This window comes from Acipenser ruthenus, chromosome 56, assembly GCF_902713425.1.
Source record: "Acipenser ruthenus chromosome 56, fAciRut3.2 maternal haplotype, whole genome shotgun sequence".
Lineage (NCBI taxonomy): Eukaryota > Metazoa > Chordata > Actinopteri > Acipenseriformes > Acipenseridae > Acipenser > Acipenser ruthenus.
The window spans coordinates 2,249,019-2,393,197 of record NC_081244.1 but is presented as its reverse complement, the minus strand read 5'-3'; the positions used below and the strand labels follow the sequence as shown (position 1 = coordinate 2,393,197).

Sequence of the window (144,179 nt, the reverse complement as noted above, 5' to 3'; positions counted from 1 at the left end):
TGCTCTCATTTCCTTCATTGAACTCTAACAATTTGCCTAATCAGAGCTACTTCATTATTTTAGATTTGGAGATTTCAATACGCTTGGTATTTAGGAACTTGAACTGTCCAACTTTTTTATAAGCTCAACAATTAAAGTCAAATTAAGCAAATTGTTAGTGTTCAATTAAGTAATTGAGAGCAGTTCGGTTGAATCAAAAACCAGCAGAGACACAGGGAGGTCCCAAGACCAGGACTGAGAACCACTGGCCTATTGCAAAAATAAACAAATCACCAACCTGCTTAATGGATCCCAATGAAATTGATGATTTAATGGTTACCTATAAAACCTGCTGGATAAGATTGAGCTCTCCAGGACCAGGGTTGGAGTCACACTGAGTTACAGTAGATACTAGTGACAATCTCCCTTTTTTAATTTGGAATTGGAAATTATTTTACCCCAGTTTTCTCCCTAATTTAGAATTGTTTTTAAGACCTTGCAACCCCGCAGTGACTCAGGAGAGGCAAAGACAAGAGCACTCAAGTGTCCTCCGAAACATGCTTCAAGCTGTCAGGCCGCCCGCTTTCTTTCACTTTGCAAGCTGACAGTGAAGCCAACCAGACCTGTCGTGTCGGAGGAAACACAGATCCGGATATAACACAGCCAGCTTGCAGGTGCCCGGCCATCACAGGAGTCACTGAGACAGGGATTACCCAGCCGACTGAAACACTCCCCACCCAGGCAGCGCTCGGCCAACTGTGCACTGCCCCCTGGGAACTCCTGGCCACAGTCGGCAATGGCAAAGCCCGGATTCGAACTAGCAATCTCCGAGCTATAGGGCGCATCCTGCACTTCCGGTGAAGTGCCTCAGCTGGATGCGACAATCTTACTTTTAAACTTTTTTGTCAACTCCGGCTCCTTGAGATCACTCCAAGCTGGTTCTAAACTATTTAATCAAACCTGTTTAAGAGGCAATGGACTCATTTAGGACCTGATTAGAATAAAGACCAGGTCTGGAACAGATCTTGAGGACCAGAGTTTAGCACCACTGCCTAAAAACAGTACCCTGGCTGGCACATGTAAAACAACTGCCCTAAACGTAAGAAGCTCATGAAGAGTTGGCTCACCGTGGCTTCATTGCAGACGCCACACTTGACCACATGTTGGTGCATCTTGCCCTCCACGTTAATGAGGGATTGGCAAACTCGGCAGCCGATCATGGGGGCACTGCCGCTCTCGGGGGAGACATCCTGAGGAACACGGAGGGGGGTCTTCACCAGGCAAAACTGAGGACTGAGTGCTGGGGAAGGCCAAGAATCCTGAAACAAACAACTCAGGCAGACAAGGTAGTTTGGATGTGGAATGTGCTTAATTTAGTTTGGGCATTTTAGCAGTGCAAAATGCAAGCTACACACACATGAACTGAATGTCATTTAAAAAACAACCTGTTTAGTCTGTTTAGCCTAGAAAAAAAGTTGCAGGGTCTCCTCTTATAAAGGCACGGTTGCGTGGTGTGCAGGGGGGGTCATGCAGTCAGAGGGAGCGCAGTGAGGTAGGGGCAGTCGTACAGGCAGGGAATCATGTTTCTAAAAATCCATACTTTGTAATACTGTTTTGAAACAAAAATAGCAAGTACTGTAGCCTTAACATTTGCAAACTAAATAACATATCTGACTACAGGAAAAAGGTACATTCTATACAATGGGAAGAAAAAATCCTGACAATTCCTGGAAAACAAAAAGGTTATTTCCATATTTCTTATTAAAATCACTTTTAAAATGCATTACATTTGATTTATTTGCTATTTTTCAAATGTGTGAGCCATTGTATAAGTGGAATAATGCACTCCAGGCTGTGTGTCGTGCTGGGATGACATCACTTCTTACACTCGTTCCCAACCACCCGAGGTGTGATTCCAGCACAACACTTCCCTATCCTGCATTATTCCTTTAGTAATGCTTTGCGCATGCTCTACAGCAGGGGCTCTCAACCCTGGTCCTGGAGGACACTCTTTTTTTTTTTTTTTTTACCCCGGTTTTCACCCCAATTTAGCATGCCCAATTATTATCTGTATCCTCGGCTCACCGCTCGCAACGCCCCCGCCGACTCAGGAAACGGAGGCTGAAACACGCGTCCTCCGAAACGTGCTCCTTCCAAGCCGTCATTTTTCGCACTGAAGATCCACAGCAATGCTACCAGACCTATAGTGCCGGAGGACAACACAGATCTGGCGGCTCCGCTGCAGAGCCACAGGCGCCCTATCGGCTACAGGGGTCGCTGATGCGCGGTGAGCCGTAGATTCCCCTGCCGACCTAAGCCCTCCCTACCCGGGCAGCGCTCAGCCAATTGTGCGCCGCCCCCTAGGAACTCTCGGTCACGGTCAGCTGTGACATAGCCTGGATTCGAACCAGCGATCTCCAGGCTATAGGGCACATCCTGCGAGGAGCGCCTTTACTGGATGCGCCACTCGGGAGCCCTCCTGGAGGACACTCTGTTTGCCCTGCTGGTTTTTTTTCCAACTTAGCTCTCAATTACTTAATTGAACAAATAATTTGACTAATCAGAGCTTTTTAATTATTTTAAACAGGAGAGATTTGAAGTTAAGTATAAAATTGTATAAGGAACTTCAATCCTCCAACTTTTTATAAGCTACAAAATTTAAAAAGTAAAATTAAGCAAATTATTTAGTTTAAATAAGGGTTCAGTTAAGTAATTGAGAGCTTGGTTGGAACAAAAACCAGCAGGGCAGGCAGGGGTCCCCAGGACCAGGGTTGAGAACCTCTGCTCTACAGTATGGCAGATCCTCATGCACTGTGACAATGACACAATGTGAAGTAGTGTTTGCAGTCTGGGTTTAGTTTTGAATGTTCTGTTCTGATTGACTTGGACTTAAAGCTTGAGACTCCACTGCAGCTCTGGCAAAAAAAGGTTTTTACAAACCTGCAAACAGCAGTGCTATTTCTTCCATCAATACATACATGCATAATCCATAGCCGCTTTATCCTATAGAGCAGGGGTAGGCAACCCTGGTCCGGGAGTGCCATAGACACTTGTGGTTTTTGTTTTACCAAAGCCTTAATTGATTCAATGATTTTTTTTTTGTATGTCTCAACTAATTTTCACCTTCTTCGTCACAGTGGCAAAAACATTAACCTGCTGTAATTCAGACCAGCCAGAATGATTTCTATGAATTACACGTGCGGCCAGATCAAGCAATGAAGACTTTTATATTTTATTTTTTACTTCTCCCAATGAAATCACTCTTACATAACCATAGCAACAGCTACCCACCCTAGCTGAAACACGTCTGCTAATAAAGTTTTGTACTTTTCAAAAACGATCTCCTAAGAGTTGCAGTTTTTTGTATATTTTTAGTTGTATGTTCATTTTGCTTCATGCACCATAGTGAGTTTGCGAAAGTTTTTTTTTTTTTTCTTACCAGAATGAAACCAGACATTGAGCAGGAATGTGTGGGGGTACCAACAGGCCAGAAGAAACCAGGGATGTAGCAGCCTGCAATTTTGCTGTATTTCCACAGGATAAAGATGTAACAAAATAAGTTTAGCAGAATCGACTGAATAGACATATCACAAGTTAGATTATGAGCTGAACTTGCAAAAACATTGCTGCTAGAAATACAGAACTGTTTTGATCTCTATTTTGTACTTTTCCATTGCTAGTTGCCTGGGGGTCTGGGCAGGCTGGGAGTATATAGTAAAATCTTAAAACTGCATATGTTTTGAACATCATCTGTCTTGTACCCAAGCTCAACATGTGTAAAAACTTATCAAAATGTTAAAAATGAAGGTTCAAATTATAGAAAAAACTCATACTTGCTCTGTATAGTCTTTTAAACATTTAACACACACACACAAAAACCACATTGCATAGTTACTTTATTAGCCTTGTGATTCATATAGGAAGTTATTAAAATCCCCCAAATGCCTCATCTTAACTCAGCTGCATTGCCAATGACACATTGAATAGTGTTCAGCCTCTATTCAGCTTCAAATGCTTCCAAAACTCCACCCTCCTCTTTTGTCATGATATGAACTAAGCAACCCACGCACTGACACAACAGACCAGACTGTGCCGATGCAAGGTAAGGAAACACTTCATTCTTTCCAGCTGTGTTTTAATTGGAAATCTGATAGGAAATAATGGGGAAGAATTTAGACTAATTTAGGATAATTTGCATTATAGGCAGGAACTGTTTCTACATTCAGATAGGAAGTATTACAATTAAACTTTAAAAAATATGTAAGAATTGACTTTTTAAAATGATTGATATGCCTACTAAAAAAAAGACTTGGAGTTTCGGGGTAGAAGAAATCTGACAAACAAAAAAAGACTATCAGTACCAGGTTTGTAATTTGAGATTAGCAAGTGGTTCATAGTTTTGATTCGGTGCAGACCTAAGTCAGACTAGTTTATCATTAGATCATTATTATTCTGCCTACCAGTTCATAGTTATCTGTTTTTAAGTTAAGTGTAAAATAGTGTGTAATGGAGGCAGAGGCATATCTTTCTAACCACCCTAGGAATTATGGTTGTTAGGAACATGTTCTGGTTGATTTTTTCACTGGCACAATGCTGCGGCACTATAGATGCACGGTTGTGTAAATATATGAAACTAAAAATGGGTGTTTACAATATAGACAGCAGCATATTGAAATGGGTATTCGCTATTGCAATGTTTTATAATTGATAAGGTGTTTTTCATTTTATTTTTCTGTGCTTTAAGGATAATATGTCTCTCAAAACTAAGTTTTGCAAACTTAACTGTGTGTCTGAGGCTGAGTTGCATGCTTGAGGTGCATATAATGACCACAGACATCCTGTGCTGGCTGGCCACAGTATTAACTAACTTCCGTTGTGATGTTAAGTAACCCCCTGGCAATGTCCTGCTTTGGAGGGTTAAACAGGTACAGAAGAAAAAACTTAAAAATGTCAGACAGCCTTTTTGATTGTCTTGGTTCTGATTCGGATGTCTTAGTTTGTGTGTTTGCTTTTGTCACGGCCGATAGGGATCTATTCTGACCTGGTTTACATTCTGTGCAAGTGCTCATTATTAACCATGACTAGCTAATCCACAGCATGTAAATACACTTTATAAACCAAGTCAGAATAGACCCCTAATAGCATAGTACTTTTTTTGTCTGACTTACAAGAATAAAAGTCCACTTGCTAATTAATTTGTATCTGATGTCTAGTGAAATGCCACACCAGTTAAAACAAGATAAAGTATCTCCCATCTTTAAAAGTGGAGATGTTATGGTCCCTGGTAGCTATAGCCCCATATCTGTCTTACCAGTTTTATCAAAGATCATTGAAAAAATTGTGCAAAACCAACCAACTAATTATATAATAACAAACAATCTATTCACTGATTATCAATCTGGTTTTATAAAAGCTAATTCGACTACAACTGCATTACTGAAATTAACAAATTATATTTATCGGGCTACAGAGGAAAAGCAACTAACTGGTGCTATTGTTATTGACTTCTCTAAAGCTTTTGACTTAATCATTGAATACGTCTTAACAAGTTAAGTAACCTTGGAGTTACAGGAACTACACTGTCGTGGTTTAAATCAGATTTATCAGAACGTTCCCAAGCTGTTGTCTTTGAAAAAAAGACATCTGACTTCATGCCTATATTCCAGCAAGGGTCAATTCTTGGACCTCTTATTTTCTATTTTTATTAATGAAATACCCAACGTCTGCAAGAAAAATTCTGTACACATCTATGCGGAAGATACTATAGCTTTGTATATCCAAACCTTTTTTTGTGATAACATTTTTATTGGAAAACAAGAAATACCACAACAATTCAATACAGAAGATCACTCCTATTTTCCCCTTATATTGCCCCTCCACACATCCCCCCCCCTCCCTCAACCCCAAGACTGACCCTGAAAATCAATTTCAGTGATAATTGAGGATGGGCTTATCAGAGATTGAATGGTGTCTGTCGCTGCTCCCCAGGCCTGTACAGTCCCCTCCCTGGACCTGAGCAATAGACAGCTCCATATAAATAATGTCAAGGAATGCAAGGGTCCACTGATGGCAGGGAATGTGAAGGCTGCCAGTTCAGGGCAATCATTTTTTTGGCAGCAGTAAGGCGAGCCAACCAAATCCACTTCTGCTGCAGAGACAGCTCAAGTGATGAATCATCATTCAACAAAAGGATCGTAAGGGAACAAGGAATATTTTTACCAAGAATATTAGATAAAGTTGAACAAACACGCTCCCAAAATAAAGCCACAACTGGGCAATCCCAGACCATGGGATTAAAAGTGCCCATGGCTCACCTGGGGACAAAGTACACAATAATATCCAAGACTTAACTAAGATACTACAGAGAGATTGTTTGATAAAAATGGTCTGATTTTAAATGATAAAAGACAAATATCACACTATGTGGTTCAGAGAAAATGATACAAAATACTAGCTCCAATTGTACTAGTGTTATTTGTAATACTACACCTTTGGAGAGAGTTGACACTTTTAAATATCTAGGTAGGTATCTATATCAATACAACTCTTAAATTTGAAAAAAAAACATTAAAGATGCATGTAGTAAAGTTGGTAGAAAGCTTGGAGTATTGTATGGTCAGCACCATTGTCTAAATTTTACAGCATGGTTTAAATTAGCTCAACAACTTTTGTTCCCTATTTCAGACTACAATGCTGTGATCTATAGCAGTGGTTTTCAACCTGTGGGTCATGAGGCATGCTCAGGTGGGTCGCCACAATTTGGCTGTTGAAAAGATTACATTGAACAATTATTATTACCATATAATTGTAACATTTCGTTGCGACCCTAGACCCTGCATTAGGAGTCACTTCTGCAATAATCCTTATTGTTCTGAGCCACACTGTAATTCATGTTCCGATCATCCTGCTGTACAGACTTCAGGTCGCGTTCAAAAGAAAACAGACTTCTAAAGTACCATTTCATCATTAGTCAAAGTTAAAGCAGGTCGCATTTTATTTTTACGTTTGCTGGTGGGTCTTTGGATTAAAAAGGTTGAAAACCACTGATCTATAACATTGCTAGCAAGCAAGGACTGAAGAAGATTGATACAAAGTATAATAGGATCTGTAGATTTGTTCTTCAGTGTACTCCACTAGAACATCATTGCACCTTGTATTTTAGATTAAACTTATTATCATCAGCTAATAGAAGGAATTATCATTGAAATCAGATTCTTTTTAAAAGGACACAATACATTACTTGTTTATTTAAATAGCCTGTTTCAGGAGTTTACAAACTGCTTAATATCTGTGGCACCACATTCTTTAAAACACCAACTGTAAAAAGTGTTGCTGGAAGAAAATATTTTGCATTTGCTGCTGTTTCAAACTGGAACCTAACCCTTCCTAACAGGACTTAGATCAGAGACTGCCTACCTGCTCATATAGCCTTTCCCAATAAATAAAATCTTATAATAATAAACGAGTTTGCTAAAATATGAATTGCATAGTAGCAGTTTGAGATGTTTTTGTTTAATTAGACATGCCTGAGATGAAAGGAAAGATCTCAAACTGCATTGTACTGAATCTTCTTTCAGCCTTGCTTCAATCATACAATACATAGAATACAAACTTTCATGCAATGTAATGTTAGAGACACTGGATGTATTACTGTAATTACTGTTTTGTTTTTGCAGACATGCTGTGCTGGAAAAATACCAACTTGACCAGTCCTGTCACCTAAATAGTTTAATGTGTTGCAGAAATGGGTAAGTATTATTTGTAATATTTGCACTACAATGCAATCCCTCTTGACAGCATTATGCTACTTTTGTCTCAGTTATTTGAACCACACTCTGTGATTTAAAAAAAAAAAAAGTTTCCTTTTAAAAAGTCATAGGTGGTTATTTGCTACAAGCTTACTTACTAAAAGTACTAATTCTGACTCTTGTGGTTAGTACAGAGGACAGTTGTTTCTTTAAACTGTAAAATATAGGGACCATAAGGCTTATTTACTTGCCCCCTCTTCCCTTCACTGCCACTGTTCCAGGCACAGGAAATAATCTCTGGTGGCTATTTCCTTCATTTAAATAAATACTAATACAGAACAGAGCTGAAAATCTACAGATAGTACTTCCGGAAATGTTATTTTTCAGTACAAACAGTTTGTATTTGTAGGGTTTCGCATATTTTATTTACAGTTTTTATTTTTGATCACCCTGTGATGTTATTTTAAACATATTTTGAGCTGACTCGCTTTCTTAAATAAACTCAAATTACCAATGGAAGTTGCTTCTATTTACCCTCATATATCTTGATTGAGTTAACAAACGACATGCATTGATATCACCTGATTCTATCTAAACCTGCATTTCGTTCTGGCTCCAGTCTAATCATTGCCGAATGCAGCTTATTAACTTCAACTGCGTTAGTTTCTACTAGTGCGTTTGTTTTCCCCCGCTAATTTGAACCCTGTTTCTCTTATCCAGTATAGAGTTTAATAACTTAACAACTATTAATTAAGGTTTAAAGGGAGGTAGAGAGATGGAAAATAAAAAACCGAAAACGTGGAACAGTATCGTGTTTGTCATATATTGAGAAATGGAAAACAGTCAAAGCATTAGAGCCACAGTGAAAATAAACAAGGTCAAGTTTCGTTTCTCAGTTAAGGGCGTGTCTTGCAGTTTGAGTCATGACTGCTTGTAATCATCTTTGTTTTGCCCAGCTATTTTATTTCAGTTTTACATAATATTGATTTCAGGTCTTGTGGTTAGTTTTTTTTATTTATTTATTTAACTATTTGTCCATTTATAAGAAAGAAGATATTTGATTTTTTTTTTAATCAAATCGGATATTGTGTTATTATAAAGTTTTTTTTGTTTTTTTTTTATTCCAACCAGATTGTTTATCAATAAATGGTAATGCTTATTTGAGACACATTTCATTACATTTTTTTGAAAACAATGACCATAATTTAGGAAAGTCTAAGTGATGTATCTGGAAGATAATTCATACTGTCACATGATACATATTGTGCAGTGTACAAACACATAATTAGGCTTGCTACTTTGATTGTAATTGGTAAAGCTCGTTAAACACAGAATTCCCCTAAAATATGAGTTTGACTGAAATAAATTTATATATGATAAACGTCAGTAAAACGACTCTCTATTTTTATTTTCTTACCAAAAATAATAATTTAAGAAATCATCTCGTCTGTGTAGTTTTTATACTTGCTGTCTGTCCCGTCTCCGTTCCGCTCTGAATGGCTAGGGGTCGCTGTCAATCAAATCAGTGGTTCCTTAATAGGCTAGTGTAGTTTTACCGTCAATCATTTCATCCTGTCCTGACAGATCTCTTTGGCTGAAGCAGTGCTAGAATGCTCTCATTCGTTTAAATGACTGTCAATCATCAGTCTGACTGTGCACTTTCATTTGCCAGCTACAGCGGCTGTCATTCAAAGTGCCTACTTTGAAATTAGCGGGTTAAGGTGTAGGTAAACGTTTGCTATTATAGGTATATACGGTGACAGTTACTAGTTTGATTTGAGAATGGGGCGCATGAGGGAAACACGTAATGAGTATTGTGCACAATACCCTGATCGACGGCTTAAGTCTCCGCGGCAGGACGAAGCGGCCAGTCTGCCTTGCCTCCAGTGAGTCCAGCTTTGCTTGAGGAGAGGGGCAGAGCTCGGAATAATAAGTGCAAGTTAGTTCTGTTCAACTCTCTATGTTTTGTTCTGTGCATATTATTTTTACTTGTAAATGTATGCATTTTTTTATTTGTGTAGGATCTATGTCTATATAAGGTATAGCTTCGCTGTGACCAAACGATATTTCAATTAGAATGTTGGTAACCATGGTTTTGTTGCATGTTGAATATGATAAAGGGGTTTCTCTAAATGAGACGTTTCCCAATGGCAGAAATTCGGGTTGAAATCAGGTAAAAAAAATCTAGTTAGTCACTGGTGCCAGCTCTTCCTGTATGCATTGCATTTGATTCATGGACAAACTGTGCATGTGTTTATTTATTCATATCCATGCGTATTTCAGGAGTTTTCGGGTTTAACCTGCAGAGCAGCTCAGCTTTTCGGAGAGAAATCGGGTTAAATCGGATAAAACACGAAAAGCAGAATCCTACGTATTGCATTAGATGTGCGGTCAATTGCAAACGAATATGTAAAAGTACTAACTGTGAATGCTTTTGTGGTTAGATAGTACTCTCTTTAAATTTAGTGTATAGGGAAGGAGTAAACTGGCAAGCTTATTGAAACAGAAGTTTTATTGTTTCTGGTTCCTTATTTTTTTTGCTATAGTGGATAAAATTGATGTAACATAGATGAGTCTGATACTGATAGTGTGTATACTGATAGATTGGTAAGGCAGGTATTTTATATCAGTGTTTTACTGAGAGTGTAGTAAAAAGTGTTATCTGTTAACAGGGAACTCGGGTAGTTTTAGTGTGTGTTACATGTTCCCATATGTTGCCACAACTGTGTATGTTATGTATTGTTTTTATTAAAAGACATTCTGACCACTTCTTTGAGATGGCAGCTTCAAATGTACCCTTCAGAAGAACTTCAGAACTACATTTCCCATCATCCTCCTACTCATGAATGTATGGTGGGGATGACGGGAAATGTAGTTCTGAAGTTCTTCTGAAGTGTACATTTGAAGCCACCCTCTTAAAGTGGTCAGAATGTCTTTGTCTTGTTTTTATTAAAAAAATTAATAAATAAGTTCTGACCACTTTTTTTACGATGGCGGCTTCAAGTGTACCCGTCAGAAGAACTTCAGAACTACTTTTCCCATCACCCCCACCATAAATACATGAGCAGGAGGATGATGGGAATTGTAGTTCTGAAGTTCTTCTGATGGGTACATTTGAAACTGCCATCTTGGAAACCGAGTACAGTGGACTGCAATTCAATAGTGTAAAAAAGGGGTCAGTGGCTTTAAAAAAAATACATACCTTACTTACACAGTTGTGGCAACATTTATATTATCTATCTCTTAGCAGATGCTCTTATCCAGGGTGACTTACAATGGAGCAATCTAGGTGCAATCTAGGTAAAGTACCTTGCTCAAGGGTACAGCAGCAGTGTACCCCAACTGGGATTGAACCCACGACCCTACAGTCAAGAGTCTAGAGCCCTAACCACTACTCCACACTGCTGCCCTACCTATGGGAATATGTAACATACACACACAAAATACCTGCATTCCCCTTTAAGTATGAATTTCTATAATTTTTCATTTTCTTTTTTCACCAGAGGACCACACAAGTCTCCCACTTGAGGACTGGTCTGAAAAGCATGTGAGCTCCTGGTTGAAATCAATAAAGATTAAAGATCATTACATACAGAAGCTTCACGATGATGAAGTTACCGGAGCAGCTCTCATGGAGATATCAGAAGACTTTCTAAACCGACAAACTAAGATGAAACCTGGGCAAATCCAGCTCCTTCTGCGGAAAAGAGACGAACTGTTAAAATCTACACAAGCGCACGAGGCAAAGACCAGCAAGCAGCCTGTCATCCAGAAGAAAAACAGAACAGATTCCCCTGCTGAAAATAAACATGAACCAACAGCAGAGAAGTGGAATTGGCAGGTGAACGTTGCTAAGGAACCAGATCCTGCAAAGGGAGAGAATACAGAACAAATAAACACTGTCAGAGAGTCCTCTAACAAGAGAGAATGTAGACCTCGACCATTTGATACAGAGGGCATGGACTTTAAATATGTGAAACACACAGTCCTGCAGCCAGAAAATGGAAACACAAACTTAATCACACCCTGTCATGAGTATAAATCTTTAGGCACAGCTGCACGGTTAGATAAAACGCGTCTGCAAACCAAGTTTGCATACGAAGTTTACAGATTTGCCTGTGGTTGCATGAATGTTCGGGCAAATGGCACAATCCACTTTGGTGTCATGGACAACACCCAAGACACAGGCTATGTACATGGTGAAATTGTGGGTATACCTGTGAAAGAGAAAGACGTCTATGTGGATGCATTAAATCGCATAGACAAGTGTGTTACTGATTCTTCTGAAAAAGAGCAATTTGAGTCTTGTGTACGTTCACCAAAATTTATAGAAGTAATTGACAAACAAGACTCAGGCTCACAACTTTACATTGTGGAGGTTGACATTGAGCCTGCAGTAAGCATAGTGAAAGGCAACGTATACAAAGTCAGTCTGCCTAAGTTTAATGAAAAAACAAACAAGATTGAGTTTGAGAAGAGAAAAGCCTATCGAAGAGTGCGCGCCAACACAGAACCAATTAGTGATGAGGAAATGATTGGTTTTTATCAACGCATGGAAGCAAGGGACAAGAGAAGAGAGGAGGCGGAATCAACAGTTCATCAAAACTCTTTAGAGACCTGTGAAGACCTGGGAAGAAAGCTGTGTGTTCTTCTAACTGATGGGAAGAAATACATTGATGATTCGAAGCAGTACATCATTGTCACAAACAAGTGTGCACCGGAGAATCTGAAACACATCAACTTCTTACTACACATGAAGATCTTCTGCGTTTTTGATTTTGATCCTGATTCTAAATCATTAGGGTTCTGCGGTCAATACCGTGAGCACCATGCAGTGAATATGCACTTCCTGAAGAGTTACGCCAATGAAAGTAGGCTGAGCAGCAGTGACTACGCAAAGCACTTGCACTTGTACGATCAGACCAGTTGGATATTCTGCAACGGGTGTAATGATTACCTTGGAGGCGAGAGTTCCTGTGATGAACATACATGGATCCGAACCAAGAAAAAACACCTGAAAAAGGCAGTATCGATGATTTGCAATGAAATTCTTGACAAGGGCTCTTTCGTTGTGCTTTTTGTTCTGTTTTCTCCTGTTGAGCAGCCTCTTATTGATACTTTCCATGAATTCTATGCTGAAATGAATGGGCATGAAGATATTGTCTGCATATCAGAATCCAAAGAAAACTACAACGAGTGGGCAAACCATGCTCAGAGGTCTTGCAGACGTGAAACACTGGACCAGATAAGCATCGTTGGGATGAAAATGAGCCACATAGATGTCACAGTGCAAACCATACAGCCATCTTCAGCACAATATACCAAGCAGTTGCCAGTATTCAACAACATGCTGTGTTCACTTAAACCTGCCGAGGATGAAAGACTGTCATCCTTGGAAGTACTGAGTGTAAATCTTTGTGACAATACCAATCTTGAAACTATTCAGCAAGAGCAAGCCAGTATTGAAAGGTATTTTTATAAAGGAGGAAAAGTCAAATGGATCAATTTTTGGCTTGCAGAAAAGCAATTAGGTGAAACAGTAATTGAGCGCGATGCATACTTAGAAGTAGACCAAATATTAGATGGCATTTTAAAATGCAAAAAACCTGTGAAATCTGTGGAGAAAATAACCATATACCATCAGGCTGGCAGTGGTGGAAGTACTATTGCAAGACAACTCCTTTGGAACTTCAGAAAGGAGCTGAGATGTGCAGTTGTAAAACCTTTATACCCAGTTACAAATGTCTGTCAGCATGCCATCCAGTTGAGGGAATATGAGGAGAAGGACAGAAATAATTGTCTACCAGTCCTCCTGTTGGTGGAAGACTGCGATGGGGAATACATTGATGATCTGAGCCATGAGTTAAGAAATGCCATTGCGTCTATGACAATCAGCACTCCATTATGCTTCATTCTTTTGAACTGCAAAAGATCTTCTGATCCTCAAAAGAAGTGCAAAGCCTTACCATTGCGAACAGTAGCTGTTACACACAAACTGTCAGAGCGAGAAAAGAAATTGTTCTCTAAAAAACGTGAAAAACTTTTACAACCAGAAGAACAGTTACATCCAGAGTTCATCTTGACCTTTGTTTTGATGAGTTATGGATTTGAGAGAAAGTACATCCAAGACTTTGTGAAACATTTGCTAGAAGGCATTGATCATGCATCTCGTGAAGCTAGCCTAATTAGATATGTTGCATTACTCAATTGCTACATTCAGAACTCCTACATCTCAGTCTCCCACTGTGAAGCTTTTTTGGGCTTCGACGTCAACCCAAAGCCTCACAAAAGCTTTGAAAGATCATTAACCGAAGAAGCAAGACTTCTATTCATACACCTGAGAGAGAGTACAGTACACATTTTATCAGTGCGTATAATTCATCCCTCGGTTGCAGAGGAAATTCTGCAACAACTCTCAGTGAGTCAGCCACAGAGTTCAATTGCAAATAGTCTTCTCCAGGAAAAGGTGCTTTTCAATCACAGATTTGGGAGGGATGACTACATAAAGTTTATCAGAGATCTGTTCATGAAACGGTGCAAGAGTGAAGGAGACAACAGCTCATTTTCTCCTCTTATTGAGCATGTACGTACCGTAGAGAAAAACCCAGATAAGGCCATTGATCTTTTAAAAACTGCCTACACATATTTTGAAAAGGATGCTTTCTTTGCACAACAGCTTGCCAGGCTGCATTACACCCACAAAATGTTTGACGAGGCCAAAGATTGGGCAGAAGTCGCAAAATTTCGAATGCCACATAACTCGTTCATTCTTGACACAGAAGGTCGAGTGTATTGGAAGTGGTTTGTTTTTAAAGATGAGGCACTGGACAAACAGAATCTGATGCCTGAATCTGCAACTGAACTCATTGGCACTGCACTGAAAGCTATCGAGTGCTTTCAAGCATCTGAGAAGGCAGCAAAGTCAAATCCAGATTGCATGAACAATTCTGGCTATTTTGGGGAAGTAGACGTTGGATGTCGGTTGTTGAAGCTCCTTTCGTCAGTGGATGTATTTTCAAATAATAAAAAAAAATTGTTAAAGTACCTCCTCACGGATCACATTCCAGAGGAAGTCAAAAAGCCCTGGCACAGATTTCACAACTGTTTGAAAGGCCTGCAGAAGAGCATTTATGAAGCTCTTGAATGGATTTCAGAAGATTTAACTTACTTTCAAACTGACAAAAATGAAGAAGAAGAAGAGAAAACCAGTAAAGAAATTGAACATATTAACAACCCCAGGAGATGGTTGTTGAAAAGATCATCTGTCTACGCAAGCTATTTTAGTGACGCTTCTTTCAACCAAAAAATATCCAACAAAGATTCTTTAGCTCCACTCATAAGGAGCATGAATATTTACCAACAAGGAGGGGGCAGTGTAAGTGCTATACTTTCAAATCTATCTGACCACAAAACTCAAAGGGCAGGCAGCAAACTGGAAGACATATTAAGCATGTATCCAGAAGACCCCCTGAGAGAAAAGCTAGATCATATAGACCTGGTGAACTATATATTCACTCAGATTGCACTAGGGTGTGTTTTACCTGATTCCCCCAAGCTTGTTACCTTACAGAAACTCCAAGAGTTAAGTCTGCGGTTCTACAAAGAGAGGAACAATAAGTATCCTCCCAGCGCCTTCATGATTTCTCTGCTTTTCTGGCCTGGAAACTCACAAGACACAGGATGCAATCAAGAACAAAATAACATCCTGACATCAGCAATTGCTGCCTTGAAGAGGCTCTACAATGATAAAATAAAAGATGTGTCCTCCAGAAAAAAGCGAATCTTCACTCACTTTTTCCTGGGCCATGGGAAAGATCTTGACAGGTTCATCCATAAAACAAAGCTTGAAAAATACCTCAAAGGGACTCTAAACGAAAAGAGATTGAAGTGGCTCAGTGGTGAAGTTTGGAAAACACCAGAAGTTACCCAGCTGCTGAAACGTGTTAAAGGTTGGACAGAAAATGGCAGTGTTTTTGTACAAGGCACCTGCAAGGATAGCAAGATCAAAGTTTTTACGTCGTGTTATGTCTCAATGCCCAATACCAATGAAAACGTAACATTTTACTTGGGTTTTTCTTTTGATGGTCCAATTGCTTTTAACGTTCAAGTTATTAACTAATGTGCTTTTTTCTTATAAAAGAAGACAGTAACAGACCAAATGACAAAGTAGAAGCAACTTGCAATTGTCTTCAAAGGTTTTACACTTGCTTATGTGTTTTCTGTTAAAGGAATGCCAATAATCTTAGCTTGTCGACTTTTATTAAATACAACATACAATATAACAAAAGACAACTGATTTTTTGAAGATATAGTCCTTATTTTTCCCATATGTTGCCACAACTGTTTAAGTAATGAATGTATTGTTTTTATAAAATACTATAAACTATAAAAAACACTTTTTTAAACTATTAAATTGCAGTCCACTGTACTCGGCTTCCAAGATGGTAGCTTCAAATGTAGAAGAATTTCAGAACTACATTTCCCATCATCCTCCTGCTCATGTATGCATGGTTGGGGGGGCAATACATACCTTACTTAAACATTTGTGGCAGCAGTGTGGAGTAGTGGTTAGGACTATGGACTCTTGACAGAAGGGTCATGGGTTCAATCCCAGGTGGGGGACATAGCTGTTGTACCCTTGAGGAAGGTACTTAACCTAGATTGCTTCAGTAAAAACCCATCTGTATAAATGGGTAATTGTATGTAAAAAATAATTTGTAAAATGTAATTGTATGTGAAAATAATGTGATAACTTGTAACAATTGTAAGTCGCCCTGGATAAGGTTGCCTGCTAGGAAATAAATAATAACATATGGGAACATAAAAACAAACCACCCAAGTTCCCCTTTAAGCATGATTCATCCAATGTATAGATACTTTTTCTCCATTAATCTAAATCTTGTTACTCTAGCTGCAGTATGTTACTGTATTGTATTTAAGCACTTAAAAGACATCATGCCAAACCCACAGCTACCAACGTGTGTGGTGCATGTATTTGTATTGAACTGTAACATTACTGCCTTTTGTATGGACACGTATCTAAACTATATAACCAGATTCTATGTAAAACTGTAGCTAATTATAAAAAATAACATTGGAAATGTGCATGTGTGTTGATTTTTTCTGTGTGTCTCATTTTCACAATTTCATTTTTGTAAAATGGGGGGAATTTTGGTAAAACAAAGAGTCAATTAATAAAAATCTAATACGAAAAATGTAAACTTTTTTTTTTTGCCTTAAATATTTATACAGTGCCTTGCGAAAGTATTCGGCCCCCTTGAACTTTGCGACCTTTTGCCACATTTCAGGCTTCAAACATAAAGATATGAAACTGTAATTTTTTGTGAAGAATCAACAACAAGTGGGACACAATCATGAAGTGGAACGAAATTTATTGGATATTTCAAACTTTTTCAACAAATAAAAAACTGAAAAATTGGGCGTGCAAAATTATTCAGCCCCTTTACTTTCAGTGCAGCAAACTCTCTCCAGAAGTTCAGTGAGGATCTCTGAATGATCCAATGTTGACCTAAATGACTAATGATGATAAATAGAATCCACCTGTGTGTAATCAAGTCTCTGTATAAATGCACCTGCACTGTGATAGTCTCAGAGGTCCGTTTAAAGCGCAGAGAGCATCATGAAGAACAAGGAACACACCAGGCAGGTCCGAGATACTGTTGTGGAGAAGTTTAAAGCCGGATTTGGATACAAAAAGATTTCCCAAGCTTTAAACATCCCAAGGAGCACTGTGCAAGCGATAATATTGAAATGGAAGGAGTATCAGACCACTGCAAATCTACCAAGACCTGGCCGTCCCTCTAAACTTTCAGCTCATACAAGGAGAAGACTGATCAGAGATGCAGCCAAGAGGCCCATGATCACTCTGGATGAACTGCAGAGATCTACAGCTGAGGTGGGAGACTCTGTCCATAGGACAACAATCAGTTGTATACTGCACAAATCTGGCCTTTATGGAAGAGTGGCAAGAAGAAAGCCATTTCTTAAAGATATCCATAAAAAGTGTCGTTTACAGTTTGCCACAAGCCACCTGGGAGACACACCAAACATGTGGAAGAAGGTGCTCTGGTCAGATGAAACCAAAATCGAACTTTTTGGCAACAATGCAAAACGTTATGTTTGGCGTAAAAGCAACACAGCTCATCACCCTGAACACACCATCCCCACTGTCAAACATGGTGGTGGCAGCATCATGGTTTGGGCCTGCTTTTCTTCAGCAGGGACAGGGAAGATGGTTAAAATTGATGGGAAGATGGATGGAGCCAAATACAGGACCATTCTGGAAGAAAACCTGATGGAGTCTGCAAAAGACCTGAGACTGGGACGGAGATTTGTCTTCCAACAAGACAATGATCCAAAACATAAAGCAAAATCTACAATGGAATGGTTCACAAATAAACATATCCAGGTGTTAGAATGGCCAAGTCAAAGTCCAGACCTGAATCCAATCGAGAATCTGTGGAAAGAACTGAAAACTGCTGTTCACAAATGCTCTCCATCCAACCTCACTGAGCTCGAGCTGTTTTGCAAGGAGGAATGGGCAAAAATTTCAGTCTCTCGATGTGCAAAACTGATAGAGACATACCCCAAGCGACTTACAGCTGTAATCGCAGCAAAAGGTGGCGCTACAAAGCATTAACTTAAGGGGGCTGAATAATTTTGCACGCCCAATTTTTCAGTTTTTTATTTGTTAAAAAAGTTTGAAATATCCAATAAATTTCGTTCCACTTCATGATTGTGTCCCACTTCTTGTTGATTCTTCACAAAAAATTACAGTTTCATATCTTTATGTTTGAAGCCTGAAATGTGGCAAAAGGTCGCAAAGTTCAAGGGGGCCGAATACTTTCGCAAGGCACTGTATATTAAGATTTGAGTGAGATGTATTTTATGTAGCATATTTTAATCTCTAAATGTTAGAAAAATATACTTTTAATATGTAAAGGAATTGAATTGTAAAAAATGGAAACTTGAGTAGCCGATGTTGAGATTTGTTTTGTTGTAAGTGCAACCAGTCCCATTCTACCTGCGTGGTTTCAAAGAAGTTACGATGTTTATAAAATGAAATCACCCGAGATTAAATACTGGAAGGCGACATTTATTTCTTTCTGACATAGGGTGCAGTGCAAGATAATTGCCTGGCCGCAAGGCAATTTGGATTTTACGGCCGCATTTTTTTTTTTTTTTTTTTTTTGCACTGCACCTGTCCTGGAATCGGCCCCTAAACAGGGTAAAATCCACGTCCATTCACATGGAAACCTGCATACGGGAGGTCACCTGCCGTCTGGGGTCTGTTCTGGTTTCTTGTCTAGTGGCCCATGATACCAAAATCCAATTTTGTTCCCATGCCACCTGATTTAAAATATCAACTCTATATGTATTGTAAAAATATTGCAAACATTTTAGAACCCTTCTTCAGATCAAGTCAGTTTGTAAATTGTGGTTTCTAATATTGTTTTGCTAAATTTTCAATACAAGTTTCATAGCTTACATCTTGACAAAAAAGAAAGTCTGCAATAGAGAATATAGAACCCCTGTCAAGGTTCTTCGAAGCACCTTAAAGGCTGTCCAGGTCTGGTCCTGGTGGGCCGGTGTCCCGCCTGGCTTTTGTTCCAACTCTGCCCTAAATTACTTAAGTGGACTAATTATTGGTCCAATTATGCAATTTAGGGCACAGTGGGAAGAAAAACCAGGAGGAACACCCGCCCTCCAGGACCAGGCTTGGACAGCCCTGTATCAACCCCAGGAACCCTAAATGTTCTAATTAGAACGTTACTTTTTAGAGTGTGGGTCAAAAACACATGCTGTTTAATAGCCTACACATTCAAAATAACAGCACTGGATGGTAGTCAGGGACTGGGCAGTCCTGATAGATCTGTGGGTTGGTTTGTTCCATCACTGAGGAACTAGTTTTAAGGAGAATTTTTTTTTCCGCACATTTTGCATTTTATGGTTTTTGATGCATCATCACCAGCTAGTGCCCCTTCAGTGTATTGCCAGGAAACGTTAACAGATACAAAGCAGCAATCGCCTATTATATAAAAGTCTCTCACAGTTAAAGCACAGCAAAGTCTAATACAGCACAGTGACAGCTAAAGCACAGAGAGAGACAGTGCAGGTGGAGCACAGGGAAGCATTGTAAAACTGTTCAAATCATTTATCTTGCCCAAGGAGTAACTATTTATTTAATTAACTAACCGGTTATGTTTTTCAAAGTAATGCTGTAAGTTACAATAACTGGTTACAATTTAGTCATTTGTAACCTGTAATGGATTGCTTTTTAGAAACATATCCAATTATTTAAAGCAAATGAAATGGTGGTAATACTGACCTGTAACATAGGGAGAGCGTTACCAAACAATACAAACTCTATTGTGTAGTTATAGGCCACCCCTTTAAATAAGCAAGACTTAATTCTCCTTGTAAAGAAATCACCAAGTTTCCACTCTTTGTTTTGTGCTCAAGAAAAGCTGTGCATATTTCTTTGAAAAATGAGTAACACTGATGGTATCTTTTAACACTGGTTTTCTGTGTTTGTGTTGGGTGTGACTGCTTATGTATTTTGAAATACAGGGTGATTAGAAAGTTAGTTTACCACATCATCAACAGACCATGGCCTATATTCAGCAAGGGTTTTACACTACAGTGCCTATAGAAAGTCTACACCCCCTTGAACTTTTTTCACATTTTGTTGTGTCAGTGCCTCAGAGTTTCATGCATTTAAATTTTGATATTTTCCACTTATCTACACACCATACTCCACACTGTTATGGGGAAAAAAGTTTTTATTGAGAAAAAAAATATATATTAAAAATACAAACCTGAAAGATCATAATTGGATAAGTCTCCAACCCCATGAGTTATTACTTGGTGGAAGCACCTTTGGCAGCAATTACAGCTGTGTGTCTGTTGGGATAGGTCTCTACCAACTTTGCACACCTAGATTTGGCAATATTTAACCATTCTTCTTTACAAAACTGTTCAAGCTTTGTCAAGTTCCTTGGGGAGCATTGATGGACAGCAATCTTCAAGTCATGCCACAAATTTTCGATTGGATTTAGGTCGGGGCCACTCAAGGACATTTACCTTTTTGTTCCTTAGCCACTCCAGTGTAGCTTTGGCTGTGTGCTTTGGGTCATTGTCATGCTGATAGGTGAACTTCCGACCCAGTTTCATCTTTCTTGCAGAGGGCAGCAGGTTTTCCTGAAGGACTTCTCTGTACTTTGCTCCATTCATCTTCCCTTCTATCCTGACAAGTGCCCCAGTCCCTGCCGATGAGAAACATCCCCAAAACATGATGCTGCCACCACCATGCTTCACAATAGGGATGGTGTTCTTTGGATGATGCGCTGTGTTGGGTTTGCGCCAAACATAACGCTTTGCATTTAGGCCAAAAATCTCAATTTTAGTTTTGTCAGACCACAACAGTTTTTGATTTTGAAAATTCTCCTGAGTGTTTTTTTTTGCATACTTCAAATGGGATTCAAGGTGGGCTTTCTTGAGTAATGGCTTCCTTCTTGCCACCCTACCATACAGGCCAGATTTGTGGAGTGCTTGGGATATTGTTGTCACATGCACACTTTGACCAGTCTTGGCCATAAAAGCCTGTAGCTCTTGTAAAGTTGCCATTGGCCTCTTGGTAGCCTCTCTGATCAGTCTCCTTCTTGCTTGGTCATCCAGTTTGGAGGGATGGCCTGATCTAGGCAGGGTCTTGGTGGTGCCATACACCTTCCACTTCTTAATAATCATCTTGACCGTGCTCTAAGGGATATTCAAGGCCTTTGATATTTTTTCATACCCATCCCCTGATCTGTGCCTTTCAACAATTTTGTCCTGGAGTTCTTTTGAAAGCACCTTGGTGCTCATGTTTGAGTCTTTGCTTTGAAATGCACTACCCAGCAGAGGGAACCTACAGGAACTGCTGAATTTATCCTGAAATCATGTGAATCACTACAATTTAACACAGGTGGAGGCCACTTAACTTGGTGTGTGATTTTGAAGGTGATTGGTTACACCTGAGCTAATTTAGGATTGCTGTTACAATGGGGGGTGGACACTTATCCAACCAAGCTATTTCAGTTTTTATTTTTAATTAATTTTCTACAGGCACTGTAATTCGCTATTTCAGACACTTTTTCAAATTTCAATAAAATGCAAATTAAAGTTAACACATGTATGTCACAGCGCATGCAGTTTGATTTTAACATGCTGTGTTTGAGTAAGTTGTTTTTCATTCATTTTACTGCTTATTTGACCGTTTATTCTTTTTAGAAAAAGTGGCGGAAATAGCAAGTTGGTGTAAAACCCTTGCTGAATATAGGCCCATATCTGTTATAATTTTCACCTTTGATAGATAAATCATTTTAAAATATCCTTGATCTCAAAATGTACACAAATTGAACAACACAATTTATAATCCATTACATACCGTCACACATTTCTGGTCCAGGAGTTATTTCAAATACTAATGAAATACTTTATATTTACAAGTTTATAGCTTATGCACAGCTACCCCAGCTCAACTGAACCCAGTTCAACCCCCAGAGCATCCCAGTCCACTTGGTGCAACTTATTTACTCTCTAAAACAGTTAAATTACTTTTAAATTACTCTAAATTACTTAAGTGGTCCAATTATTCCAGCACTGTAGATCCCTGCTCTAGGCAGTGCCAGGCCACGCACTGGAGATCCCTGCTCTAGACAGTGCCAGGCCATGCACTGGAGATCCCTGCTCTAGACAGTGCCAGGCCACACACTGGAGATCCCTGCTCTAGGCAGTGCCAGGCCCAGCACTGGAGATCCCTGCTCTAGACAGTGCCAGGCCACGCACTGGAGATCCCTGCTCTAGGCAGTGCTTCTCAACCCTGGTCCTGGTGATCCACTGTCCTGCTGGCTTTTGTTCCAACAGGGCTGCTCTCAATTACTTAGTTGAAACCTTAATTGAACTAATTATTTCCTTAATTTGACTTTTTAAATTGTTTTAGCTTACAAAAAGTTGGAGAATTCAACTTCCTGAAACAGTTGTTTACTTTACTTGAAATCTCCAACTCTTTAGAATGATTAAAAAGCTCTGGTTAGGCAAATTATTAGCTTAATTGAGGGTTCAGTTAAGTAATTGAGCGATTGATTGGAACATAAACCAGAAGAGCAGGCAGGGGGTCCCCAGGACCAGAGTTGAGAGCCTCTGCTCCAAGGTGCTGTGAATAACCTTTTTTCTAGGGATTCTTTATTGCAGAGAGATAGTTAGCTTCCAGTAATAGCCAGTCTCAATTAGCCTCCAGTTTCTAGGTGCAGGGGACAGGAGGTTTTACCGAAGCATTGTTTCCAAGTGGATGTGTCAAAGTTTTTACAACTAACAACACTTTTATTATGTGCTGTACAGGTGAAGTCAATGAATGGATATTTTCTTGTCTCTGCAGTTAGTGGTAATGACAGGTTGGGTAATCTTTTGGTTATTGCAATGCGAGCCAAACCCGACAAAGCAAATAAAGAAAAGTACAGTGGTACTGTATAATATATGTCTATATCTTATACCATCAATGTACAATGACCTATGGTACTATTATGCAGTACAACCATAATAATACAACAATATACACTGAGTGTACAAAACATTAGGAACACATGCTCTTTCCATGAAATAGACTGACAAGGTGAATCCAGGTGAAAGATGTGGTCCCTTATTGATGTAACCTGTTAAATCCACTTCAATCAGTGTAGATGAAAGGGAGACAGGTTAAAGAAGGATTTTTAAGCCTTGACACAATTGAGACATTGATTGTGTACTGTATGTGTGCCATTCAGAGGGTAAATGGGCAAGACAAAAGATTTAAGTGCCTTTGAACGGGGTATGGTAGTAGGTGCCAGGTGCGCCGGTTTGAGTGAGTCAAGAACTGCAACGCTGCTGGGTTTTTCACGCTCAACAGTTTCCCGTGTGTATCAAGGATGGTCCACCACCCAAAGTACATCCAGCCAACGGCAGGCCAGTGGTTAAAAATGGCTCAATGATGAAAGAGGCCAAAGGAGGTTGACACGAATTGTGCAGAGCAACAGACGGGCTACAGTTAGTCAACTGACAGTCCAGTACAACATTGGTGCTGAAAGACCCATTAAAGAATGCACAACTCATTGTACCTTGACACGAATGGGGTATGGCAGCCAACGACCTAACAGAGTTCCACTTCTTTCAGCAAAACACAAGAAACTGCGGTTGCAGTGGGCTAAGGAAAGAAAACACTGGACACTAGAGGATTGGAAAAACATTGCCTGGTCTGATGAATCCAGGTTCCTGCTGTTTCACACTGATGGGAGGACTAGGGTATGGAGAAAACCACATGAGTACATGCATCCATCATGCCGCGTGTCAACATTGCAGGCTGGTGGTGGTGGTGTGATGGTGTGGGGTGTGTTTTCATTGCACACATTGGGCCCCTTGATAAAAGTGAAGCAACGTTTGAATGCCACAGGATATCTGATCATCATTGCCAATCAGGTGCATCCCTTCATGGCAGCAGTGTATTCATCTGCTAATGGATTTTTTCAGCAGGATAATGCCCCATGCCCCAAGGCTAGGATTGTCCAGGAATGGTTCCATGAACATGACATTGAATTCAGCTTACTGCAGTGGCCTGTCCAGTCACCAAATCTCAATCCAATTGAGCATCTGTGGAATGAGATGGAACAAGCTATTCGGAGTAGAGATCCACTACCAGCCAACTTGACACAACTGTAGGAAGGATTGGAGTCAACATGGGCTAGCATCCCTGTGGAACGCTTTCGACACCTTGTAGAGTCCATGCCCCGACGAATTGAGGCTGTTCTGAGGGCAAAAGGGGGTGCAACTCAATATTAGGAAGGTGTTCCTAATGTTTTGTACACTCAGTGTATAGCTACCATGGTACTAGAAATAGTACCATGGTATAGTGTTGCAATTAGATACCATGCTACTTCTTAGAAATAAAAAAGTACAGTGCTGTATTATGGTGATACTGCATTAGTATAGTACCATAATACAGCATTGTACATTGATGGTATAGGATATATACATATATTATACAGTAGGCTTACCATTGTACTTTCACACTGATAACATTATATCGTACCTTGTTCCAAAATTTGCCTTATTTGAAAAATACGAATGGCGTTGCACAGCACGCTAAGTATCTGTCACATTGTACAAGGCACAATTACTGCATGTTTCTTTGGTATTTCCCTGGTGATGTTTGGGGCAGAGAATGTTCAAAACTGAAACTACTTTGCACGACCCAGAATATTTCTGAAATGACGCCACTGTTTAGCCTGTGGTTTAATAACGACCCCCTTTAAAGCAAAACAAAACAGAACCTAAACAGACTTGTCTGATGCTATCAGTATGTTGGGGGATGATAACATTTTGTCCAGGCGCTGGTCGTTTCACGTTCTGTCCTGTCATGTAAAACACACAAGGCACCATGGGACTTGTAGTCCGGATGCAGGCTACTACATTTACCAAAATGTTCATTTACACACAGCTCTGTTGGAACAGGGGAAACACGTTTTCATTAAAAAAAAAAATCCCAGGGGAAAAAAGCGTCGTAAAACAGGTAAAATAAATTGTCATCCCCGATAACTGCAGATAAACAATATTTGTTCATTGACTTGTATAGGTGTTCTATAGAACAGCCTATAGGTATTTCTATAGGTAACCTATATGTAATTTACATAAGGGTCCTGCAAGGGAGCCTCTGTATACAGCTGCAGGTATCGGCGCTGTACTGTAGAGCAAATGGGAGGGAGTCACCGGGTTTGATTCCCACCTCCGTCTGTGTGCTCGCTTCATGCTGTGGGGGACCTGAAGGGGATCAGTGTGGAGGTGATAGTGCAGGGTTTTGTAGCGGATGTCTCCTCCACTCTGTGTATGAGACTGTGAGTCTAGCCCACTGGAGGCTGGTCTTCATGTTACTTCATGTTACTACCGATTCCATTGCCCAGATCGGGGGATGGAGAGAGAGAGAGAGAGAGAGAGAGAGAGAGAGAGAGAGAGAGAGAGAGAGAGAGAGAGAGAGAAGAGGAGAGAGAGAGAGAGAGAGAGAGAGAGAGAGAGAGAGAGAGAGAGAGAGAGAGAGAGAGAGAGAGAGAGAGAGAGAGAGAGAGAGAGAGAGAGAGAGAGAGAGAGAGATCAATTCAGCTCAGTTCAGTTCAATTAAATTAAAATTAAACTCAAGTCCATTCCATTAAACTCAGTAGGGTGGTGCGGTAATTAGCATTGGTGCCTTATAGCTCAGGGCCCTGGGTTCAATTCCCAGTCTCAGGGGTCTGTCTGTGTGGAGTTTGCATGTTTGACTAGATTGATTGGCAAGGTCTCTAAATTGTCCCCTATAGGGTTGTTGTTAGTTGCCCTGCGATGGACTGGAGTCCCGTATGTAGTTCCACTTTGCGCCCTGTGTGTGTCTGCTGGGTTAGGCTCCGCCTGGTCACCATTTCCCTCTGTAGCAGTGGTTCTCAAACCCTTGTCCTAGAGTACCCCTGCCTGCCTTGTTGTTTTTTTTACTTAACTTGGTTCAATTTTATACTTAACTTGAAATCTCCAACTGTTTAATATAATTAAAAAGCTCTAATTAGGCAGATTATTAGTTCAATTCAAAGTTAAATTAAGTAATTGAGAGCTTGGTTAGAATAAAAACCAGCAGGGCAGGCAGGGGTCCCCCAGGACCAGGGTTGAGAAACATCTCTCTCTCTCTCTCTCCCTCTCTCTCTCTCTCTCTCTCTCTCTCTCTCTCTCTCTCTCTCTCTCTCTCTCTCTCTCTCTCTCTCTCTCTCTCTCAGGCTGGTGAGGAGTATGACGATGCCCTGAGCATGGGCAGCAAGCCTTCCTCTTGGAGGAGGGCGAGGAGAGTGGCGACGTGTTCTGGCTGAGCGTCGGCAGCAAGCCTTCCTCTTGGAGGAGAGCGAGGAGAGCGGGGACGTGTTCTGGCTGAGCGTGGGCAGCAAGCCTTCCTCTTGGAGGAGAGCGAGGAGAGCGGGGATGTGTTCTGGCTGAGCGTGGGCAGCCTGCCCCCGGGATAGGAGGCATCCGTCTGTCTGTCCTACGTGAGTGAGCTGGCTGTGGAGGCGGGCGGGGCTCTGAGATACTGCCTGCAGGCTATGCTGAACCCCCGCTACACCCCTGCTGGTGAGAGACACTCAAATTCAAATTCAGTTCAGTTCCATTCAGTTAAATCATGATAACCCTTTCCAGCCCCTCTCTCTGTCCCCTTGTTAAACCTGTTCTCTCGCTCTCTCCCTCCCTCCCTCCCTCTCTCCTGCAGGCTCGCAGTCCCTGACAGCTCCGGGGGGGGTGAAGCACAGTCTCTGGTGGGAGGCGGTGCCCTACTCCCTGTCCCTCAGCGATCAGCTCTCCTCCCCCGGGAGTCAGCGTCGTGAAATCTAACTGCAACCTAAGTGAGCTGGAGTACCTGCGAGAGGACCAGACCCGGGCACAGGTACTGAGATAGAGAGAGAGGGGAAGTTACATTCATGTTGTTTAAATGTTTTGGCAACACTGCATTGATCCGGCATGCCAATTTGAATTAGTCCCAGTTTGTGAGCTGGGATCCTGCTCACTCTGTGCTGGACATGACCCCAGATCACAAACATTATTGCTTCAGATAATCTCTCTGTCACAAAATATCACATTAAAAAAGCACAGTACAAGTTAAGAGCAAGTACAATATATAGTAACTTTAGCTCTAAATTAAGAACAAGTTTAACTAAGAGCAAATTCAAAATACATGATTTAATTTAGGAGCAACTTCAAGTAAGACCAGATACAGAGAGAGTAAATAGTTCAATTTCTGAGCAGGTTCAGACAGGAGTGCTAGAAGTGCAGTGGAGGAGTGAATAGAGACTTCAAAGTGCTGCAGATACAGTTTAGGTCACATTTTGCATTCAAGTGGTTCTCTGGTTCTTGCAGGACACTCTCCTGCTCCTGCTCAAGAGTCTGCCCACGAGTCACTCCCACTGTGTGTGCGTGTGTGTGTCTGTGTGTTTCTTGTCATTGTCTGCGTGTGTGTGTCTGTTGTAACACTGGATAGCTGGCAATTGTGTTCGCGAATTTATAAGAAGTCAGTTGACTTCTATCAGTTGAGGTACAAGCACAGCACATTTATTAGTTTGTAGGATTTAGACCATACATAGCCAGATACCACGGCTCCCCTCGCCAACATACATATCAGAGGATCAGGTGTTTTACCAACTAAACCACAGTATGGGATTCTCCTGAAAGCACGTCTGTGCTGCAAAACTCCTTGATGCGTCTCTCCACACTCAACTTACAAACAGGATAACAGTATCACAAGAGTGACAATGTCAACACACAATGTGACATGGCTTAAAAGGCACAGAGACCAACAAATAGGATCATTACACCCAGCCTGCGTGTGTGTCTCTGTGTTGTGTGTGTGTGTATCAATGTGTGTATGAGCCTATGTGTCTATCTGTGTGTGTTTGTTTGTGTGTGTGTGTGTGTGTGTGTATTTGATTGCGTAGGCATGTATTACTATCAATGTGGGGACAAAATAGTGTTTAAAGCTGAGTGTGACTGTGTGGAGTACATTCATGAGACCATGGACTCTGCTCTGGAGAAGGTGAAAGGGATGCAAGCTAATTTCGGAGGAACGGAGATTCTACAACCGTTAAAAACATTTACAGCAAAGCCTGCAAACCAGGACCCCCCAGACAGGTAGGACAGGGAGGGGGAGGTGGACCCCAGATTGTGGGCCTCCCCCCTGGTGAAGGCACAGCTACAGGTACAGGTTTGAACCCTGGCTGTGTGATGTGGCCGGTCTTCCCTGGGGGACTCCGGCAGAAGCATCGCATTGCTCCCGTGGGGCAGGGAGGGGAAACCGGAGGGGTCTCCTTCTCATCATCTTTATAATTGGATAAGAAAAACTGGGGATTAAAAACAATCAAAATGACTCCGCTGTGGACTTGCAGTGTGTAAAATGAGGTCGGCTTGACAACACACTGCATGTGGCAGGGAGCTCCCTGGAGAGCAGATATTGTGCTGCATAAGTCATGTGATCTTTCATGGAAATGCTAAAAAAAAACTACACTATTCCACACAAATGTTAATCAGCATGGTGGGTTGTTATTGCTGTGTCTCCTTCTGTAGGAGACAATATTAGAGCACTTTGTTTATTAAACTGATTTTGTGATCTCATGACTGCACAAAATCTCCTCTCCACTTTTTTTCAACCCTCCCCTCGATACTTTTCTGCCACTATTTTGCTAGTACAATAATATAAAAAGACAATCTCTTTTTATTATTATTATTATTATTATTATTATTATTATTATTATTATTATTATTATTATTATTATGATTCATTATTTATTTCTTGGCCAGGTAACTTACAGTTACAGACTAAGTGAATGAGTACTGAACATAAACCGAGTAAGGCTAAGATTTTTCTTTCTTTCTTTCTTAAACAGCAAAGTGTGGAGCCGATCAGTGCAAAAATGCAAGATGATGCAAAATACAGATCCAATACATTTCTTTTAATCCTCATCCTCTGTATGATCTGACTGTATTTAATCAGGAAGGGAAGAAAAACTACATTTCCCAGAGTCGCCTGTGGGATGCCATCTTGTGTTTAATTAATTTCATCTGGGCTTAGTTAGCTGACAGGTATTGAAGGTGTGGCTTATAATCTCCAGGGGGTGGAGTCTGTGTGATAGACAGATTAAGTTTTGCTTTCCAGTGATGTTTTGGAAAAGTCCTGAAAGACCTGCAAAAGTGAAGAGGCTGGGACAGATTGCAATGTTTGTCCCCGTGTCAGTCCTGTCTGTCTCTGTGTCTCTGTGTCAGTCCTGTCTGTCCCTGTGTCTCTGTGTCAGTCCTGTCTTTCTCTGTCTCTCTGTGTCAGTCCTGTCTGTCCCTGTGTCTCTGTATCAGTCCTGTCTGTCCCTGTGTCAGTCCTGTCTGTCCTGTGTCTCTGTGTCAGTCCTGTCTGTCTGTGTCAGTCATGTCTGTCCCTGTGTCTCTGTGTCAGTCATGTCTGTCCCTGTGTCAGTGCTGTCTGTCCCTGTGTCTCTGTGTCAGTCCTGTCTGTCCCTGTGTCCCTGTGTCAGTCCTGTCTGTCCCTGTGTCTCTGTATCTTCACTCTTTGTCTTTTCTCAGTAGAGAATGGGGACCCCATGCTGACTCTCATGTCCCTGCAGAAGGCTGACGGCTGGGAGCTCAACGACTCGTTGGCCTCTGTGTTTGAGAAGACTCTGCAGGAAGTGCTCGGCAGCATGACAGGAAAGGTGATTCAAAACAACCCAGTTACTCTGTTTATCTATGTAGGATATATTGTGATCATGTGACAGCACAAAATCTGCTCTCCACTTTTTTAAAAACCCCAGATACTTTTCTGCCACTATTTTGTTAGTACAAAACCCACTCAAACCCATCAACTCAAACCCAGCGACTCAAACCCAGCAACTCTTCAGGAGCAACCACAACAGAGCTGTGTCCTGCTGGAGCTCTCAATTTCAATTTCAATTTCAAGTGCTTTATTGGCATGACTGATTTTCACAAATATTGCCAAAGCAATGATGGGAAAATCCCATCTTTACAATTAACATTTAAAACACACGTACATTTTTACAAAAAGCAATAAAACAAAAAAAAACACAGTATACATAAACCAATCACAACGATAATAATAATGATACATATATACAGACGTGCTCAAATTTGTTGGTACCCTTACAGCTCATTGAAATAATGCTTCATTCCTCCTGAAAAGTGATGAAATTAAAAGCTATTTTATCATGTATACTTGCATGCCTTTGGTATGTCATAGAATAAAGCAAATAAGCTTTGAAAAGAGATTAATTATTGTTTATTCTACAAAGATATTCTAAAATGGCCTGGACACATTTGTTAATACCCCTTAGAAAAGATAATAAATAATTGGATTATAGTGATATTTCAAACTAATTAGTTTCTTTAATTAGTATCACACATGTCTCCAATCTTGTAATCAGTCATTCAGCCTATTTAAATGGAGAAAAGTAGCCACTGTGCTGTTTGGTATCATTGTGTGCACCACACTGAACATGGACCAGAGAAAGCAAAGGAGAGAGTTGGCTGAGGAGATCAGAAAGAAAATACTAGACAAGCATGGTAAAGGTAAAGGCTACAAGACCATCTCTAAGCAGCTTGATGTTCCTGTGACAACAGTTGCAAATATTATTAAGAAGTTTAAGGTCCATGGAACTGTAGCCAACCTCCCTGGGCGCGGCCGCAAGAGGAAAATCAACCCCAGAGTGAACAGAGGGATAGTGTGAATGGTAGAAAAAGAACCAAGGATAACTGCCAAAGAGATACAAGCTGAACTCCAAGGTGAAGGTACGTCAGTTTCTGATCGCACGATCCATCGCTTTTTGAGTGGGTTCCATGGAAGAAGACCCAGGAGGACTCCACTTTTGAAAGAAAAACATAAAAAAGCCAAACTGGAATTAGCTAAAATGCATATTGACAAGCCACAATCCTTCTGGGAGAATGTCCTTTGGACAGATGAGTCAAAACTGGAGCTTTTTGGCAAGTCACATCAGCTCTATGTTCATAGATGAAAAAATGAAGCTTTCAAAGAAAAGAACACCATACCTACAGTGAAACATGGAGGAGGCTCGGTTATGTTTTGGGGCTGCTTTGCTGCGCCTGGCACAGGGTGCCTTGAATCTATGCAGGGCACAATGAAATCTCAAGACTATCAAGGCATTCTGGAGCGAAACGTACTGCCCAGTGTCAGAAAGCTCTGTCTCAGTCACAGGTCATGGGTCCTCCAACAGGATGACCCAAAACACACAGCTAAAAGCACCCAAGAATGGATAAGAACAAAACATTGGACTATTCTGAAGTGGCCTTCTATGAGTCCTGATCTGAATCCTATCGAACATCTATGGAAAGAGCTGAAACTTGCAGTCTGGAGAAGGCACCCATCAAACCTGAGACAGCTGGAGCAGTTTGCTCAGGAAGAGTGGGCCAAACTACCTGTTAACAGGTGCAGAAGTCTCATTGAGAGCTACAGAAAACATTTGACTGCAGTGATTGCCTCTAAAGGTTGTGCAACAAAATATTAGGTTAGCGGTCCCATCATTTTTGTCCATGTCATTTTCATTTGTTTTCTTATTTACAATATTATGTTGAATAAAAAAATCAAAAGCAAAGTCTGATTTCTATTAAATATGGAATAAACAATGGTGGATGCCAATTACATTTGTCAGTTTCAAGTTATTTCAGAGAAAATTGTGCATTCTTCATTTTTTGTGGAGTGGTACCAACAAATTTGAGCACGTTTGTATATATATATATATATATATATATATATATATATATATATATATATATATATATATATATATATATATATATATATTCTATGATGGCAGGTCTGGGAATTCAGTGCAGAGATGTTTTATTTTTGGGAAGAAGGCTTCCCACAATTTATTGTATTTTGTGCACTACAGTAAAAAGTGTAACCCTTTCTCCACCTGGTTGAACACTTAGCCTGTCCTCTTTGGCAGCCATGTCTGCTCTCTCTATCTCTTCTCCTCTGTCTCTGTCTCTCCTCTCTATCTCTCTTCCTCTCTATATATCTCTCCTCCTCCTCCTCTTCTCTCTATCTCTCTACCTCTCTACCTATCTCTCTATCTCTCCTCTCTCTATCCTCCTCCTGTCTCTCTATCTCTCCTCCTCTCTATCTCTCCTCCTCTTTATATCTCTCCTCTTAATGAGGAATGGTTCACTTTTTATAGTATGTGATATCTATTCACAAATACACCATGCTTTATTCCCAACACCACAGACACACAGTGCATTCACACAAACAGGGACCCTGTCACAGACTGTTCAGGGTCTCTTACCTGCAGGAGTGTATGTGATGGGTCACTGTTTCCTAACCCTGGTCCTGGGGTTCCCATTTACTTTATTGAACCCTCAATCAAACAAACAAATTGATTAATTTGACTTGAAATATACAACTCTTTAAGAGCTAAAATAATTCAAAAGTTCTGTTTAGGCAAATTATTGATGGGTGATATTTGATTATTATTTCTTAGCAGATAACCTTATTCAGACTAACTTACAATTGTTATATACACATAATTTTTTACATTCAATTATCTGTTTATATAGTTGGGCTTTTTAGTGAAGCAATCTAGGTAAACTACCTTGCTAAGGTGTACAGCAGCAGTGTGTCCCCCCCACCTGGGATTAAACCCATGACCCTCTGCTCAGAAGTCCAGAGCCCTAACCACTACTCCACACTGCAGCCCTTATATTTGGTGTGATATTTGATATATAATGGGTGATATTGATGTATGATGGGTGATAAGTGATATGTTGGCTAAGCTTGCCAGAATTCTATTTTTTTTTCAGTTTTGATGGCTAAAATCGACATTTATTTTTCAGCCTATATTTCATTTTAATCAACTTTTATTTTCAGGATGACGAATAACAATGATTTGAAAATGGACAATAACAAAGCAAAGCATGACCTTGTGCCAAATTTAACCATTTTAATGAAAAACTTTAATGAACTGTGTATGTTCACTTGATGCAAAAAGAAAGAAACTACAGAGCACCCATCAATCATTTAACATTACAGGAGCACACAATCATTTTAATCATACGTCTACATCTGTAGATCACATCATCGTTAATTTGCTTTTCTCAAAGAGAAGTTCAAACTCAAGATCAGGGTGTTCACAGCAGTACTGCATAGCCTTTCTTTTTTGACCCATTGTTTTACCGCACGTCTCTTCTGGTAGCTACTGGGTATATCGCTAGCTAAATTGTGTGAAAAATTTTAAAAAATGTGTGTGAAATCAGTGCAATAGTTTTGTTGTTAAGGAATTCTCTAGTGTCTCCTTTTTTGGCAGTGGAATGTAGACCGACTGCTTCCAGTCCTTCATCCACATGCCCTTACTCCATACCTGTTGGCAAATTTCTGTCAATACCTTGACTGCTTCATCACCTACCTCCTTAAGAAGTTCTGCAGGCACGTCATCGGCACCCGGTGCTTTGCTGTTTATGAGACTATTCAAAGCCTTGCGCACCTCAATCTCCATTATGATTGGTTCATTCTCGTACTCTCTTTCCTCAAAAGTTGCAGTTATTCCTTCATCTCGTTTGTATAGTGTGTCATTATATTCTTTCCACCTCTTTTTTACTTCAGCTTCTGTTAGACTTTTTTCTGTTTTTCTTTTCGGACCGCCCAATCTTGGTGTGAATTTCCCAGTGATCTCTTTGATCTTTTTGAAGCGCTCTCTTGATCTTCCATCTCTGTTGTCATTTTCTATCTCAGTACACATCTGATGAATGTTTCTATGTCCTTCCTTGCCTGCCTCTGGAAATCAGCGTTCAGTCTCCGGATAACATCTTGTCCTATTCCATTAGCTTTCAGCTCTCTTCGTCTCTCGGCTATCCTGATTGCTTCTTCTGATAACCACACTGTCCTCTTCTTTCTTTTGGTTTCTGTATGTGCTTTTCGGCTGCCTCCTTCACAGCTGCTTTCATTTCCTGCCATAATTCATCTGGCTCACGGTCGATCAAGTTCAAATCACCAAATCCATTCTTAACCTCTATTGAATATTGCTTTGGTATAGCCTGCAGGTCATATCTGACTGGATATTTAGATTTCTTCACTTTCTTTAACTTAACTTTGAGTTTAGCTACAAGAAGTTTGTGGTCCGTTCCGCAATCTGCACCTGGAAGTGTGTTGGCTGATTTCCGTTCCGCAATCTGCACCTGGAAGTGTGTTGGCTGATTGAACTGCACTTCTCCATCATTTGCTGAAATTGCCCGTTGGGAGAGGTCCAGGTGTAAAGTCTTCGGTTGGGTTTTTTAACAGATAAGGAGTTTAAATATGTGATTAAGTACTGAGGTGGAACAAAAACCTTCCGACACTTCAGTGGCCCTCCAGGACCAGAACTGGGGACACCTGGTACAATATGTTCATTTGACTTTAATATGCTATTGCTGGAAAACCACTGTAACCCTTTCAAAGAATTTAGCAGAAATGACTTTTAATGATTTTGCAAACTTAATTATGGAGATTTTTGCTGTTAGATGTAAAATGGCATAATGTAATGAAAAATATGTGTTATCAAATCAAAAACTGAAGGGAGAAAGAAGTTTGTTCACAGAAAGGCTGGTGAATCACTGGAACAAGTTACCAGAGGAAGTCGTTGAAGCTGAAACTGTCCCAGATCTTTCATGAAGAGACTGGGTGAACAGTGTTATATTTAGGGTTTGAAGTTTTCTGTGTTTATTTTCCATCTCTCTACCTCCCTTTAAACCTTAATAAATGGTTGTTAAGCCTTAACTGCATACTAGATAACATTGTTTAAATTAGCAGGAGAAAACAAACACACTACTAGAAACTAACTAAAGCAGTGGAAGTTAATAAGCTGAATTCGGGCAATGATTAGACTGAAGCCACAATGAAATGCAGCTTCAAATAGAATCAGTTGTGAGCAATGCATGTCATTTGTTAACTCAATCAAGATACATGAGGGTACAAAAAAGCAACTTCCTTTGGTAATTAGAGTTTAATTAAGAAAGCGAGTCAGCTTAAAATATGTTTAAAGGGACATCACAGGGTGATCAAAAAAATCATCGGGATTAAGATTGCTCAAGCTGCTGTGGTCGTAGACGATTATACACATGCTTTTCGGACCTTTCGCTAACAACTGTATAAATGGGTAATTGTATGTAAAAATAATGTGATATATTGTAACAACTGGATAAGGGCGTCTGCTAAGAAAGCTTTCTTTTAAAGGGTGCTGGATCATCTGATAATTGGAATGTTACAGGCTACAGGTGAGGGCCAATTAAGGCTAATGAGAATTAACCATGGTACAAACTTGATCCCCTACCTAAACACACCTGCAGCCTGTTTACCCGTTAACTCCTTGACGTCATGGGAGGCAAGTACGCTGACCACAGGTCTATCATTCTGTTACCTGCAACACCTGTGGGCTTGTTCGTAGCCAGCAATGAACGCCTCCTGCTGGTGAACCTGTGAGCTGGCTCACAATATATATATATATATATATATATATATATATATATATAGTGAGCCATCTCACAGGCCACCCCGCAGGGGGTGCACATGGTGGGCCGGAGAGAGGCTGACCGGACCCAGCAAACAGCACAGGAGGGATCACTGGCAGCTCTGGAACCAGCCTGCCAGTGATCAGGAGGAAATAAGTGGGCTATGGGCTGCAGGTGCTCATATTTAGGGATGTTAATTAAGATGAATAGATTAGTGATTGCCTCAATTGGCCAGCACCTGTAGCCCATGCAGTTAACAAGCATCTCCTCCAGCCCAGTGATATAAAAAGGCTGAGCAGTCACTAGACAGGGGATCGTTACTGAGGAGAGAAGGACTGAGCCGTGTTGGAACCTTTTGTTTGTTTGTCTTGAGAATAGTTTTTTTTTAAAACTACTCCCGTGCAAGAGATATGTTTTTTTTTCCGTTTGATGTCCTTCAACCTGGAAAAGACCCAAAATAAAAGCACACGGATCAACCAAACCTGTGTTTGCCTCTGTGATTAATTCCACATTAAAAAGTAGTGCCTGCATTCAGCAAGCCTACAATATATATATATATATATATATATATATATATATATATATATATATATAGATAGATAGATAGATAGATATTAGTTAAGGAGCAGTGGCGCCTTTAAGAAATGGCGTCACTGGGGAAAAACTACACAACCCAGAAACCTCAGTATTGATTGGAAAGGTGGGGTTAGGCAGTTTAAACGGAAGCTGGGCAGAACAATCGGGGCTTGAGTGATTGTGAGGAACTCCACCCAGTTGTCCTGCCTGTGCAAGCCTTGGAGAAGTATTCCTGTGTTGGGGAAGAGATAGTAAGCGTGTTTCATTTCAATCATAGCTATTTTGTGAAAGTATAGTATAGAGCGTTTTTACCTCTTGGTGAGGCAGACTTTTGTTTTGAATTGTTTGGTTTTGTTTCGCAGTGCGGATTGAACTGTAATACTGTGTTCCGTTGTCTACGCCACATCTACTAGGAGACATGCAGGGTTAGCCGAGGTAGTTGTGTGGCACAGTCACGGTATTAACACTGTTTGTTTGCCAGCTGCAGGAGCAGCGATATTTTGACCAAGTGTGTTGTTTATATGAGTGGGACTGGTTAAACACTGTGTGATTTCCAGCTGCAGGTGCAGCGATTACACACCAAGGGTGATTTACAGGAACAGGACTGGCTTAACCCAGTTGGATTACAGGCTGCTGGAGCAGCGATTCTCTTATAAGCAGGAAGGGCGTATATTTCAAGGAAACTGCCAAACAAAAGACTGTGGTATTGGAATTATTTTTATTATTACTGTTTCAACCTGGCTTTTCATACAGTCACGGCAGGAAGACAAAGTGATACGTTGTTGCTGTTAAGTAGAGATTCAGCTTCATTCGCAGGTGTTCAGAAACCTGGCTGTAGTCGGAACAGTGTTGCATTGTGGAGTAGTGGTTAGGGCTCTGGACTCTTGACCGGAGAGTCGTGGGTTCAATCCCTGGTAGGGGACGCTGCTGCTGTACCCTTGAGCAAGGTACTTTACCTAGATTGCTCCAGTAAAAACCCAACTGTATAAATGGGTAATTGTATGAAAAAATAATGTGATATCTGTATAATGTGAAATAATGTATAATGTGAAATAATGTATAATGTGATATCTTGTAACAATTGTAAGTCGCCCTGGATAAGGGTGTCTGCTAAGAAATAAATAATAATAATAATATCGTGGACTTTCCCTTGCTGTCTTCCAGGCACCCTATTGCAGAGGATGCCGCTGTTCTTTTCTGTGTTCCAGGAGATAATCATTTGAGGGAGCCCAACCTGTACTTACCTGTGTTCCTGGCTCACTCCACCAGAGGGAGCCCAACCTGTACTTACCTGTGTTCCTGGCTCACTCCACCAGAGAGCCCAACCTCTACTCACCTGTATTCCTGGCTAACTCCACCAGAGGGAGCCCAACCTCTACTAACCTGTGTTCCTGGCTCACTCCACTAGAGGGAGCCCAACCACTACTCATCTGTGTTCCTGGCTCACTCCAACAGAGGGAGCCCAACCTCTACTAACCTGTGTTCCTGGCTCACTCCACCAGAGGGAGCCCAGCCACCACTCACCTGTGTTTCTGGCTCACTCTACCAGAGGGAGCCCCAGATTTTAGTTTCCTGTGTTCCTGTTGTGCACCTCCAGAGGGACCCCAAACCCACCTTACCTGCCCTGTGGACTTGGGACGTCACTTGGTCGCCTCGCAGTAGCATAGAGTTGGGGGAAGAAGTGAGATAGTTAGTGGCCCGTACATGGCGAATAAGCGCAATTGAATAAGTGTGTTTTGTTGTAAATATTGTAAATAAAAGTATTCACCTGAATCAGTAACGTGTTCACTCCAGTCTATGAAGAGAAAATACCGGTGTCCAGCAGCACCACACTACCACTCTTTTACTATATATATATATATATATATATATATATATATATATATATATATATATATGTTGCTATCGGTGACTGAAAATTTCTGTGCAAAATTCGGAGTCCTACTGCACTCGGTATTCCTAGGCGGTCTCCCATCCAGGTACTGACCTATTGCAGGCTTGCTTAGCTTCTGAGATCAGATATTTTACCCATATTGCTATGTTGTGGATCACTTAAAACAGGACACAACGACCCCCCTAGCGACTGGTCTTCCACATTGAAGCACGCAGCAATCAATGTTTACCACAGGAAAATATATGTTATTTAAAAGTTTGCGATAGAATCTGTTAAATGTAGCCGGGCGAAATAAAATTAATTTGAGGGCCGGATGATGCCTGCGGGCCACCCGTTGTCCATCCCTGTCTTAGAAGATTGAGGCTTTTGCTGTTCCTGAACATTAGTGATGGCTTGGTGAATGAAATGCACATGATCTTTGACCTTGTGTTCCTTGTGCGTGTTGGACTCCTTCAAGCTTATCAACTGGTCAACCTGGTCCTGGGGACCCTCTGCCTGCCGTGCTGGGTTTTGTTCCAACTGAGCTCTCAATTACTTACTTAAAAAAAAAACTAAAATAGCTTGGTTGGATAAGTGTCCACCCACCTTGTAATAGCAATCCTAAATTAGCTCAGGTGTAACCAATCGCCTTTAAAATCACGCACCAAGTGGCCTCCACCTGTGTTAAATTGTAGTGATTCACATGATTTCAGGATAAATTCAGCAGTTCCTGTAGGTTACCTCTGCTGGGTAGTGCATTTCAAAGCATAGACTCAACAATGAGCACCAAGGTGCTTTCAAAAGAACTCCAGGACAAAGAAAGTTGTTGAAAGTCACACATCAGGGGATGAGTATAAAAAAAATATCAAAGGCCTTGAATATCCCTTGGAGCACGGTCAAGATGATTATTAAGAAGTGGAAGGTGTATGGCACCACCAAGACCCTGCCTAGATCAGATCCAAACTAGGTGACAGAGCAAGAAGGAGACTGATCAGAGAGGCTACCAAGAGGCCAATGACAACTTTGCAAGAGCTACGGGCTTTAATGGCCAAGACTGGTCAAAGTATGGGTGTGACAACAATATCCCAAGCACTCCACAAATCTGGCCTGTATGGTAGGGTGGCAAGAAGGAAGCCATTACTCAAGAAAGCCCACCTTGAATCACGTTTGAAGTATGCAAAAAAACACTCAGGAGAATTTTGTAGCTATGTGGCAAAAACTGTTGTGGTCTGACAAAAGTAAAATTGAAATTTTTGGCCTAAATGCAAAGCGTTATGTTTGGTACAAACCCAACACAGCGCATCATCCAAAGAACACCATCCCTACTGTGAAGCATGGTGGTGGCAGCATCATGTTATGGGGATGTTTCTCATCGGCAGGGACTGGGGCACTTGTCAGGATAGAAGGTTAAATGAATGGAGCAAAGTACAGAGGAGTCCTTGAGGAAAACCTGCTGCCCTCTACAAGAAAGCTGAAACTGGGACGGAAGTTCACCTATCAGCGTGACAACGAACCAAAGCACACAGCCAAAACTACACTGGAGTGGCTAAGGAACAAAAAGGTAAATGTCCTTGAGTGGCCCCGACCTAAATCCAATCGAAAATTTGTGGCATGACTTGAAGATTGCTGTCCATCAATGCTCCCCAAGGAACTTGACAAAGCTTGAACAGTTTTGTAAAGAAGAATGGTCAAATATTGCCAAATCTAGGTGTGCAAAGTTGGTAAAGACCTATCCCAACAGACTCACAGCTGTAATTGTAACATTCTCCCTATGTTACAGATCAGTATTACACATTGGGTTTTGTGCTAGAAAATTCTTGATAAACCACCATTTAATTTGCTTTAAAAAAATCAGCTATTATTGTATTGGATACGTTTCTAAAAAGCAATCCATTACAGGTTACAAATGATTAAATTGTAACCAGTTATTGTAACTTACAGTATGACTTAGAAAAACATAACCAGTTAGTTAATTAAATAAAAAGTTACTCCTTGGGCAAGATAAATGGTTTGAACAGTTTTACAATGCTTCCCTGTGCTTTACCTGCACTGTCACTCTCGGTGCTTCTTCACAATGCTTCCTTGTGCTTCACCTGCACTGTCCTCTCTGTACTTTAGCTGTCATTGTGCTGTATTAGACTTTGCTGTGCTTTAACTGTGAGAGACTTTGATATAATAGGAGATTGCTGCTTTGTATCTGTTAACGTTTCCTGGCAATACACTGAAGGGGCACTAGCTGGTGATGATGCATCAAAAATCATAAAATGCAAAATGTGTGGAAAAAAAATCTCCTTAAAACTAGCTCCTCAGTGGTGGAACAAACCAACCTACAGATATATCAGGACTGCCCAGTCCCTGACTACCACCCAGCGCTGTTATTTTGAATGTGTAGGCTACTAAACAGCATGTGTTTTTGACCCACACTCTAAAAAGTAACAATTCTAATTAGAACCTTTAGGGTTCCTGGGGTTGATACAGGGCTGTCCAAGCCTGGTTCTGGAGGGCAGGTGTCCCTCTTGGTTTTTCTTCCCACTGTGCCCTAAATTGCATAATTGGACCATAATTAGTCCACTTAAGTAATTTAGAGAACAGTTGGAACAAAAGCCAGGCGGAACACCGGCCCTCCAGGTCCAGACTTGGACAGCTTTTAAGGTGCTTCGAAGAACCTTGACAGGGTTTCTATATTCTCCATTACAGACTTTCTTTTTTGTCAAGATATAAGCTATGAAACATGTATTGAAAGTTTAGCAAAACAATATTAGAAACCACAATTTACAAACTGACTTGATCTGAAGAAGGGTTCTAAAATGTTTGCAATATTTTTACAATACATATAGAGTTGATATTTTAAATCCGGAGGCATGGGAACAAAACCGGATTTTGGTATCATGGGCAACTAGACAAGAAACCAGAACAGACCCCAGACGGCAGGTGGCCTCCCGTATGCAGGTTTCCATGTGAATGGACGTGGATTTTACCCTGTTTAGGGGCTGATTCCAGGATAGGTGCAGTGCAAAAAAAAAAATGCGGCCGTAAAATCCAAATTGCCTTGCGGCCAGGCAATTATCTTGCACTGCACCCTATGTCAGAGAGAAATAAATGTTGCCTTCCAGTATTTAATCTCGGGTGATTTCATTTTATAAACATCGTAACTTCTTTGAAACCACGCAGGTAGAATGGGACTGGTTGCACTTAAGAACATAAGAACATAAGAAAGTTTACAAACGAGAGGAGGCCATTCAGCCCATCTTGCTCGTTTGATTGTTAGTAGCTTATTGATCCCAGAATCTCATCAAGCAGCTTCTTGAAGGATCCCAGGGTGTCAGCTTCAACAACATTACTGGGGAGCTGGTTCCAGACCCTGACAATTATCTGTGTAAAAAAGTGCCTCCTACTTTCTGTTCTGAATGCCCCTTTATCTAATCTCCATTTGTGACCCCTGGGTCGACATTGTCTATACCTTTTAGGATTTTGAATGTTTGAATCAGATCGCCGCGTAGTCTTCTTTGTTCAAGACTGAATAGATTCAAATATTTTAGCTTGTCTGCATACGACATGTCTTCTAAACCCGGGATAATTCTGGTTGCTCTTCTTTGCACTCTTTCTAGAGCAGCAATACCCTTTTTGTAACGAGGTGACCAGAACTGAACACAATATTCTAGGTCAGTTCTGGTCACCTCGTTACAAAAAGGATATTGCTGCTCTAGAAAGAGTGCAAAGAAGAGCAACCAAATAAATCTCAACAAAATAAATCTCAACATCGGCTACTCAAGTGTCCATTTTTTACAATTAAATTCCTTTACATATTAAAAGTATATTTTTCTAACATTTAGAGATTAAAATAGGCTACATAAAATACATCTCACTCAAATCTTAATATATAAATATTTAAGGCAAAAAAAAGTTTACATTTTTCGTATTAGATTTTTATTAAATGATTCTTTGGTTTACAAAATGCACCCAATTTTACAAAAATGAAATTGTGAAAATGAGACACACAGAAAAAATAAACACACATGCACATTTCCAGTGTTATTTTTTATAATTAGCTACAGTTTTACATAGAATCTGGTTATATAGTTTAGATACGTGTCCATACAAAAGGCAGTAATGTTACAGTTCAATACAAATACATGCACCACACACGTTGGTAGCTGTGGGTTTGGCATGATGTCATTTAAGTGCTTAAATACAATACAGTAACATACTGCAGCTAGAGTAACAAGATTTAGATTAATGGAGAAAAAGTATCTATACATTGGATCAATCATGCTTAAAGGGGAACTTGGATAGTTTGTTTTTATGTTCCCATATGTTATTATTTATTTCCTAGCAGACAATCTTATCTGGGGCGACTTACAATTGTCACAAGTTATCACATTATTTTTACATACAATTACATTTTACACATTATTTTTTACATACAATTACCCATTTATACAGTTGGGTTTTTACTGAAGCAATCTAGGTTAAGTACCTTCCTCAAGGGTACAACAACAGTGTCCCCCACCTGGGATTGAAACCATGACCCTCCGTTCAAGAGTCCAGAACCCTAAGCACTACTCCACACTGCTGCCACAAATGTTTAAGTAAGGTATGTATTGCCCCCCAAACCATGCATACATTAGCAGGAGGATGATGGGAAATGTAGTTCTGAAATTCTTCTACATTTGAAGCTGCCATCTTGGAAGCCGAGTACAGTGGACTGCAATTTAATAGTTTAAAAAAGTGTTTTTATAGTTTATAGTGTTTTATAAAAACAATACATTCATTACTTAAACAGTTGTGGCAACATATGGGAACATGTAGCACACACACACAAAAAAACACCCGAGTTCCCCTTTAATAGCAAAAATAAGGACTATATCTTGAAAATCAGTTGTCTTTTGTTATATTGTATGTTGTATTTAATAAAAGTTGACAAGCTAAAATTATTGGCATTCCTTTAACAGAAAACACATAAGCAAGTGTAAAACCTTTGAAGACAATTGCAAGTTGCTTCTACTTTGTCATTTGGTCTGTTACTGTCTTCTTTTATAAGAAAAAAGCACATTAGTTAATAACTTGAACGTTAAAAGCAATTGGACCATCAAAAGAAAAACCCAAGTAAAATGTTACGTTTTCATTGGTATTGGGCATTGAGACATAACACGATGTAAAAACTTTGATCTTGCTATCCTTGCAGGTGCCTTGTACAAAAACACTGCCATTTTCTGTCCATCCTTTAACACGTTTCAGCAGCTGGGTAACTTCTGGTGTTTTCCAAACATCACCACTGAGCCACTTCAATCTCTTTTCGTTTAGAGTCCCTTTGAGGTATTTTTCAAGCTTTGTTTTATGGATGAACCTGTCAAGATCTTTCCCATGTCCCAGGAAAAAGTGAGTGAAGATTCGCTTTTTTCTGGAGGACACATCTTTTATTTTATCATTGTAGAGCCTCTTCAAGGCAGCAATTGCTGATGTCAGGGTGTTATTTTGTTCTTGATTGCATCCTCTCTTTGTAGAACCGCAGACTTAACTCTTGGAGTTTCTGTAAGGTAACAAGCTTGGGGGAATCAGGTAAAACACACCCTAGTGCAATCTGAGTGAATATATAGTTCACCAGGTCTATATGATCTAGCTTTTCTCTCAGTGGGTCTTCTGGATACATGCTTAATATGTCTTCCAGTCTGCTGCCTGCCCTTTGAGTTTTGTGGTCAGATAGATTTGAAAGTATAGCACTTACACTGACCCCTCCTTGTTGGTAAATATTCATGCTCCTTATGAGTGGAGCTAAAGAATCTTTGTTGGATATTTTTTGGTTGAAAGAAGCGTCACTAAAATAGCTTGCGTAGACAGATGATCTTTTCAACAACCATCTCCTGGGGTTGTTAATATGTTCAATTTATTTACTGGTTTTCTCTTCTTCATCTTCATTTTTGTCAGTTTGAAAGTAAGTTAAATCTTCTGAAATCCATTCAAGAGCTTCATACATGCTCTTCTGCAGGCCTTTCAAACAGTTGTGAAATCTGTGCCAGGGCTTTTTGACTTCTTCCGGAATGTGATCCGTGAGGAGGTACTTTAACAATTTTTTTTTATTATTTGAAAATACATCCACTGACGAAAGGAGCTTCAACAACCGACATCCAACGTCTACTTCCCCAAAATAGCCAGAATTGTTCATGCAATCTGGATTTGACTTTGTAACGAAATTGGCCTAATAAAGTTCGGGCGCCAGGAAAGTATATATAAACTTCCCAATAAAACACAACTCGTTACTCGGACCTTGTAGCAAAACCAAGTTTGTACCAACGCGACCCTACAATATAAAAATTGCAACTGACTCTTGATAACTTAAGCATAGGGTTTTAAATAAACACCCATTAACATTTATTCCATAACCAGTACTGTCACTCATTTTCGTTTTACACCACACATTTAAGAGCATTCTTCCTTGACACCTTTAGTACTCAATTAGTTCCCAATCACTGAAACCATATCTATTAAGAAACATACAATAGTATATTTCTCAATTTACATGGTCTCCGCATTATCCTAAGCATAGCACAAGCAATTAAACTGAATAGCCAATAAGATTTTTTTATGGTTAAATGGTAATTCCATTACTCGTATTGAGCCCTCCTAACGGATTAACTATGGTTATTCCTCGGATGCAGTTCTTTACACACAGCAAACATTCACAAACCATCTATATCACATATTGAGGAAATGGCAATTCAGTTTAACTGATTCATATGCAAAGAACCAATTTTATACCATTAATACAACCAACATTCATAAATTATTCATATCACAGGCTGTGCAAATAGCAATTCAGTTTAACTGATTCATATGCAAAGAAACTATCAATATCACAGGTTGTACAAGTATCAATTCAGTTTAACTGATTTATACAAAGAATCAATTTTATACCCTTAATACAACAAACATTCATAAACTATTCATATCACAAATTGTACAAATAGCAATTCAGTTTAGCTGATTCATATGCAGAGAAACTCAGTTAATACAGTTTTAATATGGAGAGAGAGAAAGAAAGGGAAAAAAAACCATTAGTATGAAAACACTTTCTTTAAATCTGGTCATAAATATATCTGGTTTCAAACAGACAATATTTTCCAAGTCATTACACCAACATACAGATAATAAACAAGCAGTTTGCATCAAGGTAAGTAACAGAAATAATGACCGGGAGGCTATAATAAAGTCAAGCAAAGTAAGAAAGGAACGTGACAGATCTAAACAGTCATTTTCCCAAAAGAGAAATGACGGGAACTTCCATAATATTGATTAAGTCCCGCTACAGTTGTCCTCCTCAAATACACGTGCAGGACAACTCCATAACAATCCAGTAGGCAACAAAAACAAAAAAACAAAAAAAAACTCCAGGTTTCAGTCTCGCCAATAATAGAGCAATATGCAGAAAACTCCAGGTTTATCCGGCTAGTAATACAGCAGTATAAAAACTCCAGGTTTCAGTCTCGCTAATAATAGAGCAATATGCAGAAAACTCCAGGTTTATCCGGCTAGTAATACAGCAGTATAAAAACTCCAGGTTTCAGTCTCGCTAATAATAGAGCAATATGCAGAAAACTCCAGGTTTATCCGGCTAGTAATACAGCAGTATAAAAACTCCAGGTTTCAGTCTCGCTAATAATAAAGCAATATGCAGAAAACTCCAGGTTTATCCGGCTAGTAATACAGCAGTATAAAACTCCAGGTTTCAGTCTCGTTAATTTAAATCAATATGGATTGTTCTCCACGCATTAAATAACCATTGGTGAATTCAAAATTGCAAACCGTGTCGGCGTCTTCACTGGTCCTGCACATTTCAAATCACTCGCCACTTTATTCCTCAATCGTTGACTTGACATCATTCCTGTCCTAACGAGTTTCCCCATATACAAAACATCCGTGGTGTCAAAGCTATATTTCATATATTAACGGTAAGCTTAGACACCAAAAAAAAACACCAAAAAAAAAACTATTACAACTTATTGCCATACTGCATTCTCTCATTCTCTCTCTCTCTCTCTCTCTCTCTGCGTCAACTATTACGTCACTTCCTACAAACACACTCTTTCTTCCTCCACCTGACGTCTTTATACAATTTTAAAATGATTGACAGCCAAAGAGGCTAGTGCTGAATTCAATACGGCACATTTGCCCCCCCTTGTTAAAAGCTAACACTACACGGGGTAGCTAAATCAATCTCCTCCTGAGTAAACCCTAAAAAATCATCAGGACTATCTTCCTCAATAAAAATATCCATAACCCCCAACCTTTCTCGTTCCTCCAAGACTTCAGCAGAAGGATAACAAGGCTTAAGGTTCACAACATGGATAGTTTTCAAATCTTCTCCATTGTCTTCTCGAACAACTTGATAGTTAACAGGCCCAGGTTTACCAACAACTCGGTATGGACCTACCCATCGAGGAGCTAACTTTGCAGAGTAGGACATACTTGCTTTTGACAGGGGATGCGCTCGTACCCACACTCGATCCTTGAGGTCATAATTTACTTCTCTACGATGTTTATTATAGTTTCTTTCTTGCCGAATTCTAGCCTTATGTACATTTTCAGAAATATGCTTACGCATATGATCAAGATTGGAAACTACCTCATAAGCAGAAGCATCAGGATTAACTGCACACTGCAAGGTCTTCTCTAAGGGACCTTGGAGACGCCGTCCCAAATTTATCTCAGCCGGCGAAAATCCAGTGGATTCTTGAATTGCTGAGTTTATAGCAAAGCGAAATTCAGACAAATACTGATCCCATTTCTTGTGCTGATTCCCTACAAAAGAAGCAATCATGGGTTTTAAAGTTCGGTTTACCCTTTCCGTTAAATTGGTCTGAGGATGATAAGCCGTAGTGAATTTTTTTACAACAAGCCATCGATCACACACTTCCTGTAGGATTTGTGATATATGCTACTTGAAGCCGCCATCTTAAAAAAGTGGTCAGAATTTATTTTATTTTTTTTAATAAAAACAAGACAAAGACATTCTGACCACTTTAAGAGGACAGCTTCAAATGTACCCTTCAGAAGAACTTCAGAACTACATTTCCCGTCACCTCCACCATACATACATGAGCAGGAGGATGATGGGAAATGTAGTTCTGAAGTTCTTCTGAAGGGTACATTTGAAGCAGCCATCTTAAAGAAGAGGTCAGAATGTCTTTTTTTAATAAAAACAATACATAACTTACACAGTTGTGGCAACATATGGGAACATGTAACACACACTAAAACTACCCGAGTTCCCCTTTAACAGATAACACTTTTTACTACACTCTCAATAAAACGCTGATATAAAATACCTGCCTTACCAATCTATCAGTATTCACACTATCAGTATCAGACTCATCTATGTTACATCAATTTTATCCACTATAGCAAAAAAATAAAGGAACCAGAAACAATAAAACTTCTGTTTCAATAAGCTTGCCAGTTTACTCCTTCCCTATACACTAAATTTAAAGAGAGTACTATCTAACCACAAAAGCATTCACAGTTAGTACTTTTACATATTCGTTTGCAATTGACCGCACATCTAATGCAATACGTAGGGTTCTGATTTTCGTGTTTTATCTGATTTAACCCGATTTCTCTCCGAAAAGCTGAGCTGCTCTGCAGGTTAAACCCCCAAACCCCTGGAATACGCATGGATATGAATAAATAAACACATGCACAGTTTGTCCATGAATCAAATGCAATGCATACAGGAAGAGCTGGCACCAGTGACTAACTAGATTTTTTTACCTGATTTCAACCCGAATTTCTGCAATTGGGAAACGTCTCATTTAGAGAAACCCCTTTATCATATTCAACATGCAACAAAACCATGGTTACCAACATTCTAATTGAAATAGCGTTTGGTCACAGCGAAGCTATACCTTATATAGACATAGATCCTACACAAATAAAAAAATGCATACATTTACAAGTAAAAATAATATGCACAGAGCAAAACATAGAAAGTTGAACAGAACTAACTTGCACTTATTATTCCAAGCTCCGCCCCTCTCCTTAAGCACAGCTGGACTCACTGGGGGCAAAGGAAGACTGGCCGCTTCGTCCTGCCGCGGAGACTTAAGCCGTCGATCAGGGTATTGTGCACAATACTCATTACGTGTTTCCCTCATGCGCCCCATTTTCAAATCAAACTAGTAACTGTCACCGTATATACCTATAATAGCAAACGCTTACCTACACCTTAACCCACTAATTTCAAAGTAGGCACTTTGAATGACAGCCGCTGTAGCTGGCAAATGAAAGTGCACAGTCAGACTGATGATTGACAGTCATTTAAACGAATGAGAGCGTTCTAGCACTGCTTCAGCCAAAGAGATCTGTCAGGACAGGATGAAATGATTGACGGTGAAACTACACTAGCCTATTAAGGAACCACTGATTTGACTGACAGCGACCCCTAGCCATTCAGAGCGGAACGGAGACGGGACAGACAGCAAGTATAAAAACTACACAGACGAGATGATTTCTTAAATGATTATTTTTGGTAAGAAAATAAAAATAGCATCATATATAAATTTATTTCGATACTGTTCCACGTTTTCGGTTTTTATTTTCCATCTCCCTACCTCCCTTTAAACCTTATTTAATAGTTGTTAAGTTATTAAACTCTATACTGGATAAGAGAAACATGGTTTAAATTAGCGGGGGAAAACAAACGCACTACTAGAAACTAACGCGGTTGAAGTTAATAAGCTGCATTCGGCATTGATTAGACTGGAGCCAGAACGAAATGCAGGTTCAGATAGAATCAGGTGATATCAATGCATGTCGTTTGTTAACTCAATCAAGATATATGACGGTAAATAGAAGCAACTTCCATCGGTAATTAGAGTTTATTTAAGAAAGCGAGTCGGCTCAAAATATGTTTAAAGGGACATCACAGGGTGATCAAAAATAAAAACTCAAAACGCGAAACCCTACAAATACAAACTGTTTGTACTGAAAAATAACCTTTCCAGAAGTACTATCTGTAAATTTTCAGCTCTGTTCTGTATTAGTATTTATTTCAATGAAGGAAACTGCCACCAGAGATTATTTCCTGTGCCTGGAACAGTGGCAGTGAAGGGAAGAGGGGGCAAGTAAGTAAGTCTTATGGTCCCTATATTTTACAGTTTAAAGAAACAACTGTCCTCTGTACTAACCACAAGAGTCACAATTAGTACTTTTAGTAAGTAAGCTTGTAGCAAATAACCACCTATGACCATTTAAAAGGAAACTTTTTTTTTTTAAATCACAGTGTGGTTCAAATAACAGAGATAAAAGTAGCATAATGATGTTAAGAGGGACTGCATTGTATTGCAAATATTACAAATAATACTTACCCATTTCTGCAACACATTAAACTATTTAGGTGACAGGACTGGTCGAGTTGGTATTTTTCCTGCACAGCATGTCTGCAAAACAGTAATTACAGTAATACATCCAGTATGTCTAACATTACATTGCATGAATGTTTGTATTCTATGTATTGTATGATTGAAGCAAGGCTGAAAGAAGATTCAGTACAATGCAGTTTGAGATCTTTCCTTTCATCTCAGGCATGTCTAATTAAACAAAAACATCTCAAACTGCTACTATGCAATTCATATTTTAGCAAACTCGTTTATTATTATAAGATTTTATTTATTGGGAAAGGCTATATGAGCAGGTAGTCAGTCTCTGATCTAAGTCCTGTTAGGTAGGGTTAGGTTCCAGTTTGAAACAGCAGCAAATGCAAAATATTTTCTTCCAGCAACACTTTTTACAGTTGGTGTTTTAAAATATTTGGTGCCTGTGATAGAAGAATGATAGAATAATCGCACGAATAGTTCTAATCTAATATGTTTGGGTGATCTCTGTGATTTGTATAACTTGAATAATGATATTATATGAAGTTTGATGTTAACAAAGTATTAGATTTACAATGTTGAACTAACACACTGGAATGTGGCCAAGGGTCAGCAGCCCTGTTTTCAGAGAAGTGCATGAGTCAGCGACATGAGAATAGGACACTGTCTCAAATGATAATATTTTGAGACAGCGACAATTCCTCTTTTCTCCCCAGTCACTTAGCTAATATTCTTGTATTAGGGGAATCAACTTTGTGGGACCTGACAGACACTCTCTCCCTAGCAACTAGAAAAATCAACCAATCAGAAAAGTCGGTAGACAACAGTATCAAGAATACCACAAGGTTGGTTTGAGCTGACTAAGGGAGATAAGAATTACCACAAGTCATGAACTCTGTGCAAAAACTGATTATATAAGGAACTGTTTGACTTAGTGTATTTTGAGCTTTCTTTGCGGTTGCTTGCAGAGTCTGTGACACTCTGTTGAATGCTCCAGTCTGCAGACTAATAAAGTCACTCACTTAAATGTGCCCGAGCTGCCTCTCTCTCCTCTGTCCTAATTCTCCTCGACCTCTCTGCTGCCTTTGACACTGTTGATCACTCTATTCTACTATCTTCTCTTGCTGACCTGGGGATCTCTGGCACTGCTCTGGCCTGGTTCTCCTCCTACCTCTCCAACCGCACTTACCAGGTAACCTGGTGTGGAGCAACCTCCACACCTCACCCTCTCTTAACTGGAGTCCCCCAAGGGTCAGTCTTGGGTCCTCTCCTGTTCTCTCTCTACACCCGCTCCCTGGGCCCCCTCATCGCATCCTATGGTTTCTCATACCATTTCTATGCTGATGATGCTCAGATTTTCCTCTCCTTCCCCACTTGTGACTCCACCATCTCCTCCCGTATCTCTACCTGTCTGTCTGCTATTTCCTCCTGGATGCACTCGCATCACCTCAAACTCAACCTCTCTAAATCTGACCTCCTTTTCTTTCCCTCCTCCTCCCCCTCCTCTGATCTCTCCATCTCTGTTCCTCTGGAATCTACCACACTCTCTCCCTCTTCCTCAGCTAAGAACCTTGGAGTCACCCTGGACCCCTGCCTCTCTTATTCCCAGCACATCTCCACTCTGGCACGCACTTGCCGATTCTTCCTGAGCAACATTCGAAGAATCCGACCCTTCCTCACCAACTATGCTACCCAGCTCCTGGTCCAGGCCCTGGTACTCTCCCGCCTAGTCTACTGCAACTCCCTCCTGGCTGGCCTCCCTGTGTCCGCCACCCGTCCGCTCCAGCTCATCCAGAACTCTGCTGCCCGCCTAGTGTTCTCTCTGCCTCGCTTCGCCCACGCTACTCCACTACTCCGCTCGCTCCACTGGCTCCCGAACACCGCTCGCATCCAGTTCAAGACTCTTGTACTAGCCTACAGATGCCTTGACCAGTCTGCACCCAGCTACCTCCAGACCCTCATCTCTCCCTACACCCCCACTCGACCTCTCCGCTCCGCCTGCACTAGAAGACTAGCTCTACCACCGCTACGCTCCCCTGCCTCCAAAGCCCGCTCCTTCTCCACCCTTGCTCCGCAGTGGTGGAATGACCTTCCTACAGATGTCAGGACTGCCCAGTCCCTGACCACATTCTGGCGCCTCCTTAAGACTCACCTCTTCAAAGAGCACCTGTAGAACTCCTCTGTTTGTATCCTGGGACACTATCACCCTTCATGTAAATGTGCTTTATTTTGCTCTTATCAGCCCCTATTTTACTGCATTTAATCCTGTACTTCAGAATACTGTAATCTGCCAAGTTTTTAACCTGTAGTACTTTGTATTTAATCACATCCTGATGTAACTATCACTATTTAATCATATCCTGATGTAACTATCACTATTACCTGCTGTATTATTGAATTGTGGTTTGTCAAACTTGTACTTTACTTGAACTAAAGTTATTGTATTTCCTGCTCTTATTGTATTACTTGTATTGTAACGCTTGAAATGTTTTTGCTTACGATTGTAAGTTGCCCTGGATAAGGGCGTCTGCTAAGAAATAAATAATAATAATAATAATAATAATAATAATAATAATAATAATAATAATAATAATAATAATAATAATAATAATAAAGTATGAGTTGCTCCAACTTGTCTCTGTCTCAATCGTTCCCTCAGCACGGGACCGGTGCCTGCTCGGTTGTATGCAGAAAATTCCACCACATGCCACAGATATTAAGCAGCTTGTAAACTCCTGAAACAAGCTATTGAAATAAACAAGTAATGTGTTATGTGTTCTTTTAAAAAAAATCTGATTTCAATGATAATTCCTTCTATTAGCTGATGATAATAAGTTTAATCTGAAATACAAGGTGCAATGATGTTCTAGTGGAGTACACTGAAGAACAAATCTACAGATCCTATTATACTTTGTATCAATCTTATTCAGTCATTGCTTGCTAGCAATGTTATAGATCAGTGGTTTTCAACCTTTTTAACCCAAAGACCCACCAGCAAACATAAAAATAAAATGCGACCTGCTTTAACTTTGACTAATGATGAAATGGTACTTTAGAAGTCTGTTTTCTTTTGAACGCGACCTGAAGTCTGTACAGCAGGATGATCGGAACATGAATTACAGTGTGGCTCAGAACAATAAGGATTATTGCTGAAGTGACTCCTAATGCAGGTTCTAGGGTCGCAACGAAATGTTACAATTATATGGTAATAATAATCGTTCAATGTAATCTTTTCAACAGCCAAATTGTGGCGACCCACCTGAGCATGCCTCATGACCCACAGGTTGAAAACCACTGCTATAGATCACAGCATTGTAGTCTGAAATAGGGAACAAAAGTTGTTGAGCTAATTTAAACCATGCTGTAAAATTTAGACAATGGTGCTGGCCATACAATACTCCAAGCTTCCTACCAACTTTACTACATGAATCTTTAATGTGTTTTTCAAATTTAAGAGTTGTATTGATATGGACACCTACCTAGATATTTAAAAGTGTCAACTATCTCCAAAGGTGTAGTATTACAAATAACAATAGTACAATTGGAGCTAGTATTTTGTATCATTTTCTCTGAACCAAATAGTGTCTTTTTTCATTTAAAATCAGACCATTGTTATCAAACAATCGCTCTGTAGTATCTTAGTTAAGTCTTGGATATTATTGTGTACTTTGTCCCCAGGTGAGCCATGGGCACTTTTAATCCCATGGTCTGGGATTGCCCAGTTGTGGCTTTATTTTGGGAGCGTGTTTGTTCAACTTTATCTAATATTCTTGGTAAAAATATTCCTTGTTCCCCTATGATCCTTTTGTTGAATGATGATTCATCACTTGAGCTGTCTCTGCAGCAGAAGTGGATTTGGTTGGCTCGCCTTACTGCTGCCAAAAAAATGATTGCCCTGAGCTGGCAGCCTTCACATTCCCTGCCATCAGTGGACCCTTGCATTCCTTGACATTATTCATATGGAGCTGTCTATTGCTCAGGTCCAGGGAGGGGACTGTACAGGCCTGGGGAGCAGTGACATACACCATTCAATCTCTGATAAGCCCATCCTCAATTATCACTGAAATTGATTTTCAGGGTCAGTCTTGGGGTTGAGGGAGGGGGGATGTGTGGAGGGGCAATATAAGGAGAAAATAGGAGTGATCTTCTGTATTGAATTGTTGTGGTATTTCTTGTTTTCCAATAAAAATGTTATCACAAGAAAGGCTTGGATATGCGGAGCTATGGTATCATCCGCATAGATGTGTACAGAACTTTCTTGCAGACATTGGGTATTTCATTAATAAAAATAAAAAATAAGAGGTCCAAGAATTGACCCTTGTGGGAATATAGGCATGAAGTCAGATGTCTTTTTTTCAAAGACAACAGCTTGGGAACGTTCTGATAAATCTGATTTAAACCACGACAGTGTAGTTCCCGTAACTCCAAGGTTACTTAACTTGTTAAGACGTATTCAATGATTAAGTCAAAAGCTTTAGAGAAGTCAATAACAATAGCACCAGTTAGTTGCTTTTCCTCTGTAGCCCGATACATATCATTTGTTAATTTCAGTAATGCCGTTGTAGTCGAATTAGCTTTTATAAAACCAGATTGATAATCAGTGAATATATTGTTTGTTATTATATAATTAGTTGGTTGGTTTTGCACAATTTTTTCAATGATCTTTGATAAAACTGGTAAGACAGATATGGGCCTATAGCTACCAGGGACCGTAACATCTCCACTTTTAAAGACAGGAGATACATTATCTTGTTTTAACTGGTGTGGCATTTCACTAGACATCAGATACATATTAATTAGCAAGTGGACTTTTATTCTTGTAAGTCAGACAAAAAAAGTACTAAGCTATTAGGGGTCTATTCTGACTTGGTTTATAAAGTGTATTTACATGCTGTGGATTAGCTAGTCATGGTTAATAATGAGCACTTGCACAGAATGTAAACCAGGTCAGAATAGATCCCTATCGGCCGTGACAAAAGCAAACACACAAACTAAGACATCCGAATCAGAACCAAGACAATCAAAAAGGCTGTCTGACGTTTTTAAGTTTTTTCTTCTGTACCTGTTTAACCCTCCAAAGCAGGACATTGCCAGGGGGTTACTTAACATCACAACGGAAGTTAGTTAATACTGTGGCCAGCCAGCACAGGATGTCTGTGGTCATTATATGCACCTCAAGCATGCAACTCAGCCTCAGACACACAGTTAAGTTTGCAAAACTTAGTTTTGAGAAACATATTATCCTTAAAGCACAGAAAAATAAAATAAAAAACACCTTATCAATTATAAAACATTGCAATAGCGAATACCCATTTCAATATGCTGCTGTCTATATTGTAAACACCCATTTTTAGTTACATATATTTACACAACCGTGCATCTATAGTGCTGCAGCATTGTGCCGGTGCAAAAATCAACCAGAACATGTTCCTAACAACCATAATTCCTAGGGTGGTTAGAAAGATATGCCTCTGCCTCCATTACACACTATTTTACACTTAACTTAAAAACAGATAACTATGAACTGGCAGGCAGAATAATAATGATCTAATGATAAACTAGTCTGACTTAGGTCTGCACCGAATCAAAACTATGAACCACTTGCTAATCTCAAATTACAAACCTGGTACTGATAGTCTTTTTTGTTTGTCAGATTCCCTCTACCCCTAAACTCCATGTCTTTTTTTTAGTAAGCATATCAATCATTTTAAAAAGTCAATTCTTACATATTTTTTAAAGTTTAATTGTAATACTTCCTATCTGAATGTAGAAACAGTTCCTGCCTATAATGCAAATTATCCTAAATTAGTCTAAATTCTTCCCCATTATTTCCTATCAGATTTCCAATTAAAACACAGCTGGAAAGAATGAAGTGTTTCCTTACCTTGCATCGGCACAGTCTGGTCTGTTGTGTCAGTGCGTGGGTTGCTTAGTTCATATCATGACAAAAGAGGAGGGTGGAGTTTTGGAAGCATTTGAAGCTGAATAGAGGCTGAACACTATTCAATGTGCGATTGGCAATGCAGTTGAGTTAGGATGAGGCATTTGGGGGATTTTAATAACTTCCTATATGAATCACAAGGCTAATAAAGTAACTATACAATGTGGCTTTTGTGTGTGTGTTAAATGTTTAAAAGATTATACAGAGCAAGTATGAGTTTTTTCTATAATTCGAACCTTCATTTTTAACATTTTCACAAGTTTTTACACACGTTGAGCTTAGGTACAAGACAGATGATGTTCAAAACATATGCAGTTTTAAGATTTTACTATATACTCCCAGCCTGCCCAGACCCCCAGGCAGCTAGCAATGGAAAAGTACAAAATAGAGATCAAAAACAGTTCTGTATTTCTAGCAGCACTGTTTTTGCAAGTTCAGCTCATAATCTAACTTGTGATATGTCTATTCAGTCGATTCCGCTAAACTTATTTTGTTACATCTTTATCCTGTGGAAATACAGCAAAATTGCAGGCTGCTACATCCCTGGTTTCTTCTGGGCTGTTGGTACCCCGACACATTCCTGCTCAATGTCTGGTTTCATTCTGGTAAGAAAAAAAAAAAAAAAAAAACTTTCGCAAAATCACTAAGGTGCATGAAGCAAAATGAACATACAACTTAAAAATATACAAAAAACTGCAACTCTTAGGAGATCGTTTTTGAAAAGTACAAAACTTTATTAGCAGACATGTTTCAGCTAGGGTGGGTAGCTGTTGCTATGGTTATGTAAGAGTGATTTCATTTAGCGAAATAAAAAATAAAAAATAAAAGTCTTCATTGCTTGATCTGGCCGCACGTGTAATTCATAGAAATCATTCTGGCTGGTGTGATTTACAGCAGGTTAATGTTTCTGCCACTGTGATGAAGAAGGTGAAAATTAGTTGAGACATACAAAAAAAATAATTGAATCAATTAAGGCTTTGGTAAAACAAAAACCACAAGTGTCTATGGCACTCCCAGACCAGGATTGCCTACCCCTGCTCTATAGGATAAAGCGGCTATGGATTATGCATGTATGTATTGATGGAAGAAATAGCACTGCTGTTTGCAGGTTTGTAAAAACCTTTTTTGGCCAGAGCTGCAGTGGAGTCTCAAGCTTTAAGTCCAAGTCCATCAGAACAGAACATTCAAAACTAAACCCAGACTGCAAACACTACTTCACATTATGCCATTGTCACAGTGCATGAGGATCTGCCCATACTGTAGAGCAGAGGTTCTCAACCCTGGTCCTGGGGACCCCTGCCTGCCCTGCTGGTTTTTGTTCCAACCAAGCTCTCAATTACTTAACTGAACCCTTATTAAACTAAATAATTTGCTTAATTTTACTTTTTAAATTTTGTAGCTTATAAAAAGTTGGAGGATTGAAGTTCCTTATACAATTTTATACTTAACTTCAAACCTCTCCTAATTGTTTAATATAATTAAAAAGCTTTGATTAGTCAAATTATTTGTTCAATTAAGTAATTGAGAGGTCAGTTGGAACAAAAACCAGCAGGGCAGGCAGAGTGTCCTCCAGGACCAGGGTTGAGAGCCCCTGCTGTAGAGCATGTGCAAAGCATTACTAAAGGAATAATGCAGGATAGGGAAGTGTTGTGCTGGAATCACACCTTGGGTGGTTGGGAACGAGTGTAAGAAGTGATGTCATCCCAGCACGACACACAGCCTGGAGTGCATTATTCCACTTATACAATGGCTCACACATTTAAAAAATAGCAAATAAAACAAATGTAATGCATTTTAAAAGTGATTTTAATAAGAAATATGGAAATAACCTTTTGGCACATTAAATAGTTTGTTTTCCAGGAATTGTCAGGATTTTTTCTTCCCATTGTATAGAATGTACCTTTTTCCTGTAGTCAGATATGTTATTTAGTTTGCAAATGTTAAGGCTACAGTACTTGCTATTTTTGTTTCAAAGCAGTACTACAAAGTATGGATTATTAGAAACATGATTCCCTGCCTGTACGACTGCCCTACCTCACTGCACTCCCTCTGACTGCATGACCCCCCCTGCACACCACGCAACCGTGCCTTTACAAGGGGAGACCCCGCTACTTTTTTTCTAGGCTAAACAGACTAAACAGGTTGTTTTTTAAATGACATTCAGATCATGTGTGTTTAGCTTGCATTTTGCACTGCTAAAATGCCCAAACTAAATTAAGCACATTCCACATCCAAACTACCTTGTCTGCCTGAGTTGTTTGTTTCAGGATTCTCAGCCTTCCTCAGCACTCAGCCTTCAGTTTTGCCTGGTGAAGACCCCCCTCAGTACTCCCCCAGAATGTCTCCCCCGAGAGCGCAGTGCCCCCATGATCAGCTACTGAGTTTGCCAATCCCTCATTAACGTGGAGGGCAAGATGCACCAACACGTGTTCAAGTGTGGCGTCTGCAACGAAGCCACAGTGAGCTAACTCTTCATGAGCTTCTTACGTTTAGGGCAGTTGTTTTACATGTGCCAGCCAGGGTACTGTTTTTAGGCAGTGGTGCTAAACTCTGGCCCTCAAGATCTATTCCAGACCTGGTCTTTATTCTAATCAGGTCCTAAATGAGTCCATTGCCTCTTAAACAGGTTTGATTAAATAGTTTAGAACCAGCTTGGAGTGAAAACCTGGACTGGAACTGATCTCAAGGAGCCGGAGTTGACAAAAAAGTTTAAAAGTAAGATTGTCGCATCCAGCTGAGGCACTTCACCGGAAGTTCAGGATGTGCCCTATAGCTCGGAGATTGCTAGTTCGAATCCGGGTTTTGCCATTGCCGACTGTGGCCGGGAGTTCCCAGGGGGAAGTGCACAGTTGGCCGAGCGCTGCCTGGGTGGGGAGTGTTTCAGTCGGCTGGGTAATCCCTGTCTCAGTGACTCCTGTGATGGCCGGGCGCCTGCAAGCTGGCTGTGTTATATCCGGATCTGTGTTTCCTCCGACACGACAGGTCTGGTTGGCTTCACTGTCAGCTTGCAAAGTGAAAGAAAGCGGGCGGCCTGACAGCTTGAAGCATGTTTCGGAGGACACTTGAGTGCACTTGTCTTTGCCTCTCCCGAGTCACTGCGGTGTTGCAAGGTCTTAAAATCAATTCTAAATTAGGGAGAAAACCGGGGTAAAATAATTGCCAATTCCAAATTAAAAAAAGGGAGATTGTCACTAGTATCTACTGTAACTCAGTGTGACTCCAACCCTGGTCCTGGAGAGCTCAATCTTATCCAGCAGGTTTTATAGGTAACCATTTAATCATGAGTTTCATTGGAATCCATTAAGCAGGTTGGTGATTTGTTAAAGTAATTTAAATTTCATTTTGGAAAAAAAATACAAAAAACCTACCTTCTGCAGTCCTCAAATACCAGAGAAAGGTCTGTTAATTGAACAAATTATTTGCTTAATTGATTAATAAATTATCAATGTTCTCTCGTCTTTAGAAATAAAATGCTAAATTATATATATATATATATATATATATATATATATATATATATATATGGGCCAGTGGTTCTCACCTCCCTTTGTTTTTGCTGGTTTTTGATTCAACTGAACTGCTCTCAATTACTTAATTGAACACTAACAATTTGCTTAATTTGACTTTAATTGTTGAACTTATAAAAAAGTTGGACATTTCAAGTTCTTAAATACCAAGCGTATTGAAATCTCCAAATCTAAAATAATGAAGTAGCTCTGATTAGGTAAATTGTTAGAGTTCAATGAAGGAAATGAGAGCAGCTTGGTTGGAACAAAAACCAGCAGACACAGGGAGGTCCCAGAACCAGGATTGAGAACCACTGCAATAGATTTATTCAAATGAAAAAGTTTGGACAGAAGTTGGGAACAAGTCTGAACATTGTAACAGTGCCTGAAACTCAAAAACTACAAATCCCAGCTAATCCTAAAGGTATAGACAATGTCGTCCCAGGGGACTTTTTTGACCTGAAAAAAGGACCAGGGGTCACAAATGGAGATTAGATAAAGGGGCATTCAGAACTGAAAATAGGAGGCACTTTTTACACAGAGAATTGTGAGGGTCTGGAACCAACTCCCCAGTAATGTTGTTGAAGCTGACCTCCTGGGATCCTTCAAGCAGCTGCTTGATGAGATTCTGGGATCAATAAGCTACTAACAACCAAATGAGCAAGATAGGCTGAATGACCTCCTCTCGTTTGTAAACTTTCTTATGTTCTTATGTTCTTAAAAGAAAACGAAAAGACCGGTTTACTGATAGTTATTACCAGCAAAAGGGTATGTGATTGTTGGCTTCTAATATATGAAAGTGTGTTTGACTAGTGCTGCTTTCTCCAGTAATATAATGTATGTCTGTAATTGTACAGTGGGTGAGTAAAATCACTGCTAGTCAAAAGAACCCTAAAGTGCTTGTGAATGGGCTGCGGGTTAGTAGTAAAGAATAGAAACACGAAACGCGTGTAGTGTGCAAACGTCATTAAGTGTAAGTTGTTTGTCTATAAACCCTTTCTTTGGGACTGGTTTTTATGGTGTGTGGAACACAAACACACTAGGTAAACAAACGTCCTGCTGCGTGTCTTGGTTACACATCAAACAGAACAAAGAAGACAAGGTTGTTGGAGCTGTGTTTTATTACATTTGCAACAAACAAAGGACTGTTGCTGTTTCCTGAATCCTGGGCAGGGCCGACCAGGTGTTGTGGAGCTCTGTTAATCAACCTGTAGTTCTCTGCCATCTCCAGTAGAAGGAGACAACGAACTGGGACTGTTGATACTTACCTGGTGCACCTGCAGTCTCCAGCAGTGGGAGACAGTGGACCGTGGAACTTTGTTACTTACCGGTTTTTCCTATCGTCTCTGGTTGAGGGCGACCAGGAACAAGAACTTACCTGTGTAGGAAATACCTGTGGAAGCAAACAAACAGTTTGATCAAGAAGAAAATTAAAAGACACGGATTAACAAACTGTGTGTAAACTTACCTGTGGGACAGTTGCGTGGGAAAAAGTTGTTTTGTTTCATTTTATGATTAAATGATGAATAATTTTTAAAAAAAAATGCAACAAATTCAATTTTCTAACGAGGTGTAGCAATGGTGAATAAGCATTCACAAGTAATGCTTAGAAAACTGTCACTCGATCGGAACTGTGAAACCTCCCACTTCATCGCCCTTGCAATTCCAACCCCACTTAATGGTGTTTTACGTTTGTGTTCTCCCTCTGCATGGGATGCGAAGTGTATCGTTTTAATTTACTGAAAAGTGTTGCATCTTTAGAACTAAGTGTAAAGTCATTTTACAAAAATGTCGATTTATCCTTGGTTACGACTGACTAAAGATGTCATTAGCAAAGGGGGTCGGTTGTACTGACGAGGTCTAACAATAAGTGACCTTTTACTAAACATTTTAAAACTAATAAACAAACAATTTACCATAATGAACACTATCGTAGTATGTTGCTTAAAACATAATAACACAATATTCATAATAAAGTTGAGTTCTTATCTATAAACAGTAACATGTTTAAAGCTTGGGACTCGCTGTCCGTAGATTGGTGTTGTTTACATTATCATCAGGATATTTTAAGTGATTGAAAAGATGAAATTATTTTTTAAAAACACACTTTTCTTATACCAATACAGTATTGGTGAGTGATAATCCGCTTGTTTGAAAACCAGACTTTAATCAATAGGTGCACAGGCAGTGATTCCGTGAGCGCTCCGGGGCTCAAGCACCAATGGGAAAATAATGCTCAGTTCTTCAGTGCTGTAAAGGAGCGGGCCGGAAACGTCCGCTCAATGAACTACACCGCTCCGCTCCCCCGCTCCATATACAACTGGCTCGCACCGCTATGCTCACACTCTGGGTGTTCCAGTTCTGACTGACAGCTGAGACCTCAGTCAGAACTGTGGCGCAAGCAGGGGGCGTGGCCACCGGACGGCGTGTTCTTTGCGTGTGCGTGTGTGTGTCGTCTTGCTGTGGGTGCTACTGGAAAATGGGTGCATGCAAATGATGCACTCATTGAAGTCAAACCATGGTCAAGAAATGCAAAGGACATGGATATGGCCTTTTATGAAGAGATCGAATGCTTTACAAATGCCTTACATTGGCCTAAGTTCATAACACCTCTATAACAAGGAGAATAATGTTTTTTTTCCAGCATTAAAATGTGTTAGTATACTACCCTTTAGCACGGACATGCATATGTACCTTTTGAACCATTTATAACATTGTAGTTTTGTACCTACATAAATATCAATATATCAATATATTAATACCTACCAAAATAGACATATTGTTTTCACCTCTCATGCAAGTATAAGAATATAATGTTTACACTTTCAATACTGTCCAAACGTCCCTTCTACCATTATTTTACTTTCAAATCTTTTCTAATGTTTACCTGTCTATTTACTGTACACATTCTCGAAATTCTTACCTTTGCTTTATTCATTATTTGATGAAGTAAAAAAAGAAGTGATAACTATAACAAAAACATTGTCAATGTAAAAAAAAAAAAAAAAAAACAAGCTAGAAAAACGCAACAGCTGTTTAATGGGGTGATATCAAACACAAAAGCCCAAGTTAGGAGAAGCAATTGTGGCAACCTGGTCAAGCATCAAGCAAATAGGCACAATTGGAAAGGTGCTGGGGCCCAACATTCACACAATTGTTGCTTCTAACTCGGCTTCTTTTTTTCATCGCTCCACTTTACATTGAAATGCTCTTTGTACAACTTCAAGTGGGTTGTTGACCATTTCCTTATCAGCTCAAGTCACATCTGCAACATAAACACGACAATGCACACACCGGCGTAGATTTAGCTAGGGACGGTAGGTACATGTCCCTACCAATGTCAAGGGACCGTTGAATTGTCCCTACCAATAATTTTGATAAATCTGAAACGTCTTTTGTCATGTTATTTTATCCGCTCCACAAAGGGTTAACTCTCTCAAGATTCCCTCGTTGCTCCTCCCTCCTCCAAAAAAAAACCAAACCGCTAATTTGATTGGCTTAGGCACTAGGTTCTCAACCGGGCGGTGAACGTTTGAATTATAACGTACTAGTAATAATAACAGTGACGTGCCAAACGATACTCCCGATTTCGCCCTTTGAGTGCAGCGAGTTATTAAAGAGAGAAAAAGAGACAGCTTTAAAAAGAATGGCACCCTGGGATTTGTAGGTGTTTCATTGAGGCGCGAAAGTGAACAAGGACTCGGGAGTTAAAGGTGATTCTCTGGGTTTAAAATAAGGAACATTCTAGTCAATCTTAAACGGTGTATATTGTGGCACATTTTTCACATTTATTTTAAAAAATAAGAACACATGTAATCAGTTAAATTCGATATTTATTTTGTGTTTGTTGGTTAATGCGTTGTCACATTATTTCAATCCTTCTCCTTCCTCCCTTTGTAACTAACTTACTCCTTGCTTGATATTTTTGTATCGTGTGTGTAAAAAGCGAACACGAACATATATTTGATTGAATGGACAGTGTGACTATCCAGACGGCTAAATAAACGCTCTATATTATATAGGTAGTCATAAAAAATATATATTAAAAAGTCAAATTAACCGGGGGGGGGGGGGGTATAAAAAAAAAATTCAGTGGGGCATGAGTAAAAAAAGGTTGAGACCCGCTGGCTTAGGCTGGACTCTGGAAAGACGCTAATCTGAAGCTGCCGCTTGCCGGTCAGTCTGATATGAGTGTGAGCCACTGACTGAATGAAAGCCAGGTACCGCGGCTGAAGGTATTGTCAGCTCGTTAGCAACATAGTTTGAGAGAATAAACCTACCTACCTACCTAATGGGTAGGTAAGTTGGTTTATTACGTTAGCGACCCATTGCTAGCTGCTAACCCCACGTCCTTGGTGGCTAGCTAGCTTGTTTCACAGCTAATCATTATGTGTGTGTGTGTGTGTGTGTGTGTGTGTGAGAGAGAGAGAGAGAGGGAGACAGACAGAGAGTCATTGTGCATGAGCATGTTTTGATATCGTCAACCAACTAACGTTAGCTAATCACTTCAATTTGGCTTTAGGTGTAAAGCATAATGGCAGCCAAAAAAATAAAGGTGGACATAAGGACGTTTTTTTTTACAAAAAGTCAAAGTGTAAGTAGGAAGATGTTGTTAAAGTAATAAACACAATTGATAATGATTCTCATAGCAAATGAAAAAATAATTTTACTAATGAAGTTAGCAGTCATACTTTCTCTCTAAACAGCATGCATCAATTTATCATTTTATCAGGCGAAAGAAGCAGTGCAACCTGGTAAAAGCAGTACAGAGGCAGGTGGAGCAACAGAGTCGCAGGTGAGGTCTGTAATGGCTTACCCCTAGTGATGTGACTCCACTCCCCTAAAAAATTGTGTCCCCACCAATGTTCAAACCAAACCTACGCCCTTGAATGCACAACCAAAAAAAATGCTCCAACTGTCACTTCCCATACACTTACCTTGCATTCTCATTACCCCTTGCACTCGTTGCCATTATTGGTCTTGTTCATCATCTTCATTGTTGGAAATACACTGCTTCATGCTCTTTGAGGTATTCTTGTATGTATGGGCTAAACGTCTGTCCATGTGTGCCCTGATCTACCTGTGCCTTACCTGCATGTTGTCCGTGTGTCTTCCCAAAGCATACTTATCTGCACCTGTGATGACACCTCTCCCATTCCCTGTCTGTCTTTCTCTCTGTAGTAGTGTTTGTAAGGATAACCAAGAACACTTCAGTCTGTGTTGAGCACTTTCCTTGGCACATATGTGTCTCAGCATCTTTATTCTGGTTAAACCCAGCTGATAAGGAAATGAGCATTTCAAAGTAAAGTGGAGCGATAAAGTGAAACGATCAGAAAAAGAAGCCAAGTTAGAAGCAACAATTGTGTGAATGTTGGGCCCCAGCACCTTTCCAATTGTGCCTATTTCCTTGATGCTTGACAAGATTGGCCCAATTGCTTCTCCTAACTTGTGCTTTTGTGTTTGATATCACCCCTTTAAACGGCTGATGCGTTTTTCTAACTTGTTTTTTTTTACATTGATAATGTTTTTGTTATAGATATATTATTATTGTGATTACACTGGCATACAAATACATTTACAGGCTGATTTAATACCAATATCAATGTGGTGCAAATATGCTGATCTCATATTAACATTGTATTTACAATGCCTTTAGAAATCTATTCATATTGTGATGAATTGGCATTTTAATTGTGATTAAGGTATATTTACAATATGTTATATACATGATTTAACATATTTAAAATGAATTAGCATGCTAAGAATATTGTTTTACAAATGTGTTGTCATTTTGTTTCAATTGTAATACTGAAGTAATTCTATATTACATGAAAATCGCATTAAAAATTATAATTAAAATATGTAAATTTCCAATAGGGATGAACTGTGCGCCTTAATACAACCTCAAGTGTCTGTTGCTTACCGTGCCCCAGTGAATTTTATTTTGTAAATGATTTCTTTTCATGTTTCTTTTATCATTGATTTTTGTCCATGCGAAGTGTTGAGTAATATTTCCTGATTTTATTTAATTTCATCTTTGTAGAGTTTTGTTTTCCTTTGTTTTGTTTTTTTTGCATCAATGGTCTGCAGATGCACAGCTTGATCTGCCACCTCCTGCTTCTAATTGTTCACTTGCCGAAAGGAAGTTGTGAAGTCCATTTATAATGAGATGCAAACTCTGATCTCTCCTGTATAATGAGCTGTCATTTATGCTGTTCGTAGCCTTGCGGTGATATCATGAAAGCTGTTCACAATCCAGAGCTGCTTAGTACATCACACGCAATAATTCTACGAAGGATGGAGGCTACGAATTCACAGCATTTACAAACATGATTGCCCAGGAAGCCCTGAACCACTGCGACAAAGCTGTTCCAAGCCGCTTTCTCCTTACTAGTGAGCTTCTTGGGGAATTCATTGCACTGCAGGATCTTCTTTATCTGTAGTCTGACGAAGACACCGGCTTTGACCTTTGCCTCAGACAGCTTAGGGAAGAAGTCTTGAAGGTACTTGAAAGCTGCCTACTCCTTATCTAGAGCTCTGACAAATTGTTTCATAAGGTCCAATTTGATGTGCAGTGGTGGCATCAGCACCTTCCGGGGGTCCCAGCCGTACTCATCATACTTCAAGGCGTCCAGCAAGGTCTTGATGCTGTTGTAATCCTCTTTGAGGTGCACCGAGTGAGCCAGGGGAAGAGATGGGTACTTGTTACCATTATGGAGCAGCACGGCTTTGAGGCTCCTGGATGAGCTGTCAATGAAGGACAGTATAACGAGAACATGATGGGAGACTACATTTGGGGGCTGATTTGTGAAAGTGATTTACAGTATAATCGTAAATCTTGAAAAACTACTCACTTCTAAATCTTTTGTAGTCATTTTTGTATTACTTTAGTATAAATACATGTTAATTTGGATTCATATGTTGTTTTTTTCTGACTTTATGTGAACGAAAAGACACAAATTCGCCCGTTTTCTCATTGGAAATAGGTAAATTTCAAAATATCACTGTCCTGGTCACAAAAGCAAAGTTTGTGGGGAATAGCCATTTTCTATACTTTTGAGGCATAAGCAATTAGGAAATAACACTTACTACCCAGGAACAAAAATTGTGTTACATAGTGAATTTATTAGCAGTATAAAGCTAATCAACATTCAAACTACCTAACTTTACACTGCTATAGTTCTGAGTTACAGCTCTTTGTTCCTCTGTGTGTGCGTGTGTGTGCATGTGTCTGGGTGAGTCTGTGTGGGTTACCTGGCCCCATCATTTTCCGGCCCTTTTGAGACAGAACAGGATTCTAAACTTTTAAACTGACCATGCACACCACACAATTGAATCATTGAATCGACCACTGCCTTCCAAAGAGGCCTGGACCTTTTACTGAATTGGTGGTAATAATAATAATAATAATAATAATAATAATAATAATAATAATAATAATAATAATAATCACACAATCACATTAGTTGGCCTTTAAGTAAACATTTTTAATTGTTTTCAGCTGTAAAATACACTCTGCATACACAAACGAAAGCGTTATTGAAATAAACCCATACATTTATAGCACATTTATTTACAGTGCAAAAATAAGAGCAATGTACTGCCATTCTACTAAATATCAGAAATCATGTAAATAATCAAATCTACTAGAAAATGGAGGATTTTACATCAATCAAACAAAGGAGGCATTTAATCATAGTTACCAGCTAATAACAGTAGCTCATTAAAACCATACTATATTTTTGTAAGGATAGCTGTGTGTCTTTTATGCATACCTTTGCTAGTAATCATTCACTTCATCATTGGTCGTTGCTTTCTTGCATTTTGCAGAACTCCATTTGCTGCTCCTGTTAACACTAGAACCACCAATGCAGTAATTTTGACCCCTTCAGAACTACATTTCCCATCATCCTCCAACTCACATATATGAACAGGAGGATTATGGGAAATGTAGTTCTGAAGGGGTAAAAATTACTGTATTGGTGGTTCTCTTGTTAAACCGTGCTAGGCCAGGGGCAAAAAGCAGCATTCCAGGTGATCCAATTTATACTAGAAGCGCTGCTAAAAATACTGCTACCAACCAAGCCACTCCCATCACTGTAATCAATGCGAAAAAAAAGTCACGCATTCCCCCTTCCTGTAGATCTAATGAGGTAAAGGCGTTCATTAACTCTTGCACATCGGAACCGATATATTTCACTTGTTCTATTAGCAATCCTAGAGTGCTACCCATCTTCAGTATTAGCAGCGGTGTAACCACAAGGACTGCTGTCCCCAGCATGGCACCCACTGTTGCACCTGTAGCCGCTGCGAAAGCACCTGTTGCTCCCGCCCTCCTTGAAAACACAGCTCCCAACACGGCAGCAGTGCATGCGCGCAGGAGAATCCCCACCTCGGCTCCCATGGCGACTCCTACCATCATCCCCAGCACCGCTGCGATTGCTGCTCCGACGGTAGTTTCCCCCATACTCCTGATCCTTTCCACCAAAGCGACAGTGGGCCAGTTTTCCGTTCGCTGTTTTATCAATCTGAGAGTAAAATCCTTCTTCATTATTAGAAACAATGCAATGATGCCTATTCCTGCCCTTGTCCCCAGCATTGCACCTACAGCTGCTCCTGTGGTCTCCATGAAAACATCTTCTGTTCTCCCTGAAAGCACAGCTCCCAACACTGCAGCTGTCCCGGCACAAAGCCAAATCCCTGCGTTACCTTCCAAGGATACTCCTACCATCATTCCCAGCAGCACTGAAATTCCTGCTTGGATTGTCTTTTCCCCTGCCATGTCTATCACTTCCAGCAAAGCATCTATTAGGTGCTTGATGTCCGCTATTCCTTGGTAAACAATTTCATTTATCCCCATTCCGGAGTATAGCAATAAGGCACCAACGACCGCTATGGCCGCGACCACTCCTGCCTCCAGTCCTACCGCACATCCCAGCACTGTTCCCACCGTTGCTCCTGCCATTGCTAATTTATGTCCTTTTTCTGGTTGTGCTATTACTGTTTCTCCCAGGAACATTGCTGCAGCTAACCCAGCTGTGGCTCCCAGCATGGTTCCGATTACAACGTGGACTGCGTGTCCCACTTTGATGCCTGCTGCCGCTCCCATTGCAGCCACTACTGCTGGTATCAGTACTGGTGCCACTGGTGGGGGGAAGCAAAGCAAGACACTTGTGAGTTTAAAGCACTAGACATACAATCTACATTCTGTGAATGATTCATTTCTCACATTTGACCTCTTATTTGCGTCCTCTGTCATTGACTGCATTTTTGGTTCTCATGAGGTTGGGAATTTATTTTTAAATTCATTATTATTATTATTATTATTATTATTATTATTATTATTATTAATAATAATTGCAATAGTGTTTTTTATGGTAGATTGTATTATATTGTTTGATAAACTGACTTTAAGATGAGAATGCATGACCACTGAAAACAGTGAACTATAGTTTGGACCCCGAGGTGAGAGTCCTGGAAAGATCTGGGATTATCAGAATGCAAGTAAATACATTGATAATTAAGTGATATGAAGCTCCCTAAATATTCTTGGGTGTCAACCTGGTTTACAGACACTGAAAGCAAACAGCTGAGGAGAGAGACTTGATTAATTGCTGCACATTCATGGCTGTGGAGGTTATAAGTTTGTTAAGGGTTACTTGTTATGCTTCTAGAGGCAAGCGGTTATCTGTGTCTTCCTGAGTTGTTGGCAGAAGAGCAGTCCTTTGTATTTGCTTGCCTGACTGTACCCGGCTACTTTGATCTGTACTGGTATGCTGGGAACTATATTATTTACTCCAATAAACTTCATTAACTGGAACTGTCTTCATACCACTCATTCTGTGGACTAAAATTCTTACAAGAAACACCAGAACTCTTATCTGGGGTATGTTGGAATATTTTATTTAGATAGAAATGAATTGTTTGGTCCTAGAATACATCTCACAAACTAATAGTAAGGTATATTCTGGTTGAATTTCTAATTAGACAGTAAGTTGATGAAGATCTTTCAGTCTCTTAGAACCTAGAGAGCTGATTGCATTTTGGCCTTTGTCCTTGTTAGGAGAAGCCTGACCTCCAGGACATTTTAAAACAGGTGTTCTTAGGAAATTACAGTTGGTTTTATGAGGGTTATAAAAACTAGCTCTACTTCAAAGAGAAACTGGATTGAGCCAAATGCTTTTAGGTTAGGTATACTTCCTAAAGGGCAAACAGGCATTTGACATCAAGCCTAGGGGGTAGGCTGTACAGAAACACTTATAAAAGTAGAGATCTTTGTCAGAACTGTAGACATGGATAAAGCATCTGAATGTATTGAACTAAATATTGCTTATAGTGAAGCCGTTTGTGTTGAAGTTGTCTGGTACTGTTCAGATGGTTCATTCTGGTTTGTTTCTGATGCACATTTTGTGTTTGAGCCTTAACTGAGACTTGAGTCAAAGTTGGCATGTAAATCAATGCTTATATGATTGTATCAGGGTATACCTTACTTTCTTTATATATATATATATATATATATATATATAATCATATTGATCTAAACCAGCAGGGAGAAAACAAACCCAATCAGGTAAGACATCCATTAAATGTATTTATCTAAATGCTAGAAGTCTGAGAAACAAAATGTTAGAACTTAAAGCTACTGCACTAACAAGTAACTACAATGTGATAGGTGTTACAGAAACTTTGTTGTCTGAGAGTGATGGAGACGAATATAATATTAGTGGGTACACACTGTATAGGAAAGACAGGCAGGACAGAAGAGGTGGAGGGGTAGCGCTATACATAAGAAATAGCCTTGAACCCCAGGTGTTAAATCAGGACAAAGAAAACAATGCAGAATCAATATGGGTCAGAATAATGGACAAACATTCAAAGGGCATAATAATAGGAGCATGCTATAGACCACCAAATTCAGACGGCGAGCAAAATAATCTGTTATACAATGACATTAGAAATGCGTGTAGAACAGGAGAAGCCATACTAATGGGGGATTTCAACTTCCCACATATAAAATGGGAAAACCTGGTGGGGAGCACGACGGATGAAATTGAAATGGTGGAAATGACAAATGACTGCTTCCTAACACAATTTGTAAAGGCACCGACCAGAGGGGAGGCATGCCTTGATTTAGTCTTTTCAAACAACGAAGACAGAATAACTAAAACAGTGGTCAGGTTTGCAAACTATGATGGTATGAAACAGAGACTAACAGAAGTAGATTGGAGTAAAATAGAGAAAACATTCACAGAAAAAGGATGGCTGTTTTTTTGTAGTACTAGAGGTAGACAAATCTAAATCTAAAACAAAATGGCCAAAATGGTTTAATAGATCAATTAAAAAAAAATATTCAGTGAAAAAAGGCACTTTACAGAGCGTTTAAAAAGGACCAAAATCAAAGTACACAGAAAGAGTACTTGGAACTGCAAACGCAAGTCAAAAAGGAAGTAAGAAAGGCCAAGAGAGAGATAGAAATGAACATTGCTAAGGGGGCTAAAACCAATTCCAAAATGTTTTTCCAATATTATAACAGCAAGAGAACATTCAAAGAGGAGGTTAAATGTCTAAGAGACACAAATGGCAAAAACATAGATGAAGAAAAAAATAGCAAATATATTAAATGATTACTTTTCACAGGTTTTTACAAAGGAGGACACGGACAACATGCCCCACATGTTGACCTGTTCCTATCCAGTTTTAAATAAATTTAGCATAACAGAGGCAGACGTGTTAAAGGGACTAGGGACTTAAAATAAACAAATCCCCTGGGCCGGATGAGATCCTCCCAATAGTACTCAAAGAAAAGAAAGATGTTATTTACAAACCGTTAACCAAGATCATGCAACAGTCTCTTGACACAGGGGTTGTAACGACAGACTGGAAAATAGCAAATGTAATACCGATCCACAAAAAGGGAGACAAAACCGAACCAGGTAACTACAGACCAATAAGCCTGACTTCTATTATATGTAAATTTATGGAAACTATAATAAGATCCAAAATGGAAAATTACCTATATGGTAACAGTATCCTGGGAGACAGTCAGCATGTTTTTTAAAAATCATCTGACTTAATATTTTTATTTATGAACATTTATAAGATTTGCACAGCAAAAATACTGTATTTACATTGAAAATTAAACTTTTCCAACAATGGATAATTGCAAAGCATATGACATGGTTTATTTAGATTTCCAGAAAGCTTTTGACAAAGTCCCGCATAAAAGATTAATTCTCAAACTGAACGCAGTAGGGATTCAAGGAAATGCATGCACATGGATTAGGGAGTGGTTAACATGTAGAAAACAGAAAGTACTGATTAGAGGAGAAACCTCAAAATGGAGCGAGTTAACCAGTGGTGTGCCACACCAATTACAGCTGTCTAATTAGTACAATCCACACAGAAGACATGCTTTTCAACTTTACCAGTCCATGTAACAGTCTCATTGCTAGTCACAATCTAGAAAAGACAGAATGAATTGGCACTTGACAGTTTCGCAAATGTGCACGAAGAGGATTAAATGTTAGCTTGCGAGGTTCGGGGGGCGTGGAGCTGGGGGGGCCGCTAATCTCTAATCTTTCAATTTTCTAATCTCCAGTTAATTAGTTCTATTTACTATTTAAGACCTGATCACCTGCACCTTTTCTGTCTAGTGTTTCGTTTTTCCTCCTCCTCCCCTCCTCCACCTTCTACATGCCTTCGCATCGGTCATCTCTGGGGGGCAAGTGAGGCTCACTTCCCCGACCTCAGGGCTAGGCAGCCGCCTCCCTTACCTTCAGGGGTTCTCACCGCGTGAGTCAGAGCGGACCCCCGGCCAAACTTTGTCCTGTCGCAGCTCCTGCGCTCATCTCACTCGAGGCTCTCTTCTATTCTGCCTCTCTTCAGGACGTGGTCACTCGTGCCGAGTCCTATACTAACCTCAATGCTATGTCCTTATTTTCAGGTCCCAGGCAGCTTGATGTCTCGGCCAATCGGGTTTTACGAGCGCCCCTTACATAAGCCTCAAATGCTGGGTACCTCTCTCATCTCCTCCCGAGGGGTGGCTTTTCAAGTCTAACCCTCATATGTGTTTTCAGGTTGCCGGGTCCTCCGCCCCTGGGATGTCGACAGCGTCGGCCCCAGTCAACGACCTCTTTTCTATCCCGTTTCCGGTTGCCGGGTCCTCCGCCCCTGGGATGTCGACAGCGTCGGCCCCAGTCGGTGACCACATTCTGTCCTACTAACTGCTCCTTGCTGCTTCTTCTGCCTTATCTTTCCCCCCCAGCTCACGCCCAGTGAACTAAGCAAAAGTAAACCTCTAATGGGCAGAGAATTCCACAGTTGTGGAGCCTGAACAGAAAATGAAACTTCTCTGTTCTTTCTGAACCTAACTTTTAGAATGCAGAGAAAACTCCTATCAATTGACTGCAGTGCATGCTGAAGCTGATAGTGGGACAACAACCCAGACAAGTAATCAGATTTCATATCATTAACCCTTTTTTAAAAGTTACCTAGTTTAATGGTTTATTATTATTATTATTATTATTATTATTATTATTATTATTATTATTATTAATATTATTATTATTATTATTATTATTATTATTTCCCAGCATGCCTCATTGTTTTCAGATTGTTCAAACGAATAAACAAACAAAAAATAATAATTAAAAAAAAATACTGTTAGAAGTCAGAAACTGATGTTTGCTGCGATGCACAGTTTACTACATTTTCTGGACGAACGGTTAACAGGAGAAAAACACTTGTCTTGTATCTAAAAGACTTCACACCAATGCATATTAAAGTGCACAAGCTTGCATTCAACCAAACAAACAGGATTGTCCTAAGCAATAATAACTCATTGACAATGCCTTTAAACATGTGTAGCGTTGGACCTCGAATTTGAATCGTGGTCTCAGGCAACCTCTAAGCATCTTCATGGCTCCAAAGTATCCCTCCAAACTAAGGGCCTCATTTTCAAAGGAGATTATGCCATCTCTCATCCCATGTGCATTCTGACCCAGAAATCTCAGGTGCATATCCAAATTAGAAAAAGAGAACTATAAACTAGAGAAATAAAATAACAGTTGTGTCGGCAATGATTAAATAGAATATATCACAATTTGGAATTTTAAAAGAATATTAAGACAAATGTGAACAAGACTGAAGAAAGAGTTAAATAACAATAATATTAAAATATAATTAATATGCCTATTCCAAAAACAGAAATAATAAATTAGAAATTATGAGTTAGTTTGGGACTAAAAAAAGAGGAAAGAGGGTTCACAGTTTTGATATTTGTATAAAGACAAAGAAGAAATATGATAAAATAAAATCCAGAATTAAAAGGCAGATATTTTGATTTGTAACATTGAAGACCCTGCGATTATTGAAAGGGTTAAGAGACATCCTGTCAGCAGCTACAGAGCTGCTCTCTCACACACAAACCCACACCCTTCAGAAACACAAACTGACAACTAGACATACAGAGACATTTTAAATAGAGGACGAGGAGTTTCAGTTCTTCCGGGGAATTCAAAGAGCCTAAACAAACTGGACAGAAAACCACGCTGTGTACAAACGAATAAACAAAAACCATGATGAATGTGTAAAGTAGCTACTCTGCTTTAACACAGTAATGCTGCACATATGCCCATCACACTGTTAGATGGATGAATAAATGGTGTTTCTATTCAACACATGGGTCGCTGGATAGCTGACCACCACGTGCTCCTGGTACTGGTTTGACAGTCACTTTTGGGACTGGATTTGCATTTACCAATGTGATTTGGGAGAATCTTATGCATTGCAACTCCCTGGAAATCAGTCAGCACAGGTTGCCAAACTTACAGCCCTGATTGCTCTCTTGCTGAATATTAAGGGACCTGTGTACATTTATTCAGACAGCCGTATTTGGGACACTACATGACTATTACTCAGTGGGCCCGTAGGAATTGTGTCACTATAACACTGGCTTGTACGCACAACCACTTCTGGTGGCCTAACATGCATGCTGATGTAACACGTGTCTGCAAACTATGTCTAATTTGTGCTTAAGTTAACCCTGGCAAAGTTTAACTTACCAGACCAACACCTCCACGTGGCACTTGGGAAAGGCTACAAATTGATTTCATTGAGCCTTCACCAATTGCCAGAAGGGGAATACAGTATGGAATTCACAAAATTGCCAGAAAGTTTTGAAAAAAAAAAATTAAAATGTAATATTAAACTAGATAATGAACAAATGTGTAGGTGAAGTAGACTGAACACAACTTTGATCAAAGCGTTAACAATTCATTCAGGTATACCAACAATAAACAACTTCACTACAATTCAATTCAGTTATATCAGTTATGTGATGGCTTCAGCGTACAGGACCCATCTCCTGCTTAACATTGGACTTACATTGTTACACCCTGCAGAATGCCCATCAAATTATTAAAATTCACACTTATATAGTCTAGCATACATCATAACTTCATCAGTTGCTATGCAGATATGAAAGCTAGAACATCCTTATAGCTTCTAAACATAAAAAAAAACATTTCTGACCTTTACTTCACTCTTTTACATTAACCTTGTCTCACAACTGTCTGAGGTTTAGGTCCTTTCCTGTGCTACTGCCTGCAAACTAAAACCGCAGCTCATTTCCTGTTATTTACAAGCAGCATTTACACAGAATGGCAGACAAGCACCTTCCCTTGCAATTGCACATAAGCAAACTCTTAAGTCTAACATTTTATTTCTACAGTATATAAAACATAAAACATATTTTTCATTATCATCTCAATACCCATGTTGAAAACCTCTGCCTACAAATGAAATATGAAAATCAGAACTACAGCATGTCTGGTGTGAAGGAATGGTGTCCATGACAAGGGGATGCTCCTGGGAGGCCACTCGGAAACACAAAATACGCTGTTGAGTAACTTCACAGCATCTCTTAACCTCCAGATTGATGAATAAGAGAAGCAACTCCAATTATTCTGGCTGCTAAAATCAGAAGAACACCATTAATAATAATTAGATAATGACCGGGTGGATAATGTAAAACAATTTCAAGTACTCAGAATAAGTACAGGACAGATTGGCACAACTTAAAATAAAGGGTGTGTGACAGATATGGATGCAAAATGGTAAGTTTTCAATACGTTTTATTCTTCACAACAAATAAAACAATAAACAAACCACCACACCACTCTCTCTCTCCACTAGCTCGACTATCAGACTGTACACCTACTTCCCCTATATACTAGTGACTAGTACTGGAAGCCGTAAAGTTGCTGGCAACTCTAGTTTCCACTATATCCCTCCTCTCCAGTCCATATGTACTGTTTATAAAATGGCTTGGATAAATTAGATCCTGTGATTGGCTAAACAAGATCACATGAGCATGCAGTAATAATTGTTTTACCGCACAGCTATGACATCATAGACCTACTTACTTAACTGATCAAGTAATATTACTCTATCTCAATATTATTATTTCTTAGCAAATGCCTTTATCCAGGGCGACTTACAATTGTTACAAGATATCACATTATTTTTACATACAATTACCCATTTATACAGTTGGGTTTTTACTGGAGCAATCAAGGTAAAGTACCTTGCTCAAGGGTACAGCAGCAGTGTCCCCCACCTAGGATTGAACCCACGACCCTCTGGTCAAGAGTCCAGAGCCCTAACCACTACTCCACACTGCTGCTGCCCCTGTTCCTCCCAACAACACACACAAACACAGAGCCATGAAGCTAAACGAGCATTCTCCAAGTGTGGTGCTCTTGGGGAGAACAAGCAGGCCAGAGTCGTAGGACCACCAAATTTACAGGTAGCCAGTGCAGCTGGGCAAGACGGGGGGTGGTGTGTTCACGTTTTTTACATCTGGTAAGTATCCTGGCAGCGGCATTCTGAAATAGCTGCAGTCGGTTTATGGGGCATGCAGGGAGACCACTATATAGAGAGTTGCAGTAGTCGAGTTGAGAGGAGACAAATGCATGACAGAGTATCTTCGCATCTGGGAGGGAAAGGTAGGGACGGACTTTGGAGATGTTTAGAAGATGGTAGAAGGAAGATTTGACCACAGAGGAGATGTGTGCATCGAAGGAGAGGTTGCTGTCAAGAAGTACACTAAGGCTTCGTACTGTGGGGGAAGGCAGCAGCAGAGAGTTTCCGAGGTTCAGGGCAGCTATATTGAGGTTCTTAAGTTGAGTTTTAGATCCTACTAGGAGTTCAGATTTGCTATTGTTCAGTTGAAGAAAATTGGCAGACATCCAGGCCTCGGTGTCTTGAATGCAAGCCGAGAGCCAGACCATGGCAGAGGGGCTTCCAGGGTCAAGTTTTAAGTAGAGCTGTGTGGCGTCAGCATAGCAGTGAAACATGAGGCTGTGTTGGTGGATGAGGTGACCCAAGGGAAGCATGTAGATATTGAAGAGAAGGGGGCCAAGAACAGATACTTGGGGGACACCACAAGTGACTGGGTTTGCGACACCACTGAATCCAGCATAGAAAACAGACTGCACACATCTGGATAGGTAAAATGACATCCAGGAGAGACAGGTATCAGAGATCCCTGCATACTTCTGAAGGCGGTCAAGAAGAGTGCTATGATCTATGATGTCAAAAGCGGCTGTTAGGTCAAGGAGGACAAGCACAGAGGGAGCACCAGCATCAGCTTTAAGCAGGAGGTCATTCACAATCCAGAGTAGAGCAGTTTCAATACTGTGATGCGGCCAGAAGCCAGACTGTAGAGATTCAAGCAGATTGTTATCCGTAAGATGTTTCATCAGCTGACTAGCTACAGCTTTTTCGAGAGTTTTGGAGAGAAAAGGGAGATTGGAGATAGGATGGAAATTGGATAAGTCAGCTGGGTCGAGGGAAGGCAAGCTTAGTAATGGAGCGAGGATAGAAAGAGGAGAATGCAGGAGGGCCAACCGGAGGAGTCAAGGTGGTCAAGTAGTAGACTGGGTTTGTTTCGGGAAAGCGTAGAATAGATTTTGTTGCGAAAGAAAGAGGAGAAATCATGACAGGTAAGAGGAGGATGAGCGGTAGATGTATTTGTCGGCGGCTGGATGTAGGATTTGGTCAATGGTCTTAAAGAGAACATTGGGTTTACCGTATCCCATAGTTATGATTTCAGAGAAGTAATTCAGCCTGGCAGCGGCAACCGCATGCCTGTAGCTACCGAGATGGTCAGTCCAGATCTCTCTGTGAACCGTTAGTCCAGGTGACCTCCACTTGCGCTCAAGCTTGCAACAGACAGACTTAAGCAATCGAAGTTCGAGGGTGTCCCAGGGGCAGGTTCGATCTTTCTTGATGGTTCTGGTTGTAAGCGGGGCAACAGTGTCGATGATATGAGTAGGGCTTCTGATTTTCGGTTTTAACTGATAAAACCCGATAAAACATCCCAGATACAAAACAAAAATTAAATCGGTAGGTAGCCAATAAACACCGGAAAACACCGGAAAAACTGTGGAAATGGTTAATCAATTCACGTTGACTTTACCCTTTTTCAATTAAAAAAAAATAAAACCTACTACAAAAATAATAATAAATACATTTCCCAGTGCTGCTGGGCAATGTGCCGCCTTCCTGACTTGTATCTATCATTGATTAGTTCTGAATACTTTAAACCCGCCCCAACTACGGAGTGACAGCACATCCCTACATTTCTATTGGAGACTCCACTTGCAAGATTGAAAACAATATTATAATCAGGAAGGAGGCTTGTTAGCGGGATTTAAAGATGTATTACAGTTAAAATAGGGAGGATTTAAAACAGAACTGTGTACAAAAATGCCTACACACAAAAACCCCAGAATATGCCCGTGACCATAGGGATTTCGTTGTGGAAGACAGCAAAGGAAAGAAGGTACAACTTAAGTGTGCAAGTTCTGTCGAGTTACAACTATACATAATTTGACAAAAAAAATGCTCAAGCATTTTGGAAAGTAACCAAAAACACAAATGTCATACAGTATATCAAAAATAAAAGACCTGAAAAAAAATGATTTGCATAAAACTTGAAAATAGCTAAAAATAAGCACCGAAAAATACAATTACTAAAACCATAAAAACAGAAGCCCTAGATTTGAGGAAGGGTGGCATTGTAGAGGGTCACCGCATCGTCAACTGAGGACAGGAGAGTACCAGTTAGAGGGGATGAAAAGACCCATTCTGAGTGTTTCAGAGGACCAGCAGATTCTTGGGACGGAAGGAGCTAACAGTATCAGTAGCAGAGGAAGGATCAGGGAGATTAATATTAGCAGTGATTAAGAAATGGTCAGAGAGAGATATATCTGAGATGGTGAGATTTGAGGGGTCAAGACCCTTGGTGATGAGCAGATCCAGGGTGTGTCCTTGGGTGTGAGTATGGATGTTGACAGATTGAGAGAGTCCAAGACAGTCCAGAAGCGTGTTGAAGGTGGTCAATAGGGGGGAGGAAGGCAAGTCAATATGAATGTTGAAGTCACCTAGGAGTAGGATTTTATCAGTAGAAGTAGAGGAGGGAGAGGAATTCTGAAAACTTGACAATAAAAGCTGAGTTATTCTTGGACGGTAGATAACAGCAAGGGTGAGGGTCATGGGAGAGGGGCGCTTGATGGCGAGATGCTCAAAGAAAGAAAATAAGAAAAGAAAGAACTGAGGAAGCAAGCACAGAATTAGCAATAACAGCAGTGCCCCCGCCTCGGCCAGTGAGGCGAGGTTTATCAAAGAGGGAACAGCCCTTTGGGGTGGCTAGATGCAGCGAGTGCATGTCGTTTACAGAGTGCCAGGTTTCAGCTAGACAGAGAAGAACAAGATTGGTATCAGTGATAAGTTCGCTGAGAAGTAGAGATTTGTTAGTCAGAGAACAACAATTTAAAAATGAGATTTTCAAATTTGTAGCAGGCAGCGTTGGTGTGTCCTAAGCAATCATACTACTATGAAATATGGGAGAGGAGACAGATTGACATAACAGATCCCACCAGGTTTGGTCTTGTCCCAACACACACTACACTAAGTCCAGGGTGCGAAATAACCGATGGCAATTGCCATGCTGCCCAAGCCATTTACCGCAGTGCCTCTCCAAATTCATTGCCGCTGATGTCCATCACCAGAACATCTGATCTACAACCTGTTCACAAACTTGCTCAATGTCAGCTGCCCTGTTCTGTCACAGTTAAATTTATCTCTGTCTCGTCTAATCTTGTCATCGAGAAAATGACTCATTATGATGTATTAGTGTTGTCATTCTTTTTACTATACACCTCCCAGCACTAAGCCATGAGAGTGACGTATCATTGGTTAATAAAGGCAGAGGAGGGGCGCTATTAGTTGTAAGACTGAGCTGAATTTGACCACGCTTCCAGGGATTTTCAATCACAGTTGTTCACTAGCAGTGTCACTGCAGTTGTCTGAGGTTTTTCCAGAACGTGAGCTCCATGTCAAGCCAGCAATGAAATAAAAGAAATAAAGAACTGTCTAAAGTGGCAGCTAAGTGTTCCAGGATTGATGTGATGTGCAGGTAGAAAATGGGTGCAATTCGTCCCCGACAATACCTACATCAAATAATAATAATAATAATAATAATAATAATAATAATAATAATAATAATAATAATAATAATAATAATAATAATAATAATAAGCATTATTTCACAGACAAATCTCCCCCTTCCCAGTCCCCTCTCAAATTTTTAAGGTAGTAGTGAAAATTTGGTCCAGTAGCTGTTTATTTATAGCCTACTGTACATTAAAAAATACTGTTTTAATTTTAATGAATAGAGCAAATGACCACATACCGGTAGCGTATATAAATCAGAATGTTCTGTGTGACAGATAAATGACATTCTACGCGCCCTGTGCTAAGAACTCCCCAACAATTGTTTATCGCAATTGCATTGCCGATTCTCTTGTGAAACTGGCTGGACAACCTCTAGATATCAGTGCAGGATGCAGCGGTTGGAAGTTTTGAAATGCGCTGTTCACTTCTTTAGCTGTCTTGCTTGTCAAAGGGCCAGCCCCTGCATCCTTAGAACGTGCAGCTATACATGCTAAAATGTAACCAAAAACCATCGTTGAAGTTTGAATACCGGCACATCTCTAGTTCATTTTGCCATTGTGACTCAGTCAGCAACCACAGTTCTGTTTCTGTTAAAAAAATATTCCCCTATTTGGTTTATGCATCGTGTAAGCGTACTGGTCTGTTAACCAATTCTGTTAACCAATCTGACACTTGATTTCTTTATACAGACACCCCGCTATTCTGAGCACTTAACAGGCTATCCAGAATAGTTTTCATACAGTTTTCTGTAAATACATAACAGTCCTATTTATGAAAAAAATTAAAATGAGAGTGACATACTGTGTAACGAGAAGTGTTCTGTGCCATTATTGAGAGGGGCTATCTACAGACGTGCTCAAATTTGTTGGTACCCCTCCACAAAAAACGAAGAATGCACAATTATCTCTGAAATAACTTGAAACTGACAAAAGTAATTGGCATCCACCATTGTTTATTCCATATTTAATAGAAATCAGACTTTGCTTTTGATTTTTTATTCAACATAATATTGTAAATAAGAAAACAAATGAAAATAGCATGGACAAAAATGATGGGACCGCTAACCTAATATTTTGTTGAACAACCTTTAGAGGCAATCACTGCAATCAAACGTTTTCTGTAGCTCTCAATGAGACTTCTGCACCTGTTAACAGGTAGTTTGGCCCACTCTTCCTGAGCAAACTGCTCCATCTGTCTCAGGTTTGATGGGTGCCTTCTCCAGACTGCAATTTTCAGCTCTTTCCATAGATGTTCGATAGGATTCAGATCAGGACTCATAGAAGGCCACTTCAGAATAGTCCAATGTTTTGTTCTTATCCATTCTTGGGTGCTTTTAGCTGTGTGTTTTGGGTCATTATCCTGTTGGAGGACCCATGACCTGCGACTGAGACAGAGCTTTCTGACACTGGGCAGTACGTTTCGCTCCAGAATGCCTTGATAGTCTTGAGATTTCATTGTGCCCTGCACAGATTCAAGGCACCCTGTGCCAGGCGCAGCAAAGCAGCCCCAAAACATAACCGAGCCTCCTCCATGTTTCACTGTAGGTATGGTGTTCTTTTCTTTGAAAGCTTCATTTTTTCGTCTGTGAACATAGAGCTGATGTGACTTGCCAAAAAGCTCCAGTTTTGACTCATCTGTCCAAAGGACATTCTCCCAGAAGGATTGTGACTTGTCAATATGCATTTTAGCAAATTCCAGTCTGGCTTTTTTATGTTTTTCTTTCAAAAGTGGAGTCCTCCTGGGTCTTCTTCCATGGAGCCCACTTTCGCTCAAAAGCGACGGATGGTGCGATCAGAAACTGACGTACCTTCACCTTGGAGTTCAGCTTGTATCTCTTTGGCAGTTATCCTTGGTTCTTTTTCTACTATTAGCACTATCCTTCTGTTCAATCTGGGGTTGATTTTCCTCTTGCGGCCGCGCCCAGGGAGGCTGGCTACAGTTCCATGGACCTTAAACTTCTTAATAATATTTGCAACTGTTGTCACAGGAACATCAAGCTGCTTGGAGATGGTCTTGTAGCCTTTACCTTTACCATGCTTGTCTATTATTTTCTTTCTGATCTCCTCAGACAACTCTCTCCTTTGCTTTCTCTGGTCCATGTTCAGTGTGGTGCACACAATGATACCAAACAGCACAGTGACTACTTTTCTCCATTTAAATAGGCTGAATGACTGATTACAAGATTGGAGACATGTGTGATACTAATTAAAGAAACTAATTAGTTTGAAATATCACTATAATCCAATTATTTATTATCTTTTCTAAGGGGTATTAACAAATGTTCCAGGCCATTTTAGAATATATTTGTAGAATAAGCAATAATTAATCTCTTTTCACAGCTTCATTGCTTTATTCTATGACATACCAAAGGCATGCAAGTATACATGATAAAATAGCTTTTAATTTCATCACTTTTCAGGAGGAATGAAGCATTAGTTCAATGAGCTGTAAGGGTACCAACAAATTTGAGCATGTCTGTATATGATAAATGACTTTTTAAAATTGATTTAACACAAACGCCAACACTGCCAATTCTTGTTTTAATTAACTTATAAATTGTTTACCGTTCCCCTCTTTGAAACTTTGGTCCTTCTACCTAAATGAATTACAACACACTCTTGAACAGCATCTCAAAATAAAAAACAGTCACTTATTGCCTATAGCCTCCACAGGCCAGTGTAATCCCCAGCCCCTCGCCCATGAGGGGGGCCTGTCGCTTGTACAATTGCCTCTTAGGACACAGCCTAAGTTTGTCGCATTTTATTTTAAAACTGATTTTTGTTTTAAGTAAATACGTTGTAACAAAGTTGGAAATTGTCGTAAATATGACCGCTGATAGTCAATTCTTGTAGCATATTTTTTTGTTGTTTTTAAGCTTTAAACTAAATAAACTTAAATAGACATTCATAATCTGTGCATATCAGTATAAACACCTGATTTCAAAGTGTTTAAATATGTGCCTAAAGACTGTTTTGTTCAGCTGATAATCCTTCAGTCTGTACAAACTTTTTTTGTTCGTTTACTTTTGCATAAGCTTACAGGCAGCTCCCGCATTGCCAAGAGAGACCCAAACTGGTCTTTCTGTACGGCTGGGTCAACATATGCCTTATTTTATTTGTATAAATTAAAAAAATACAACAACAACTCTATACTTTAGTTTTATTTACCGTTTTACTGTAACAATTTTGTTTTCTTAAGATCAAAATTGACTGAAACTTTAAAACAGTGTTTTAAAACGACACACATGGCCCTGAACTGAGGTAAAACTTCTGTAAAAACTACAAACAAGTGACAGGAAGGGTGGTGGCACTCCCACAACGCCCTTAGCACACTGGGGGAACTGCCAGCCACACTCGCAATTCTCTGTTTATTCAGATACACAGACAAGCACTGACACAGAAAAGGTTTGTCGCGTTTTATTTTAAAACTCTTTTTTTTCTTCAGTTTTAGTAAAGACATTGTAACAAGTCTAACATAGTGGCAGCCGATAGTCAAGGTTTGTATTCTTTTTTTTTATTGGACATTTTAATGTTTTAACTTCAAGACACTTGGTACGTCACATTTCAGAAGCAGACCGTGCTGTTTTACACGTCCTTGTACATCCAGCTGTGTAAAATAAATAATGCAATAAGGCTTTTAAAATGTTAACTTAACAATGTATACAGGGTCTCACATTATTATTATTATTATTATTGTGTTTATTTATTTTTTTGTTTTATGTCTTTGGTTAAGTATGTAGATTTCTTAAACAGGTTGTTCCTTATTTTAAGCATTTTGTCTTTTTTCAACAGACATGCTTCTCTGTTCTCTGACGTTTAACATTTCTCTGTTTTTAAACTGTTTTTTTTTATATTTTTAAGAGCACACATTGTAACCTTGCTTTTAACATTTCACAAAACTTTATTTTTCAACTCTATACATTTTAGTTAAACCTTTTTATTAATTTTATTTTTTCAACACTTTATACATTTTTGGTTTTTTTCACATTTTCAAGCTTGCTTTATTTTTAAACACTGCATTATTCCCAATTTCAAGCTTATTTATTTTTTCAGCACTATACATTTTTTCTCTCATTTATTTTTTCAGCACTTTGTTCCCTTTTTATTTTTACCCATTTTACTGCTCATTTTATTTTTTTCTGGAATAAATATAAAAAACTGTAAACCCATTTTCAAACTTATTTTTATTTTTCTAAAAAGCCTGTTGATTTTGTTTTTCCCATTTTTACTGAACCATTTATTTTTCTGAAATAAAGAATATAACAAACTATATACCCCTGTTTTCAAACTTATTTTATTTTTCTAAAACGCTTATTTTAGGGAGGTGGGATTTCCTTATTTGCATTAAAACTACAAATACGTTATATAGCTGCATAATTGTTTTAAATTTATAAAGGAAACATTTCCTTGTGATTAAGGTTGCTAGCAGTATATAGCAGAAGACGATTTTTTTGTTAAATGAATCTTTAGCCTATGTCACGTGTGAAGCTGAACTGCTTTGACAATACTTGGCTTAAATGTTTTATAGTTTTCTGTAACTTAAAACCTCCAAAGTTCAGGGTTACCACATTTCTACAGTGAAAAACTGGGACATTTTTCATATCACAAATCAATGCTGTTACAACTATGAAAGTAGTCTACTACTGTTTATAATAGTAATTAAAAAAAAAACACAATTTAACAATTAAATACACCATTTCTTGGTTAAAATTTTGATTTACTGCAGAATAGATTAAAGGCTTTACATTTTTCTTTCAGAATTTTAGTGACTTCTGACTAGCTTAGGGCTGCAGCTTTAAGGAAATGGTGAATGAAATATCTCAAAAACCCTTTCAACAAACTACAGATTTTAAAGGTATCTTCACTGAAAAGTTGTTTCACTGCTCTCATAATGATAGAAATAAACATTACTGGTTGTACAATTTTGATCTCATGTCACCACCTACAACAATTCTAAAACATAACTGTACATGTACATGTAATTCCAAAAATACATACCCATTTTCAAACAGTTTTCTCAGTTGCTGAAATTCTGCCTTGGTTTAACGATGAGAGCACACAATGATCTGTGTTCATGCAGGAGACTGAGACTGACCTGTCACTCACCCTGCCGTTCCCTTCCTGTACCTTGAATTGAAAGAACAAATCACTCCGAGAAGGAAGTACACAGTCAGCTTTTGTGGATACTGACTTTAGTTAATGCCTGTAGTAAATGTTGAATCTACGACCATCAATGAAACTGAAAGCCTTTCTGCACTGTAGAGAACAGTGCCTGACTTCTCAGAAATGGGTTGACCTGAAAGTGTTTGTGTGTACTTTGAAAGTGAAAGTAGTTGTGTCTCAATGCTGCAAAACAAACAGTGTGTGAGGGAGTCGGGCAGACATTCCAAGAAATCACAAATTCTGCTGTGATTTCTGTTTTTGTGGAACTGTTATTATTATTATTTATTTCTTAGCAGACGCTGTTATCCAGGGCGACTTATAATTCTTACAAGATATCACATTATGCACATTATACAGATATATATATATATATATATATATATATATATATATATATATATATATATATATATATATATATATTGTAGGCTTGCTGAATGCAGGCACCACTTTTTAATGTGGAATTAATCACAGGCGAACACAGGTTTGGTGGATCCGTGTGCTTTTATTTTGGGTCTTGAAGGGCATCAAAAACGGGAAACAAACAAAAAAAACAAACCTATATCTTGCACAGGAGTAGTTTTAAAAAAAAAACTATTTTCAAAACAACAAGTTCCAACACGGCTCAGTCCTTCTCTCCTCAGTCACGATCCCCTGTCTAGTGACTGCTCAGCCTTTTTATATCACTGGGCTGGAGGAGATGCTTGTTAACTGCATCGGCTACAGGTGCTGGCCAATTGAGGCAATCACTAATCTATTCATTTTAATTAACGTCCCTAAATATGAGCACCTGTAGCCCATAGCCCACTTATCTCCTCCTGATCATTGCAGGCTGGTTCCAGAGCTGCCAGTGATCCCTCCTGTGCTGTTTGCTGGGTCCGGTCAGCCTCTCTCCGGCCCACCATATGCACCCCCTGCGGGTTGGCCTGTGAGATGGCTCACATACCTTCCCCCTTTGCTTCGGCATAATCCTAGAGCAGGAAGAAGAAGTCAATTCAGGGATTCTTGACAACACGTCAGCATTCATATGATCCTTACCTGCCCGGTGCTTAACCTCAAAACAGTAGGGCTGTAGAGCCAGAAACCATCGAGTGAGACGAGGGTTTGAATCCTTCTCCTTATACATCCAGCGCAGCGGGGCATGATCTGTATAAAGGGTGAAGCGGCGTCCCCACAAATAATATTTTAAGCTTTCTACAGCCCACTTGATTGCTAGACATTCCTTTTCTATCGTTGCATACCGTTGTTCTCGAGGTAACAGTTTTCGGCTTAGAAACATGATGGGATGTTCTTCCCCATCAAAGTCCTGAGCTAATACTGCCCCTAAGCCCACCCCTGAGGCATCTGTCTGCAAGATAAAATCTTTTCTAAAATCAGGGTTCTTTAAGACTGGTCTGGACAACAAGGCATGTCTCAAGTCCTGAAACGCCGCCTCACACTCTTTGGACCACTGGATGGGCCGATTTTTATGGCCTTTGGTCAAATCTGTAAGGGGTGTAGCTCTAGTGGCGAAGTGCGAAATAAATCTCCGGTAATAACCGGCTAGCCCCAAGAAAGCCCGAACCTGCCTTTGGGTAGTGGGACGAGGATAATTCCTCAGGGCATTAACTTTAGTTTCTTGAGGTTTTACCAACCCCTGCCCCATTGTGTACCCTAAATATTGGGTTTCCGAAAAGGCTAATTTGCATTTTTTTGGATTTGCTGTGAGCCCTGCCTGCCTAATGGAATTTAATACCGCCTGTAGCCTTTGTAGATGTGTCGGCCAGTCATGGCTAAAGACTACCACATCATCTAAGTAGGCTCCAGCATACTCAGCATGAGGACGGAGGACCCGATCCATCAACCGTTGAAAAGTAGCAGGCGCTCCGTGCAAGCCAAAGGGGAGAACCACAAATTCAAAGAGACCCTGAGGAGTGGAGAAGGCAGTTTTTTCGCAGGAGTCCGGTGATAAGGGTACCTGCCAGTAACCTTTGGTTAGATCTAGAGTGGAGATATACCGGGCATTTCCCACACGCTCCAGCAGTTCATCCACTCTAGGCATCGGGTATGCATCAAACTTGGAAACTGCATTTAATTTTCTGAAATCAATACAAAACCGTATTGAACCATCAGGCTTGGTAACCATTACCACCGGGCTGCACCAATCACTAAACGATTCTCTAATAACACCCAACTCCAGCATTTTTCTCACCTCCTCCTTCATGGTCACCCGTTTGGCTGCCGGGACCCGTGTATGCCGCTGACACACTTTCACTCCTGGCTCCGTTGTGATTTGGTGCTGCCCCAGGTGTGTGATCCCAGGTTCCTTAGAAAATACATCAGAGTTATCGGACAACAATTTATTAAGTTCTTTTTGTTGCTGGTTATTCAAGTGTTCCCCTTTGCATATGCTATGTCTTTGTGGTACTTTGGGCTCCCCTTGGGTTTCATCCTCCCCCTCTAACTCAGCATTTCTAAAAAACAAGCACTCTCGTTCTTTCCAAGGCTTTAGTAAGTTAACGTGGTATATCTGGTGGGTTTTTCTTTTACCTGGTTGATGAACTTTATAATTCACGGGTCCTACCTTCTCCACTATTTCCACTGGCCCCTGCCATTTTGCTACAAACTTATGGGGGTCAGATGGGACCAGCACCAATACCCGGTCCCCCTCTTTAAACTCCCGGGCCCTCGCCCCCTGATTGTACTGTCGCTCCTGTTGGGACTGCTCTTTTCTTAAATGTTCCTGCACTAGTTGGGACATTTTTCCCAACCTGTCACGGAGTTGAGTTACATACTCTGCAACACTGTCCCCTCTAGCTGGTTCTGCCTCCCATGCTTCCCGCAAGACGTCTAGTAACCCTCGGGGCTGTCTGCCAAACAGTAATTCAAATGGGGAGAACCCGGTTGATGCTTGGGGAACTTCCCTGAAAGCAAACATCAGAAAAGGCAAAGCAGTATCCCAGTTACACAAATCTTCTTGTGCTACCCTTTTAAGCATACCTTTTAGGGTTCGGTTGAACCTCTCTACCAAACCATCCGTCTGTGGGTGGTACACAGAGGTTCGAATTGTTTTTACTTTCAGGAGGCGGCATAACTCTTTAAAGACCCGGGACATAAAGGGGGTTCCCTGGTCAGTAAGCACTTCCTTTGGGAGACCCACTCTACAAAAAATATTCATTAGTTCTCTGGCTATAGTTTTGGTAGCCATGTTCCTTAAGGGGACCACCTCAGGGTATCGGCTGGCATAATCAACTAGCACTAATATATATTCGCACCCTGACTTGGTTTTTGGCAAAGGGCCAACTATATCTATCCCTACCCTATCAAAGGGCACCTCAATAATAGGTAGCGGTATCAAGGGAGCTCGAGGCGGTTTTTTACTTGCCACTTTCTGGCACTCGGGACAAGACTCACAGAAATCTGCCACCTCACGCCACACCCCAGGCCAGAAAAAACGGAGAAGGATTCTATCTCGTGTCTTGTCAGTGCCTAGATGTCCCCCCAACAAATGTGTATGCGCTAAACGCATAATGGTGTTCCTCTGTGAGTGCGGTACTAGCAACTGGTGGGTATGCTCTCCTTGGAGAGTACCCCGAATAACCCTGTATAACAGGCCGTTGTTTAACAGAAAGTGTGGGGTAGGTTTTGTGTCGCATATTTTCCAATATTCTTCACTAGCTTCCATGGCCTGTTCAAATGCATACCGTAAGTTAGGATCCTCTAACTGAGCTTGCTTAAAAACCGGACGATCAAGTTCAATCGCTCGGTTCAAAAAATCTTCATTGTCTTCAGACTCTACCGCCTGTAATGAGGGAAGATTTATAGGGCTTTCCCCAATTCTGCCAAGGTTTTTAGTTTTCTCCAGAAATTTCCTACCTTCCCGCTTCTTTTGAGAGCGGGTTTTCCTTTCTCCCTGAGGGGGCTTGATTACTTCCTCCCTAAATGGAAATAACCCTTCGTCCATATTTTCCCCCTCAAAATTAGAAGTGGAGTGCAGGGGTCCCCCCCTTTCTCCAACCAGTGTGGTTCCGGCTTTTAACAGTTGATGGAACCTTTCACAGTTCTTCCCTAAGATTACAGGGAAGGGGGGAGCTGGAATCACTCCCACCTTAACCTTAAAGGATTTACCCCCAATTTCTATATTGATTATTACAGTGGGATAGGTTTTTATATCACCATGTACACACAGTAAATTTATGTCTGCTTGCCCCTTTTTGTATTTGCTTCCTGGTACGAGATCCCGGCTAACCAGAGTCTCTGTGCTACCTGAATCTATCAGAGCGATGGTTTCCTGACCCTCAACCCTCACTGGTATGACAAAGGGATCTGCACTCACCGGGCCGGCATGACCATACGCAATGCTGCGCGCCACCCCGACTTCCATACGTTCAATCTCCTCCTGCTGACATTGCCTCGCGATGTGCCCGGGTTCTCCGCACCTGAAACAAATGATGGGGCCTGGGGATGTCCGTGGTTTGTCCCGCCAGAATTCCTCTGGTGGGCTAGTTTTTTCTGTTACCCACCGAGGAGCTAACCGTGGAACCCATAAAGGGGGTTTCCGGTTACCCTCTTTGGGGTTTACCTTTTTTTGTATGTCCTTAGGAGATGTATTTGTCCTCTTTCCTGAGCTTCCTTCCGATGGGGCTGCAGCCGCTTCAGCATCCTGGTAGGCCTCTGCCAGGCAAACAGCTTCCTCCAAGCTCTGTGGTTGATTTCTTCGGACCCAGGCTGCCACTCCAGCTGGTATTACTTGTAACAGCTGCTCGACCACCAGACAGTCTGTGATTTGCTCAACATTCCTGCTCTCTGTTTTCAGCCACCGTTTGCAGAAGTGGCGGAGGGTTTGAGCTGCCACACGGGGTTTAGTCCCCAAGGGGATGGTATATCCCCTGAAGCGCAGTCTATAGCTTTCCTCTGTGATGCCCAAGCGTTGCAGGATAGCGGTTTTTACTTTCTGGTAATCTTGCGCGTCTGCCGTGTCCAGTGCTCTGTAAGCGGCTTGAGCTTCTCCGGAGAGACATGGGGCCAGTTTCAATGCCCACAGCTCTTTTGGCCAAGCTGCTGCCTCCGCCATTCTTTCAAACGTTACTAAAAACGCTTCAGGGTCATCTTCAGTCGTCATTTTCAGGAGCTTGGGCTGGACTGCAAACATCCTGGCCACCGTGGCCTCCGTACTCCCTGGTGCCATCATCTTAGTCACCAGTGTGCCGAAAAACTGAGCCAGTTGTTCCTGTCTCTGCACCTCTCTGGCTTCTCGTTTCCCCTCCTGCTCTTGCATCCACCGTATCAGCTTGTCCACCTCCATATCCACACAATAAGTTTAGCTGTTGCCGTCAGAGGGGCCCCACTTCTGGTACCACTTGTAGGCTTGCTGAATGCAGGCACCACTTTTTAATGTGGAATTAATCACAGGCGAACACAGGTTTGGTGGATCCGTGTGCTTTTATTTTGGGTCTTGAAGGGCATCAAAAACGGGAAACAAACAAAAAAAACAAACCTATATCTTGCACAGGAGTAGTTTAAAAAAAAAAACTATTTTCAAAACAACAAGTTCCAACACGGCTCAGTCCTTCTCTCCTCAGTCACGATCCCCTGTCTAGTGACTGCTCAGCCTTTTTATATCACTGGGCTGGAGGAGATGCTTGTTAACTGCATCGGCTACAGGTGCTGGCCAATTGAGGCAATCACTAATCTATTCATTTTAATTAACGTCCCTAAATATGAGCACCTGTAGCCCATAGCCCACTTATCTCCTCCTGATCATTGCAGGCTGGTTCCAGAGCTGCCAGTGATCCCTCCTGTGCTGTTTGCTGGGTCCGGTCAGCCTCTCTCCGGCCCACCATATGCACCCCCTGCGGGTTGGCCTGTGAGATGGCTCACAATATATATATATATATATATATATATATATATATATATATATATATATATATTTACATACAATTACCCATTTATACAGCTGGGTTTTTACTGGAGCAATCTAGGTAAATACCTTACTGGTACAGCAGCAGTGTCCTCCACCTGGGACTGAACCCACGACCCTCCGGTCAAGAGTCCAGAGCCCTAACCACTACTCCACACTGCTGCTGCTGCCCCTGTTCCTCCCAACACCGCACACAAACACAAGTCAGCAGTGCCCTAACTGCAGAAGGGACTAGTGACATTCCCTTCTACCTCTCTCAAACTATTTCAGTTAGTTTGATAGTCCTTTGACACAGACAACTTTATTAAGCTATGTTTCACTTAGCATAGTTATTCTATTATAGAAGCAGATACAAAAACATTTCTTTAAATGTACAGTCAGATGTTACTACAACGGACCCAATTATAAGGGTCAGTTGAAATGGTGTGTGGATAGATTTGACATCTTTGTAATGTATAAATATCTGTGCCACTTTATTTAAAAGGGCATTTAAAACAGAGTTTAATTTTTTTAAAAAAGAGTTGGTGGTAAAGCCAGCTCCATCGGAGGGTCACGTACTTTTCCTAATTCATGAGCCACTGTACCTCTCCTCTGTTATCTTTGCAAATTTGGCAGCTGCTGTTTTTGTGAGAGTTCTACCTCTATACACTGCTATACCTTTTATTTTTTTATTTTATTTTATTTAATAATTTAGTTGTTGCCAATTATTTTCTTCACAATTTGAAATGACCAATTATTTTTATGCTCAGCTCACCGCTACCACCCCTGCGCTGACTCGGGAGGGCGAAGATGAACACACGCTGTCCTCCGAAGCTTGTGCCGTCAGCCGACCGCTTTTTTCCACACTGTGGACTCACCATGCAGCCACCCAAGAGCTACAGCGTCGGAGGACAACGCAGCTCTCGGGCAGCTTACTGGCAAGTCCGCAGGCGCCCGGCCAGACTACAGGGGTCACTGGTGCGCGGTGAGCCGAGGACACCCTGGCCGACCTAACCCTCCGTCCCCTGGACGGCGCGCGGCCAATTGAGCGCCGCCCCCTGGAAGCTCCCGTCCTCGGGTAAAATGAGCAGGTGAGAGCCATGTACAATGAGAAACTGACAAATTGAAAGTTAAACTAGTCAAAAACAAGATAAAGCAAGCTAAAGCAGGATCAGGGGTGACGGATAAATGTCACTGCTTGCTCTCATGTTCAAACGCCAAAGCAGGTGAAATAGAATCAGTGGCTCAATTCTTATTTTATTTCTTAGCAGACGCCCTTATCCAGGGTGACACGCAATTGTTACAAGATATCACATTATTTTTTACATACATTTACCCAGTTACAGGTGGCTTGTTAAACGTCTTTCTGACCGCTAGAGGGCAATACCTAGTTAGAAACTGCTTTGACTATAGATTAATAGCAGGGTCGAGGTCTCGTGCTAAAACTAACAAATAACAAAAAAGATCAAACTAACTTCTAGTAAACACTTTCGTGTAAGGCAATAGCCCAGAATAAATAAACTGTACAGTAGCATATATGTTAAAACATGTTTTTTCTTAAGGAATGCATACATGCATTAAGCACGTAAAGGTGCTTTTATGTGTTCCTAGTTATTATAAAAAGTAAGTTTTATAAAAATCTTTTTATTTTTTTTAAGAAAACTAAAATATACAGTAGGCTAGTAAAATCATTCCACAAATATTTGCTTATGTCAGTAATAGCTAATAAAACAAAACTCGGGGTAGCCTACATTTTGACATGTAAAAACAATTTGATTTATATTTTCCCAGCTTTAACTTAAAATAAACATGCCGGCTCCCAGGTGGATCATCCAGTAAAGGCGCTCCACGCGGCGTGCAGGATGTGCTCTACAGCCTGGAGATCGCAGGTTCGAATCCAGGCTATGTCACAACCGACCGTGACCGGGAGTTCCTCGAGGGCGGCGCACAATTGGCTGAGCGCTGCACGGGCCGGGAGGGCTTAGGGGTCGGCAGGGGAATCAACGGCTCACCGCGCATCAGCGACCCCTGTGGCCGACAGGGCGCCTGTGGTTCTGCAGTGGAGCCACCAGATCTGTGTTGTCCTCCGGCACTATAGGTCTATTGGCATCGCTGTGGATCTGCAGTGCGAAAAATGATGGCTTGGCAGGAGCACGTTTCAGAGGATATTTTGTGGTAGAAAGGTAATCCTTATTTTATGCAGCAGTATTTTCTTTATGCTGCATTAGCAAAATTACGATCTTGGCCAATTGTTTTGTTTACACATTGCAGACAAAAAATACAAAATAAAATAATAATCGTTTGGATATAATTTTGGGATCTTGCAACATTTACAGTTTGCTTCATGTGTACATTGACCGCTGCTGTCTGTCTGCAATCCAATTTCAAATGAAAAACAGGCAGTCAAAGGAAGTCAGGTCATCTAGTCATCATTTCCAGAAGCAGATGATGAAATACAATGAAAACAATCACACAGCTCCCCCTGACAAACAGAAGGATGAAGGAAAACATCAAGCAACGGCGGTGCACTTTTCAGGTAAAAAAAAAAAAAAGGTTTCCTGTTTTCAGGGAAACGGTATTAATTCTCAAAAGGTTCTGTTTATTGAGAACTAAAGAAACAGGGGATTCCTGTGGGACTGGAATCCAAGCCAAAACAACAAAAAAATATTCGTAATCGTAGGTACAACTCAGACACTGTCCACACTTTTGTCACAGTCCTGTCCAGTCTATTGAGACTCCCTTTTATACCCGGCTGCTGCCTGATCCAGCTAGTCAAGGCTGTGCTCTGCAGTCCGCCTTTCCCGACGTGGACCATGAGAGCGAGAGCAGGGCCAAGCCCGGGAATCCCCGCACAGCAATAGGACACGTTCATAAGAACATAAGAACATAAGAAAGTTTACAAACAAGAGGAGGCCATTCGGCCCATCTTGCTCGTTTGGTTGTTAGAAGCTTATTGATCCCAGAATCTCATCAAGCAGCTTCTTGAAGGATCCCAGATTGTCAGCTTCAACAACATTACTGGGGAGTTGGTTCCAGACCCTCACAATTCTCTGTGTAAAAAAGTGCCTCCTATTTTCTGTTCTGAATGTCCCTATATCTAATCTCCATTTGTAACCCCTGGTCCTTCTTTCTTTTTTCAGGTCAAAGATGTCCCCTGGGTCGACATTGTCAATACCTTTTAGAATTCTGAATGCTTGAATCAGATCACTGCATAGTCTTCTTTGTTCAAGACTGAATAGATTAAATTCTTTTAGCCTGTCTGCATACGTCATGCCTTTTAAATCCGGGATAATTCTGGTTGCTCTTCGTTGAACTCTATCTAGAGCAGCAATATAATTTTTGTAACAAGGTGACCAGAACTGAACACAATATTCTAGATGAGGTCTTACTAATGCATTGTAAAGTTTTAACATTACTTCCCTTGTTTTAAATTCAACACTTTTCACAATATAGCCGAGCATCTTGTTGGCCTTTTTTATAGCTTTGCTACATTGTCTAGATGAAGACATTTCTGAGTCAACATAAACTCCTAGGTCTTTTTCATAGATTCCTTCTTCAATTTCAGTATCTCCCATATGATATTTATAATGCACATCCCAATTGCCTGCGTGCAATACTTTACACTTTTCTCTATTAAATTTCATTTGCCATGTGTCTGCCCAGTTCTGAATGCTGTCGAGATCATTTTGAATGACTTTTGCTGCTGAAACAGTGTTTGCCACTCCTATTTTGTGTCGTGTGCAAATTTAACAAGTTTGCTCACTATACCAGAATCTAAATCATTAATGTAGATTAGGAATAGCAGAGGACCCAATACTGATCCCTGTGGTACACCACTGGTTACCTCGCTCCATTTTGAGGTTTCTCCTCTAATCAGTACTTTCTGTTTTCTACATGTTAACCACTCCCTAATCCATGTGCATGCATTTCCTTGAATCCCTACTGCATTCAGTTTAAGAATTAATCTTTTATGCGGGACTTTGTCAAAAGCTTTCTGGAAATCTAAATAAACCATGTCATATGCTTTGCAATTATCTATTGTCGATGTTGCATCCTCAAAAAAATCAAGCAGGTTAGTTAGACACGATTTCCCTTTCCTAAAACCATGCTGACTGTCTCCCAGGATATTGTTACCATATAGGTAATTTCCATTTTGGATCTTATTATAGTTTCCATAAGTTTACATATAATAGAAGTCAGGCTTATTGGTCTGTAGTTACCTGGTTCGGTTTTGTCTCCCTTTTTGTGGATCGGTATTACGTTTGCTATTTTCCAGTCTGTCGTTACAACCCCTGTATCAAGAGACTGTTGCATGATCTTGGTTAGCGGTTTGTAAAAAACTTTTTTTCTTTTCTTTGAGTACTTTAACACTTCTGCCTCTGTTATGCTAAAGTTATTTAAAACTGGATAGGAACAGGTCGACATGTGGGGCATGTTGTCTGTGTCCACCTTTGTAAAAACCTGTGAAAAGTTTATTTGCTATTTTTTTTTCTTCATCTATGTTTTTGCCATTTTTGTCTCTTACACATTTAACCTCCTCTTTGAATGTTCTCTTGCTGTTATAATATTGGAAAAACATTTTGGAATTGGTTTTAGCCCCCTTAGAAATATTGATTTCTATCTCTCTCTTGGCCATTCTAACTTCCTTTTTGACTTGTGTTTGCAGTTCCAAGTACTCTTTCTGTGTACGTTGTTTTTGGTCCTTTTTAAATGTTTAGTAAAGTGCCTTTTTTCGCTGAATATTTTTTTTTAATTGATCTATTAAACCATTTTGGCCATTTTGTTTTAGATTTAGATTTGTCTACTTTTGGGATGTAATTGTTTTGCGCCTCTAGTACTACATTTTTTAAAAACAGCCATCCTTTTTCTGTGAATGTTTTCTCTATTTTACTCCAATCTACTTCTGTTAGTCTCTGTTTCATACCTTCATAGTTTGCAAACCTGACCACTGTTTTAGTTATTCGTTTTTTGAAAAGACTAAATCAAGGCATGCCTCCCCTCTAGTCAGTGCCTTGACAAATTGGATTAGGAAGCAGTCATTTGTCATTTCCACCATTTCAATTTCATCCGTCGTGCTCCCCACCGGGTTTTCCCATTTTATATGTGGGAAGTTGAAATCCCCCATTAGTTTGGCTTCTCCTTTTCTACATACATTTCTAATGTCATTGTATAACAAATTATTTTGCTAGGCGTCTGAATTTGGTGGTGTGGCAATGTGCCCTGCCCTTGTGTGCGTTTCTGTGTTGTATGTTGCGTGCGTGTGTTAATGTTGGTGTATAGAGATGGCTGCACGGGATATAAATGGGTGTGTGCAGCACGAGTTATTTAAAAATGTATAAATGTATTTAGGCACAGGATTGCACATCACTTCACGTGCATTTAAAGTATTTAATATGTGAGCACGAGTTTGCACGTTATTAATTCACGTGCTGGGATTCAAGTGAATAATTAATTAGTAATTGAATCCCAGCACAACAGTATATATAGATGCACATTTCACTCACTCGGGGTTGGGTGTTCGTGAGTGGAGAACGGGAGAGAGAGAGAGAGGAGATAAGAGGTTAGAAATAACAATTGCTACAGCGTGCTGGAAGTGCCAGCACGGTACTTGTTTAAACGTTCTTCCGCTTGTTTTGTGTGTTAGTGCGTTTTGTTTATATATTTATTTTGGCGTAAGTGCCGTGTCCTGTTTTGTGTTCTGTCTGTTTAAACCTTTTATTTCGTTTAATAAACGCTGAGTGCCACCATTGCACTCAGAATTACTCATCACCACCGTCTGTCTGTGTGTTTCTTCTGGGTCTGACGTGTCACCACTCAGCCAGCCTTGTGACAGGTGGTCTATAGCATGCTCCTATTATTATGCCCTTTGAATTTTTGTCCATTATTCGGACCCATATTGATTTGGCGTTGTTTTCTTTGTCCTGATTTATCACCTGGCCTTCACGACTATTTCTTATGCATAGCGCTACCCCTCTGCCTCTTCTGTCCTGCCTGTCTTTCCTATACAGTGTGTACCCACTAGTATTATATTCGTCTCCATCACTCTCAGACAACCAAGTTTCTGTAACACCTATCACTTCGTAATTACTTGTTAGTGCAGTAGCTTCAAGTTCTAACATTTTGTTTCTGAGACTTCTAGCATTAAGATAAATGCATTTAATAGTTGTCTTACCTGAGTTGTTGCCCTTGTTTTGATGTGGTCTCCCTTCTGGTTTTTTGTTTTCTCCCCCCTTCCTTTCTAGTTTAAATGCTTCTGGACCTTCTGAAGGATCCTTTCTCCAAGTAGATTGGTTCCCTTTTTGTTTAAGTCATGCCCATCTGCAATGGAGTGTGATGTGGCAGCATGTAATCTGGCAGGTAAGCGAGGGGAAAATGGTCAGGAGGGGCCTTGTATTATAATTTTGGGAAATGTGAAAACTCATGCATTAGTGGACACAGGGAATGGTCAGACCTTAATTAGAATATTTCTTTTGGGCAGTGTGTTGTGGCAGCCACAAGGTCAGGTGGCTATCTCCTGTATCCATGGAGACCCGGCAACATACGTTACAGTCAAAGTATACTTATCGGTCCATCCGATAAAACATCACCTAGTAGTTGTGGTCGCGGAAAGGCTACCACACCCACGTGGCAGACAAAGACGAAAGGGAAATGATTGGTAATGTTTTTCCCTTTCAAACTGAAATGTTTCCCCCTCTGTTCTGTCTGAGAAAAACAAAGAGAGACAGCTACAGAAATGGGAGGGAGCATTAATGAGACAAGGCTGGGGTTTGGTGGGAGCCTTCTACCATGGTAACAAACGCCAGTCAAAGGGTGTCGGAACGCAGTGTGACCAAGAGGGCAAGGTTACTGGGCCATCAAGGGCAGATGTTACTCCCGCCCCTCTCAATATACCGGACATGTGGCACTCAAGCACGAACATAGTGTGGGGCCAAAATAACGACCCCTCATTAGTGCACACTTGGGGACAGGTCCAGTCTATTTAAGGTAAGGATGTTGAAGGCGGTGGGGCGCTAGTATTTCCACATTTCATTATCAAGGGGCAATTACTGTATAGGGTAAACCTTGCCACGGGCACAGGGCAGCCTGTAACACAATTATTGGTTCCCCCGTCATGTCGGCTGGAGGTCATGAGGCTGGCGCATGATATCCCTTTTGCGGGGCACCTTGGAGCTGACAAGACAAGGGAGCAGATATTGGCTCGATTTTATTGGGTAAGACTTCATAATGATGGGTTGAAATATGTAGCCACATGCCCAGACTGCCAGCGAGTAGCTCCGGGTCGAGTGTGCCCTGCCCCTTTGGTTCCACTGCTGATTATTTCCACTCCTTTTGAACACATCGCAATGGACATATTCGGCCCTTTGCTACCCTCTGACTCCGGGTATACGCACATATACGTTCCATCAGGACATGTTTATCATCCACAGACAGATGATTTGTTGGAACGTTTTAATCAGACTTTGAAGCAGATGCTGAGATGATTTGTGAATCAGGAGCAGAAACATTGGGCTCTTGTACGGCTCAAAGGGGGAGCGGTATCCTCGATCTGTTGAGAGAGGGGTGGGAGGAGCACAAAGGATTTCTCTAATAATGAAGTGTAGCATTTGCTCCTACTTTTAAATTGTCTAGATTTGGTCAGTCGTTTGGCCCAGGAGGATCTCAAATCGGCTCAGCACCGGCAACAGCTGCATTACAATAAAAATGCATTAATTCAAACCTTTCAACCTTGAGACAAGGTAATGCTGCTGCTTCCCTCCTCAGAATCAAAACTATGTACTAAATGGCAGGGGCCATATGAAGTGATTCAGGCTAGAGGAAAAGTGAATTACGAAATTAGACAGCCCGATCGCCGTAATGAAAAATAAATTTATCATATACATTTATTAAAGCCCTGACAGGCAAGGGAGGCCTTATTTATAGCCCCAGGCAATATAGAGGATGATGGTACACCGTGCAGGGAAAGACCACCAAAATGCGGATTATTTTTTCCCGGGAGGGGGCTGGAGTAATGGGAAAGGTAGATTTAGCCGAGTGTTCCTTCAGCTCCACTCTGAGCGGTGGGATATGTGACAGAGATCGAATGATTCTTGGTGTTAGATCTCCCTCCCGACCTGTGAGGATGCTGTGTAAAAGGAACAGAGTACCCTTAACTAAATTGCATGACAATTTATTCCTTGGGTTAGGTGAAAGTCTGTCATCTAGAAAAAGGGCGGAACTACAGTACCCAAACTTGATGACCCGTTAACCTAGGGGTCATGGGGGAGGGTATATAGGGGTAGCAGTGTGGAGTAGTGGTTCCAATAGGACATTGATTTAACATCTCATCCATGGGACGGAGCACAAGGAGGTGAAGTGACTTGCTCAGGGTCACACACAGTGAGTCATTCAGTGGCAGAGGTGGGATATGAACCGATGACCTTCTGGACTTTAACCACTGGACCACACTGCCTCCTATTTAATACAGTGTGTCTCCATCCCTGGTCCTGGAGAGCCCCCCTATCCTATCTAATACAGTGTGTCTCAAACCCTGGTCCACGAGAGCCCCCCCATCCTATCTAATACAGTGTGTCTCCAACCCTGGTCCTGGAGAGCCCCCCCTATCCTATCTAATATAGTGTGTCTCCAACCCTGGTCCTGGAGAGCCCCCCCTATCATATCTAATACAGTGTGTCTCCTACCCTGGTCCCCGAGAGCCCCAATCCAGTAACTTTTCTAGATGAGTGTGAATAAATACTACAACTTTAGAAACCTAATTCAAATTAAAAATGATCTTTATTGGCACGACAAGGTAATGCAAAATATACAGGGAAATATTACACATAGATATTTACAAAGGAAATAAATATTCTATAGAGGGTCGTGGTGACGAGCCGGAGCAGACACGCACATGGTGCAAGGCGGGACTACATACCTGATAGGGACGCCAGTCCATCCCAGGGCAACTAACACCCACGCGAACACGTTGGGGAGAACGTGCAAACTCCACACAGACAGACAGACCCCCAAGACAGGGAATCGAACCCAGAGCCCTGGAGCTGTGTGAGGCAGGCAGGCAGTAGCACTAACCACTGCACCACCCGTTTGATATTTAGTTATTATTACTATTTTTTTAATTTGGAATTGTGCTACTAGTGCACGTTTCGAAGGACTAAAGCTTGAGTGCGCTTGTCTGTCTTCGCCTCTCCCAGCCGAGTCACTGCGGGGGGGTTGCAGCAGCAGTGAGACAGAGGGTCTTAAAAACAATTGGGCCATTCCAAATTGGGGAGAAAAACAGGGGTCAAATAATTGGCGAATCCAAACAAAATACAAAATTAAAAAAATTGTATGGGCTGGTTACAATTTCAGAGCCATATCATTCTTTTCAACCATCTTCTCAATTTTATCCAGCAGCTCCATCACTTGTCTACAATTGCTCATGTCCTCGTTGTTAAAGACATGATAACTCTCCCAGCTCGTTTTCATTAGCTGTTTTAGAGCTTTGCCGGCTTTTGAGATGAAATCTTCAATTTCCCTCCCTTTGAGTTTCTCGCCTTGTGTAAAGACCACCATGGTATAACTTAAAGCTCCCTCACCAAAAACCTGTTGGATTCTTTTGACCATTTGCTTTTCCTCCTCTGTGAATCTGCAACACCAAGTGAAAAACATGGGGACCAGGGGAAGACAAATAAATGCATTTTATGATTTGACGTTTAATAGCGTCGGAAAATGCTTTGGTGGGTTCAAAGAAGCCTGACGTGTCAAACACAGTGACTGGAATCTCTGCGATTCTTCCTTTTCTCTTTTTGCTCTTCTGTGTTAAGGGCTGAAGGCTGAGATTAACTCTTCCCTTCCCTAGGATAGTGTTTCCAGCTGCGCTTTTAACAGCTCCTGTTTTACCCAGCAGTACGATTCTGATCTCCTCTGAGGGGGAAAAATCTCTAGACGCTGCACCAAGAAACAAGAAGAAGAAACACGGTGAAGATCAACAATCTATTCAGGACTTCATAACCCTGTTTTCTCCCCAATTTGGAATGGACAATTGTTTTTTTTTAAGACCCTGTCTCACCACTGCTGCTGCTGCAACCCCCCTGCAGTGACTCGACTGGGAGAGGCAAAGACAGACAAGCACACTCAAGCAAGCGTCCTCTGAAACGTGCTTCAAGCACTCTGTTCTGTGTCTCTCAAAGACAGTTCCAGCCTCACGGACTCACTGCTGGTGTCCTGTTCTCTGCTGTGGCTCCTCTTGAGCTCTGGATCCTGACACTGCTGCTCCTCTGCGGGGCTCCAGCTTCACTTGCCAATCCCAAGCTCTGCATCTCCCCTGGAGCGCAGGGAAGAAAACAGGGCTCAGTTAGAGACAGCTAATATTTCTACCAATGCTCACATTGAAATAGATGCACTGTGTTAATATAAAAAGCCTTTTTCTCAATTACTTAATTGAAACAAGATGCATTATTAATTACAGCACTGGTTCTCAACCCTGGTCCTGGAGTACCCAGTGTTTGCTCCAGGACTTAAAGACTGAGGGTCAATGTGGCCCCCTCTCAAAGTTTTAAGGGGCCATTTTCTTCAGTGAGGGGATCAATATGTTTGATTCAGAACCAACCACCATACTTATTTGTGTATGTTTTAAATATGCTGTTTTGTTTGAACTTTTTATTTTATTTTTGTATTTAAATAAACGGCGCTCAGCGTCTTTTTGAACTGCAGTACTGGTGTCAGTGTTTTCGGTTCCTGCTTCTGACCTGACGTCACCACTCGTCCACCCTGTCACACGTGGTGTCCTGCGTGGGATCGCAGTGCCTCCTGGACGCAGGCAGAAGAGAATACTGCAGTTTTTGTGTTTTTTTTAGTTTTTTTGCTATTTTTGTAAGTTTTTTTTTAATTACGTGTGTAGTGAGGAAGGAGAATGAGAATGAGAAGAAAGAGGATGGGAGGAAGATGAGATGGTGGTCATGGGACCCCAACCAACTGGGACCCCCATACTGGGACACGGAACAGGAGCAGTGTAGGGCTGAAGGGGCTCCCCTGTGTGTTATCTGCAGGGAGTTTGGGCATGACCAGGAGGACTGCCCCTATGAAGACCCCTGCTTCTGGGAAGCCTACTCAATGGGGAGGGTGTCCTGTGCGTCTGGGTGGTTTTAGCTGCTGGAGCAGCAGACCTCATCACCTCCACAGGCCAAGAGAGAGAGGAAGGTGAGGAGAAGGAGGCAAAGATGGGACACGAACCTGGAGTGGGAGAAGTCCGGGAGTCCACAGCCCAAGAGGGATGAGCCCGAACATCCTGCGCCTGAGTGGGAGGAGCCCGAACATCCTGCACCTGAGTGCGAGGAACCCAAACGTCCACAGCCCAAGAGGGGGAGTCGGTGTGTCCACAGCCCAAGAGGGGGGAGTCATTGCGTCCACAGCCCAAGATGGGAGAGTCGGTGCGTCCACAGCCCAAGAGGGGGAAGTCAGTGTGTCCAAAACCCAAGAGGGGGAAGGACAAACGTCCACAGCACAGGTACCCACCAGCAGAGGGAAAATACCTGCTGATTCCTCCTCTACCTCCATGGGAGGACTGTGTGTCGCTCCCACCTCCGCCAGCAGAGAGAGAGTACCTGCTGGTTCCGCCTCCACCATTGTGGGAGGACGACTAGCCATTCCCACCTCCACCAGCAGAGGGAGTGTACATGCTGGTTCCACCTCTACCACCGTGGGAGGACTGCTTGTCTCTCCCACCTCCACCAGCAGGGGAAGAGTGACTGCTGGTCCCACCACCACCACCCGAGAGAGAGGAGCAGGAGCTGCCTCTCTCTTCAGGACAGGACGGACCGGGGCAAAATGCTGGCGGTCCGCAGCTGCTCTGTCGTGCATCGCCTGGGGATGCCAGTTTGCCATCACCCAGGGATGCCAGTTCGCCATCACCCAAGGATGCCTGCCTTGCACCGCTCAGGGATGCCACGCCCGCTCTGCTCAGGGATGCCACGTTTGGATCGCCTGATGTGGGTTGCCTGTTGCTCCACATCGCCTGGGGCTGCCTGCTGCTCTGCCTCGCCTGGGGCTGCCTGCTGCTCTGCATCGCCTGGGGCTGTCTGCTGCTCCGCATCGCCTGGGGCTGTCTGCTGCTCCGCATCGCCTGGGGCTGTCTGCTGCTCCGCATCGCCTGGGGCTGTCTGTTGCTCCGCATCGCCTGGGGCTGCCTGTTGCTCTGCATCACCTGTGGAGCCACCAGTTACAGGGTACGAGGGAGAAGTGGAGCTCCCGCTTCCACCTCCATGGCCAGGGCCTCCCCTCCCGAGTTTGCCTCCAGAGGGTCCGCTGCTGCCGTTGCCTCCCAAGGGTCCGCTGCTCGCAATGCCTCCAGAGGGTACGCTGCTGCCATCGCCTGGGGTTGCCGGCTCTGCTTCACCTGGGGTTGCCAAGGGTCCTGCTTCGCCTGGGGTTGCCAAGGGTCCTGCTTTGCCTGGGGTTGCTGAGGGTCCTGCTTCGCCTGGGGTCGTTACCAGTCCTGCCATGCAGCAGGAAATATTGTGGCTGGAATCTCATGGAGGGGATCTGCCAGCCACGAAGAAGGGGGGAGGACAGGAGACCATCTCCACCAGCCGCACTTTCACGGCAGGAGATCGTGTGGCCGGCGACCCAGAAGAGGGAACTGCTGGCCACAGAGAAGGCGGGGGAGGTCAGGAGACCACCCCCATGGGCAGATGGGTGGCTGCCAAGATTTAATTGGCTGGAGAAGCTGGCCTGTGTGCGGTCAGCCTGGCCACTACAGCTGTTGGGGTGGGAGGAGGACCTACCACCGTGGCCGCCCCCCTTGGCCCATTTCTGCCCCTGTTCCGGAACTGTGAAGTGGGACATTGGGACTGAGGGGGGAGGTGGCCGTTGGACCAGGTGTGCTTCGCACAAGGAGGGGGATATGTAACAGGGCGAGGTGCCCTGTACATTGATTTGTTTGTTTTATTTTTAGAACAGGGTCTTCCCCTCCGCCCCTGTAAAATGTATTGTTTTGTATTACGATTTATTTATTTGGGAAGCCCCAGCCACAGTAATTAATAAACTCATGCAGATTGTGGCCGAGGGGTAATAGAATAATTACTAGCCAGTTAAACCCCTCGGCCACGACATAAAAGCCTGCAGCTCTCTGCACTCCGGGTGAGTGTTAGGAGTGAGAGCGGAGAAAGCGAGAGGAGTGAGAGAGAAACGAAACTTAAAAGAAATACTGGATCAGTGAAGGCTACTGCCCAGCCTGACCAGAATTGTTTATTTTGTGTTTGAGATTTGTTGTGTTTATCTTTCTTATTTTGCTCTGTGAGTGTTTGCAATATACATGTGACTGAGACTTTCTGTTTGTTGTCAAATGTTTTCATCTATCTATGTGTTCCCACAGGGCCAAAAGTGTCCATCAGAGATTCAAGGAGTGGCCCTCCAGCTGCCTCTGTTTAACCCCTACACTCCCTGAGCAAAGCTGACATTGAACCCTGTATACTTTTCTTATTGGTTGTGACTCGGCAGAGTTGCGTCAGTTCACACGTCACAGACAGTATTGAGCGGACACTTCTGCTAGAGTTTGAAATGAGGACGCTGCTGCCTGTAGAAAATGTGTTTAATTGGGAAACAAACAAGTAAAACAAAACAAGCACTGGATGAAAGTGAGGAGGGTGCTGCACACACATAGCTTTCGACTGAAGTATCCACGTTATAGAAATCAGAACAAGTTCACTTGTTTGTGTAGTTCCAGCGTATGGAGTTGTTTTTAATGTTTGGGGATTAGTGGGTTATAATATTTACTGTATATGTGGCCCCCGCTAACGACCGTAGAGTTACTTATGTGGCCCTTCACAGTATTTTAGTGAGGAATCTATTTGAACTCATTGAAATGAATCTCGTACCATGAGAGACAGGGAAAGGGGGTCGACTGGGCAGATTCACTTGTGTTAGATTAGATCACTGAGGAGAGAGACAGACAGGGAGGCAGGCAGGCAGGTGGACAGACAGGCAGACAGCTGCAGTTCTGTGACACACAGAGTCCCCATTTCCTGTAGCCTCTGCCTACCCTGCAGCATTAATATAGAAGTCAGGACATCCTCTATTGCTCAGTGTGGCAAAGCACCCCGCCCCTGTGTGCATTTGTGTTATGTGTTGTATGTTGCGTGTGTAAATGTTGGTGTATAGATTGGTACACGGGATATAAACGGGTCTGTGTTTCACGTGTATTTAAAAAGTGTAGATTTGTATTTAGGCACGAGGAGAGCACAAATCACTTCACGTGCTGGTTAAATGTAATATGTGAGCACGGGGTTGCACAGAATTAATTCACGTGCTGGGATTCAAGTGAATAATTAATTAGTAATTGAATCCCAGCACAACAGTATATATAGAGACACGTAGCATGCAGTCGGGATTAGGTGTTCGGGAGTGGAGAACGGGTGAGAGAGAGAGGAGTAATTGAAAGTAAGATCGTGAATATAATAGTTGTTTGTACTCACCGTGTTTGTTTGTCTCCGTGCACCGTTTGTTAAGTGTTTAGTCCGTTTTGTTTATATGTTTCTTTTGGCTACCAGTGCCGTGTCCTGTTTTGTGCTGTTTACAACCCTTTTATTTGTTAAATAAACGCTGAGTGCAGCCATTGCACTCAGCTCATCACAACCACCGTCTCTGTATTCCTTCCTGCTTCTGGTCTGACGCCACCCACTCTGGCCGTCTTTGTGACACGTGGTGTCAGAAGTGGGATTTGAACCCACGCCTCCATTCGGAGACCAGAAGGGGTTTTGTTTAGAAAAAAAAAAAAAAAAAAAAAAAAAAAGAGGCAATGGCAGAAGACGCCATCAAACTGCGGGGCTGGTTCCTGGAGAATGCTGGGCTGGAGGCCCAGTCTCTGCCCATGGTCGTCCGGGCTCTGTGGATGATGGACTATGAGAGATGGGAGGCATATCAGGAGGAACACACCCCAAACACCTTGGAGGAAGGTGTGGAGTTTGTCCTCAGCTACCTGGAGGCAACCATAAATGGAACAGCAGCCCAGGTAGCAGGACCACCAGCAGAGGAGTACCTGCTGTCCCCATCTCCACCAGCAGAGGGTGAGTACCTGCTGTCCCCATCTCCACCAGCAGAGGGTGAATGCCTGCTGGTTTTGCCTCCACAGCCCAAGCGGGAGGAGCCTGAGCGTCCACAGCCCAAATGGGAGGAGCCTGAGCGTCCACAGCCCAAATGGGAGGAGCCTGAGCGTCCACAGCCCAAGCGGAAGGAGCCCGAACGTCCTACGCCTGAGTGGGAGGAGCCCGAACGTCCTACGCCTGAGTGGGAGGAGCCCGAACGTCCTACGCCTGAGTGGGAGGAGCCCGAACGTCCTACGCCTGAGTGGGAGGAGCCCGAACGTCCTACGCCTGAGTGGGAGGAGCCCGAACGTCCTACGCCTGAGTGGGGGGAGCCCGAACGTCCACAGCCCAAAAGGGAGGAGTCGGTGCGTCCACAGCCCAACAGGGAGGAGTCAGTGCGTCCACAGCCCAACAGGGAGGAGTCGGTGCGTCCACAGCCCAACAGGGAGGAGTCGGGGCGTCCACAGCCCAAAAGGGAGGAGTCGGTGCGTCCACAGCCCGAAGAGAGGGAAGTCGGTGCGTCCACAGCCCTAGGACCCAAGCTGCCAGCAGAGGGAGAATGCCTGCTGGTCCCACCTCCACCAGCAGAGGGTGAATACCTGCTGGTGCCGTCCCAAGAGCCAGAAGGGGAGGGGTTACAGGCTCAACCCCCTGAAAATTTTTGGGGGGGAGAAGGGCAGGATGCTGGTGTCCCCCAGCAGCCTCTAGCTATGCTGCTGAAGGCAGCACGGCGCGCACATGCCCAGCCGCCACAGCAGAGGGAGCCAGCACCACCACAGCCTCCCTCTGAGTGGCCAGCATCAGCCCCATCGCCTCTACCTCCGCCACCTCCACCAGCAGAGGGTGAATACCTGCTGGTTCCACCTCCACCGCAGTGGGAGGACTGCTGGCCCCTCCCACCTCCACCAGCAGAGGGTGAATACCTGCTGGTTCCACCACCGCCAGGAGCAGAGGAGCTGGAGCTGCCTCTGCCTCCACCACCGCCAGGAGCAGAGGAGCTGGAGCTGCCTCTGCCTCCACCACCGCCAGGAGCAGAGGAGCTGGAGCTGCCTCTGCCTCCACCACCACCAGGAGCAGAGGAGCTGGAGCGGCCTCTGCTTCCGCCACCGCCCGGAGCAGAGGAGCAGGAGCTGCCTCTGCTGCCCGTACCTCCACAGGGAGTACGGTGGCCGGAGCCCCAGAAAGGGGAGCTGCCGGCCACGAAGAAGGGGGACGAGGTCTGGAGACCACTTTCCCCAGCAGCAGTTTCGCTGCAGGAGTTCTTGTGGCCGGAGCCCCACAGGAGGGAGCTGCCGGCTACGAAGAAGGGGGAGGTCGGGGGACCACCTGCCCCCGCAGCTTTTTCGCTGCAGGACGGGACCAACAGGCTGTCAGCCGTGCCACTACCGGCAGGGGTGCTGACAGCATGGCCAGCCATGGGCCCACTGAAGCCTCCCTTCCCAGCCCGAGACTTTGTCCTGGACTGCTGGATTTTTAAGGGGGGAGGTGGCCGTTGAGGCCATGTGTGCTGCGCACAAGGGGGGGTATATGTGGCAAAGCACCCCGCCCCTGTGTGCATTTGTGTTATGTGTTGTATGTTGCGTGTGTAAATGTTGGTGTATAGATTGGTACACGGGATATAAACGGGTCTGTGTTTCACGTGTATTTAAAAAGTGTAGATTTGTATTTAGGCACGAGGAGAGCACAAATCACTTCACGTGCTGGTTAAATGTAATATGTGAGCACGGGGTTGCACAGAATTAATTCACGTGCTGGGATTCAAGTGAATAATTAATTAGTAATTGAATCCCAGCACAACAGTATATATAGAGACACGTAGCATGCAGTCGGGGTTAGGTGTTCGGGAGTGGAGAACGGGTGAGAGAGAGAGGAGTAATTGAAAGTAAGATCGTGAATATAATAGTTGTTTGTACTCACCGTGTTTGTTTGTCTCCGTGCACCGTTTGTTAAGTGTTTAGTCTGTTTTGTTTATATGTTTCTTTTGGCTACCAGTGCCGTGTCCTGTTTTGTGCTGTTTACAACCCTTTTATTTGTTAAATAAACGCTGAGTGCAGCCATTGCACTCAGCTCATCACAACCACCGTCTCTGTATTCCTTCCTGCTTCTGGTCTGACGCCACCCACTCTGGCCGTCTTTGTGACACTCAGTCATATACAGTGCCTTGCGAAAGTATTCGGCCCCCTTGAACTTTGCGACCTTTTGCCACATTTCAGGCTTCAAACATAAAGATATGAAACTGTAATTTTTTGTGAAGAATCAACAACAAGTGGGACACAATCATGAAGTGGAACGAAATTTATTGGATATTTCAAACTTTTTTAACAAATAAAAAACTGAAAAATTGGGCGTGCAAAATTATTCAGCCCCCTTAAGTTAATACTTTGTAGCGCCACCTTTTGCTGCGATTACAGCTGTAAGTCGCTTGGGGTATGTCTCTATCAGTTTTGCACATCGAGAGACTGAAATTTTTGCCCATTCCTCCTTGCAAAACAGCTCGAGCTCAGTGAGGTTGGATGGAGGGCATTTGTGAACAGCAGTTTTCAGTTCTTTCCACAGATTCTCGATTGGATTCAGGTCTGGACTTTGACTTGGCCATTTTAACACCTGGATATGTTTATTTGTGAACCATTCCATTGTAGATTTTGCTTTATGTTTTGGATCATTGTCTTGTTGGAAGACAAATCTCCGTCCCAGTCTCAGGTCTTTTGCAGACTCCATCAGGTTTTCTTCCAGAATGGTCCTGTATTTGGCTCCATCCATCTTCCCATCAATTTTAACCATCTTCCCTGTCCCTGCTGAAGAAAAGCAGGCCCAAACCATGATGCTGCCACCACCATGTTTGACAGTGGGGATGGTGTGTTCAGGGTGATGAGCTGTGTTGCTTTTACGCCAAACATAACGTTTTGCATTGTTGCCAAAAAGTTCGATTTTGGTTTCATCTGACCAGAGCACCTTCTTCCACATGTTTGGTGTGTCTCCCAGGTGGCTTGTCCACAACAGTATCTCGGACCTGCCTGGTGTGTTCCTTGTTCTTCATGATGCTCTCTGCGCTTTAAACGGACCTCTGAGACTATCACAGTGCAGGTGCATTTATACGGAGACTTGATTACACACAGGTGGATTCTATTTATCATCATTAGTCATTTAGGTCAACATTGGATCATTCAGAGATCCTCACTGAACTTCTGGAGAGAGTTTGCTGCACTGAAAGTAAAGGGGCTGAATAATTTTGCACGCCCAATTTTTCAGTTTTTTCTTTGTTAAAAAAGTTTGAAATATCCAATAAATTTCGTTCCACTTCATGATTGTGTCCCACTTGTTGTTGATTCTTCACAAAAAATTACAGTTTCATATCTTTATGTTTGAAGCCTGAAATGTGGCAAAAGGTCGCAAAGTTCAAGGGGGCCGAATACTTTCGCAAGGCACTGTATCTGGAGCTTCGCACAGAGCACTAGCTATGGAGATGGAGAGTTTTTCACACTGGGCTGCAGAACCCTTTGGAGGATGTCTACTCAACATTAAAGCAGCCCCAGGGCAGGAGAGCAGGAGCACAACAGGGGTCGTAAGTACCAAGAGGGTCACATAGAAACATGTCCCCGCTTTATAATGTTGTTGAAACCGACACCCTGGGATCCTTCAAGAAGCTGCTAGATGAGATTCTGGGATCAATAAGCTACTAACAACCAAATGAGCAAGATGGGCCTTATAAGCTTCCTTATGGGGCAGCAGTGTGGTGTAGTGGATAGGACTCTGGACTCTTGACCGGAGGGTCATGGGTTCAATCCCAGGAGGGGGACACTGCTGCTGTACTCTTGAGCAAGGTACTTTACCTAGATTACTCCAGTAAAAACCCAACTGCATAAATGGGTAATTGTATGTAAAAATAATGTGCAAAAATTTATAGAATTGTATGTAAAAATAATGTGAGGGTTACATAGAAACATGTCCCCGCTTTATAATGTTGTTGAAGCCAACAGCTTGATGAGATTCAGGGATCAATAATCTACAAACGAGCAAGATAGGCAGAATGGCCACATCTTGTTTGTAAACTTTCTTATGTTCACTTTCCTACTGCTAAATGTTTTGATGCAGACTTTGCTATCTCATATTATTGTGGAGCCTGGAGCATGCAGACTAACCCTCCTATTTTTATTTGACCTGACACTAGTTTCCAATTTGCTTCAATGCTATTTCTCTTTTCTTTTTCTGTATAATATTTTCCTTTTCCTAAGTTTGGTGTCGTGAACATTTACACAGAAAACAGAACCTTTGAGATGTTTATCTGTTACTGATGTTGCTGTCTGATCATTTTTTTTTGCTTCCTATAGATTTTATCCTTATTTCCCCTCACCCTACCTCCAAGTTAAGTTCTATCTCTTATCAGCCCCCTCAAAAAAATAAAGCTTGTTTCAACTGTCTTAACTCAAGCTTTGCTGGATGTTTAAGTGATCAAACTGTCCTGTAGATTTCTCTGAGGCAGTTTTTACCTTCAATTCTACCCTGATCAACATTCTAGATAAAGTTGCTCTGATCGAAACTAGATTGGTTCGACAGGGTCACCCTTCTCCTTGGTATATTCTGCATCTTAGGACCCTTAAAACAGCCGGGCTGGGGCTCCCGAGTGGCATTGCATCCAGCTATTATTATTATTATTATTATTATTATTATTATTATTATTATTATTATTATTATGCTCTCCCTCTCCCCCTCCCCGTTCCCCCCTCCCTCTCTCTCCCTCTCCTCTCAAATCTCCCTCCCTCTCTCTCCTCAGACCCCACTGCTGTTAAAGCTCCTCCATACAGATGGGCTGCATTGCTCATGGCAGGACTGTGCATTCCCTCAGTGTCTGCCATTATATTCCTCTCAGTCTACAGTAAGTATTGCACACAGGCACACACACTTTACTGACTGTTTTCTAGATTTCTGTCTCAGTTGTTGGATCATCTAAAATAAATAATTGATCTAAGCTTTTCAGTTGAAGACTGAGATCCAGAATTTGAGCAGAAACTACAGCGACCTGCAGGGTCAGAAAGACGGATTCAACACAAAGCAATCTGAATGCAAGGCTGAGATCGACAGACTCAACACTGAGTGCAAGGCTAAGAAAGAGACAGAGTCACAGAGTTCAGTATGGGAACAGAAATACTCGGCATTAGATCAATACTGCCCTGTCACCGATACACAGTCAAAGAGTGAGTTGTGTTCCATGGTATTATTATTATTATTATAATAAATATTTTAACAGTTTTCTTCAGATCTGTCACCACTGCTTCTCTCTCTCATTGTGCAGTGCATGTTTGTAAACCTCCCTGGCCAAAGAACTGGGAGCTGTTCAATGGAAAGTGCTACTTCATCTCAACTGAAAGTATGAACTGGATCTCCAGCCGTGATAACTGTAAGTCAATGGGAGCAGACCTGGTGATTATAGAGAGCCAGACAGAGCAGGTACAGCAAAGCAATCAGATTCACAGTTTAGAAATCTGTGTTACTGTCAAGAGAGATTACCAGAAAGAGTTGCACACGTCTGTTTAGTGTGATGATTTTACTGCAGAATAAAATGTTTGAAAATATTAAACATTCATTTTCATTAGAATCCGGGCTATGCCATCGCTGGCTGTGGCAGTGACCTCCCAGGGGGCGGTGAACAATTTGCAGAGAGCCGCCCGGGCAGGGAGGGCTCAAGTCAGCTGGGTAATCCCTGTCTCACCACTGCTCACCAGTGACTCCAGACCTTGCGTTAGTCCTCCGACATTGCGATAGGTCTGGTTGGCTTCATTGTGGGCTTGCAGTGTGAAAGAAAACGGGCAGCTTGACAGCTTGAAGCACGTTTCGGAGGACACTTGCTTGAGTTCACTTGTCTTCACCTCTCCCAGCTGAGTCACTGTGCAGAGGTGGGGGGGAGGGGGTTGCTGCAGCAGCGGTCAGACAGGGATAAATAATGGGACATTCCAAATTGGGAGAAACAAAATAATAAAAATAAATAAAAATGAACTCATAGTAGTGTTGGGTGACCATGACATTGACCCCTGGCTGCTGCCATACTAAAGTCATGCTCCTTTGTTTCAGGTTTATAGTGACAGATTTCTCTTCTTTTTCTCAAGATCTCCAGTATAACTGATAAGAGTTTGTTTTCTCTTTAGATGTTCTTACTCAAGAAGGTCATGGCTACAGGGAATGACTACTAGATTGGTCTGACTGACACAGTTACTGAAGGAGTCTGGCTGTGGGTGGACGGCACTCCTCTCAATAACGATATACAGTAAGAGCCTCAATCTCATTCTGAATCCACTGGTGAGGATTGAAAGGATACAGCAGAAAACAATTTAGTCATCTTCTCCTGATGCTGTGAGATACTGACTGGCACTGCCTATCTTCTCGTTCAGGAACTGGGGAGATGGACAGCCTGATGACTGGAAGGTTCTTGACCGATCTGGGGAGGATTGTTCTGGTCTTCTATTCAGGGAATCTCCACTCTTCCCTATCTGGAATGATGCATCATGCACAAAGGACCAATGCAGAAGAATTTGTGAAACCATGGCAGTCATCATCAATATATAAACCAATGCTGTGTTCCAACACCCATGTACTACCAGCTCACTTGCACTTAAGAGACTAACAGCATCTCCACTGCCCCATCCACAGTCCCTCCAGCTACTGCCCAGCCCTGTAGAGTCTGCACCATTAATATTGTAGTACCATGGTACTATACTGTGGTGCTTTACCATAGTACTATACTGTTGTGCTTTACCATGGTACTATACTGTAGTGCTTTACCATGGTACTATACTGTAGTGCTTTACCATGGTACTATACTGTAGTTCTTTACCATGGTACTATACTGTAGTGCTTTACCATGGTACTATACTGTAGTGCTTTACCATGGTACTATACTGTAGTGCTTTACCATGGTACAATTAGAACGGTAAAACGAAATGAGGATGTGATTCTTTTTTTATTGTTTTAAACTCTTTATATTGTATACAGAACTCAACTCTCAATGTAAATGATGTTTTTAAAGAAATTAAATGGGCACCTGCAGACCTGTAACTATTGTGTTTCATTATTGCTAAAAACAACATAACATGTATACTTAAGGAAATAAAAACATGTTCTGAAGCTTTTTAAAAATAATAATAACTACAACATGAATTTTGTATTACCCACTAACTAACATACGTTTCATAGAAAGCCGACCGCTTTTTTTCACACTGCAGACTCTCCATGCAGCCACCCAAGAGCTACAGCGTCAGACGACAACGCAGCTCTCGGGCAGCTTACAGGCAAGCCCGCAGGTACCCGGCCAGACTACAGGGGTCGCTGGTGCGCGGTGAGCTGAGGACACCCTGGTCGACCTAACCCTCCCTCCCCCGGGCGACGCTCGGCCAATTGGGCGTCGCCCCCAGGGAGCTCCCGTCCTCGGTCAGCAAGGGAATAGCCTGGACTTCATCCTGCACTCTACGCAAGTGCTTTTACTGGATGCGCCACTCGGGAGCCCCCCTGTAGTAAAACGTTTTTAGAACTTATTAAAGGTAGGAGCGGGGTCAACGTTGAAGACCATTTTCCAAACATCAAAATGTTTGTTGTCGGCACGTTTTTTGCTACAGAAAGCTTCAGGCTCTCATCTTTCTGAGCAGGAGCGCTGGCATCTAAAGAACTTAATTGCAAAGTTTAATAAGCAGTCTAAAACTGCTTAAAATAGTTGAAAGTTTTTTTTCAATTTTCTTCTCTAAGTGGCTTCTTTCCTTCTTTCTTGTTTGTGTCTTTCTATCTCTCCCTAACATGAGCTCTCGTAAGTTTGGGTCATTATAATATAAATGGGTGTAGGGATGATTTAAAGAGATCTGCGTTGTTTGAGTATCTGGGGCAGAAAGATTTGAAATTAATTTTGTTGCAAGAGACACACACCGATTCTAGGAATCAAATAGACTGGGCCAGGGATTGGAAGGGGGAGACTTTTTTTAGTCACAAATCTAGGGTGAGTGCTGGGGTGGCAGTCCTTTTTTCAAAAGATTTTAAACCAGTTTCTTATGATGTCACTGAGGTAGTGAAGGGACGGTTACTTAAAGTGCAAGCGAAAGTCAGTGAAATCTCGCTTGTCTTCATTAATATTTACGCACCAAATGAGGGCAGAGAACGGATTGCTTTCTTTCAGACTTTAGATACAGTTCTGAACGGTTGTGGAAGTGAGGAAGTCCTGTTTTTAGCCGGTGATTTTAACTGCACTGTACATTGTTTAGATGACCGAAATCACCCTGAGCCGCACCCACAGTCTGCCAAAGAGCTTTTAATGATTTTTAATAAGCACGACTTGTCTGATGTGTGGAAAGAATTCAATGGCACGAATAGACAGTACACATGGGTCAAAGTGTGTGAAAAAAGGTCTCTTTAGACCGTTTTTATACTTTTAAGCAGCATTTTAGCTTGTTTACTAAGTGTTTAATTTCTCCCACCGGTCTTTCTGATCATTGTTCTTTTAACAGTTAATGTTTTATTGCCTTCCCAAATGACAAAACGTTCTTACTGGCATTTTAATATTCAGCTGCTGAAAGATGCACATTTTAAGGAATGCCAGACTTTTTTATGTAACAGGCAGAGCGAGCAGAAATCTGCTTTTACTTCTCTGGCTCAGTGGTGGGATGTGGGCAAGGTGCAGGTCAGGTTGTTCTGTCAGCAGTGCACTGCTAATGCCACAAAGAGGATGACTGAGACTCTGGAAGAGCTGGAGAGAGACATATTAGAGCTTCATGGGAGCTCTACAGTCCAATCCCAATAGTAGGACGATTCAAGACCTCAAAAAAAAATAAAAAACAGCAGTTGGCTGAGCTGCTGGATGTCAAAGTGCAGGGGGCGCTGGTGAGGTCTAGAGTGCAATACCTTGCAGAGGTGGATGCGCCAACACAGATTTTTTTTGGTATGGAGGAAAAGAGTGCACAGCGCAAAGTAATTCACTGCCTGAAGACACTGTCAGGGGACGAGTTGAGGGAGCCCAGAGAGATCCGGCGATGTGCTGTGGACTTCTACACAAAGCTGGTCACAGCAGAAGCTGAAGGACAGCCGGAGGAGACACAGCGCTTCTTGGAGACTCTGCCGAAGATCTCTGAAGAGGAGAAAGATTTTCTAGACGGGCCTCTGACAGTAAAGGAGCTCTCTGACGCTCTCATGGGGCTGAAGGGAGGAAAAACTCCAGGACTGGATGGACTACCTGTCGAGTTTTGATTGGGAAAGATCTACATGCAGTCTACGCAGAAGGTCTGGAGAAAGGGGAGCTGCCGTTGAGTTTTAGAAGTGCAGTGATAACTTTGCTGCCAAAAAAAGGGGACTTGTGTCACATCAAAAACTGGAGGCCTGTGTCATTGTTGGCCTCTGATTACAAAATAATATCGAAAGCCCTCGCTAATAGGTTGAGCACTGTAATGGGAAATATTATTCATCCTGACCAAACCTACTGTGTGCCCAGTAGATGCATTTTTGACAGTATTTTTTTTAATTTGAGACACATTGGCTGCCTCTGAGCTCTTCGGTTTCCCTGCTGGGCTTATCTCTCTTGATCAGGAGAAAGCCTTTGACAGAGTCGATCACAAGTACTTATGGAAGGTATTTGAAGCCTTTGCATTTGGCCGGGGATTTATATCCCACATACAGTTCCTGTACTGTGACATTTTCAGTCTGCTGAAGATCAACGGGGAGCTGAGTGCACCTTTCCCAGTTCACAAGGGTATCAGACAAGGCTGCCCTCTCTCGGGAATGCTCTATTCCCTGTCCATCGAACCCCTTATTTGCAGGCTCAGGCATGTTCTAACAGGGCTCTCTATCCCAGGTAGTCCGGCTCGGCCCATAAAAGTATCTGCCTATGCAGATGACATCACAGTTTTTATAACCAGCCAAGCAGAAGTTGATAAACTCTGTGACAGTCAACAGCTTTTTAAAAAAGTCTCATCTGCTAGAATTAATTGGTTGAATAGTGGGGCTTTCTTAATTGGGAAAGGGATGAAGCCTGGGCCTCCAGTGTTGCCTGGTGGATTGCTCTGGAGCCGGGAAGAGTTTAAACACCTAAGCGTATTTTTGGGAGGTGCAAGAGCAGCTGAGAGGAATTGGGAGGGAGTGTTAGAGGCAATATAGGGGCGTTTAGTGAGAGTGAAGGAGAAATCCTTAATATATATTTATAACATTTATTTATTTATTCATAATGACTTAATGTTTTAAATTTTGTCTTGTAAATATTTAAAGAAAAAATAACGTAATTATTGTTGCTATTGTGTTTTGTACCAAGTCTTTTGAAAAAGTATCTATCTGTTTATGTTTTTTTTATTTTCAGAATTACCAGAAAGCTTTCTGACTTTCTATCTGTCTATGTGTCTGTGTTATCTCTTGATCCTTCTATCTGTCTGTGTGCCTGTGTTAGCTCTTGATCCTTCTATCTGTCTGTGTGCCTGTGTTAGCTTTCTATCCTTCTATCTGTCTGTGTGCCTGTGTTAGCTCTTGATCCTTCTATCTGTCTGTGTGCATGTGTTAGGTTTTGATCCTTCTATCTGTCTGTGTGCCTGTGTTAGCTTTCTATCCTTCTATCTGTCTGTGTGCCTGTGTTAGCTTTCTATCCTTCTATCTGTCTGTGTGTCTGTGTTAGCTTTCTATCCTTCTACCTGTCTGTGTGCCTGTGTTAGCTTTCTATCCTTCTATCTGTCTGTGTGTCTGAGTTAGCTTTCTATCCTTCTATCTGTCTGTGTGCCTGTGTTAGCTTTCTATCCTTCTATCTGTCTGTGTGCCTGTGTTATCTCTTGATCCTTCTATCTGTCTGTGTGTCTGTGTTAGCTCTTGATCCTTCTATCTGTCTGTGTGTCTGTGTTAGCTTTCTATCCTTCTATCTGTCTGTGTGTCCGTGTTAGCTCTTGATCCTTCTATCTGTCTGTGTGTCTGTGTTAGCTCTTGATCCTTATATCTGTCTGTGTGTCTGTGTTAGCTTTCTATCCTTCTATCTGTCTGTTTATCTGTGTTAGCTCTTGATCCTTCAATCTGTCTGTGTGCCTGTGTTATCTCTTGATCCTTCTATCTGTCTGTGTGTCTGTGTTAGCTTACTATCCTTCTATCTGTCTGTGTGCCTGTGTTAGCTTTCTATCCTTCTATCTGTCTATGTGTCTGTGTTAGCTTTCTATCCTTCTCTCTGTCTGTGTGTCTGTGTTAGCTATTGATCCTTCTATGTGTCTGTGTGCCTGTGTTAGCTTGCTATCCTTCTATCTGTCTGTGTGTCTGTGTTATCTCTTGATCCTTCTATCTGTCTGTGTGCCTGTGTTAGCTTTCTATCCTTCTATCTGTCTATGTGAGGGTGTTAGCTTTCTATCCTTCTCTCTGTCTGTCTGCCTGTGTTAGCTCTTGATCCTTCTATCTGTCTGTGTGTCTGTGTTAGCTCTTGATCCTTCTATCTGTCTGTGTGCCTGTGTTAGCTTGCTATCCTTCTATCTGTCTGTGAGCCTGTGTTATCTCTTGATCCTTCTATGTGTCTGTGTGCCTGTGTTAGCTTGCTATCCTTCTATCTGTCTGTGTGTCTGTGTTATCTCTTGATCCTTCTATCTGTCTGTGTGCCTGTGTTAGCTTGCTATCCTTCTATCTGTCTGTGTGCCTGTGTTAGCTTTCTATCCTTCTATCTGTCTGTGTGTCTGTGTTAGCTTTCTATCCTTCTCTCTGTCTGTGTGCCTGTGTTAGCTCTTGATCCTTCTATCTGTCTGTGTGTCTGTGTTAGCTTTCTATCTTTCTATCTGTCTGTGTGCCTGTGTTATCTCTTGATCCTTCTATCTGTCTGTGTGTCTGTGTTAGCTTACTATCCTTCTATCTGTCTGTTTGTCTGTGTTAGCTCTTGATCCTTCTATCTGTCTGTGTGCCTGTGTTAGCTCTTGATCCTTCTATCTGTCTGTGTGTCTATGTTAGCTTTCTATCTTTCTATCTGTCTGTGTGCCTGTGTTATCTCTTGATCCTTCTATCTGTCTGTGTGTCTGTGTTAGCTTACTATCCTTCTATCTGTCTGTGTGCCTGTGTTAGCTTTCTATCCTTCTATCTGTCTATGTGTCTGTGTTAGCTATTGATACTTCTATGTGTCTGTGTGCCTGTGTTAGCTTGCTATCCTTCTATCTGTCTGTGTGTCTGTGTTATCTCTTGATCCTTCTATCTGTCTGTGTGCCTGTGTTAGCTTTCTATCCTTCTATCTGTCTATGTGTCTATGTTAGCTTTCTATCTTTCTATCTGTCTGTGTGCCTGTGTTATCTCTTGATCCTTCTATCTGTCTGTGTGTCTGTGTTAGCTTACTATCCTTCTATCTGTCTGTGTGCCTGTGTTAGCTTTCTATCCTTCTCTCGGTCTGTGTGTCTGTGTTAGCTATTGATACTTCTATGTGTCTGTGTGCCTGTGTTAGCTTGCTATCCTTCTATCTGTCTGTGTGTCTGTGTTATCTCTTGATCCTTCTATCTGTCTGTGTGCCTGTGTTAGCTTTCTATCCTTCTATCTGTCTATGTGTCTGTGTTAGCTTTCTATCCTTCTCTCTGTCTGTGTGCCTGTGTTAGCTCTTGATCCTTCTATCTGTCTGTGTGTCTGTGTTAGCTTTCTATCTTTCTATCTGTCTGTGTGCCTGTGTTATCTCTTGATCCTTCTATCTGTCTGTGTGTCTGTGTTAGCTTACTATCCTTCTATCTGTCTGTGTGCCTGTGTTATCTCTTGATCCTTCTATCTGTCTGTGTGCCTGTGTTAGCTTTCTATCCTTCTATCTGTCTATGTGTCTGTGTTAGCTTTCTATCCTTCTCTCTGTCTGTCTGCCTGTGTTAGCTCTTGATCCTTCTATCTGTCTGTGTGTCTGTGTTAGCTCTTGATCCTTCTATCTGTCTGTGTGCCTGTGTTAGCTTGCTATCCTTCTATCTGTCTGTGAGCCTGTGTTATCTCTTGATCCTTCTATGTGTCTGTGTGCCTGTGTTAGCTTGCTATCCTTCTATCTGTCTGTGTGTCTGTGTTATCTCTTGATCCTTCTATCTGTCTGTGTGCCTGTGTTAGCTTGCTATCCTTCTATCTGTCTGTGTGCCTGTGTTAGCTTTCTATCCTTCTATCTGTCTGTGTGTCTGTGTTAGCTTTCTATCCTTCTCTCTGTCTGTGTGCCTGTGTTAGCTCTTGATCCTTCTATCTGTCTGTGTGTCTGTGTTAGCTTTCTATCTTTCTATCTGTCTGTGTGCCTGTGTTATCTCTTGATCCTTCTATCTGTCTGTGTGTCTGTGTTAGCTTACTATCCTTCTATCTGTCTGTTTGTCTGTGTTAGCTCTTGATCCTTCTATCTGTCTGTGTGCCTGTGTTAGCTCTTGATCCTTCTATCTGTCTGTGTGTCTATGTTAGCTTTCTATCTTTCTATCTGTCTGTGTGCCTGTGTTATCTCTTGATCCTTCTATCTGTCTGTGTGTCTGTGTTAGCTTACTATCCTTCTATCTGTCTGTGTGCCTGTGTTAGCTTTCTATCCTTCTATCTGTCTATGTGTCTGTGTTAGCTTTCTATCCTTCTCTCTGTCTGTGTGTCTGTGTTAGCTATTGTTACTTCTATGTGTCTGTGTGCCTGTGTTAGCTTGCTATCCTTCTATCTGTCTGTGTGTCTGTGTTATCTCTTGATCCTTCTATCTGTCTGTGTGCCTGTGTTAGCTTTCTATCCTTCTATCTGTCTATGTGTCTGTGTTAGCTTTCTATCCTTCTCTCTGTCTGTGTGCCTGTGTTAGCTCTTGATCCTTCTATCTGTCTGTGTGTCTGTGTTAGCTCTTGATCCTTCTATCTGTCTGTGTGTCTGTGTTAGCTTGCTATCCTTCTGTCTGTGAGCCTGTGTTATCTCTTGATCCTTCTATGTGTCTGTGTGCCTGTGTTAGCTTGCTATCCTTCTATCTGTCTGTGTGTCTGTGTTAGCTTTCTATCCTTCTATCTGTCTGTGTGCCTGTGTTAGCTTTCTATCCTTCTATCTGTCTATGTGTCTGTGTTAGCTTTCTATCCTTCTCTCTGTCTGTGTGTCTGTGTTAGCTATTGATCCTTCTATGTGTCTGTGTGACTGTGTTAGCATTCTATCCTTCTATCTGTCTGTGTGTCTGTGTTAGCTTTCTATCCTTCTCTCTGTCTGTGTGCCTGTGTTAGCTCTTGATCCTTCTATCTGTCTGTGTGTCTGTGTTAGCTCTTTATCCTTCTATCTGTCTGTGTGTCTGTGTTAGCTTGCTATCCTTCTATCTGTCTGTGTGCCTGTGTTATCACTTGATCCTTCTATCTGTCTGTGTTAGCTTGCTATCCTTCTATCTGTCTGTGTGTCTGTGTTATCTCTTGATCCTTCTATCTGTCTGTGTGCCTGTGTTAGCTTGCTATCCTCCTATCTGTCTGTGTGTCTGTGTTAGCTTTCTATCCTTCTATCTGTCTGTGGGCCTGTGTTATCTCTTGATCATTCTATCTGTCTGTGTGTCTGTGTTAGCTCTTTATCCTTCTATCTGTCTGTGTGTCTGTGTTAGCTTTTGATCCTTCTATCTGTCTGTGTGCCTGTGTTAGCTTTCTATCCTTCTATCTGTCTATGTGTCTGTGTTAGCTTTCTATCCTTCTCTCTGTCTGTGTGTCTGTGTTAGCTATTGTTACTTCTATGTGTCTGTGTGCCTGTGTTAGCTTGCTATCCTTCTATCTGTCTGTGTGTCTGTGTTATCTCTTGATCCTTCTATCTGTCTGTGTGCCTGTGTTAGCTTTCTATCCTTCTATCTGTCTGTGTGCCTGTGTTATCTCTTGATCCTTCTATCTGTCTGTGTGTCTGTGTTAGCTCTTGATCCTTCTATCTGTCTGTGTGTCTGTGTTAGCTTTCTATCCTTCTATCTGTCTGTGTGTCCGTGTTAGCTCTTGATCCTTCTATCTGTCTGTGTGTCTGTGTTAGCTCTTGATCCTTATATCTGTCTGTGTGTCTGTGTTAGCTTTCTATCCTTCTATCTGTCTGTTTATCTGTGTTAGCTCTTGATCCTTCAATCTGTCTGTGTGCCTGTGTTATCTCTTGATCCTTCTATCTGTCTGTGTGTCTGTGTTAGCTTACTATCCTTCTATCTGTCTGTGTGCCTGTGTTAGCTTTCTATCCTTCTATCTGTCTATGTGTCTGTGTTAGCTTTCTATCCTTCTCTCTGTCTGTGTGTCTGTGTTAGCTATTGATCCTTCTATGTGTCTGTGTGCCTGTGTTAGCTTGCTATCCTTCTATCTGTCTGTGTGTCTGTGTTATCTCTTGATCCTTCTATCTGTCTGTGTGCCTGTGTTAGCTTTCTATCCTTCTATCTGTCTATGTGAGGGTGTTAGCTTTCTATCCTTCTCTCTGTCTGTCTGCCTGTGTTAGCTCTTGATCCTTCTATCTGTCTGTGTGTCTGTGTTAGCTCTTGATCCTTCTATCTGTCTGTGTGCCTGTGTTAGCTTGCTATCCTTCTATCTGTCTGTGAGCCTGTGTTATCTCTTGATCCTTCTATGTGTCTGTGTGCCTGTGTTAGCTTGCTATCCTTCTATCTGTCTGTGTGTCTGTGTTATCTCTTGATCCTTCTATCTGTCTGTGTGCCTGTGTTAGCTTGCTATCCTTCTATCTGTCTGTGTGCCTGTGTTAGCTTTCTATCCTTCTATCTGTCTGTGTGTCTGTGTTAGCTTTCTATCCTTCTCTCTGTCTGTGTGCCTGTGTTAGCTCTTGATCCTTCTATCTGTCTGTGTGTCTGTGTTAGCTTTCTATCTTTCTATCTGTCTGTGTGCCTGTGTTATCTCTTGATCCTTCTATCTGTCTGTGTGTCTGTGTTAGCTTACTATCCTTCTATCTGTCTGTTTGTCTGTGTTAGCTCTTGATCCTTCTATCTGTCTGTGTGCCTGTGTTAGCTCTTGATCCTTCTATCTGTCTGTGTGTCTATGTTAGCTTTCTATCTTTCTATCTGTCTGTGTGCCTGTGTTATCTCTTGATCCTTCTATCTGTCTGTGTGTCTGTGTTAGCTTACTATCCTTCTATCTGTCTGTGTGCCTGTGTTAGCTTTCTATCCTTCTATCTGTCTATGTGTCTGTGTTAGCTATTGATACTTCTATGTGTCTGTGTGCCTGTGTTAGCTTGCTATCCTTCTATCTGTCTGTGTGTCTGTGTTATCTCTTGATCCTTCTATCTGTCTGTGTGCCTGTGTTAGCTTTCTATCCTTCTATCTGTCTATGTGTCTATGTTAGCTTTCTATCTTTCTATCTGTCTGTGTGCCTGTGTTATCTCTTGATCCTTCTATCTGTCTGTGTGTCTGTGTTAGCTTACTATCCTTCTATCTGTCTGTGTGCCTGTGTTAGCTTTCTATCCTTCTCTCGGTCTGTGTGTCTGTGTTAGCTATTGATACTTCTATGTGTCTGTGTGCCTGTGTTAGCTTGCTATCCTTCTATCTGTCTGTGTGTCTGTGTTATCTCTTGATCCTTCTATCTGTCTGTGTGCCTGTGTTAGCTTTCTATCCTTCTATCTGTCTATGTGTCTGTGTTAGCTTTCTATCCTTCTCTCTGTCTGTGTGCCTGTGTTAGCTCTTGATCCTTCTATCTGTCTGTGTGTCTGTGTTAGCTTTCTATCTTTCTATCTGTCTGTGTGCCTGTGTTATCTCTTGATCCTTCTATCTGTCTGTGTGTCTGTGTTAGCTTACTATCCTTCTATCTGTCTGTGTGCCTGTGTTATCTCTTGATCCTTCTATCTGTCTGTGTGCCTGTGTTAGCTTTCTATCCTTCTATCTGTCTATGTGTCTGTGTTAGCTTTCTATCCTTCTCTCTGTCTGTCTGCCTGTGTTAGCTCTTGATCCTTCTATCTGTCTGTGTGTCTGTGTTAGCTCTTGATCCTTCTATCTGTCTGTGTGCCTGTGTTAGCTTGCTATCCTTCTATCTGTCTGTGAGCCTGTGTTATCTCTTGATCCTTCTATGTGTCTGTGTGCCTGTGTTAGCTTGCTATCCTTCTATCTGTCTGTGTGTCTGTGTTATCTCTTGATCCTTCTATCTGTCTGTGTGCCTGTGTTAGCTTGCTATCCTTCTATCTGTCTGTGTGCCTGTGTTAGCTTTCTATCCTTCTATCTGTCTGTGTGTCTGTGTTAGCTTTCTATCCTTCTCTCTGTCTGTGTGCCTGTGTTAGCTCTTGATCCTTCTATCTGTCTGTGTGTCTGTGTTAGCTTTCTATCTTTCTATCTGTCTGTGTGCCTGTGTTATCTCTTGATCCTTCTATCTGTCTGTGTGTCTGTGTTAGCTTACTATCCTTCTATCTGTCTGTTTGTCTGTGTTAGCTCTTGATCCTTCTATCTGTCTGTGTGCCTGTGTTAGCTCTTGATCCTTCTATCTGTCTGTGTGTCTATGTTAGCTTTCTATCTTTCTATCTGTCTGTGTGCCTGTGTTATCTCTTGATCCTTCTATCTGTCTGTGTGTCTGTGTTAGCTTACTATCCTTCTATCTGTCTGTGTGCCTGTGTTAGCTTTCTATCCTTCTATCTGTCTATGTGTCTGTGTTAGCTTTCTATCCTTCTCTCTGTCTGTGTGTCTGTGTTAGCTATTGTTACTTCTATGTGTCTGTGTGCCTGTGTTAGCTTGCTATCCTTCTATCTGTCTGTGTGTCTGTGTTATCTCTTGATCCTTCTATCTGTCTGTGTGCCTGTGTTAGCTTTCTATCCTTCTATCTGTCTATGTGTCTGTGTTAGCTTTCTATCCTTCTCTCTGTCTGTGTGCCTGTGTTAGCTCTTGATCCTTCTATCTGTCTGTGTGTCTGTGTTAGCTCTTGATCCTTCTATCTGTCTGTGTGTCTGTGTTAGCTTGCTATCCTTCTGTCTGTGAGCCTGTGTTATCTCTTGATCCTTCTATGTGTCTGTGTGCCTGTGTTAGCTTGCTATCCTTCTATCTGTCTGTGTGTCTGTGTTAGCTTTCTATCCTTCTATCTGTCTGTGTGCCTGTGTTAGCTTTCTATCCTTCTATCTGTCTATGTGTCTGTGTTAGCTTTCTATCCTTCTCTCTGTCTGTGTGTCTGTGTTAGCTATTGATCCTTCTATGTGTCTGTGTGACTGTGTTAGCATTCTATCCTTCTATCTGTCTGTGTGTCTGTGTTAGCTTTCTATCCTTCTCTCTGTCTGTGTGCCTGTGTTAGCTCTTGATCCTTCTATCTGTCTGTGTGTCTGTGTTAGCTCTTTATCCTTCTATCTGTCTGTGTGTCTGTGTTAGCTTGCTATCCTTCTATCTGTCTGTGTGCCTGTGTTATCACTTGATCCTTCTATCTGTCTGTGTTAGCTTGCTATCCTTCTATCTGTCTGTGTGTCTGTGTTATCTCTTGATCCTTCTATCTGTCTGTGTGCCTGTGTTAGCTTGCTATCCTCCTATCTGTCTGTGTGTCTGTGTTAGCTTTCTATCCTTCTATCTGTCTGTGGGCCTGTGTTATCTCTTGATCATTCTATCTGTCTGTGTGTCTGTGTTAGCTCTTTATCCTTCTATCTGTCTGTGTGTCTGTGTTAGCTTTTGATCCTTCTATCTGTCTGTGTGCCTGTGTTAGCTTTCTATCCTTCTATCTGTCTATGTGTCTGTGTTAGCTTTCTATCCTTCTCTCTGTCTGTGTGTCTGTGTTAGCTATTGTTACTTCTATGTGTCTGTGTGCCTGTGTTAGCTTGCTATCCTTCTATCTGTCTGTGTGTCTGTGTTATCTCTTGATCCTTCTATCTGTCTGTGTGCCTGTGTTAGCTTTCTATCCTTCTATCTGTCTATGTGTCTGTGTTAGCTTTCTATCCTTCTCTCTGTCTGTGTGCCTGTGTTAGCTCTTGATCCTTCTATCTGTCTGTGTGTCTGTGTTAGCTCTTGATCCTTCTATCTGTCTGTGTGTCTGTGTTAGCTTGCTATCCTTCTATCTGTGAGCCTGTGTTATCTCTTGATCCTTCTATGTGTCTGTGTGCCTGTGTTAGCATGCTATCCTTCTATCTGTCTGTGTGTCTGTGTTATCTCTTGATCCATCTATCTGTCTGTGTGCCTGTGTTAGCTTGCTATCCTTCTATCTGTCTGTGTGTCTGTGTTAGCTTTCTATCCTTCTATCTGTCTGTGTGCCTGTGTTAGCTTTCTATCCTTCTATCTGTCTATGTGTCTGTGTTAGCTTTCTATCCTTCTCTCTGTCTGTGTGTCTGTGTTAGCTATTGATCCTTCTATGTGTCTGTGTGACTGTGTTAGCATTCTATCCTTCTATCTGTCTATGTGTCTGTGTTAGCTTTCTATCCTTCTCTCTGTCTGTGTGCCTGTGTTAGCTCTTGATCCTTCTATCTGTCTGTGTGTCTGTGTTAGCTCTTGATCCTTCTATCTGTCTGTGTGTCTGTGTTAGCTTGCTATCCTTCTATCTGTCTGTGTGCCTGTGTTATCACTTGATCCTTCTATCTGTCTGTGTTAGCTTGCTATCCTTCTATCTGTCTGTGTGTCTGTGTTATCTCTTGATCCTTCTATCTGTCTGTGTGCCTGTGTTAGCTTGCTATCCTCCTATCTGTCTGTGTGTCTGTGTTAGCTTTCAATCCTTCTATCTGTCTGTGGGCCTGTGTTATCTCTTGATCATTCTATCTGTCTGTGTGTCTGTGTTAGCTCTTGATCCTTCTATCTGTCTGTGTGTCTGTGTTAGCTCTTGATCCTTCTATCTGTCTGTGTGCCTGTGTTAGCTTTCTATCCTTCTATCTGTCTATGTGTCTGTGTTAGCTTTCTATCCTTCTCTCTGTCTGTGTGCCTGTGTTAGCTCTTGATCCTTCTATCTGTCTGTGTTAGCTTGCTATCCTTCTATCTGTCTGTGTGCCTGTGTTAGCTTTCTATCCTTCTATCTGTCTGTGTGCCTGTGTTAGCTTTCTATCCTTCTATCTGTCTGTGTGTCTGTGTTAGCTTTCTATCCTTCTACCTGTCTGTGTGCCTGTGTTAGCTTTCTATCCTTCTATCTGTCTGTGTGTCTGAGTTAGCTTTCTATCCTTCTATCTGTCTGTGTGTCTGTGTTAGCTTTCTATCCTTCTATCTGTCTGTGTGCCTGTGTTATCTCTTGATCCTTCTATCTGTCTGTGTGTCTGTGTTAGCTCTTGATCCTTCTATCTGTCTGTGTGTCTGTGTTAGCTTTCTATCCTTCTATCTGTCTGTGTGTCCGTGTTAGCTCTTGATCCTTCTATCTGTCTGTGTGTCTGTGTTAGCTCTTGATCCTTCTATCTGTCTGTGTGTCTGTGTTAGCTTTCTATCCTTCTATCTGTCTGGTTATCTGTGTTAGCTCTTGATCCTTCAATCTGTCTGTGTGCCTGTGTTATCTCTTGATCCTTCTATCTGTCTGTGTGTCTGTGTTAGCTTACTATCCTTCTATCTGTCTGTGTGCCTGTGTTAGCTCTTGATCCTTCTATCTGTCTGTGTGTCTGTGTTAGCTTTCTATCCTTCTATCTGTCTGTTTGTCTGTGTTAGCTTTCTATCCTTCTCTCTGTCTGTGTGCCTGTGTTAGCTCTTGATCCTTCTATCTGTCTGTGTTAGCTTGCTATCCTTCTATCTGTCTGTGTGCCTGTGTTAGCTTTCTATCCTTCTATCTGTCTGTGTGCCTGTGTTAGCTTTCTATCCTTCTATCTGTCTGTGTGTCTGTGTTAGCTTTCTATCCTTCTACCTGTCTGTGTGCCTGTGTTAGCTTTCTATCCTTCTATCTGTCTGTGTGTCTGAGTTAGCTTTCTATCCTTCTATCTGTCTGTGTGTCTGTGTTAGCTTTCTATCCTTCTATCTGTCTGTGTGCCTGTGTTATCTCTTGATCCTTCTATCTGTCTGTGTGTCTGTGTTAGCTCTTGATCCTTCTATCTGTCTGTGTGTCTGTGTTAGCTTTCTATCCTTCTATCTGTCTGTGTGTCCGTGTTAGCTCTTGATCCTTCTATCTGTCTGTGTGTCTGTGTTAGCTCTTGATCCTTCTATCTGTCTGTGTGTCTGTGTTAGCTTTCTATCCTTCTATCTGTCTGGTTATCTGTGTTAGCTCTTGATCCTTCAATCTGTCTGTGTGCCTGTGTTATCTCTTGATCCTTCTATCTGTCTGTGTGTCTGTGTTAGCTTACTATCCTTCTATCTGTCTGTGTGCCTGTGTTAGCTCTTGATCCTTCTATCTGTCTGTGTGTCTGTGTTAGCTTTCTATCCTTCTATCTGTCTGTTTGTCTGTGTTAGCTCTTGATCCTTCTATCTGTCTGTGTGCCTGTGTTATCTCTTGATCCTTCTATCTGTCTGTGTGTCTGTGTTAGCTTACTATCCTTCTATCTGTCTGTGTGCCTGTGTTAGCTTTCTATCCTTCTATCTGTCTATGTGTCTGTGTTAGCTTTCTATCCTTCTCTCTGTCTGTGTGTCTGTGTTAGATATTGATCCTTCTATGTGTCTGTGTGCCTGTGTTAGCTTGCTATCCTTCTATCTGTCTGTGTGTCTGTGTTATCTCTTGATCCTTCTATCTGTCTGTGTGCCTGTGTTAGCTTTCTATCCTTCTATCTGTCTATGTGTCTGTGTTAGCTTTCTATCCTTCTCTCTGTCTGTCTGCCTGTGTTAGCTCTTGATCCTTCTATCTGTCTGTGTGTCTGTGTTAGCTCTTGATCCTTCTATCTGTCTGTGTGCCTGTGTTAGCTTGCTATCCTTCTATCTGTCTGTGAGCCTGTGTTATCTCTTGATCCTTCTATGTGTCTGTGTGCCTGTGTTAGCTTGCTATCCTTCTATCTGTCTGTGTGTCTGTGTTATCTCTTGATCCTTCTATCTGTCTGTGTGCCTGTGTTAGCTTGCTATCCTTCTATCTGTCTGTGTGCCTGTGTTAGCTTTCTATCCTTCTATCTGTCTGTGTGTCTGTGTTAGCTTTCTATCCTTCTCTCTGTCTGTGTGCCTGTGATAGCTCTTGATCCTTCTATCTGTCTGTGTGTCTGTGTTAGCTTTCTATCTTTCTATCTGTCTGTGTGCCTGTGTTAGCTTTCTATCCTTCTATCTGTCTATGTGTCTGTGTTAGCTTTCTATCCTTCTCTCTGTCTGTGTGTCTGTGTTAGATATTGATCCTTCTATGTGTCTGTGTGCCTGTGTTATCTCTTGATCCTTCTACCTTTCTCTGTGTCTGTGTTAGCTTTCTATCCTTCTATCTGTCTGTGTGCCTGTGTTATCTCTTGATCATTCTATCTGTCTGTGTGCCTGTGTTAGCTTTCTATCCTTCTATCTGTCTATGTGTCTGTGTTAGCTTTCTATCCTTCTCTCTGTCTGTGTGTCTGTGTTAGCTCTTGATCCTTCTATCTGTCTGTGTGCCTGTGTTAGCTTGCTATCCTTCTATCTGTCTGTGAGCCTGTGTTATCTCTTGATCCTTCTATGTGTCTGTGTGCCTGTGTTAGCTTGCTATCCTTCTATCTGTCTGTGTGTCTGTGTTATCTCTTGATCCTTCTATCTGTCTGTGTGCCTGTGTTAGCTTGCTATCCTTCTATCTGTCTGTGTGCCTGTGTTAGCTTTCTATCCTTCTATCTGTCTGTGTGTCTGTGTTAGCTTTCTATCCTTCTCTCTGTCTGTGTGCCTGTGATAGCTCTTGATCCTTCTATCTGTCTGTGTGTCTGTGTTAGCTTTCTATCTTTCTATCTGTCTGTGTGCCTGTGTTATCTCTTGATCCTTCTATCTGTCTGTGTGTCTTTGTTAGCTTACTATCCTTCTATCTGTCTGTTTGTCTGTGTTAGCTCTTGATCCTTCTATCTGTCTGTGTGCCTGTGTTAGCTCTTGATCCTTCTATCTGTCTGTGTGTCTATGTTAGCTTTCTATCTTTCTATCTGTCTGTGTGCCTGTGTTATCTCTTGATCCTTCTATCTGTCTGTGTGTCTGTGTTAGCTTACTATCCTTCTATCTGTCTGTGTGCCTGTGTTAGCTTTCTATCCTTCTATCTGTCTATGTGTCTGTGTTAGCTTTCTATCCGTCTCTCTGTCTGTGTGTCTGTGTTAGCTATTGATACTTCTATGTGTCTGTGTGCCTGTGTTAGCTTGCTATCCTTCTATCTGTCTGTGTGTCTGTGTTATCTCTTGATCCTTCTATCTGTCTGTGTGCCTGTGTTAGCTTTCTATCCTTCTATCTGTCTATGTGTCTGTGTTAGCTTTCTATCCTTCTCTCTGTCTGTGTGCCTGTGTTAGCTCTTGATCCTTCTATCTGTCTGTGTGTCTGTGTTAGCTTTCTATCTTTCCATCTGTCTGTGTGCCTGTGTTATCTTTTGATCCTTCTATCTGTCTGTGTGTCTGTGTTAGCTTACTATCCTTCTATCTGTCTGTGTGCCTGTGTTATCTCTTGATCCTTCTATCTGTCTGTGTGCCTGTGTTAGCTTTCTATCCTTCTATCTGTCTATGTGTCTGTGTTAGCTTTCTATCCTTCTCTCTGTCTGTCTGCCTGTGTTAGCTCTTGATCCTTCTATCTGTCTGTGTGTCTGTGTTAGCTCTTGATCCTTTTATCTGTCTGTGTGCCTGTGTTAGCTTGCTATCTTTCTATCTGTCTGTGAGCCTGTGTTATCTCTTGATCCTTCTATGTGTCTGTGTGCCTGTGTTAGCTTGCTATCCTTCTATCTGTCTGTGTGTCTGTGTTATCTCTTGATCCTTCTATCTGTCTGTGTGCCTGTGTTAGCTTGCTATCCTTCTATCTGTCTGTGTGCCTGTGTTAACTTTCTATCCTTCTATCTGTCTGTGTGTCTGTGTTAGCTTTCTATCCTTCTCTCTGTCTGTGTGCCTGTGTTAGCTCTTGATCCTTCTATCTGTCTGTGTGTCTGTGTTAGCTTTCTATCTTTCTATCTGTCTGTGTGCCTGTGTTATCTCTTGATCCTTCTATCTGTCTGTGTGTCTGTGTTAGCTTACTATCCTTCTATCTGTCTGTTTGTCTGTGTTAGCTCTTGATCCTTCTATCTGTCTGTGTGCCTGTGTTAGCTCTTGATCCTTCTATCTGTCTGTGTGTCTATGTTAGCTTTCTATCTTTCTATCTGTCTGTGTGCCTGTGTTATCTCTTGATCCTTCTATCTGTCTGTGTGTCTGTGTTAGCTTACTATCCTTCTATCTGTCTGTGTGCCTGTGTTAGCTTTCTATCCTTCTATCTGTCTATGTGTCTGTGTTAGCTTTCTATCCTTCTCTCTGTCTGTGTGTCTGTGTTAGCTATTGATACTTCTATGTGTCTGTGTGCCTGTGTTAGCTTGCTATCCGTCTCTCTGTCTGTGTGTCTGTGTTAGCTATTGATACTTCTATGTGTCTGTGTGCCTGTGTTAGCTTGCTATCCTTCTATCTGTCTGTGTGTCTGTGTTATCTCTTGATCCTTCTATCTGTCTGTGTGCCTGTGTTAGCTTTCTATCCTTCTATCTGTCTATGTGTCTGTGTTAGCTTTCTATCCTTCTCTCTGTCTGTGTGCCTGTGTTAGCTCTTGATCCTTCTATCTGTCTGTGTGTCTGTGTTAGCTTTCTATCTTTCCATCTGTCTGTGTGCCTGTGTTAGCTTTCTATCCTTCTATCTGTCTATGTGTCTGTGTTAGCTTTCTATCCTTCTCTCTGTCTGTGTGCCTGTGTTAGCTCTTGATCCTTCTATCTGTCTGTGTGTCTGTGTTAGCTTTCTATCTTTCCATCTGTCTGTGTGCCTGTGTTAGCTTTCTATCCTTCTATCTGTCTATGTGTCTGTGTTAGCTTTCTATCCTTCTCTCTGTCTGTCTGCCTGTGTTAGCTCTTGATCCTTCTATCTGTCTGTGTGTCTGTGTTAGCTCTTGATCCTTCTATCTGTCTGTGTGCCTGTGTTAGCTTGCTATCTTTCTATCTGTCTGTGAGCCTGTGTTATCTCTTGATCCTTCTATGTGTCTGTGTGCCTGTGTTAGCTTGCTATCCTTCTATCTGTCTGTGTGTCTGTGTTATCTCTTGATCCTTCTATCTGTCTGTGTGCCTGTGTTAGCTTGCTATCCTTCTATCTGTCTGTGTGCCTGTGTTAACTTTCTATCCTTCTATCTGTCTGTGTGTCTGTGTTAGCTTTCTATCCTTCTCTCTGTCTGTGTGCCTGTGTTAGCTCTTGATCCTTCTATCTGTCTGTGTGTCTGTGTTAGCTTTCTATCTTTCTATCTGTCTGTGTGCCTGTGTTATCTCTTGATCCTTCTATCTGTCTGTGTGTCTGTGTTAGCTTACTATCCTTCTATCTGTCTGTTTGTCTGTGTTAGCTCTTGATCCTTCTATCTGTCTGTGTGCCTGTGTTAGCTCTTGATCCTTCTATCTGTCTGTGTGTCTATGTTAGCTTTCTATCTTTCTATCTGTCTGTGTGCCTGTGTTATCTCTTGATCCTTCTATCTGTCTGTGTGTCTGTGTTAGCTTACTATCCTTCTATCTGTCTGTGTGCCTGTGTTAGCTTTCTATCCTTCTATCTGTCTATGTGTCTGTGTTAGCTTTCTATCCTTCTCTCTGTCTGTGTGTCTGTGTTAGCTATTGATACTTCTATGTGTCTGTGTGCCTGTGTTAGCTTGCTATCCTTCTATCTGTCTGTGTGTCTGTGTTATCTCTTGATCCTTCTATCTGTCTGTGTGCCTGTGTTAGCTTTCTATCCTTCTATCTGTCTATGTGTCTGTGTTAGCTTTCTATCCTTCTCTCTGTATGTGTGCCTGTGTTAGCTCTTGATCCTTCTATCTGTCTGTGTGTCTTTGTTAGCTCTTGATCCTTCTATCTGTCTGTGTGTCTGTGTTAGCTTTCTATCTTTCTATCTGTCTGTGTGCCTGTGTTATCTCTTGATCCTTCTATCTGTCTGTGTGTCTGTGTTAGCTTACTATCCTTCTATCTGTCTGTGTGCCTGTGTTATCTCTTGATCCTTCTATCTGTCTGTGTGCCTGTGTTAGCTTTCTATCCTTCTATCTGTCTATGTGTCTGTGTTAGCTTTCTATCCTTCTCTCTGTCTGTCTGCCTGTGTTAGCTCTTGATCCTTCTATCTGTCTGCGTGTCTGTGTTAGCTCTTGATCCTTCTATCTGTCTGTGTGCCTGTGTTAGCTTGCTATCTTTCTATCTGTCTGTGAGCCTGTGTTAGCTTTCTATCTTTCTATCTGTCTGTGTGCCTGTGTTAGCTTTCTATCCTTCTATCTGTCTATGTGTCTGTGTTAGCTTTCTATCCTTCTCTCTGTCTGTGTGTCTGTGTTAGATATTGATCCTTCTATGTGTCTGTGTGCCTGTGTTAGCTTGCTATCCTTCTATCTGTCTGTGTGTCTGTGTTATCTCTTGATCCTTCTATCTGTCTGTGTGCCTGTGTTAGCTTTCTATCCTTCTATCTGTCTATGTGTCTGTGTTAGCTTTCTATCCTTCTCTCTGTCTGTCTGCCTGTGTTAGCTCTTGATCCTTCTATCTGTCTGTGTGTCTGTGTTAGCTCTTGATCCTTCTATCTGTCTGTGTGCCTGTGTTTGCTTGCTATCCTTCTATCTGTCTGTGAGCCTGTGTTATCTCTTGATCCTTCTATGTGTCTGTGTGCCTGTGTTAGCTTGCTATCCTTCTATCTGTCTGTGTGTCTGTGTTATCTCTTGATCCTTCTATCTGTCTGTGTGCCTGTGTTAGCTTGCTATCCTTCTATCTGTCTGTGTGCCTGTGTTAGCTTTCTATCCTTCTATCTGTCTGTGTGTCTGTGTTAGCTTTCTATCCTTCTCTCTGTCTGTGTGCCTGTGATAGCTCTTGATCCTTCTATCTGTCTGTGTGTCTGTGTTAGCTTTCTATCTTTCTATCTGTCTGTGTGCCTGTGTTATCTCTTGATCCTTCTATCTGTCTGTGTGTCTTTGTTAGCTTACTATCCTTCTATCTGTCTGTTTGTCTGTGTTAGCTCTTGATCCTTCTATCTGTCTGTGTGCCTGTGTTAGCTCTTGATCCTTCTATCTGTCTGTGTGTCTATGTTAGCTTTCTATCTTTCTATCTGTCTGTGTGCCTGTGTTATCTCTTGATCCTTCTATCTGTCTGTGTGTCTGTGTTAGCTTACTATCCTTCTATCTGTCTGTGTGCCTGTGTTAGCTTTCTATCCTTCTATCTGTCTATGTGTCTGTGTTAGCTTTCTATCCGTCTCTCTGTCTGTGTGTCTGTGTTAGCTATTGATACTTCTATGTGTCTGTGTGCCTGTGTTAGCTTGCTATCCTTCTATCTGTCTGTGTGTCTGTGTTATCTCTTGATCCTTCTATCTGTCTGTGTGCCTGTGTTAGCTTTCTATCCTTCTATCTGTCTATGTGTCTGTGTTAGCTTTCTATCCTTCTCTCTGTCTGTGTGCCTGTGTTAGCTCTTGATCCTTCTATCTGTCTGTGTGTCTGTGTTAGCTTTCTATCTTTCCATCTGTCTGTGTGCCTGTGTTATCTTTTGATCCTTCTATCTGTCTGTGTGTCTGTGTTAGCTTACTATCCTTCTATCTGTCTGTGTGCCTGTGTTATCTCTTGATCCTTCTATCTGTCTGTGTGCCTGTGTTAGCTTTCTATCCTTCTATCTGTCTATGTGTCTGTGTTAGCTTTCTATCCTTCTCTCTGTCTGTCTGCCTGTGTTAGCTCTTGATCCTTCTATCTGTCTGTGTGTCTGTGTTAGCTCTTGATCCTTCTATCTGTCTGTGTGCCTGTGTTAGCTTGCTATCCTTCTATCTGTCTGTGAGCCTGTGTTATCTCTTGATCCTTCTATGTGTCTGTGTGCCTGTGTTAGCTTGCTATCCTTCTATCTGTCTGTGTGTCTGTGTTATCTCTTGATCCTTCTATCTGTCTGTGTGCCTGTGTTAGCTTGCTATCCTTCTATCTGTCTGTGTGCCTGTATTAGCTTTCTATCCTTCTATCTGTCTGTGTGTCTGTGTTAGCTTTCTATCCTTCTCTCTGTCTGTGTGCCTGTGTTAGCTCTTGATCCTTCTATCTGTCTGTGTGTCTGTGTTAGCTTTCTATCTTTCTATCTGTCTGTGTGCCTGTGTTATCTCTTGATCCTTCTATCTGTCTGTGTGTCTGTGTTAGCTTACTATCCTTCTATCTGTCTGTTTGTCTGTGTTAGCTCTTGATCCTTCTATCTGTCTGTGTGCCTGTGTTAGCTCTTGATCCTTCTATCTGTCTGTGTGTCTATGTTAGCTTTCTATCTTTCTATCTGTCTGTGTGCCTGTGTTATCTCTTGATCCTTCTATCTGTCTGTGTGTCTGTGTTAGCTTACTATCCTTCTATCTGTCTGTGTGCCTGTGTTAGCTTTCTATCCTTCTATCTGTCTATGTGTCTGTGTTAGCTTTCTATCCTTCTCTCTGTCTGTGTGTCTGTGTTAGCTATTGTTACTTCTATGTGTCTGTGTGCCTGTGTTAGCTTGCTATCCTTCTATCTGTCTGTGTGTCTGTGTTATCTCTTGATCCTTCTATCTGTCTGTGTGCCTGTGTTAGCTTTCTATCCTTCTATCTGTCTGTGTGTCTGTGTTAGCTTTCTATCCTTCTCTCTGTCTGTGTGCCTGTGTTAGCTCTTGATCCTTCTATCTGTCTGTGTGTCTGTGTTAGCTCTTGATCCTTCTATCTGTCTGTGTGCCTGTGTTAGCTTTCTATCCTTCTATCTGTCTATGTGTCTGTGTTAGCTTTCTATCCTTCTCTCTGTCTGTGTGCCTGTGTTAGCTCTTGATCCTTCTATCTGTCTGTGTTAGCTTGCTATCCTTCTATCTGTCTGTGTGCCTGTGTTAGCTTTCTATCCTTCTATCTGTCTGTGTGCCTGTGTTAGCTTTCTATCCTTCTATCTGTCTGTGTGTCTGTGTTAGCTTTCTATCCTTCTACCTGTCTGTGTGCCTGTGTTAGCTTTCTATCCTTCTATCTGTCTGTGTGTCTGAGTTAGCTTTCTATCCTTCTATCTGTCTGTGTGTCTGTGTTAGCTTTCTATCCTTCTATCTGTCTGTGTGCCTGTGTTATCTCTTGATCCTTCTATCTGTCTGTGTGTCTGTGTTAGCTCTTGATCCTTCTATCTGTCTGTGTGTCTGTGTTAGCTTTCTATCCTTCTATCTGTCTGTGTGTCCGTGTTAGCTCTTGATCCTTCTATCTGTCTGTGTGTCTGTGTTAGCTCTTGATCCTTCTATCTGTCTGTGTGTCTGTGTTAGCTTTCTATCCTTCTATCTGTCTGGTTATCTGTGTTAGCTCTTGATCCTTCAATCTGTCTGTGTGCCTGTGTTATCTCTTGATCCTTCTATCTGTCTGTGTGTCTGTGTTAGCTTACTATCCTTCTATCTGTCTGTGTGCCTGTGTTAGCTCTTGATCCTTCTATCTGTCTGTGTGTCTGTGTTAGCTTTCTATCCTTCTATCTGTCTGTTTGTCTGTGTTAGCTCTTGATCCTTCTATCTGTCTGTGTGCCTGTGTTATCTCTTGATCCTTCTATCTGTCTGTGTGTCTGTGTTAGCTTACTATCCTTCTATCTGTCTGTGTGCCTGTGTTAGCTTTCTATCCTTCTATCTGTCTATGTGTCTGTGTTAGCTTTCTATCCTTCTCTCTGTCTGTGTGTCTGTGTTAGATATTGATCCTTCTATGTGTCTGTGTGCCTGTGTTAGCTTGCTATCCTTCTATCTGTCTGTGTGTCTGTGTTATCTCTTGATCCTTCTATCTGTCTGTGTGCCTGTGTTAGCTTTCTATCCTTCTATCTGTCTATGTGTCTGTGTTAGCTTTCTATCCTTCTCTCTGTCTGTCTGCCTGTGTTAGCTCTTGATCCTTCTATCTGTCTGTGTGTCTGTGTTAGCTCTTGATCCTTCTATCTGTCTGTGTGCCTGTGTTAGCTTGCTATCCTTCTATCTGTCTGTGAGCCTGTGTTATCTCTTGATCCTTCTATGTGTCTGTGTGCCTGTGTTAGCTTGCTATCCTTCTATCTGTCTGTGTGTCTGTGTTATCTCTTGATCCTTCTATCTGTCTGTGTGCCTGTGTTAGCTTGCTATCCTTCTATCTGTCTGTGTGCCTGTGTTAGCTTTCTATCCTTCTATCTGTCTGTGTGTCTGTGTTAGCTTTCTATCCTTCTCTCTGTCTGTGTGCCTGTGATAGCTCTTGATCCTTCTATCTGTCTGTGTGTCTGTGTTAGCTTTCTATCTTTCTATCTGTCTGTGTGCCTGTGTTAGCTTTCTATCCTTCTATCTGTCTATGTGTCTGTGTTAGCTTTCTATCCTTCTCTCTGTCTGTGTGTCTGTGTTAGATATTGATCCTTCTATGTGTCTGTGTGCCTGTGTTAGCTTGCTATCCTTCTATCTGTCTGTGTGTCTGTGTTATCTCTTGATCCTTCTATCTGTCTGTGTGCCTGTGTTAGCTTTCTATCCTTCTATCTGTCTATGTGTCTGTGTTAGCTTTCTATCCTTCTCTCTGTCTGTCTGCCTGTGTTAGCTCTTGATCCTTCTATCTGTCTGTGTGTCTGTGTTAGCTCTTGATCCTTCTATCTGTCTGTGTGCCTGTGTTAGCTTGCTATCCTTCTATCTGTCTGTGTGCCTGTGTTATCTCTTGATCCTTCTATCTGTCCGTGTGTCTGTGTTAGCTTACTATCCTTCTATCTGTCTGTGTGCCTGTGTTAGCTTTCTATCCTTCTATCTGTCTATGTGTCTGTGTTAGCTTTCTATCCTTCTCTCTGTCTGTCTGCCTGTGTTAGCTCTTGATCCTTCTATCTGTCTGTGTGTCTGTGTTAGCTCTTGATCCTTCTATCTGTCTGTGTGCCTGTGTTAGCTTGCTATCTTTCTATCTGTCTGTGAGCCTGTGTTATCTCTTGATCCTTCTATGTGTCTGTGTGCCTGTGTTAGCTTGCTATCCTTCTATCTGTCTGTGTGTCTGTGTTATCTCTTGATCCTTCTATCTGTCTGTGTGCCTGTGTTAGCTTGCTATCCTTCTATCTGTCTGTGTGCCTGTGTTAACTTTCTATCCTTCTATCTGTCTGTGTGTCTGTGTTAGCTTTCTATCCTTCTCTCTGTCTGTGTGCCTGTGTTAGCTCTTGATCCTTCTATCTGTCTGTGTGTCTGTGTTAGCTTTCTATCTTTCTATCTGTCTGTGTGCCTGTGTTATCTCTTGATCCTTCTATCTGTCTGTGTTAGCTTGCTATCCTTCTATCTGTCTGTGTGTCTGTGTTATCTCTTGATCCTTCTATCTGTCTGTGTGCCTGTGTTAGCTTGCTATCCTCCTATCTGTCTGTGTGCCTGTGTTAGCTTGCTATCCTTCTATCTGTCTGTGTGTCTGTGTTATCTCTTGATCCTTCTATCTGTCTGTGTGCCTGTGTTAGCTTTCTATCCTTCTATCTGTCTATGTGTCTGTGTTAGCTTTCTATCCTTCTCTCTGTCTGTGTGCCTGTGTTAGCTCTTGATCCTTCTATCTGTCTGTGTGTCTGTGTTAGCTTTCTATCTTTCCATCTGTCTGTGTGCCTGTGCTATCTTTTGATCCTTCTATCTGTCTGTGTGTCTGTGTTAGCTTACTATCCTTCTATCTGTCTGTGTGCCTGTGTTATCTCTTGATCCTTCTATCTGTCTGTGTGCCTGTGTTAGCTTTCTATCCTTCTATCTGTCTATGTGTCTGTGTTAGCTTTCTATCCTTCTCTCTGTCTGTCTGCCTGTGTTAGCTCTTGATCCTTCTATCTGTCTGTGTGTCTGTGTTAGCTCTTGATCCTTCTATCTGTCTGTGTGCCTGTGTTAGCTTGCTATCTTTCTATCTGTCTGTGAGCCTGTGTTATCTCTTGATCCTTCTATGTGTCTGTGTGCCTGTGTTAGCTTGCTATCCTTCTATCTGTCTGTGTGTCTGTGTTATCTCTTGATCCTTCTATCTGTCTGTGTGCCTGTGTTAGCTTGCTATCCTTCTATCTGTCTGTGTGCCTGTGTTAACTTTCTATCCTTCTATCTGTCTGTGTGTCTGTGTTAGCTTTCTATCCTTCTCTCTGTCTGTGTGCCTGTGTTAGCTCTTGATCCTTCTATCTGTCTGTGTGTCTGTGTTAGCTTTCTATCTTTCTATCTGTCTGTGTGCCTGTGTTATCTCTTGATCCTTCTATCTGTCTGTGTGTCTGTGTTAGCTTACTATCCTTCTATCTGTCTGTTTGTCTGTGTTAGCTCTTGATCCTTCTATCTGTCTGTGTGCCTGTGTTAGCTCTTGATCCTTCTATCTGTCTGTGTGTCTATGTTAGCTTTCTATCTTTCTATCTGTCTGTGTGCCTGTGTTATCTCTTGATCCTTCTATCTGTCCGTGTGTCTGTGTTAGCTTACTATCCTTCTATCTGTCTGTGTGCCTGTGTTAGCTTTCTATCCTTCTATCTGTCTATGTGTCTGTGTTAGCTTTCTATCCTTCTCTCTGTCTGTGTGTCTGTGTTAGCTATTGATACTTCTATGTGTCTGTGTGCCTGTGTTAGCTTGCTATCCTTCTATCTGTCTGTGTGTCTGTGTTATCTCTTGATCCTTCTATCTGTCTGTGTGCCTGTGTTAGCTTTCTATCCTTCTATCTGTCTATGTGTCTGTGTTAGCTTTCTATCCTTCTCTCTGTATGTGTGCCTGTGTTAGCTCTTGATCCTTCTATCTGTCTGTGTGTCTGTGTTAGCTCTTGATCCTTCTATCTGTCTGTGTGTCTGTGTTAGCTTTCTATCTTTCTATCTGTCTGTGTGCCTGTGTTATCTCTTGATCCTTCTATCTGTCTGTGTGTCTGTGTTAGCTTACTATCCTTCTATCTGTCTGTGTGCCTGTGTTATCTCTTGATCCTTCTATCTGTCTGTGTGCCTGTGTTAGCTTTCTATCCTTCTATCTGTCTATGTGTCTGTGTTAGCTTTCTATCCTTCTCTCTGTCTGTGTGCCTGTGTTAGCTCTTGATCCTTCTATCTGTCTGTGTGTCTGTGTTAGCTCTTGATCCTTCTATCTGTCTGTGTGCCTGTGTTAGCTTGCTATCTTTCTATCTGTCTGTGAGCCTGTGTTATCTCTTGATCCTTCTATGTGTCTGTGTGCCTGTGTTAGCTTGCTATCCTTCTATCTGTCTGTGTGTCTGTGTTATCTCTTGATCCTTCTATCTGTCTGTGTGCCTGTGTTAGCTTGCTATCCTTCTATCTGTCTGTGTGCCTGTGTTAACTTTCTATCCTTCTATCTGTCTGTGTGTCTGTGTTAGCTTTCTATCCTTCTCTCTGTCTGTGTGCCTGTGTTAGCTCTTGATCCTTCTATCTGTCTGTGTGCCTGTGTTAGCTCTTGATCCTTCTATCTGTCTGTTTGTCTGTGTTAGCTTGCTATCCTTCTATCTGTCTGTGTGCCTGTGTTATCTCTTGATCCTTCTATCTGTCTGTGTTAGCTTGCTATCCTTCTATCTGTCTGTGTGTCTGTGTTATCTCTTGATCCTTCTATCTGTCTGTGTGCCTGTGTTAGCTTGCTATCCTCCTATCTGTCTGTGTGCCTGTGTTAGCTTGCTATCCTTCTATCTGTCTGTGTGTCTGTGTTATCTCTTGATCCTTCTATCTGTCTGTGTGCCTGTGTTAGCTTTCTATCCTTCTATCTGTCTATGTGTCTGTGTTAGCTTTCTATCCTTCTCTCTGTCTGTGTGCCTGTGTTAGCTCTTGATCCTTCTATCTGTCTGTGTGTCTGTGTTAGCTTTCTATCTTTCCATCTGTCTGTGTGCCTGTGTTATCTTTTGATCCTTCTATCTGTCTGTGTGTCTGTGTTAGCTTACTATCCTTCTATCTGTCTGTGTGCCTGTGTTATCTCTTGATCCTTCTATCTGTCTGTGTGCCTGTGTTAGCTTTCTATCCTTCTATCTGTCTATGTGTCTGTGTTAGCTTTCTATCCTTCTCTCTGTCTGTCTGCCTGTGTTAGCTCTTGATCCTTCTATCTGTCTGTGTGTCTGTGTTAGCTCTTGATCCTTCTATCTGTCTGTGTGCCTGTGTTAGCTTGCTATCTTTCTATCTGTCTGTGAGCCTGTGTTATCTCTTGATCCTTCTATGTGTCTGTGTGCCTGTGTTAGCTTGCTATCCTTCTATCTGTCTGTGTGTCTGTGTTATCTCTTGATCCTTCTATCTGTCTGTGTGCCTGTGTTAGCTTGCTATCCTTCTATCTGTCTGTGTGCCTGTGTTAACTTTCTATCCTTCTATCTGTCTGTGTGTCTGTGTTAGCTTTCTATCCTTCTCTCTGTCTGTGTGCCTGTGTTAGCTCTTGATCCTTCTATCTGTCTGTGTGTCTGTGTTAGCTTTCTATCTTTCTATCTGTCTGTGTGCCTGTGTTATCTCTTGATCCTTCTATCTGTCTGTGTGTCTGTGTTAGCTTACTATCCTTCTATCTGTCTGTTTGTCTGTGTTAGCTCTTGATCCTTCTATCTGTCTGTGTGCATGTGTTAGCTCTTGATCCTTCTATCTGTCTGTGTGTCTATGTTAGCTTTCTATCTTTCTATCTGTCTGTGTGCCTGTGTTATCTCTTGATCCTTCTATCTGTCCGTGTGTCTGTGTTAGCTTACTATCCTTCTATCTGTCTGTGTGCCTGTGTTAGCTTTCTATCCTTCTCTCTGTCTGTCTGCCTGTGTTAGCTCTTGATCCTTCTATCTGTCTGTGTGTCTGTGTTAGCTCTTGATCCTTCTATCTGTCTGTGTGCCTGTGTTAGCTTGCTATCTTTCTATCTGTCTGTGAGCCTGTGTTATCTCTTGATCCTTCTATGTGTCTGTGTGCCTGTGTTAGCTTGCTATCCTTCTATCTGTCTGTGTGTCTGTGTTATCTCTTGATCCTTCTATCTGTCTGTGTGCCTGTGTTAGCTTGCTATCCTTCTATCTGTCTGTGTGCCTGTGTTAACTTTCTATCCTTCTATCTGTCTGTGTGTCTGTGTTAGCTTTCTATCCTTCTCTCTGTCTGTGTGCCTGTGTTAGCTCTTGATCCTTCTATCTGTCTGTGTGTCTGTGTTAGCTTTCTATCTTTCTATCTGTCTGTGTGCCTGTGTTATCTCTTGATCCTTCTATCTGTCTGTGTGTCTGTGTTAGCTTACTATCCTTCTATCTGTCTGTTTGTCTGTGTTAGCTCTTGATCCTTCTATCTGTCTGTGTGCATGTGTTAGCTCTTGATCCTTCTATCTGTCTGTGTGTCTATGTTAGCTTTCTATCTTTCTATCTGTCTGTGTGCCTGTGTTATCTCTTGATCCTTCTATCTGTCCGTGTGTCTGTGTTAGCTTACTATCCTTCTATCTGTCTGTGTGCCTGTGTTAGCTTTCTATCCTTCTATCTGTCTATGTGTCTGTGTTAGCTTTCTATCCTTCTCTCTGTCTGTGTGTCTGTGTTAGCTATTGATACTTCTATGTGTCTGTGTGCCTGTGTTAGCTTGCTATCCTTCTATCTGTCTGTGTGTCTGTGTTATCTCTTGATCCTTCTATCTGTCTGTGTGCCTGTGTTAGCTTTCTATCCTTCTATCTGTCTATGTGTCTGTGTTAGCTTTCTATCCTTCTCTCTGTATGTGTGCCTGTGTTAGCTCTTGATCCTTCTATCTGTCTGTGTGTCTGTGTTAGCTCTTGATCCTTCTATCTGTCTGTGTTAGCTTTCTATCTTTCTATCTGTCTGTGTGCCTGTGTTATCTCTTGATCCTTCTATCTGTCTGTGTGTCTGTGTTAGCTTACTATCCTTCTATCTGTCTGTGTGCCTGTGTTATCTCTTGATCCTTCTATCTGTCTGTGTGCCTGTGTTAGCTTTCTATCCTTCTATCTGTCTATGTGTCTGTGTTAGCTTTCTATCCTTCTCTCTGTCTGTCTGCCTGTGTTAGCTCTTGATCCTTCTATCTGTCTGTGTGTCTGTGTTAGCTCTTGATCCTTCTATCTGTCTGTGTGCCTGTGTTAGCTTGCTATCTTTCTATCTGTCTGTGAGCCTGTGTTATCTCTTGATCCTTCTATGTGTCTGTGTGCCTGTGTTAGCTTGCTATCCTTCTATCTGTCTGTGTGTCTGTGTTATCTCTTGATCCTTCTATCTGTCTGTGTGCCTGTGTTAGCTTGCTATCCTTCTATCTGTCTGTGTGCCTGTGTTAACTTTCTATCCTTCTATCTGTCTGTGTGTCTGTGTTAGCTTTCTATCCTTCTCTCTGTCTGTGTGCCTGTGTTAGCTCTTGATCCTTCTATCTGTCTGTGTGTCTGTGTTAGCTTTCTATCTTTCTATCTGTCTGTGTGCCTGTGTTATCTCTTGATCCTTCTATCTGTCTGTGTGTCTGTGTTAGCTTACTATCCTTCTATCTGTCTGTTTGTCTGTGTTAGCTCTTGATCCTTCTATCTGTCTGTGTGCCTGTGTTAGCTCTTGATCCTTCTATCTGTCTGTGTGTCTATGTTAGCTTTCTATCTTTCTATCTGTCTGTGTGCCTGTGTTATCTCTTGATCCTTCTATCTGTCTGTGTGTCTGTGTTAGCTTACTATCCTTCTATCTGTCTGTGTGCCTGTGTTAGCTTTCTATCCTTCTATCTGTCTATGTGTCTGTGTTAGCTTTCTATCCTTCTATCTGTCTGTGTGTCTGTGTTAGCTATTGATACTTCTATGTGTCTGTGTGCCTGTGTTAGCTTGCTATCCTTCTATCTGTCTGTGTGTCTGTGTTATCTCTTGATCCTTCTATCTGTCTGTGTGCCTGTGTTAGCTTTCTATCCTTCTATCTGTCTATGTGTCTGTGTTAGCTTTCTATCCTTCTCTCTGTCTGTGTGCCTGTGTTAGCTCTTGATCCTTCTATCTGTCTGTGTGTCTGTGTTAGCTCTTGATCCTTCTATCTGTCTGTGTGTCTGTGTTAGCTTGCTATCCTTCTGTCTGTGAGCCTGTGTTATCTCTTGATCCTTCTATGTGTCTGTGTGCCTGTGTTAGCTTGCTATCCTTCTATCTGTCTGTGTGTCTGTGTTATCTCTTGATCCTTCTATCTGTCTGTGTGCCTGTGTTAGCTTGCTATCCTTCTATCTGTCTGTGTGTCTGTGTTAGCTTTCTATCCTTCTATCTGTCTGTGTGCCTGTGTTAGCTTTCTATCCTTCTATCTGTCTATGTGTCTGTGTTAGCTTTCTATCCTTCTCTCTGTCTGTGTGTCTGTGTTAGCTATTAATCCTTCTATGTGTCTGTGTGACTGTGTTAGCATTCTATCCTTCTATCTGTCTATGTGTCTGTGTTAGCTTTCTATCCTTCTCTCTGTCTGTGTGCCTGTGTTAGCTCTTGATTCTTCTATCTGTCTGTGTGTCTGTGTTAGCTCTTGATCCTTCTATCTGTCTGTGTGTCTGTGTTAGCTTGCTATCCTTCTATCTGTCTGTGTGCCTGTGTTATCACTTGATCCTTCTATCTGTCTGTGTGTCTGTGTTAGCTCTTGATCCTTCTATGTGTCTGTGTGCCTGTGTTAGCTTGCTATCCTTCTATCTGTCTGTGTGTCTGTGTTATCTCTTGATCCTTCTATCTGTCTGTGTGCCTGTGTTAGCTTGCTATCCTCCTATCTGTCTGTGTGTCTGTGTTAGCTTTCTATCCTTCTATCTGTCTGTGGGCCTGTGTTATCTCTTGATCATTCTATCTGTCTGTGTGTCTGTGTTAGCTCTTGATCCTTCTATCTGTCTGTGTGTCTGTGTTAGCTCTTGATCCTTCTATCTGTCTGTGTGTCTGTGTTAGCTTGCTATTCTTCTATCTGTCTGTTTGTCTGTGTTAGCTCTTGATCCTTCTATCTGTCTGTGTGCCTGTGTTAGCTCTTGATCCTTCTATCTGTCTCTGTGTCTGTGTTAGCTTTCTATCCTTCTATCTGTCTGTGTGCCTGTGTTATCTCTTGATCATTCTATCTGTCTGTGTGTCTGTGTTAGCTTGCTATCCTTCTATCTGTCTGTGTGCCTGTGTTAGCTTTCTATCCTTCTATCTGTCTGTTTGTCTGTGTTAGCTCTTGATCCTTCTATCTGTCTGTCTGCCTGTGTTAGCTCTTGATCCTTCTATCTGTCTGTGTGTCTGTGTTAGCTTTCTATACTTCTATCTGTCTGTGTGCCTGTGTTAGCTTTCCTTCCTTCTATCTGTATATGTGTCTGTGTTAGCTTTCTATCCTTCTCTCTGTCTGTGTGTCTGTGTTAGCTATTGATCCTTCTATGTGTCTGTGTGACTGTGTTAGCTTTCTATCCTTCTATCTGTCTGTTTGTCTGTGTTAGCTCTTGATCCTTCTATCTGTCTGTCTGCCTGTGTTAGCTCTTGATCCTTCTACCTGTCTCTGTGTCTGTGTTAGCTTTCTATCCTTCTATCTGTCTGTGTGCCTGTGTTATCTCTTGATCATTCTATCTGTCTGTGTGTCTGTGTTAGCTTGCTATCCTTCTATCTGTCTGTGTGCCTGTGTTAGCTTTCTATCCTTCTATCTGTCTGTTTGTCTGTGTTAGCTCTTGATCCTTCTATCTGTCTGTCTGCCTGTGTTAGCTCTTGATCCTTCTACCTTTCTCTGTGTCTGTGTTAGCTTTCTATCCTTCTATCTGTCTGTGTGCCTGTGTTATCTCTTGATCATTCTATCTGTCTGTGTGTCTGTGTTAGCTTGCTATCCTTCTATCTGTCTGTGTGTCTGTGTTATCTCTTGATCCTTCTATCTGTCTGTGTGTCTGTGTTAGCTTTCTATACTTCTATCTGTCTGTGTGCCTGTGTTAGCTTTCTATCCTTCTATC

The 144,179-nt window shown here is 41.6% G+C and overlaps 3 protein-coding genes and 1 pseudogene across 4 annotated transcripts; 2 read left to right on the top strand and 2 right to left on the bottom strand.

The window, feature by feature from the left end:
- The window catches only part of LOC117404290 (type 1 phosphatidylinositol 4,5-bisphosphate 4-phosphatase-like), a 5,545-nt pseudogene extending 2,575 nt beyond the window's left edge, over positions 1–2,970 (bottom strand).
- Positions 2,971–4,064: 1,094 nt separating this feature from the next.
- Positions 4,065–16,832, top strand: LOC117404229 (sterile alpha motif domain-containing protein 9-like). Of its 2 annotated transcripts, none has more exons than XM_034007029.3 (3): positions 4,065–4,081; positions 7,656–7,727; positions 11,231–16,832. In XM_034007029.3, the coding sequence occupies exons 2-3, from the start codon at positions 7,724–7,726 to the stop codon at positions 15,844–15,846; spliced, it is 4,620 nt and encodes a 1,539-aa protein (XP_033862920.1). In that variant the 5' UTR covers positions 4,065–4,081; positions 7,656–7,723; the 3' UTR covers positions 15,847–16,832. The 2 variants fall into 2 exon arrangements, with proteins under 2 accessions (XP_033862920.1, XP_058873385.1); XM_059017402.1 differs by lacking the exon at positions 4,065–4,081 and adding an exon at positions 6,386–6,723.
- A 49,713-nt stretch (positions 16,833–66,545) lies between these two features.
- On the bottom strand, positions 66,546–84,867 carry LOC117967705 (uncharacterized). The gene is made up of 2 exons (XM_034914986.2): positions 84,590–84,867; positions 66,546–68,216 (listed from the first exon to the last, which is right to left on the bottom strand). The coding sequence occupies exons 1-2, from the start codon at positions 84,591–84,593 to the stop codon at positions 67,117–67,119; spliced, it is 1,104 nt and encodes a 367-aa protein (XP_034770877.1). The 5' UTR covers positions 84,594–84,867; the 3' UTR covers positions 66,546–67,116.
- Positions 84,868–92,280: 7,413 nt separating this feature from the next.
- LOC131724750 (killer cell lectin-like receptor subfamily E member 1) lies at positions 92,281–112,711 on the top strand. Its single transcript, XM_059017482.1, has 5 exons — positions 92,281–93,171; positions 110,463–110,564; positions 110,982–111,136; positions 111,832–111,950; positions 112,075–112,711. Exons 1-4 carry the CDS (start codon positions 93,024–93,026, stop codon positions 111,874–111,876), a joined length of 450 nt encoding a protein of 149 aa, XP_058873465.1. The 5' UTR covers positions 92,281–93,023; the 3' UTR covers positions 111,877–111,950; positions 112,075–112,711.
- The last annotated feature ends 31,468 nt before the right edge of the window (positions 112,712–144,179 follow it).

Excerpts from the sequence above, each read along its gene's own strand:
- LOC131724750 (XM_059017482.1), top strand. The coding sequence starts at position 93,024 with ATGAAAAACAGGCAGTCAAAGGAAGTCAGGTCATCTAGTCATCATTTC. Across the intron at positions 110,565-110,981 it reads TATATTCCTCTCAGTCTACA|TGCATGTTTGTAAACCTCCC; the intron begins GTAAGTATTGCA and ends CTCATTGTGCAG. Across the intron at positions 111,137-111,831 it reads TAGAGAGCCAGACAGAGCAG|ATGTTCTTACTCAAGAAGGT; the intron begins GTACAGCAAAGC and ends TTTTCTCTTTAG.